Consider the following 144179-nt stretch of genomic DNA (forward strand, 5'->3'; position numbering starts at 1 on the left):
AGTTGGGCTTTCAAAAGTTCAGTTTTTCTAATTTAAAACTACAGGCCCAAATCAGTCTAACATCACAAGCCCACAAGCAATTAAACAAACAAGCCCACAAGTAATTAAGATTACAAGCCCAACAGAAAAATGGAAAAAATTATTACAAGCCCACAAATGAAAAATGGAAGCCCACAGGTTGGGTTCTCTTAATGGGTTTAGGCTTACTTGCTTAAGCACAGCCCAGCTGTTCAGTTTGGTTGCAAAAGCCCAGTTGGGCTTTGGATCATCCTAAGCTTTGGCTTCAACACTCACAGCCCAGTTGGGCTTGGTTCAATTTCCTCTTCTTCTGCAGCTTACAGCCCAGTTGGGCTTTATCTTACACCAGCTTCAGCAGGCAGCAGCAGCAGGGAACAGCAGCAGGAGCACAGCAGCAACAGCAGCAGCAGAGGCTGGCAACAGCAACAGGAAGCAGCAACAGCAGCACAGGTAGGCTTCAGGCAGCAGTTCTTGGCAAGCAAGTCTCAGGAGGGGCAGTTCAGCAGCAACTCAGGGGCAGTGAACAAAAACTTGGTGTGGTTGGAAAAACTTGGTGTGGTTGGTGTGGTTGCAGTTCAAGTCCCGGCAACGGAACCACAAAAACTTGGTGTGGTTGGAAAACACACAAAAACTCTTGCAAGTATACAAGGCCAAGTTTTAGTATAGAGAGTAAGCAAGGGATCATTCCACAGAGACTTGGGGTGTATTGAAGTTTCCTAGATAGCTGAGCTAGTGACAGGCAGTGAACTAAAGAACCAAAGAAACAAAGAAAATTCAGTGGCAGTGAACAAGAATTGTAATGCAAGATTGATTGCAAGAATGTAAAGATGACTAATATGCAAATATGATATGCAATCAGGACAGCAAGATGCAATGAGTATGCAATGCAAGGATGAATATGCAGGTGAGGCTAGATGAACTAAGAACAGCAAATAAGAATGCTTCGAAATCACAACGCCAAGTCCCCGGCAGCGGCGCCAAAAATTTGGTGTGGTTGGAAAACACACAAAAACTCTTGCAAGTATACAAGGCCAAGTTTTAGTATAGAAAGTAAGCAAGGGATCATTCCACAGAGACTTGGGGTGTATTGAAGTTTCCTAGATAGCTGAGCTAGTGACAGGCAGTGAACTAAAGAACCAAAGAAACAAAGAAAATTCAGTGGCAGTGAGCCAAAGGCAGTGGAGTTAAGAGGCAAAGAAACAAAGAAAAAACTAAGAACAATTTAATCAAAACAAAACATGGAAAAGAAATTGTGGAGGGGAAGTGCAGGGGATGAATGAGAGTTTCCTTTACCTAGCCAGTTCACCTAGGTTAAGTTCTTGTCAAATGTCTAGTTAACCAACCTTACAGCCTTAGCTAACCCCTAGTATTGGCTGTCTGTTTAAGGCACAACCAATCACAGACTAACTAGGCAGTGGCTCACTAACTAATGTAGCTAATGAATTCCTTAGAACCACCACAGACCCCTAGCATTAGTGGTCTTCTTACAGCACCACTAATCACAAATCAGGTGATCTTTCAAGAATCCAACTAGCCTAAACTGTTTTAAGCTCAGCAAAAACCATCCTAATAGCTAACCATCATGGTTCAGTTATTTTCTCATCCTAGAGAGGAATTAGAACATGTTGCAGTTAAGAGACCTCATGGTTGTCAAGCATCAAACCTCAGAATAAGAACATGTGAGATGAACAGGGGACTTACAAGCTCATGTGTAGAAACAAACACACAAACTAATTAAGACAAACATAACATGGATAATACAATTACACAGAACACAACAGGAAATAACATAACATAACAAACATAACAAGAGCATTGCACATTAACAGGAAACAAGCATAACATGACATGAAACTAAGCATAACAGGAAACAAATAACATGAGCAAGAAACTGAACTTTGAGCTGTAACTGAAAATTGAAATTTAACAGGACATGAGAGTCCTGGATGTAGGCTAATCCAAACATCGTTTTTACAACACACCCACACTACATATTTATACCCACAACACAATTAGGGTTCTACCCATTTTCACCCAAAAATCCCCAATATAACAGTACAATTAGGTTTACTGTTTATCTAATGTCATGGGTCTAATTGAGCCCATTCCCCTACTCTAATTCTCTCCTGGTACGGTTCCAACATGAATTAGGGTTTCTAGAAAAAACCCCAAATTACAGAGAAATTAGGGCTTGAAATTAAACTCACCTAACATGTGATTTGACGAGTCTTCTCTCGACCCATTCTTCTCCTCAGTCTCCTGCTCCATTCCCATGCTTCAATTACGTCTTTCCAACTCGTCCTATTTTATTGATTTCTTCCCTAGGTTTTTAGAGAGAAATTAGGGGAGAAAACTATATAATAGGAGGCTAGAACAAAGGGGGTAATGATGGTGGAGGATAGGGGTGATGATGGTGGAGGTGTGGTGGTGAAGCGGCAGTGGCAGAGGTGGTGTTCTGGTGGTGGCAGGACATGGTGTCTCTGCAGAGGGGGTGAGGTCGATGGAGAGGAAGGAGGAGATGTTTGGTTGAGGTTAAATGATTCGGTTGCTAGGGTGTTAGGCGGGCGTATCGAGTTTGATGTTCTGCGAGCTGAGTCACTGGATGCGAAGCTGGTAGGTGGATCGGATGGTTCCCCCTGAAGAGGTTGGTAGCGACCGTCAGATTTTTTGATACAACGAAGTTAACGGCTCTAGATGGGGTTAGGTGTTGTAGTGTAAGGCGGAGATATCAAACGTTGATGAACAGCAAGGGGGCGACCGTTGGATTCAACTACCATCTAATCTGAAGGCTTGGAATTTCAGCGCTGTGGTGCTCGGCAGAGACATCAGATTTTGATGATCTATGAAGGAGCGACCGTCGGATGCTTCTGAGAACTGATCTGATGGCTGAGAACGGAGGCGCTTTTGTGTGTAGAAAATGAGGTTGTGCGCACCATTCTTCGCGGCTTCCTTGCGTGATTTCTCCCGGCTTTTCACTACTTTTCTGCTCTTTTCGCTCCGTGACTCATCCGAACTTTATTTATTACCTAAAAATGCAAAATTAAGTAAGAAAAATATTTATTCTTGAAAACAATGAAAATACAGAATATGGGATAAAATGTAGAATTAATGCACAAAAGATGAGTTAAAATGCCAACAAAAAGGGATAAATATATACAATATTTGGCACTCATCAACTGTGAATGCTATAAAGAACATTATAATCCCTATTCAAGGTAAAGATGTTCTTAGGTGGAAGCCTTTAATTCAGGTAAGTTCTCCGTGAAAACTGACTATAGAGCAATCTTAGACTCTACTCACATTATACCAGCTAATAGTAACACTATAGAATGGAAAGCCATTTGGAAAACTAAGTTGCCTTTAAATTTCCAGCATTTGTTTTGGAAATTTCAGCAACAATGCCTGCCTACAAGAGATATAATTTCTAGACATTCTTCGCATAGGGTTGATAACTTTCCCCTGTGTGATTCTCATATTGAAACATCTTAAAATCTTTTCTTGGAATGTAATGTGTTCAACTCTGTTTTGTCTGGTATTGATGCTAACTGTGTTCAATTGTCGCAAGGTCTTCATGACTGTATTAAGCTGTGGTTTGATAATAATTTTCATATTAGACCTACTAGTGTCACTCAATTTAGTAGCATTTGCTTCACCATGTGGCATGTTTGGAAATTGAGTTGTTCTGTTGTTTTTGACAATTTGCAGGTCAATATTGACACAGTCATTGATGGCATAAAGACTCATATGACAGATTGGCAAAGGATTCAGTGTACTCATAATGTTGTACACAGATCTAATGTTGTTTTACCACAACAAAAAATTTGGAAGACTCCTTTTAAATAATGATTGCAAAATTAACTTTGATGCACAATTCTTTAAACATAATGGTTTAACTGGGATTAGAATAATTAGTCGTGATGCTACAGGTGCAACCAATGTAGCTCGGGGAATTTTCACTTCAGCATTAGAACCTGAACAAGCAGAGGCATTGGAAGCTTTTGAGGAAGTTGTTTGGGCAAAATAAAAAGGAATCACTCATCTTCACCTGGAAGGAGACAGTCAGAAGGTGGTGAATGCAATCAATGGAAAGCAGGGAGCGATCAAATGGACTAATGCCAACATTATTCAGGATATAACTTATTTACTTAATAGTTTACCCACATGGAAATGTAGTTTTATCCATCATGAAGGAAAGAATGTCGCGGATACAATTGCAAAAAAAAAAGTTTTATCTTTTTCAAGTACCAGGAATGGGAACAATGTATGCCAAACTGGATTCAAACTATGTTAGATTCGGATGCAATTTTACTTGCATCTAACTCCTGATATTTTATAAAATTGATTTCTTTCGTATTAAAAAAAAAACTACACACAACGTGACGTAAAACTATTGGTTCACGAGGGTTCATTTGTGGCCCATGTACCATTTCCTGAGAGGGTTAAATTGGTATTACGTTGTGAGGAAAGAAAATAGAGGAAGAATTTGGTGGAAACCAAGCATTTTCGATATTTTGCTTCCACAAATATTCGGGTCACACTAGGTTAAGAAACTATTCATTATTATCAAATAGCTGATTTTTTTCACTTACAAGAATTTTTGTAAAAAAATGGGTTCTCATCTTTGTAAGTTTAAGTTATGAGATTCTTGGACTTTGTAAGTTTAAGTTGATGAGATTCTTGGACTTAGTTCACGGGTGTTCGTATGTGACCCATTACATACAGGTTTTAAAGAGTTTACCATTTCCAGATGAGAGGTTTAAGTTGGTATCACGGTATGACGAAAGAAAGTAGAGGAATAATTTGGTGGACACCAAGCATTTTCCATATTTTGGTTCCACAAATCTTTGGGTCACACTAGGTTAGGAGTTAGGACTATTCATTATTATCAAATAGCTGATTTTTTTCACTTAAAAGAACTTTTGCAAAAAGACGGATTCTTATCTTTGTAAGTTTAAGTTGATGAGATTCTTGGACTTAGAATACAAAGCTCCATTTTTCTGGTTGGGATATTCTCTGCTATTCTAAAGTTGAAAAAGGTTTAGGTTAGGATTGTTAATGGGAACCCAATAACCCAAAACTGAACTTAAATTTGTACTCATTGGCAATACCGGTACACCTTTGGTAGAATCATTTCAATGAGTTTAGAACCCAAATCGGTTTTACTTCTCGGGTACCGATGGGTGAGTACCTTGATTATATATTCATATAGTATTTTTGCTTCAAGTCTAAAGATTTTTCCTAGTTTGGCTTGAAATTTTTTCGTTTCTCATTTATATTCTTAGGTTTAAATCATCAATTAGAACATTAATAAAGAAACAACAATAATTTTATACGAAATTAATTAGATTTAACAAAGTGAGGGAGATAAACTTAGAAGTCGGCTTAAAATCATGATTTCATGTTTAGTAGTATTCTTAAGGATGAATATTATCCTAATTTTAATTTCCTTAATGTTTTTTTTTCCTAAAGTTTCCTCTTGAACGAGGAGACATTTATTCACTATTAAGAAGTTTATCAAGCCTTTCATTACTTGGATTGTGGGAGACAGTATACTCATTGACCCCTAGTGTAACAGATGGATCCCCTCCTTAGAAGTTGTCTATTTGTACCTCCTGGTTTATCTCTCAAAGTATGTAACTATATTGATCATGATACCAGGACTTGGAATGTTAGTAAAAATTATAGTTTAATTTGATAATAACTCTATTGAGAATATTATCTCTATTCCCTTAAACCAATAGTGTACTCCAAATAAAAGGATGTGGGATCTTTCAAAGAATGAAAGATTTATTTTACACATGATTTGATTCAGCAACTGTGATGGACCGTAAAAATTACGCCTCCACAGCTGTACCTAGAAGGACGAACCTCCCTGATGCGCTACTCGTTATGAAGTGACCAAGCCGTAAAGCTTCAAATTTCACCAGGAAAAAATACACGTCGATTTTCCATAGAAAATATGTTTCTCATGCATGATGCCTTAAACATAACTTCCACACCATTACAACTTACTCTTATTCTACGAATGGTGCAATACCATAAAGGCTATTTCTAATGCATAGAATTGACTTCCGAGTCTTGTACATGCATAAGGCATGCCTTGGATTGTCAGATATGCCAGTTCAAGCCTAATTTCATCTTTCTTATACTTCGCTTCGACATTGAGATGAAAGCATGCAATAGTCTTACTCGTTCCAAGGGGACATCAGTCAGGATCATGTCATTCTTGCATTCCATCATATTTGTGATGTAAGTGTTATGCAAGCTCCCCTAACTTGCGTACCGATTAGCTTCATTTCCTAGTTATGCCCAAATCATTATTGGTGCAAGTCCATTTCGATTGACTTGATAGGAAGTATGGGCATCCAAGGAATGGAGTGCAATTAGCTCATAAAGTATGTATGGCAACAATAATCTCTTGCTTCGCATTCCCGAGACAGATGATATGAGTAATTCTTAGAGCACTGCTCGGTTGAACTCGCAAGCGTTTCTATCTCAATCTTTTTTTTCAAGTTTAGTTGCCAAATCTATAAGTCTTGATTTTTAGTCTACTTGAAGCTAAGTCTCGGACTAGGATAGTAAGTGTAGTTGAGCTCTAGACTCCACGGTGTTCATCATGAAAAGACGAAGAACAACTCAACGAATTGGTGGAACTTTATCGACAAAAAGGTATGTGAAGACTTGAATTTATCTATCACTCAAAAGTCTATCTATTTTATCTTCTATCTTGAGACAAAAGTCGTATTGCTATGTAGACTTTGATTATACACATTTGCTATTTCGAGTCGAGTTTATCTCGCTTATCTATATGTTGGTAAGCTTTCGCTTTGTCCAAGTTCATCTTTACTCGTGATTAAAGTCATGTTGATTATTTCAATAACTTGAAAATCGCTTTGATGAAAAATAGTTTGTGAATAACAACTATATAACATCCTCTAAGAAAGTTTCAATGATTGAAATGGGAGTTTAGAACATGTAACCATCCTTGGATATAAGAATAGTGTCTTTTCACAATTGTGTAAAAGTCCAAAAACGGGAACCCAAAGTATGCGTACCCGTACGCGTATTGGCGGTTGTTGGAAATCCGGGACAGTATGTGTAATGGAGGAAAGTTCATGTCCGTGAATTTGTGATGGAGTTTGGAAGTAAAAAACAAACTCAATCCGGTTACTTAAGTACGCGTACCCATTTTCATACTTAAGTAGGTTACTTTCTAAAATCGGTTTTTTCATGAACTAAAACATTTATATATTAAGGAATGCAATCTTTGCAAACCATGGCTATAATGTTCATGAATCGATTCGAGTGAATCAAAACCGATTGTGCTTGTATTGTGTCTTGTACACTTCTATGAGATCTAAAAACTGAATAACTCTCTAACTAGTTCATTTGAGTCATTTGAACTAGTTATGGTGAAGATGAATAAGGTTGATCTGAAAGTGCTCATATGGCTAACCATTGGTTAACTATTGTTGAACCAACTAAGTTTACACGTTTAGGTATGGTTACTCAAACCTAAATGAAGATTAAATTTCATTTGTGTATAACAAGCAACATAAATGAAGTTACATTTCATTTGTGTATAACAAGCTAAGTTCGATCTAACGGTTGAAAGATTTTAGCTTAAATCTAATCAGGTTTTTATCTAACGTTGAATATTGAATACTTTGTTACCAGCGTAACTTAGATTGCAAACCCTGATTTGAAATCTATATAAAAGAGAACTCTAGCAACTGGGAAACCTAATCCCCACACCTCTTATGTGATACTAGTTGTATAAGATAGAGTCGATTCTCCTTTAACCTTAGGTTTCTCTCGAGACCATGTAGGTTAACGACTTGAAGACTTCATCGGGATTGTGAAGACATACCCAACTATTTTCTTTGTAGTTGCGTGATCTGATCTTGTTGTTTCTATCGTGATTGAGTACAATTGTAAGATTGTCTTGATATTTACATCTCCTATAGGAAAGATAGAAAAGTAGTCACAAACACCTTCATCTCATCGTTTGTGATCCCACAATATCTTTTTTCGCTGGTCGATTAAGATTATAGTGAGGTGATTGATATTTCTAGGCTGTTCTTCGGGAATATAAGTCGGGTATATCAATTGGTTCTTGTTCACCTTGATTTATCAAAAGACGGAACAAAACTCGTAGGTATATCTGTGGGAGACAGATTTATCTATTCCTATATACTTTTATGTGCGAGACAGATTTATTTATTAAAGTCTTCGACTTTGGGTCGTAGAAACTCTTAGTTGTGGGTGAGATCAGCTAAGAGAATCAAGTGCGTAGTATCCTATTGGGATCAGAGACGTAAGGAGCGCAACTGTACCTTGAATCAGTGTGAGATTGATTGGGGTTCAACTATAGTCCAGACCGAAGTTAGTTTGTATTAGGCTAGTATTTGTAGCGGCTTAATACATTGTGGTGTTCAAATCTGGACTAGGTACCGGCGTTTTTATGCATTTGCGGTTGTTAACAAAACTTCTGGTGTCCGTGTTATTTCTTTTCCGCATTATACTTTTTTATATAATTTAAATATCACAGGTTGTGCGTTGAATCGATCAATTGGTAAATCCAACCTTTGGTTGTTGATTGAAATTGACTGATCCTTGAACACTGGTCTTTGGTACCATTCAAGTTATCTCTCTTATATTCAATCGAACTCGCAAATTATTATTTGCTTGATTGCGGATTGAATTGAGAGATTAAGATATAACTCTTTGATATACTTTTTATAAGATTGAGTCTAACTACTAGTTGATTCTCTTGTAAGTATATTGGAGTTAGTCCATACAGATTGCTAATCGAAATATTGGGTGAGGTTGTTAGACCCCCGCTTTTTCAGTAACCAAAATGTCACAATCTCCTCGAAATTAAAAGACATGAGCGATAAAGTGCGAACACTAATGTTGGAACTTGTTACGGCTGCCTATGTATTCTTCTTGGTATCTTGAGCGGATCAACTTGGACCGCAATTCATCATCATAAAATATTAAGCACTAAATCCAACTCTTGTTGTAAGGCCAAGACAAGCAAACCTAGTTTGTACAAACCAAAGGGTCGCAATATATACACGAGATTTTGGGTAATTGACACTTCCTTGGGTAAGAAGCGCGTCATATATGCTCTAACGGACAAGCTTTAAAGCTTCAGGATGCACCTCCTCTTAATGAACCTTTAACCAACACCGCTTCCCTATATATGTTTTACTGACATTTTTATAAATAGGTTTTAGGGAGATGTTTCCAATCGGCCAAGTGTCACTTGCTTCTCCGAAAACTAATGTTTGTGATGCTTCCATGGGTAAGGAGAATAATGACAGTGATGTTTCCTTGAGTAATTTTCACAAGCTTGATATGAGGATTCCTCTTGTTCAATGATGCATCTTTAATCATGTGTCATGTGAACAGTGCGGGTGTTACAACAACATAGTCTAAATCGGGAAGTGTATAAAAACTTTTCTGAGGAATTTATGATATATAAGATTATATTCCATACTCCCATCAATTCATTAATCTCATCTGAGGGATAGTTATATGAAGTGTGCAGTGAAAAAATATTATGACTACTATAAATGTAAGACAATTCTTTTATATGATATCTTGAGCAACCTTTCATAAAGATAAGACCTGCCAACGGGCCACGTGTTCATAAAGACTCGAGTAAGATAAGTCAGACTTCTCTCACTATTTTGTCCAATGTGCAAGATGTGACGTTTTTATTTCCAATTCCACCACCACTAACTACACACAACGTGACGTCAAACTATTAGTTCACGGGTGTTCGTATGTGACCCATTACATACAGGTTTTAAAGAGTTTACCATTTCCAGATGAGAGGTTTAAGTTGGTATCACGGTATGACGAAAGAAAGTAGAGGAAGAATTTGATGGACACCAAGCATTTTCCATATTTTGGTTCCACAAATCTTTGGGTCACACTAGGTTAGGAGTTAGGACTATTCATTATTATCAAATAGCTGATTTTTTTCACTTAAAAGAACTTTTGCAAAAAGACGGATTCTTATCTTTGTAAGTTTAAGTTGATGAGATTCTTGGACTTAGAATACAAAGCTCCATTTTTCTGGTTGGGATATTCTCTGCTATTCTAAAGTTGAAAAAGGTTTAGGTTAAGATTGTTAATGGGAACCCAATAACCCGAAACTGAACTTAAATTTCTACTCATTGGCAATACCGGTACCCCTCTGGTAGAACCATCTGGAAACAATGAGTTTAGAATCCAAATCGGTTTTACTTCTCGGGTACCTATTGGTGAGTACCTTGATTAGATATTTATCTAGTATTTTTACTTCAAATCTAAAGATTTTGCCTAGTTTAGCTTGAAATATTTTCGTTTCTCATTTATATTCTTAGGTTTAAATCATCGATTAGTACATTAATAAAGAAATAATAATAATTTTCTACAAAAATTAATTAAGTTTAACAAAGTGAAGGCGATAATCTTAGAAGTCGGCTTGTAATCATGATTTCATGTTTAGTAGTATTCTTGAGGATAAATCTTATCCAAATTTTAATTCCCTTAATTTTTTTTGTCCTAAAGTTTCCTCTTTAACCAGGAGACATTTATTCATTATTAAGAAGTTTATCCAACCTTTCATTACTTGGATTGTGGGAAACAGTATACTCATTGACCCCTAGTGTAACAGATGGATCCCCTCCGCATTATATTTTCTATATAATTTAAATATCACAGGTTGTGCGTAGTTCAATCAATTGGTAAATCCTACCTTTGATTGTTGATTGAAATTGATTGACACTTGAACATTGGTTTTTGATATCTTTCAAGTTATTTCTCATATCAATCAGGCTCACAGATTTTTTATCTGTTCGATTGCAGATTGTATTGAGAAATTGAGATATAACTCTTGGATGTTTTTCCTTGATTGAGTGTGACTGTCTAGGTAGTTGATTCTCTTGGAATTATATTGGAGTTATTCCATACAGATTGCCTAACGAAATACTGGATGTGGTTGTTAGACCCCACATTTTCAATTACCATGTGTAACTTTAATCTACACATCCAATTATCTTGTTTAATTTTCCACTACACCAAATTCAGGGATTAGCAACTCAGATTAGCAACAGCTTATGAACTGTTGCGAATTTTCAGTTTCTAATTTTAGTTGCAAAAACGTCGCAACAGTTCCAAACAGTTATGAAACTTGCAACTATTTCATTCAATTGCGATTCACAACATAGTATAGTTGTACGCGTGCGACTCGTGTATGTGCTTCCCACACTTTCAATCTGACTTGGTTTCAGCCCATCCAGATGTTCAGTCAGCTATAAAACTGACTCAGGGTTGGATTAAAAATCGAACAAAAATCTTATTTTTCATTCTATATTCTCTTTCTCGTTCTCGTTCTCTTCTATTTAAGGTTCAACTTCTTGTTTGGAGATTCAATCATCTCATCAATCATTCACACAGCGACGATGCTGATAGTGATTATCAGAACCCTTTCTCTTCTTTATCTTTCTTCTTTGATTCTCTTTATCTAGTTCTCTTCTCTATTTTTAGGGTTCAAACTACTCTGATTTCAGAGAACTTACCGAGTCTTAAATCAGTAATCTCTCCGAGATTAAGGTCGAATGACTTGTTGATTTCAGAGATATATATCAAATCCCAAGTCATTCCGACCAATTTATTAGGGTAATTTTTTTCAATCTGAGAAAAAAGTCTTATTAGGGTTTAGACTAACAAATCTCATATTTTCTTTCATTTTCTAAATTTAGGGTTATTCTCATAAGTTCAAGATTTGTAGAGTTTTGATGGATTTCTGGTAAAGTTCATTTATATTGTGGTTTTTTTCGATTGCTTGAAGAGTTAGGGTTCTTCAATTTTTTTAAAGATTTTTTTGTCTTATCCAATTGTTCTTGTTCTTCATTGAGATGAATTTACGAGATTGAGGTGGAGTTAAAGTTAATATAAGATATGAAAAGATGGGCTTTCTTCTGATTTGAGTTTGCACAGAAGTCATGAGAATTTGGGGAGGATTTGAACAGAGAAAACTCACATCAAGAGTTTACAAATTCTGGTACTCTCGGTGTTTTTGACCATTTCTTTGTAAGTTTTACTTTTTAAATCTGGGGTTTTGTCCATTTGAGTCTGTGTTTCTGTTTTCTGTTTAGAGTTTAGAAAGCTATTTACATGACGTTCAACCGATGATCTGACAAGGCTATGGGATTATTTCATGGGAGAACAGTATGTTTTTCTTCTTCATTCATGTTTTGGTTGTGACCGTATATGCTGCGACCGTGGATGTCCATGTTTTTCCGTTGATGTTCTGCTTCTTGAGATATCTTTTGGATTTTTGACTTTAATTTTCTTCTGAAGTTAAAATTTAGAAATGTTCGTTTTACAACTTTTCTAACCGTAAGAGATATGAAGAGAATAGAAGTCAGTTTCGATTAGTTTCATGCTTAATTAGTTTTGTTGTCTGTACATCTTCTGATTTAATAGGTAGTCACTCTGACTTTATAAAGAGGAATCAGTTAATAAGGAGATGGATGCTATAGCTGGTGCTTCTTCAAATCACTTGGCAAGGAAAAGATCTCTTATCCTAAGGTTTACTGCAAATTTGATGTAGCTCCTACCTATTATTTGTTTTGAAACTTTGCTGCTTATTCTTCCTTAATATTTGTTATTTTCTTAAAATTGGTACTACTTTCTCCATACATAAGTGTATTAGAATTAGAGTTAGATATGTACTAGGATCTTCATTTTTGAACGCTTTCTGTAATTTTCTTAGTTGTGCGTTGTTCATGTCAGGTCGACCTTCCTGAGGGAGCATATGAAGAATAAGCAGTAAACCTTAGGTATGGAGAAAGTAGTACCAATTTTAAGAATGAGTAAACCTTAGGTATGTCCCCAAGGTTTTCATTCGTCTTACGGCTGCTGCAGCTTTCCAGCCATATGAGTATGTCGACAATGTTTGTTTTCCTATAGCTGATCCCTATATGCATTGACATCATCTTGGGGAGCATATGAAGAATGAAAACCTCTTAATAAGTACCACAGGTAACCTAAAGGAAACTTACATTGATGTATTAGAGATATTTATTTTATTTATCTGACAGTTCATTCGTAATTATTAGTCACCTCCATTTTGTGCATTGCTTTTAACCATGTTCGGATCTGTTGGTTTTTGATTAAAAATTACAAAATAGTTCATTCTGCTGAGAAGTTTTTGAAAATAAACACATAATACCATGCTATTACCCCGATTTGTTAAATTCTTTGGGAAAAATACAAGTACAGTTCCATAATTTGTTAGTTGGTGCTATTTATGTTTTAACTCCATACTCATTTTGTTTGTGAGTATGCAGAGAAGAATCAATTAGTAATAAGAGGTTTTTTAAGTTGGGTATTGTTTTTCTTTAAGGTTTTGGGGAACAATTTAATTGAGTTGCATTTCTCTATTCTCTATTTTGGTTGTTTTAGACTCCACCTTAGTTTGGACGGACACAATAAGTAAAAACGTAATAAGCGCGTTCATTATATCAGTGTCTTTGTTCAATTACTTTTTAGGCAATTTGTGTACTTGGTTGTATTATGAAACCATATAAGGAATGCGTCCGACACACAGTACATTCAAATGAAAGCAAAAGAAATTTGATAGTTGCAGTACCATACAGATTCTTTTATTTCCAATCTTTTTTCTTCAAGTTATGATTACTTATTAACTGGCAACGGTAGTGCAGTGGACAAGAATTAACTGGCGGCGGGAAATGATATGGTTGGTACTCTTTTTGGCTGCCAAGCTCAGAAAGCTCTATATGGTTTAAATTCCGCTTACAACCGATACATCATCAATGACCTATTAGCGGTTTGAGTTATATTCGATTATCTACAGAAATTCATCGTGCTGCATAGTGAGCTCAAGAAAATTTCATAATTACTGCAAAAAATGTATTGCAAGTATACAACATCACAATTGCTCCATTAAGTAAGTTCAGAATATTTTCATGTTTAAAATGAAAGAATAATTTTTTTCTTTCAACTTTTAATGGCCATTTACTGCTATGTCTCTAACAGAATTTATACCATTTTCATGTTTCAATACTATTTAATCATGTAGAATATTTTGACAAAAAAAAAAACATCATGTAGAATAGAATATTCCATGGGCCAAAATGATTTCAACGGGGAAGATGCTACTGGAGAGTATGTTACAGACTTGTTGCATGTGAAGAAATCGCTATCTGCGTAAGTGGTCTTTTTATTACTCAACATGTCTATTGATTGAAATTTTCTAGCTTAGATGTAACAAATTTCAGCCTATTCATCAAAACATGAAGTTTTTACTTGTAGGGCCAGACACAAAAGTTTCAACTATTTGGTGTGAAAAGGAAGACTCTGACTTTCTTGGTATTTCACCTGTAGTTTGGGTGATGTCTTGTCTTCGTTGACCTCGAAGAAGGAGATGATACCTTATGAGAACTCTAGACTCACAAGACTACTCGAAGATTCAATAGGTAATCAGTTCTTTCTACTCAAGTGTTGAAGTTGGTTAAATATCATGCTTTTATTAGAGTTTTAAAGTCAAACCTTTTGCAGGAGGAAGCTCAAAAACATTGTTGATCGTAAATGTTTGTCCCAATGCTTCTAATCTGCCCAAGACACTGTCAGCTCTTACTTTCTCTGCAAGAGCTCGGAGTGCGGAGCTAAGTCTTGGGAATCGAGATACCATTAAGAAATGTAGAGATGTTGTAAGTTTGTGTTAAATCTTCTGACAGTGTATTATTCTTTTCAATGGAGTACAGAAGGCCTGGAAAGTTTCCTTTATAGTGCAGGCAGATCTAAAGGTTTTTCTTAAGTTCTTTAATATCTCAAAACGTTCTGTTTATGTTGTGTCTAGGGAAATTCGACATTATCTTCATTGTATCATTTTTGCTGCAGTCAGAAAATCTGATGTTGTCTGAAAAGCATAAGATTGAGAAGGATCGAAACACACAACTCAGAAATCAAGTTGCCCATATTTTGCAACTGGAGCAAGACCAGAAAATTCAGATACAAAAATGCGATTCGACAATTCAGGTAGATGCTTTTCTGGTCTTTTGTCCCTTAATCCCTCACAACGGTTTGACTTTTTCCTTTTTAGCCTCAGATTATTAAAGTTGTTTCATTTCTCTGTTTAGTAATTTTCTTTGTATAATAGTTATTCACGTCTCTAATGGCATGGAAATTAGATTGTGTATATTAGTTTGTTAAATTTGTATTCGATGGGTATCCTATGTTTCTTAACAACTCCTATAGAAACAGGTGCACCTTAATATATGGATTCACATCTGCAAACTCTAGCGTAGAGAACAAGAGTTGGTGCTCCTTAGATAACTTGAAGAAACTCCAAGATCTCAAAACCTAGAGATGAAGAAGAAAATTTCTTAGAGAAAGATGTGGGAACCAATCTGTTTGACGTTGGCAGCAACAGTAGGGAATAATATTGGTAAAGTTTTGCAGAAGAAAGGAAATGTTATTCTTCCTCCTCTTTCATTGAAGCTCAAGGTATCTTCTTTTGTAATTTCTTGACATGGATTTGTGATTTATAACAACGGGTTCCTGTTGAATTTCTATTTTATCATTGGAATGGGTACTTGAATCAATTTCTAAATCTTAGTCGATGTTTTTGCTTATTTTGTATTGTATGTATCCTTTAAGCATGAAGAATGCTAATTTTATAGGTGGTATTTTATCACTTTCTTAAAGTGATTGTTGTTCTATGTGTTTTGATTGCGAAGGAAGTAAAGTCTGGGTTTAACCTGGTTTTTATTGGTTTTGACCAGGTCAAAACCACTATTTTTTTGTTGTTATAAAAACTTCGCAACTGCATCCATCTGTTGCGAAACTCTTGTTTCGCAACAGTTCAAACTAGTTTGCAACTGTTCAGAACAATTGCGAAATTTTTACGTTGCAAAAGTTGCTAACTGTTGCGACCGAAAATTCGCAACGGCACAACAGCTGCGAGCCCGTTTTGCAACTGCCAGTTACTGTTGCTAAACACTAAATTTAGTGTAGTGTTCGTCTACACATCCAATTAGCATGCGCAACTAACACATTCTTATTCATTCCAACTCTCATTTTTAACTCTATAAGAACAATAACAATCAGAATATTCTCAAGTAAAAACTGTGTGAACAAAAAATTGAATTTGGGTTACAAATATAATTACTTGTTCTTGCTGTTAAAGCAATAACAAATTAGTGTAAAAAATGAGCCAAAAAGACGTGCAATGTATGTATAACAAAAACGAAGATCAACTGCATCTTTAAACCCTGGTAGATTGTTGGAAGTCAGCATGTTACTATTCTTAAAACACCAGACTTGGAAACCTTGAGAGGATGTGCACAATAGTTAACCTTGCATGAGATGCACTCTTCAAGTCCCTTCTGTAAAGTTAACGACAACCTGAAGAATAACAACAAGAAATCAGTTTTTGTTAGAGCATAACTCGGTTGAACCCACCAAGCGTTGGTATGTCAAGTTTGGTTATCATATTTTACTGAATCAAAACTCATGTTAAGAGTCGCTTGATTATGTACTAGAGTCAAATTCGTATAGGTTAGATTGAAAGTATTAGGATATGAGACATTACAAGTATTGCGAAGACTTGAAGATGAGAAGAAGCAAGGAGCTACAACGACAACAATCATCCTTCCACTTGAGGTTAGTGATATTTTACTTAAACTGTTTCATTCCCTAGCGTATCTTTCAAGTTGTGCTTATTGAAAACAAAACAACGAAGCATATTTGAACTCTAGATAGACATAGTATTACGGAATACAATACGAGGTTTATTGCTTAACCATTAAACTTTGTAGATAAGACATCGCCATAATCATTGAATGCTATTGTGATTATGTATGGGTATGAGGTGAGAATTTCATCCTGGGGAAAAATGTTTACATGTGTTCTAAGGAAGTAAGTTCATAAACTTGTTTGTGAATTGAAAAGGAAATTGCTAGGTGTTATTGGTTTTGTTATTCATTTATTATCTTATGAACAACCAATATGTGTGATTGAGTATAACCGCTCACAACTTTTTTGTGTTCTTGGTAGAACTATTCAAAAAGGCCTGACTTATGTATTCGTATGACTTTTATTAGTGGACGATCTTAAGCAATCACCTGAGATAGTATGATCGGGTTTGTGATTTTATATATGACCAAAACTGGGAAAAGGGGAACCGATCCTAGTAAGAGGTGCAGTACATCACAAAGAAAACCGGTCCTTGTATGAGGTGCAAGAAGGTTTATAGCAGAAAGGGGAACCGATCATATGGACATGTGCAACACTTTTTTAGGAAAAGGGGAACCGATCCTATGTACATGTGCAACACATTCAACTTAGATACTATATATATGTGGGGAACTGATCCTAGTACCTAGTCAACCGAATTTTGGAAAGCTAGTGTGACTATGCACAGTACTCACATGGAGGTAGAACCGAAACTTGTTTTGGTAGCACCGTTAAACCCATGATTTGTGATTGAATGTTATTTTATCAATCAGATAGTTTTTTAAAGTCAGATGAACCAATTCTAAACTTGTTTGGAAGTGTGGAAAATCGGTTTCAAGGTTGTAAGTATGACAGAGAACTTACAAAGTTAGGATGTCGACATACTTTGAACACGTGCTGTGAATTTTTATTATTTAATTGTTCAAAGTTATTCCTTAATAGCTAAGGGAAGATAATCCCAGGATCGAAACATAAATAAGTTAAGAAACTTTTAATTAAGGTTATTAATTTCATTTTATAGGGAAATAAGAATTAGTAATGTGCATTTACTAATTAGAATTTTTCGAGAGATTTCGATCATTATTTTTGGACAGAGCATTTCCAGGAATTATGGAAACCGAATTTGTGCTTTAATGAATATCTTGAGAATATTTTCGGTTTTGGAAATTCCTTAGTGTCCAAACCTCCTAGTCTATAAATACTGAAGTTTGCATTTCTAGCAAACTAATCCTTCGTAACAGCAAACTACCGCTTGTTGTGCTGCTACTGGTGAAGACGCCTATTCGAAGAGCAGAGTAACCTAATTAGACGAAATCTCTTACTGTCGCTCGGTTTAAAGTCTTCTTTGGGATTGAGAAGCTCTACTCAGTACCGTTGGTGGGAAACTAGATAACTACGGTTTATCTTTTGTTTTCATTGATTTCATTGACTAACGGTGGTTGAACTTTGATTGCACCTAGTTTGTTTATGCTTGAGAATCTTTTCTTCTGATATAAGATTCACTCAAACTAGTTCAGAGTTTCGACAGGGATCTTTAGACTGTTGTTAGTTCTACAGACGATCTTGTGATAATCCATTGTTAACAGACTCCGTTATGTGCGTGATTGATCACAAGAGATTTAAGTGATTGTGTGAAGGTGTTTATTGAAAATCTAATAAGATTTCAAGACGAAGAAGATATTGAAGATTTCTGATTTGTGAGTTCATAATCTTTGGTGTACACAATACTTGTTTCGGTAAAAAGAGGATCCAATTAATCATCAGTTTTATCCTTGTGATATAATTGGATTGATTAAATGAGTAGATCGGCATCAACATAATTCTTTGGATTAAGAGTGTTAATTGGAAAATCTTAACGAGTACTTTGGTAATTTAACATAAGATAGATCTAAGGACCTGACGAAGGAGTTTATGTCAAGATAAACATAAGAGCCTTTGTCCGACTCATATCACTTGGTTGAAGAGAGTTGATACCAAACAGATTTGTTATTCCTTTACTGTTTGGAATACGAACCAAAAGAATTGATCCAAGTACCTGACTTATTTATAAGTTGGAGGCGTGGGAATAGAGACGGAACTAGGTGAACTATAGGTTTAGTTGCTTGGTCTCAACTATATGAAGTTGGTGTAATTTTGTGTAGCGGCTTAATCCTGAGAGTATTCAATTTTGGACTAGGTCCCGGGGTTTTTCTGCATTTGCGGTTTTCATCGTTAACAAAATCTTGCCGTGTCATTTACTTTTATTTTCCGCATTATAATTGTTTTATTATAATTAAAATAAATCACACAAACATTAATTCATATTTACTTGATAAGTGAATCCTATTGTGTTTGGTTAATTCTGAACCTTTTTATCAAGTAAACTTATTTCTTTGTTGTATTGTCTCGATCTCGTATCCATAGACAATCACACGAAGTGCGAACCGATCAGTTGTATTGTCTCGACTAAGTCCATAGACAATCACTTTTGTAGAAAGGACTTATAGGTAGGAAAAGTTTTATATTTAGGTATATTTGGGTACCCTCGTCTTTTCAGCTTTAATGAGGTTAAAATAACGGTACACTCGGCAATGCATAATCAGTTTCGCATGTATCAGAATAGTGTTCAACCTATTTCCATGATAAATATATCCTATGGGGCAAGTTAAACATAAAATGACCAATCAACATACTCAACAAAGGAAAAAAAAAAGGAAAAAAAAAAGGAAAAAAAAATGTATGCACATGCTATAATTGAATATAGTTACACATGCTACAAGATAATATGTGTAACTTCAAGTTACACATTTTATAAAACAGCATGTCTACCTATATTTATTGTTCTTCTTCCAAAACAATGTTGTTGCTTCTTCTTCTTCTCAGTATCAACAAATACAAACACCAATTATAAATGGAATTCAGCTAGTACTAAATTTCTTCTCAAATCGTACATGCAAATAATCCAAAAAAAAAAAATCAAACAATAACAAAATTCGTACCTAGATTTGTTCTTCTGAAACAATCTAGTTTCTTCTTCCTCTTATCAGTATCAACAAATTAAAAAAACATGGAAATTAGAAAAATCAAAATCATAAGATCGAAATCAAAAAATTAAAGGCAACAGATTCGTACCTAGATTTGTTGTTCTTCTTCTGAAACAATATTGTTTAAGCTTCCTCTTCTCAATATCTGACGAATTCAAAATAAAGAAATAGAAATCAGTAAGATCGAAAATTTTATAAATTTAAATCAAAAACCAAAACAAAAAGGAAAAACAACAAAAACAGTAAAAGACATACCTAGATTATTGCCTTCATCGTCTCAGATCTACAAAAATCTTCTCAAATCGAAATCTGCAACAATCTTCTCAAATTGAAATCGAAATTTGTAAATCAAACAATGTTGTAAAACAACTCCGTAATTGTTCTTCTTGTCAGGATGAAACAGATTCAATTAATCGAAAACCCTAAGCCTAATCCCGGAGCTCTGTAGCAGAAGAAGAAATAAGAGAAAATCATATTTGATTTTTTTGTTTATGTTTTCAGCATAAATGGTATTAAAAAATTGATGACGTCAGCTTTCCGAAAAATTCAAAATCTGGCCCAAAAATTATAAGTTTTGGGCCTAGAAATAACAAAATGTGATATGGAGTTGATAGTGAAGGATCCATTTTGTGGGGTTTCTTAATGTTGAACCCATATAATAAGGGGTTTACAATACTTTCCACTTAATACATGAAACTTCTAAGATATAAGGCAACAAGTAACTCCTTGTTCCATAATCTGTAAGTACAAAGGGTAAACCATCCAAACGACTTATAGTTACTCAACAATGGTCTTTTAGATCGAATTATGATATTATGACAATGTGAATTCTATATTCAGTTTCAGACGTGGATGTAATAGATTCTAGATAATTTTTCTTGAAATTTTTTTGAGCAGCCTTATAACAAAAGAGAGTGACCTTAGAATTAATAAACAAGAACTTAACGTCGAAGAAAGTTCTATATAACTATCAAAGTAAAAGAAATCGATATGAAAGTAAAAGCAATCGAAATTTACATTGCAGTTTATTTTCTACTTAAGAAGAGATACTTGTAACATTCTGGATCGCCAAAGAAGACTTTCAAAATCGCTTCCTGACCTGAAGGTTCAAGATAGAATAGGAAAACCCTTTATGAAACTTACTACACGAAACATGTAATTAATGGGAAGTTTGTATCTCTACAAAGAGCCACAATTTATAATGTTCGACCAAGGGTATTAACTTACGGATAATTAAAGTTAACTTTGGTTTGTGTTTAACCTAAGTTATTTTTGAAATACAATATATTATTTTTGTATTTATATCTATACATATATAACACTTAAATCTATTTTCTAGGATATGCAACCATGGATAACTCCTTGCACTTATTGAAAATATGTTATTCCACTATGGACATGGTACTCCAAGAATCTAAACACTCCTTAATGTGTTGTATCTTCAACAATTTACCACCATTTACAGTTGCTTGCATATAATTGATTTCATTAATTATGGACACTAGTAATTATGGAAATCCCTGAGTGTAATAACCTTAATAGTCAATTTTTAAGCATTTAATTTTCTAAGTTAGTAATACAAACAACTCTTACATAGTTAAAATATAATTTTCATTTAGTTGTCACTAATTTATCTAAGTAACGTACTTGACTCATCAAGATAAACAACTCTTAAATGAAAGTAAGGCTATATTCTAGTGTCGTTAACATAGCCAAGATTAACTAAAAAGTACACATAGAATTTCCAACATTGAGTGACTGAGGAATTGGGGAACTATGACAGAAAATTTTTCTTACGATTTTAAGCCGATCAGTTTCTGAAATCTTCACCTTGGCATTGTCCAAATCTACCCTGAACCTATTACATGCCAGTTTTCAAAAACAGGGTAAAGGATTTTCAAAACCTTAATAATGAGCTATCAAATATTTTTTTTATAGGTTAGTTTCCAAAAACAATAGAACTAGTTTTTGAAAGCTTGGCGGCAAGCAATACGCTCGTAATTTTTAGTTGTTTTCGTAACATTAACAGTAAGGACCTAACTTGCATCGTAATTTAACTGGTCATTGGTTTATGAAATCTTAACAAACTAATTTTCGAAATTTATATAATGAATAGTATAACAATATTTTCGTAATTCATTTATTCGATACTCTGATCAAGATTTCGTACTCCAATAAATAAATGAATAACTAGAGAGGGGAGATAATCATATTAATGAAAATAAATATTTATTTTTCTAACCATATTTGAAGGAAAATTTCCTTTTGTGATCTTCAGTCTTCAGTCGTTAGAGGTTACTCGAAGTATTCCGTCCCACACCTCAAAAACCTAAATCTAACCTACGAAGTTGACTCGGTTGTATGAATCAAATGTATAATTTTGGCATCAAAATTTGAGAAATCAAGACTTGACATTCCAAAGCTCGTGGGTTTCATCGAGTAATGATGCTCTAACATTAGATGTTTTTTCTCATAATGAGTCTGTTATATATGCATGCCATAATCACATGTGCTTTTGCTATTATAGTTTGGTTTTATTTTATCTGGTTTGTGCATCCACGTTTTTTTGCTTACTGCTAAAAATTTATTAATAGGATGGTTTTTTGACTTCTTAATTCTTCTCGTTCTTTGTCAGACGGCGCCAACTGTCCGATTCCTAGTTGAGTTGATTCAGTCGATTCACAAACTTGTTCTATCTTCCCACAAAATGCCCTTGGAAAAGTTCCAACCTTCAGACTTAAGGTGTGTCATTTGCATTCATATGTTTTATACATTTTATATCCTAAATTGAAATCATAAAATCTGCTAATGTCACTTTGTATTCTCCCTTTCCTTATTTAACACTCATATTTTTCCTATTTGCCATTCACATAAATTTCCACCCACACTTATCCTTTTTACCACCCATATCAATTTAAAATACCTTAAATAATACATTACTACCTCATTAATTTTAGTTTACACCCAAAAATAAAACCACCCAATGTAACTAGAAAAAAAAAATGAAAACCTAAGTTAAAAACTATTTCTTCTTCTCTCAAACAACCAACCACCACCTTCGCCCATCATTTATTCTTTCATATAAAAAGTATAAAGAAAGTTAAGAAGGCATAGTCATGGGGACAACTAAGACTGCCTAAGACTGTTCAAATAGTGATGATGAATCCAGAATTTATAAATTTGGGTCGTTAGAATTTGGACGATTAAACTGTTTTGAACAGTTATTTTCTGGACGACTAAAATTTATTTCTGGATGACTTTTCTAAACAGTCGTACTCTCTTCTTCCTCTTCAGAGTTTTGAATATTTAATCTGAAATTCGATTCTCCAATAAACTGTATATTTCCATCATTCATTATCACATTAAATATTACCCATTCACACAAATAAATAGATTAAACACTTTTTCTAATTTTGATAAATTTAAAACAAATAAGAATCATAAAATTGCACCAAATTTGTTGAACATTAATTAACATAATCTTGATGTTCGATTCATCTAAGATTATGATATTTTGACCTAAATATATTCAACAGTGAAATCTTATGTAATAGCGAAAGATAAAAAACTTATAAAAGAAGGTTGGAGTACCATAATTAAACAAAAATCTAACCTACAGTCAATAGGTTTTTAATGAGTTTTAATGAAACTTGGATTAATGAAGTAGAAGAAGAAAAAAGATGAAGAGGAAGGAAAGTTGTAATAGTTGTAGTCAAATTTAATTTGACTCTTGTAGATGGTAAATAAGAAAAAATAAAATCAAAAATCAAAAATAAAACTACTTTAATAATTTGAGGGAGGTGGCAAATAGGAAAAATGTGTGTGGCAACTAGATAAAACCTATCTAGACACGAGTTAATCTATCACTTTTCCATTTTAACCTAAAAATAAGTGAAAATGAAAAAGTGATGTTAGCACTTTTCTAAAAACTGAGGGAGTATAATTTAACGAAGATACAAAATAATATCATAGATATCTAAATCACGGTTCAACATACGATCGTTAGATACCTAAAAATGAGAAACCCATCATGTAGGGTTCACGAAATTGTTTGTAACAAAGAAAATTCTTTACATGAGTTTATTGTTGGGTTCATGATTTTCCAAGTATACCAGTTGGAAATGGGCTCTGACCACGTTTATGTAGACTATTTAGTCATGAACAATTTACATCTTCTGATAGTTCTGTGTGAACGGTTATATCTTTGGTATCAATTTTATACTCTTGCTTAATATGTTGGATCACTTTGTCCTTTATGGTATATGAATTCGCATCTTCCTTTACTGTAATATGGCAAGACACTAGTACTTTTCCTGCAGTTATACACCATATGTGTACTTCGTGAAATGAAAGTACTTCCTCCATTTCACACAAATCGTGTGCAAGCATGCCATCTCAATTCGTAGCTTGCCTTAACATCTGATCACTTTATGATGGATGAGGGGATACATGAAGCAGCAAATTATAGTGTTGGTAAACCGAGGCAAGCATTCATCAAAAGAGCGTGTTGTTTATAGATTGTTTCTTGACTCTGCCCCCTTTTTGTTTCTTGAGAGTATGAGATATCATGTGACATTCATTCTAAAGAAATCTTACAATCAAAAAGGCAGAAACCGTAATCTTAAATCTCAATAACTGAACTTGGGTTGGGCTTAAGAAAACTAATCCAAATCAGCAAACGGGCTTATAAGTACTCTCAGTACAAAATCAACAAGTATTAAACATCCAAATGAGTTGATGAGGAAAATGCAAGCAGATTTATCCAAAATTAAGGACACATAAGTAACTCATACTTGTATTATTAAACCAGACAAGACATACAGGAACTCTTGTGAAGTAATTAAGCTCATAAATATAGTCCAGCTGATCAAAGAACAGTTGGATCTTCACAACCCCGCATTCATAAACATACACGCATAACACGGCATACAACTGGTGGTAATACTCCATCCATAGGGTATTACATTATTATGAAGATTAGAAAGGGTAATGAAATGAATATTCAAGCTGCAGCAGTGACAGCATGGTTACCAGAATCTTTCTTGATGAAAGTGTCCAGATACTCCTTCCTGCAGATGAAGTGAAAATACTTCATTAGGAACAGAAGGAAGGCTTAATGATTAAAATTGTAACAGATGCAACTGATAAAGGAGATTAACCTAGCAGGAAGCTCATCGTGAGGACGGTTGTACGGTGTCCACACTGGTTCACCAACAAAGAGACGCATTGCCTACAAGAATATAATAACGTTAAAGAGAAGGTCAGGCACGGAGACATCAAGAGCTGAGAAGTTAGAATTTTGATATATGAAACAGTCGGTTTGGAATATATCCACACCAAAAGAACACATAAAAGTCTAAGAAGGTTCACCAGAGCTGTCATGAAAATGTTAAAATACTAACAACGTTGGGAAGAAAAGAAACTGAAGTAAGCACATCAAGGGCAGCACTGAACACGTGTTTCTAGAATAGTTCTAGACCTTGATCATGATCCAACAATGTATAACGGTGTCTGTAATCTCTGATATTATGCAGAAACGCTTACTTTTCATTGAACTCTTAACACAATCAATTATGACCTCCTGCAACCTATTTTATCAGGAAACACATCCACACCTATTGTACACCTATTTGCAACTAATTTGGCACCAATACATGTCAACGAAGATAAGTTTAGCGCAACTGGAATACCTTAATGTAGTTGTCGGTATCGAGAGTAAAACGGTGGTACATTCCTGCAGGCAGTACAATCATTCCCCCTTTCTTTACCCAGACGCGAATCCACTTTTCGTTCTCATCCCTGACATCGAAATACCCTTCACCAAGAAACCTCAGTCAATATCTGTATTTAATGGAACAGTTACAAAACTAGCAACAGTTACAAACATCAAAATCGCAAAACCTACCACTTCCATCCACACAGTACCGGATTTCCTCATCGGTGTGAAGATGTTCTTCGAAAAAGTCCTTTATCTTTTGATCATAATTTGGCATCTTTTCTGGGCACACAGTGCAGAAGTCCTAAGAAAATCAATAATTCCATGTTAATGCACTAAGTTTGCCGAGTAGGAATTTATTCGTGAACTATCAAGTGCACTGATGAAAATTAACACAAGCCACAGCAGCCAAAATGAAAAATAGCCAGATAAAAAACTGACCACATAGGTATATCCGCGTTCTGAGCGAATCTTCTTCAGTTCTTCATCAGTCTCATAGTTATCTGCATCTAAATTCCAGCTAAGGACTCCAAGTTCTGCAAGAGTAACAAATTTGTCCCTGAACTAATTAATTAATTTTAACGCTTAAAATATGTTAATCTAAAGAAGAAGACACCTGGCTAGAAACATAAATACCATTAAGTCGGTCAAAAGACACATATTCCTTGGGTTCACGGTGATGAGGAAGTCTTTGGTCTTCATCACTCTCATCCATGTACCATGCCTGAATGACTTTTGCCCTTGAATCCTGTATAGCACATAGATCTTTCAAATAAGCAACATTTTCTTCTTGAATGAAAAATTCTTTCAACAAACTCAAAAAGAGTCCCCAATAAAAACTAGAAAGATTTCTTCTAAAATCCAAATACTTATAATGGACCTAGGACTGAGCTTATCCTGTCTGGTATGTGTAGTATTTCGGAAACACAAACAACCAAACACCTTTAAGAAAGCATAATCAGGTTTCTTAGAATGTAGCTCTTCATATGGACACTTGTAACCCAAAATCTTTGTAGACAATCTGTTAATCAAGTAGGTACCAGTAAGAAAGAATGAAACCAAAACTTTTTGGGTACAGAAGCATTGAAGGCCAAGGTGCTGCCCATTTCAGCAATATGTCTGTGTTTTTCTTTCTGCGGCTCCTTTCTGTTGATGTAAAATTAGGACACCAAAATCCCGACAGAAAATACCATTTGCACCTAGAGAGGCTCTAAGAACTTTTACCATTTCAAAGCACCAGCGCACTGAAATTCCTTAAGTTTGGTGGTGTCTAAAAGATTTTCCATGATGATTTGAACAAATTGAAACAAGCAAGAGTATCATTCATTCATAGAGAATATAATTAAAATAGCGGCATCCTCACAACGAACTGATGATTCGTAATAAGAGTATGTATCAGGCAGGAATACTCTATTTTGTTCTCAATATGTCTATTACCAATCTTTAATTAGGTCAATTTAGATTTAAAACCATAACAACCTTACACATCAAATCCAACTAGTTCAATTCAGGAAACTCAATTTTAAAAACAAAATTATGCAGCTAAGAAACATGAAAATCCCTAAATTTCTTGAGGGGGACCAAGATTAGTTTCATTATCAGTTCTATCTAATTCAGACACAAAACCATAACAACCTTAATCATCAAATCCAACAAGTTCAAAAAACTCTAATACAAGACGAAATTGTTCAGCTAACATATCATTTGTTCATGAAAATCTCCAAATTACTTGAGGAAGACTAAGATTAGTTTCATTACCAGGTTAGTTCTATGATGATGATTACTACCACAAAAAATTCAAACAAACAAACACAAAATGTAAAACAAATTTAGATGAGACAACGGATTAAGGTTTAAAGATTCATACCTCCATGATCGAATCTTCTTCTTCTTCTTCTATCTGAATAAAACAAGATATGAGACTAGATTCTTTCTTCTTCAAAGATTTTTCATTTATTGCTGCGCCAGAGCCTCTTTTTAAATAGTGATTCGCCGCGTAGCCAAAGATTTTTACATTGACCTTTTGTTGTGGCGAGTCTTACCGGCCCCAACTATGAACCGACTCGGTTCATGTAGGTATGAATTGTGGTTGGTGAGGACATATTTGTCATCATACCCCATGAATGCTGCACGAAATGACCTCACCCAAATTACTATTAAATTCGTGATTTGCAATGTCGTCCAAAGTGCATTAGTGTCGCCACACCCCATGAACTCTTTGTGAAGTGATTCAAATGTTGTCATACGCCGAATCAAAATCATTAACAATCACTTGTGTTTATGTTAAAGATTCTTTAAAATACTTTTGTCTCTATTATAATCTTTGAGATATGGACAGCAGCATGTTAATGAAGTTGTTTCCGTGTACCTGAGTTAAGACAAATTTTAATTTTGAATTTTTGCTTTGTATTTTTACATCTCATGAATTTGGTAGATCGATACAGCTTTGTAATAAAAACATATCCCTAAATTATCAGCTTCAAATTTGATATCAATTACTTTTTATTCATAATAAAAGACGTTCTAAAATGAGTTGTACGAGAGTAAAAATGTGAAAAAATCTTATCTCCAACAAACAATAAATTGGAATGTTAAGTGGAACACGGAATTAAAGAAAAAGGGCTATGTTGCGTTTCCTCCCCTCCCAAAATTGGTAATTAGCGTTTCCTCCCCAAAAAAACTAATGGTGGGTTTGGATGTAGAATTTTAAAGATGGGATTTATGGGTTCAGGGGATTTGGTGGAATTATGTTTCCCTGGCTACATTTGGTTGCCCAAATCCTCATAATTACGTTTCGGACGGGATTCACTTTTCCAGCAAATCCTCCATATGGAGTCCGACCCCTCCCCCTAAGATTTGTTGGGAAACTTATGAGGGGATTTATGGATCCACTTTTTTTTTACTCCAAATCCATATATATACCATTTTAAGATTCGTAGGGCAATGTCAAACAATACATGGACTTTAACACAAGAAAATTTATGAATCCTAGGAATCTCAACTGAGTTACCAAACATTCGAGGGATTTACATGAATCCCAGAATTTGCAATCCCGTGGGATTACAAATTCCTGGAAATTGTGAATTCTGCAACCAAACCCACCATAAAATTAGTGAATCCTTCACTCGTTAGGATTCACGAAAGGACGGCCAAAATTAACATTCCCGAAATACCCCTTTTATAAGATCAAATAAGAAAAGTTTCAGTCAAATAAATAGTTGAATTAATTTATCAGCACGTAACCAAATCCACACGCTATTTTAATCCAAGGAAGCAATTATGGCGTTCAGTTGATTCTTATAACTCTAGCATATTTGGTACCAGAAATCAAACTCCACCACCATGTACTGTATATACATATGTAACACCAAATCACGACAGCAACAGAAAACTCCCATCGATTTCATGGCATCATCAATTCAGTTTCTTCCGATCAAAACTCATTAGTTAACAGATGAGATCCCCTTTTTGTCTAATCAATTTTTGACAACTCGAGCTCAACTTCTTCCTTTGGTGCATAAATGTAAACCTCAATCGATAACGGCAATACCACATCTTTTCATATCGGTGGAAACAATTTGTTTCTGTCACTCTTTCTCTCCTTCCCGATTCAATTTCATTAGCAAGATCTGTCGGTGAGAATTGGGGAAGAACATATGAAATCAATTTCTCTCCCTTCTTGACCTAATTGGTTATAAGTCGAATTCCTAGACTCTCATCTACGCCCAGTACTCAAAAAGAAGAAAAAGAAGGGGTAAATGACCACGAAATTAGGGTTTTATAGAAAGAAAAAAAAATAGGGTATCAAATGAGGAGAGAAATCAAGATATTTTAAAGGGTTTGAGTTGTGTAATGAGGAAGAGAAAGAATACTATTGGTGATGTGCAGAAAGAATTGGATCGAGTTGGATCTTAATTGGGTGCCGTCGTCGACTGGGAGTGCGTATGTTGATGAAAATGTGGTGATCGATAGATATTATTGGGGGTGAGTAATCGGTATCAACGAGTGTAAGTGTGGGTTCTCTATCTAGTAAAATCGAATATCATCCAATGTTTTCAAAACCCTGTTTGATTTAGATGAAGCTTGTTGCTACTGTTTTTTATCTTTTAGATAGAGAGGGACGATGATGTGAATCAATGGATTTAAGGATTTGGGCAAGTATGGGCTATGGAATTATTGGAAAAAATGAGGGTGTTTTGGGAAGATTATGAGACGCGTGTACCGTTTTTGCCACGCGTGCACAACAGCTGACTCAGCTACTCGAGTAATGGACGGAATTTCTAACGAGGGGAGGATTCACTAATTTTAATCTTTTTGGGGAGGAAACACTAATTATCAATCTTGACAGTGGAGGAAAAATAAAATATCGCAAAAAAAAATATAGCAAATCTTATTTAATGGATATTTTTGATCCCCAACAAGCGATAAATTGGTATGGTATGATAAGTAAAATACATAATTAAAGATAAATATATTGAATTCACCTGCATTCAATCCATCCATTTATGGGGCGTTTTTCCTTCCCCAACAAGCAGTTAATCGATATGGTATTGTATGTGGAATACAAGATTAAATAAAAACCTATTGAATTCACCTGCATTTAATCTACCCGTCCAATGTATGTTTTTCACCCCCAACAAGCAGTAAATTGGTATCGTATGGTAAGTGGAACACAGAATTGATGAAAATTCTATTGAATTCACCCGTTTTTAATCTTCCCATTCATGGGATCTTTTTGGTTGTAAGTATGTAACGCGGTGTCGCACGTGAAATATGGGGTAAAATAGGATTTTCTTTTTTCTTTGATAAACTTTATTTATTAACTAGTGAAGCTTTACAAAACGGGGAAACGCCCTTTCCCGATAATCCTCCAACAAAACAGAAACCAAAAACAATGAGGTGTATCGACCCATTTTTTTACATTTGTTGTTTTCTACACCAAAAAATTAATAGTTGTATTACTTTCTCTATACCTATGGACAAAAAGAACAGATTCCATATAATATATTGAAAACTAGATATCATCCAATATATTAGCAGAAAATCAAGGACAAGTAGTTAGGCTTTACAAAGACGCATAATATATATAAGTGAAATCACTTTCAATAGTAAGTTCCTTTTTATGTAATTTTTAAGCTAGATGTATTACATGCTTTATTGCTCGAAACTGGGCCATGTTGTTGCTATTTTTATGTACGTGTTGTGCATAAGCTGCAATAAATTCCCCTTCATCATCCCTAAGAATTTGAGAATTCACTGGTTCCTGCAAAAATAAAAATGATTAGATGCATCATCAATGTTTAACTTAGTATAACCAGTTGGTGGACAATCCCATGTGACAGTAATCATTTCCTTAGAACGAGGTGATGTTGAATTATGAAATGTATGACTCTGGAACTCAGTAGCTCTGCGAGATGTCATAATTATCACATACGAAAGTGTAGGTACAACACTCCTAAAAACAATAATATTTCTTGCATTCCAAAGTGCCTCAAGATGGAGAGTAAAATACAACTCTTCAGAGACTGGAAGTATGGAGGGAATATATCATTTCCAATTTATTTAAGACCATCTTTGAACCTGCTTTGTCCAAGGACATCGGGAAAAAAAAATGTTCAATCATCTATTGAGCTGAGTAGAAAATAGGACACCTATCAGATATATTCAGACATCAGTAACAAAATTTAGTTTTGACCAAAGTTTTCTGATGACCAAGCATCTATAAAGAATGCCTAATATGTGAAGGAATAGGTAAACGCCAGATCTTGGCCCATTGCCTATTACCAGCAACTTCCCCAAAGTTTTCTAGACACAAGTAGTTGTAGGCAGTTTTAACAGTTGGTTAACCAGTCTTGTCTCTGCTCTAAACAAAAGTATCTTGTTTGGGATAAAACCAATTGACCCGAATAAACAGGATTCCACCCACTGCTCACCGCTGAATTTGATAGGATTCCAAATCGGGGAAATTAGACTGATTAAGGCCTCATCCATGGATTACCCATAATATCAGGCCCCTAATTAAAAGAAACTTATAATCAGGCCCCAAATTAATACTAAAAGTAAAATGACCATGTTACCCTAATTATATATATATATATATATATATATATAAACTTAAGTTTCTCTCAAAACAATAAATATTTCTTCTTTTTGGAGAGAGAATCCAGATCGAGAAAACAGGATTACCCATAATATCAGGCCCCTAATTAAAAGAAACTTATAATCAGGCCCCAAATTAATACTAAAAGTAAAATGACCATGTTACCCTAATTATATATATATATATATATATATATATATATAAACTTAAGTTTCTTTTAAAACAACAAATATTTCTTCTTTTTAGAGAGAGAATCCAGATCAAGAAAATCAGAGAAACTAGATTTAAAAAATCAAAAAACAAACATAAATATGAGAGAAAAACGAGTTTTTTAAAGAAAACAGGAAAAGAAAGATGCAAACTAAAGGAAACTTTATGTTTAATTCGCTTCTTTGAAGTTTCAAGAGAAAAAAAATAAACGAAACATAGACAAAAATCAAACAAAAATGAGATAGAATAACAGAGGTAAGATTTAGTTTCTTTTAATCTTCTTCCTCCAATATATGTTTTTAGTTTTAAAATCAATTGATCGTTATTTGGTAAATATTCAACCAATCTTCAATCAAGATTTAATTGACTATAGTTTATCAATTGATTTAAGTTTTTCTTTTTTGAATATAGATTTTTTTTTTTGGTCAATCAACAATTTCGATTTATTCATATCAAAATCGTGATTACGTGATCGCTTACAAGAATAACAAAAACATCAAAATACAAGATAATAAAAACCCTATTACAAATATAGATATCAATTACAAGTAAATCGCGAAGAGAAAGAGCCATAGACCGCAACGATATCCAATTTCTGTATATGTAGTAGGGAAGAATGATGGTATTACTCGGCTTCGATTTCGACCATTTAATATGGTTTTCTTCTTCTTTAACAAGAGATGCTCCTAAAAGAAAGGAATAATTTGCCCATAATCTTGTAGATCTAAACGTACCTGGATCCCCTAAATCCCTTTGATTTAATATGGATCCAAAGCAATATCGTGTTGAATCAACTGATTTTTTCTTTGAATCTTGGTAATTTTTGTGTATAAATTTCTTTTTTAGGGTTTATTTTTAACATAAATATCGTTGTTGATAGATATTGTAGGTTCCTTATGCATTTGGCCTGTGTAAGTAGAAGTTACACATGCATTTGGCGTGTGTAAGCAGAAGTTAAACATATTTATCGTTATGAATTTATGATGTTCTTGTTCTTGTTGATACTAGATGATGTTGATTTTAGGTTTGATTCTGCTTACAATTGTGATGTGAACAACAAAAACTTTGTACAAATGTGTTGAGATAAAAGTGATGTTACATATGCCTAGTTCTCTTTAGCTCTTTACCAGTTGAGATATTTTTGGGTGATTTGTTATAGTAAATTAATTTCTAGTGAGACAAACTGTGAATACATGATTTTGGTATGAAATGCATGTTAGGATTCATGTAGAAAGCTTTTTCTCTTCACATGGCTTGGGTAATCTATAGAGTTATACATGCATATGGATTATGTACACGGGAATTACACATGCATATAGCTTGTGTATTATGGAGTTACACATGCATTATTTTTCCCTTTTCATAAAAGTACATTTCAACTAAGATGTTGCTTATTCAAAGTTGCTTTCAAGCAGAATATCTTAATTTTATGCATATTCTCTCTCCCATTTTTCATAAAAAGACATATGACTGTTTGAAATTATTAATGCAGTTAAATAAAAGATTATAGAAGTTGCAACAATTGGTAATTCAATATTGAAGCCTTTGGACATCGCCACCACCAGCAATGCAAAGTATTCACTATTAGTGCGAAAAGCTAGAGATTGTATGACTTCGCGAGAATATAAACATATTTCCCTTTAATATTTGTGTGAACACAATTCAAATTAATAAATACAAGTTGGGCTTCTGATTTGTGTTTTTCTTTGACTTGAACATTCAAACAGTCTTTATATCTAGTTTTATTATTATTTGCTATTGACCTTCTTAAGTTTATGCTTCACGACCTGTATGGTGATATGTGTAACCAGAAGTTACATATGCATATGGAGTGTGTAAGTAGAAGTTACATTACATGCACTTTAATTGTGTAAGAAAAAGTTATACATGCATATGATATCTGACAAAGAAGTTACACATGCATTTGTCTTGCGTAATCAACAATTACTGCATATGGCATTTGTAATCACAAGCTTACATATACATTAGCTAGGAAAACATAATCAGAAAGTTGCACATATATATGGCATCCGTAACTAGAAGTTACACAAGCATTTAGTTTACGTATACAACAGTTACTGCATATGGAATATGTAATCAAAAGTTACACATGCATTTATCCTGTGCAATTAGAAGTTACATATGCATATAGCATGTGTAATAAGAAGTTATACATACATTTGTCCTATGTAACCAGAAGTTATACATGCATTTGTCTTGTGTAATTAGCAATTACTGCATATGGCACGTGTAATAATACTTTACACATGCATTGGCTGTCATAACAATCTTATTAATGATTGTTATGACACAAGTATTTAGCATTGACACGTAAAACTATGATTGAAAATAAAACTAACAACCAGTTTTAGTTATAAAATATTAAAACTTTTAATCCAATGTTGGAGTCACAACAAATGCTTGCAAAGCATACATTACTATGAAACCATGTAACATTCAAAAGAGAGCAAATAAGATATAATTTTCAGCAATTATACTATGGGAACTCTCCAGCGCAAAGAGGTCCCTTCTATGAAACCTTGTTCCCATATTCACAGCTGCCTCCAACACATACCCCTACAAAAAAAACAAAAATTCAAAACACCACTTCAAAATCAATTCTAAAAGAGTCTCTGAAATATTAACAGACAACCACCTGCTCGAACAACACCACACTACCAAAATATGTTGATAAATATACAAAATGCATATGCAATATGCTGGTATGCATGCAAAATACATGTGTAATTAATCAGTTGATACACATCCAAAAAGCATATTTAATCCAAAGTTACATATAAATTTTGCATGTGTATCCAAAAGTTACACATGCATCTGACTCGTGGAACTTAGCTGTCATAACCTATATATACATTTGAGAAGAGAAAATTACATACATGTATGTACGTTTGAAAAATAGAAAGATTTGGCCATCTTCGTCACTTACTATGAAGGACATTCTCTTACAAGAACTTCTTAATTCCAATAAATTTAAGAGGTACTTCATGTTAAATGGAATGTCGTACTTTAGAGATACATAACTATTCAATTTGTATGATATACCTGAAAATGCGGGGGTCTAAAAACCACACCCAATATTTTGCTTAGCAATCTGTATGGACAAAATATACTTTCGAGAGAATCAACTAGACAGTCAGACTCAATCTCAAGAAAAGTATATCCAAGAGTTGTATCTCAATTTCTCAATTTAATCCGCAATCAAACAAATAGGAATTTGTGAGCCCGGTTGAATATAAGAGAAATAACTTGAACAGTACCAAAGACCAATGTTCAAGGATCAATCAATTTCAATCAACAACCAAAGGTTGGATTTACCAATAGATCGATTCAATGCACAACCTGTGATATTTCAATTATATAATAAAATATAATGTGGAAAAGAAATAACACAGACACCAGAAGTTTTGTTAACAAGGAAACCGCAAATGCATAAAAACCATGGGACCTAGTCTAGATTTGAACACCACACTGTATTAAGTCATTACATACACTATCCTACTCTAAGTTAACTTCGGACTGGAATGTAGTTGAGCCCTAATAAATATCACACTGATCAAGGTACAGTTGCACTCCTTACGTCTCTGAATCCCAGCAGGACTCTACGCACTTGATTTCCTTAGCTGATCTCACCCAAAACTAAGAGTTTCTACGACCCAAAGTCGAAGACTTAATAAACAAATCTTTATCACACATAAAAGTCTATTGTATAGATAAATCTATCTCCCACATATATACCTATGAATTTTGTTCCGTCTTTTGATAAATCAAGGTGAACAGGAACCAATTGATAAACCAGACTTATATTACCGAAGAACAACCTAGTATTATCAATCACCTCACAATAATCTTAATCGATTAACTAAACAAGATATTGTGGAATCACAAACGATGAGACGAAAATGTTTGTGACTAATTTGCAATCTTGCCTACCGGAGAATAAATCTTGAGAAAATCTTAAAGAAGATAGTACTCAATCACGATAGAAAACAGCAAGATCAGAAGACACAACTACATAAAAAATAGTTGTGTCTGGCTTCACAATCCCAATGAATTCTTCAAGTCGTTAACCTACAAGGTTTTGTAAAAAACCTAAGGTTAAAGGAGAATCGACTCTACTCGCAACTATTATCACACAAGGGGTGTGGGGATTAGATTTTTCGGTTGTTAGAGTTCTCCTTTATATAGTCCCCAAATCAGGGTTTGGAATCAATGTTACCTTGGTAACAAAGCATTCAATATTCACCGTTAGATGAAAACCTGACAAGATTCAAGCTAATATCTTTCAACCGTTAGATCGAACTTAGCTTGTTATACACAAATTAAATGTACAGTCATTTAGATAAAGGTAATCGTGCCTAAACGTGTACACTTAGTTGGTTCAACAATAGTTAACCAATGGTTAGCCATATGAGCACTTTCATATCGACCTTATTCATTTTTTATCATAACTAGTTCAAATGACTCAAATGAAACTAGTTAGAGAGTTTTTCAATTGTTTATATTCTCATAGAAGTATATAAGACACAATTGAAGAAAATCGATTTTGATTCACTCGAATCGTTTCATGAACATTATAGCCACGGTTTGCAAAAGATTGCATTCCGTATTAGTTCATGAACAAACCGATTTTAGAACATAACCTACTTAAGTATGCAAACTGGTACGCATACCTAAGTAGCCGGACTGAGTTCGGTTACGCAAGTACGAGTACGCAAACCATTTACTTTTTCAAACTCCAGTAGATATTCACGGAACATGAACTTCCTCCAGTATGCGTACGGGTACGCATACTTGGTTTCCGGACTTCCATAACTAGCCAGTATATGTACGGGTACGCATACCAATGTTCACAGATTTTGGACTTTACACAAATGTGAATACACATACTATGTTTATATCCAATCATGGTTATGTGTTCTAAACCCTCATTTCAATCATTGAAACATTCTTGGGAAACGACAATAGCTGTCTCACATAAACTATTAGCTTCAAAGCAATTTTCAAGTGATCGAATGATCAATACGAAACATTCCGAGACTACATCAAATGACTGTCTCACACAAATCATGTAAGATGTTACAAGGCGATTTTCACATGATCATCTTTTGACTTTCGTCAAGATTAAAAGATGAACTTGGTTAAAGTGAAAGCTTACCAACACACATTTCGTGAAATAAATAAGCGAGATAAACTCGGCTCGAAATACCAAATGTGTATACTTGAAGTATATATAGAAGTACGAATTTTTGTCTCAAATAGGAGATAGAGTAGATATACTTTTGAGTGATAGATGAGTTCAAGTCTCCACATACCTTTTGTTGATGAAGTTCCGCAAGTTCCATTGAGTAGTTCTTTGTCTTCATTCGATGAACGTCGTGAAGTCTAAAGATCAACCACACTTACTATCCTAATCCGAGAGTTAGCTATAAGTAAATTAGAAATCAAGACTTATAGTTTTGACAACTAAACTTGAAAAACAAGCATGAGATAGCAACGCTTGCGAGTTTGACCGAGCAGTGCTCTAACAATACTTATCCATAAGAACCTGCAACAATATAAAACATATACTTCATATCCCATCGATATACCATGTGAAACTAGAAACTACGTACACAATTAGCATGCGTAACTAGCTAGTGGTTACACATCCAGTTAGCATGTGTAAACAGAAGTTACACGTTCAGTTAGCATGTGTAGTCAGCCACTGCACATGCATATAGAATGTGTAATTAGGAGTTACACATCCATAAAACATGTATAACATCAAGAGACGTTACAAATGTAAGAAAAAATGCCCATAGATGAAAAAGTACTGAATAAAACCCCAAGGATTACCTTGGGTTTCTCATTTTCAATATTACTATAATTATTCAACATTTCGAACGCTAAAATCGATTACCTTGAGTTTCTCGTTTTCATGAGCAAGCTTATCCAACATTTCAGTGTTGATCATGGGGATTCCTTGTTCAAGCCTCGACAACCTTTTTAAAAGTCTCTTTAGTTTCTCATTTTCATGAGTCGACAACACCATCACCATTGACCGATATTTTGTTGTATGAATTGACAATGAAAATGAAATTAAAATTTTCGATTAAGATACATGCATAGTCCAGGTCTTGAAGTCAAATTATATATTTATATATTTTGAACAACTAAAACAAGTTTAGTGAACTTTTATGCATTCTATCAAGAACATATACAAGTTCACATCAGAACATAAAATGAGGTCAGAAAATAAATGTATATCAAATTATAAACGAGTTCATGGATAATGGAGATTTAGGTATACAAATTTTGAATCCGAACATAGATTTTTTTATTGAGATTAAAGGTAGGAAGATGGTTCAGATTTTAAACAAGAACTCCAGGTAAAATTTATCCTAAGTTTTGAGTTCAAAACATGGATAGAGATTACATGAACCCAAATCTGAACTTCGATTGCAAATCAAATCATTAATTTGAACTGAAATCACAATTCATAGGTTTTTGAAACTGATTTTATTTTTCTGAAATCTAAAATCGAGAAAGATAAGTTAACAATTACTATTGAAATCTGAAATCTTGTCTGACCTTGTCTATCTAAGAGTGTCCATGGAGGGAGGATCCATGGACACTCTTAGATAGACAAGGTCAGACAAGATTTGCGCATTTTCTCCTCAAAACCCAAACGAAAATGAATTTAAGTGTAATATTTTGGTGATATGTTCCCCTTATAAGACTCTACATTCCTACAAAAAATGAACACAATTCGAGATGTATAAAACGACCATCTGCTCCTTTGAATATCAGTCGTTCAAATTTAACGGTGGAAATTAAGATTGGTATATGGTGAGGTTTTCTATCTCGAATTGTGTTCATTTTTTTTTGTAGGAATGTAGAATTTTATAAGAGGAACGTATCATCAAAATATTAACTTAAGTTCATTGTTGTTTGGATTTTGTAGAGAAATTGGCACGAATCTTGTCTGACTTTGCCCATTTAAGAATGTCCATGGATCCTACCTCATTAAATAAATAAAGAGAAATTAAATTTATCTTTTGGTTCCATTAATTTTTTTGATTGAATATTCAGATTCATTTATTGATGACGATACTCATCTCTTTCCGTAAATCTCTAGAAAATCTTCAAGGACGCAAGTAGATTCTAGTTTAGAAATTGCTCGTTTCTTCTTCAACCTGAATCTCATCGAGAATCGTCGATCTATAAAAAGTTAAGTTAGATCTTCAATCCACAGATTCAACAAATTGAAAATCGAGATGGAAAAACCTTCTCATAGTTTTGAATTTGCAAAAACTGAAATCAATCACCACAAGTTACAGATCAGAAATTTTTCAAACTCGAAATACATCTGACTCATACAGGTACAGATAGAAATGAACTTATCTTCAACTAGAATTTCTTCTTCAAGAACAAAGCTTCGTATACTTGTCTGATTGTTAATGAGGCTTCGTCAAGTCGAATCTCTGATCTACTGGAAGGACAATCAAGATTAACAATCAAATCAAATAAAAACATAAATCAAATGAAATCAATACCTCAATTTCAAGATGATAAATCTGGTTCGGTGTTCTTGACAAATTCTCTCTCCAATTTCAATGGTTTTTGAAATATTGTAAAACCTAGAATGTATTTCATGGGATGGAAAGAGAAGAAAATGAAAACGAAATGAAAATATCTACTGATTTTAAGTATATAAAGGAAGGTTAATTTTGGTATTAAAAATAAAGGATGACTTCAAGTATCTGGAAAAATTCAATATCAAGACCATAATATCAAAGTTTTGGGCCTAGTAATAACAATATCCTAAAGTATGGAGTAGATCATAAAGTGATCCGTTTTGTGGGGTAGTGAAATCTTATTAGGCATACTGAATAAAGACAAAAAAAAGGATGTGAAATAACAAAATCAGAAATCCCCTTAACCAAATTTTTTTTAATGGCAAATCTACCCTTTACGTATTAGTGTTAGTAATCTGGATTAGTGATTAAAACTTTTGTTTAGTGATTAAGATAATTTTCATAATTATAAAGGTTTGTTTAGATGAAAAAATTTGGGGAAAAAAAATCAAAGTTTTTATTGAGAATGAGAGAAGGAGAAAGTGAGAAAAATTTTCTTCTTGATTCAATGGAGGATGAGGAGGGTCATTTTTCTTCTTAGGTTCGTCCGGGAAGGTTTGCAAGGTATTAGCCAAACCTGACACTGTTCTGGGACGTATTCAATACACATTTTGGGGTTCGGCTAAAAATTGACATCTACAGTTTAGCCGAACTGTTCATAGACATTTTCAGGGTGAAATTTCAAGAACAGTTCGGCTCAAAACTCAACTCAATTATCAGCCGAACCCTCTACTGTAACCCTCAAAAACCCTAAGTTTTTAGCAATTTAACCCATTCAATCCATGAAAAACAACAAATAAAAGATTGGGTTTGTAGGGAATACCTTCTTATCCTCATTTCAGTATTTGGACCTTCAAATGGTTGAATTTCTGATTCAATTTCCGGTTCAATTATAGTTTTTACACCTTCATCTTCAATTGGTTCTTCTTCTTTAATTCATGGATTGGAAGAGAATTTAGAACACCTGACGTTTGATTTTTTCTTTGTATGATCCATTATATAATTCAATTTAACCGATGATCGAATTTTCACGAATCGATAATTAATTACGGTGATGAAAAAAAATCTGAGAGAAAAGGAAGGTGGTTTAGCTGGAGGAAGAAGAAGAAGAGATGTTTAGGATAGTTTATTTTTTGATTTTAGGTTCAAGGGTATATAGGTAATTGAACTATCTAATAGACACCCCTTATAAGATCACCTAGGATGGAAAAACTATTTTGTATGCCTTGAAAGTTTTTGGTATGCCCAAAATCATAGTTCTTTTTAGTGTGTACAACCCATATAGTATGGGGTCCAAAATGGCCTAAAAATGGGCTTTTTCAACTGCCACTGTATTTATATAAGCCCGTTATCATGGAGCTGCCTCTACGTCCTTATGAAGGGATACAATGCTAGTGGTTGATTTGTCAATTTTTTCACCAAACTTATCTGATCAGATGGTGTAACATTAATGTCTGCTTTCAAATTAGGATCATCGATCATCATATGCAATGAGTCTAGGACATGTATGGAGCTGTGTACATCTGCAGAACTAATCCATGCCCTCCCCAAACCAAAATATAAAAAAATTCGCTTAAAGAGATGAGATTGAGATGAAAAGCTCGAAGTCGAAGCTTCTATTATAATATCTAGATACATACTGTAGTTACCGATACAGATGGGGACGAGATTAGCATATCATCATTTCTTAATTGCGGGCTGGTTTCTTGCGTACATATACTATATGCAGCCATAGCAAGCCAAGGAAGTGAAGAACCATCTACACATACAAGTGCATGGATATGTACATGCGTATACCGGGGTAATAGTTTACTTGCTTACTAGTTGCAAGTTCGGGATTTCATAGATGTACTCGATCTAAGACTGCTAATTTCGAGTTTATTGTATCCCTTGATCACATATATACACACAATGATGTGGTTTTGTTTGGATATTAATCAGCATGCAAGGATGATAATTAACCCCAAAGGTTATGATAATCTCCATTATTTTGTTCATTAGTGAATTCCTGATCACGATCTCCTGTAAAACTATCTAAATGCGGAGGACTGAGCAGCATTCCTTCAGCCATGTTCCTAAGAAGATTGGGCATGTCAAATATAAGTTCCTCATCAATAAACTTATTACTATCATCATTCACATAATCCACCACTGCCAGTGCCGGACTTTCTGATGATGATGACGATGATGGTACTAATGGACCAATGCTTTGGGTCATATTGGATGCAGATAAGGAATCAACAGCGGCACCAGCTGCAGCGGCAGCATTGGCAGCAGCAGCTTGGATGTCACGTGATGAATTTGAAGCTGGAACTGGCAAAGATATGGCTAAACTTGGGAAGTTAAGCTCCGCGTTAGAGCCTTTGAGTGCAAGTGCAGCTACATCATAAGCAACAGCTGCCATTTCAGGGGACGGAAATGTCCCGAGCCAGATACGATTGGGTTTCTTAGGCTCACGGATTTCCGATACCCATTTTCCACTTCCCCGACGCCTAACTCCACGATAAGTTCTGTTGGTCGAAGTAGCATCACCACCATTGTTGGCATTGTTGAAGCTCATGATGCACACACCTTGCAAGCAAGAGCGTAAGACTAATCAATAGAAGTAACAAATATTACTAGCTAGTACTTACTTCATTGAGATTGCATTTGGCAAGTGGAGGATGATATCGAATCGGAAGAAGTAGAACGACTAATTTATACTAATTCAATTCCATGTTGGAAGTCGCCAGAATTGTCAGTTGTTAGTTATTTAGCGCGTAGGGTCAATCAATAGATCAAGGATTTGGTTGGTATGATATTTTATGAGAATGCAATCCAGTTGTTTATGAACTCAAGTCTTTCTGTAACTAGTGACTTGGAGACGATGACCCCTTTGTAGCTACTGTAGTTAGATTGTGTCATTCACGTGTTGGCCAGCTTAACTTTTGTCGGATTTTACTTATCTTTTTAACCATACATTTAGTACTTTAAACAGTGATTGGGTATCTTAAGACACCACTAATAGAACAATTTCTTAGTTTGATTGATATCTAATTATTTTACTTTTTGACCCATCACTCAGTAAAAGTAAAGTTCTACTGTTGCTGAGCTAAATTTAATTTTAACTTTTAAGAAAGAAAAAAAGAAAACATTACTAATAAGGGGTACGAATTTTCTATGGGTCTGCCAATTCATAGCGCAATTATATAGATTTTTGTTACACCCCAAATAAATTGATACCTTCTATCAGCAGCTACGAATTAATCTTGGCGATTCTTGCCCATTCTATATTTTTGGTTGTACTTTACTTCTTTTTAATGGGTAGGGTATCATGCTCTTTTAAAGCACTTGATTAATTTGGGGACAAATTAATATTATAGACTTCACTATCCGTACATGACCGGCTTAAAATATTTATTGTGAGAGTGACTATCAGAAAAACAAAAAGAATCAAATCTATGATTTTCTTAGTTTATAATTATATGGTCAGTTAGCCACTTGACCATTTTTATAATGGTTAATCCTACCAGCAATGCTAGACACACGGAAGTTTTTGCTTCGTTTCATTCCGAAAGCGAATCTGACAGCTAACATATTGTGTTCTTAAGGCAATTCCCATGACAATGGTAATTAAGCGCGCGTCCGAGGGAAAAACGCTGGAGTCTGCGATAAAAACGCCGGCGTTGGTAAGCCAAGCGCCGGCGTCTGAAGCTTCGACGTGGCGTCCTAATATATGACGCTGGCGTTTGTAGAAAAATCGCCAATGGTTTTTTTTGTTTTTAAATTCAAAATGCACTTTTTACCTCTATAAATTACCATCGAATTTAAACAATTCATTCACACCAAAATTCACTTCTCTTGAATTTTCTCTTCTAAAATCTAATTCTCAATGGCTGAAAAGGCGATCACACTTTTTTGCGATGCAAAACTTGAAGCTGTTGTTTCTAAGATATGTGGGAGTTTTAAAAAGATTGAAATTTGTAAGAGGGAAGTGCAAGTTTTTGAAGTTGCTCCAAGAAAATGTTCCGCTAAAAGGCAAAGAAGAGCTCCGGTTTTGAAAGTTAACAACAAAAAATTCAAAAACAAAGGTGAAACTGTCAAAGAGCGCGTTGATTAGAAAATACGTCAAATGAAGATAAACAGAAGGCCAAAACTTGTACTTGATTTTTATTGAAGTTTTTATTATTGTCTAATAAGTTTATATCTTGTAAAATAATTGGCAGTAATATCAATGAATGAAAATGTTTATATTTTAAAATAGATTTCCACTTCAGATTAAGTGAAATTTATTACAATTTATTAAACTTGCAAATAACATCAAACTACATTTTAATAAACCACAACAAAAACATCAAACTACATCAAATCCAACGACATTCTCTCTGTAAAGTTCATAGCATCCAAAATGCCTAAACTCTCTCCCTCTTTCTTCGGTAAACTTGATCTGAGCGATGGTTTCAAATTCTTCGCTGGATAATCCAGAATTGCTACGATGAACCATCCACAATACTTCCGTATAATGTTTGACTTCATTAGTGATGAATGCGATTCTTAGTTCTAGGCTCTTACTGTTTCTTATGGCATCGTTCCGCGATGCTACAAAATGTCCCAATACTCTTTCCCAGAAATTGTCATTGTTCATTGGTCTCGCCATACGATGTAAGCAACATCGAATAAGAGCAACATCTTCTTCCATTGTAAATTCCGGCAGCGACATTCGAATGCAGTAACGATGTGCTTGAGATGGACCATCTTTGAGAATTCTGAAAACGCTTCGTAACGAAAAGGCTTACGGTGAGCTTCCTCCCAATTATCAAGAGCTGTTTGGATCACTTCATCTTTAGTTACACCGCTGAACTTTTCTCGATCAATTTCTATTACCAGAGTAAGAAATGGCTTGACTACAAGCCTAATAGATTGAAAACGAGCACGCAATCGACGAGCATCTCGGTTTCCTGGGTTTCCCGTCAATGAGACGAACATTAAAAAAACGTTCTCCGAAAAATAACTGTCATGAGAAATAACAACACCAGTGATTACCCTATGAAAGAAATATGCTTTGCATAGAGTTATATCCTCTTCTTGAGTAAACTTGGGACCACGATTTCTAACTGACATTTCTGCAAAGGAGGAGAGATGTAGGAAAAAAGAAGAAGAACATGTGATTTTGGAGATAGGAGGAATGAAATTTATAGGTTGAGAAAGAAAAGTTTGTCGTTGGAAATGGAAATTATCCGTTGGCGTTCAAAGTAAAATCGCCCGTGACTTTCCTTTGAATGCCCGTTCGAATTACCAACGCCTATTTTCTATTATAAATACATCACTAGGTTTATTATAAACCAAACCAACCGATTTCTTTCTCATCATCCACCATATTTTCTAAAGGCAAAGCGCAGCAAATATTATGTATCGAAGTAAAAGAGGTTTGCCCATTATGTTTCATGGATAACCACAGTGTTATGCAATATCCTTGGATGTATTCAAAGTGTCCGTGGGAAGGTTGTTCACGCATCAGAATGGTGATTGAATCACAACCGGAAAAGCTCAGGTATTTGCACAAGATCCTAATTGTCTAGAGGAACCACATATGCTAGATGATGCTATGAAGATTAAAAAAGAAGAAGAAGAAAAGAATGCAACACTCTGCAAAAACTTCAAACTTAAAGCCAAATTGAAGAAGGAGTTATTACACTGCAAGCATTGTGGATATGGAGATCACGAATACAAACACTGTCCACAGAGAATCAGTTCATGCTCAAAGCCCGGTTGCAGGACTTTTATGCATTTGAGGACTTTTTCTGAAGAAGACACATATGGAAGGCATTTCTGGGAATGTCTCAGATGTTTTTTGGTGGAGTGGGCAGATTGATGTTGTAGGACAAATCGATTTACTATGATATTATGTTATTACGATTATCTTCATATTTGCACGTCAGTAATTTAAATTTTTCCTGGATTAAAAATTGCACCATCAATATTGACATCATAAAAAAAACGTACTGCATTGGACAACCACTTCATACATGAAAATAAAATAAATACATTAGATTAAAACAACTACTACATATGCGTCTTAATTCTCAATGGGTGGTGGAATTCCTATAGTAGGGGATCGTATCTGTTGAGCACCCTAAGAATGTTGAAACAAGCATGGAAGTCGAAAGGACGACCTCTGTGAGATACTGGCCACATCGCTAGAGTTCTGGGTTCCACTTCATGTTCGGCTTCACCGTTGAACTTATTTTTGTGATTCTCCATTAGTAAAGCCATGAACTCCAATACATGGTTACTAATTAAACTAAAACGATGCGACAATCCGTGAGAATCACGCCCATAAATGTTCCCTGTTTCAGCGGTGAACATTCTGAAAACTTTCTCCTAGAAAGTCAACGTCGATACGGCTACATTACGAAACACAGCATCTTGTGTGTGAAAAACGAAGGCTCTACAAATAGCTAAATCCTTTTGTTGAGTGAATCTAACAGAACGAACTCTGGGAGGCATTTTTGTAGATGCTTTGAGAGTGAAAAATGTGTAGAATGTGTGAATTTGGAGTTGAAATGAGGAGTATTTATAGAATTCAAAAAATTGTAGCAGTTGGATCACAAGAGTTTTCAGCCGTTCAGTTGCAGCAGTTGGCGTTTTTGGGTTTGACGCTGGCGTTTTTATTAAGCACGCGGGCGCTATACTTGCTAACGCGCGTTCAACATTCAAACGCTGGCGTTTTCCTTTCTGACGCCAGCGTTGCTAGACATGACACCCGTCTTTCCCACAGACACGTGCTGGTTCTACCGACTCAATGTTCAAACCAACGAATCTGATGGTTTGAACATTCATTTTCCATGTGTTGTTCATTCCCTAGTGGGAGCAAAATGAACAAACTCCATAGGAATTTCTCTTAGCATTTGGATTAGTATGGGAAGGAATGGGCCCTACCACTTGTGAGAGTCCGTGTGAATTTCGGGATTATTAGCTCGGTACACCTAGAGTTAATGTAATCCTACCATAATCATAAAGTAAAGAGCTTAATTTTAGGTTTTTCTTAAATGTAGACCACACATTTATTAACCATAACCCATTTAAATTAAATGCTTAAGCTACCCAAACATATCTTTATAATCATTCGACATAGCTCACGAAATTATTTATAATTATTATATACAGCCCATAGGCCATAATAATAATATAATCATTAAATCCCTAAATCAACATCAACAAAAATAAAAAATAAAATAAAAGACTTAATTAGCTAATCAAATTTATGTAATATATTTGACATAATTAATGTTTTTTAAGAATAAACAACACCCTTTATCAAAGAAAAAAAAATCAGCGTATATATTTTTTCATAAATTATGTTTATGGAATTCTAGAAGATTGGTCATAGAAAAATAATTAAAACCTTAGTTAATTCCATTTCGATTGACGTTATTGTGGAATTTTTTTAAGAGAATAATTAGAATATACATCCCCGATCAATTTTGACGTAATCAAAATTGAATTAAAGAATTAAAGTTGATTTTGTTTTGGGGGAAAAGTAAAGATTGCGGTTTATATATAATTGTTCAATTTGTGAGAATACTAAAAGAACAATTATAATTAATCATAATTAATTTGAAGTATGATTAAGAAAAAAGGGTTAAGGTTTATTTTGATTTTGAGCAAGTAGGATTTAAGTTTAATTGTTAGAAAAAAAAAATTAAGATCTATATACTTGGGTTTCATTTTAATTTTTGGTTTTTCATTTTAGCTTAAGTTTTTTGGGTTATGGTTAATAAAAATATGGGCTACATTTAAGAAAAGTCTAATTTTATTGACCACTCAGGCTTTTTGGCGACTCACTAGTGAATATCTTGTTTTTTGTTTACGAGCACCAAACACACAACAAAAAGGATGAATTACTCTCAAATGTTAAGAAACCGTGGAACTGTTCGGAGTTGAAACCAAGATTTATAAAACGCTTAATTACCACTGTAATTAATAGCGCATTTAGATGCGCATCCAGATATAACTTTATGATTTTTAGAAGTCAAAATACAAGAAGTCAGTTTTGATAGAGAATTTCAAAACAACTATTAAAATAAAAAAATCAACTTTTTATAGAGAATTTCTACTTCTAGAGAATCAAAAATATCCATAACACGCCATAAGAAACTTGCATAGCTTTCTTATGCCGTCACTTGTCACCATCCTAATATAATTCAACATTCATTTTCAGAAATCAAAATGATGAAAATTGAACGACCAGGAGAATCAAAGTAATAGTGAAGAACTAAAAGGCTTAAAGCTACTGATGTTAATGGGCTTGACGCGGGTTATATGGATAGAATGTCTTTTCACCCGGAAACCCATCAAATCTCTAGGCGTCACTTATTTTCACTTCCTTTTCAAAGTTTCACTTTTAATCACCTGATTTTGATTTTCATCAAGAATTCCGACTGTTATGCATTATAACCATTACCACTTGACAAGTAAATACGCGTATTAGGTCCGGTCACATAAATCAATTTTCACTAATTTACTTTCAGTCCTCTTTCATGCGAATCTACCCAAATCTGCACCTATTAGACAATATATTTCGTAGCAACTTGTCTTTGAATTTTGGCCCCCAAATTATCCCTAATGCTCGTAGTTAATCAAACTTAAACAAGAGAAACAAACACTGGATATATATCATAATACTGTACTTACATTAATATATGGTTACCCCTTATAAACTTAATTTTCTTATTTTCCATACTGTTATGCTTAATAAACCCCTAAACATAGATGAGAAATTACATTAACAACACGAAAAAGCAACATATTCCATCTTAATTAGATTTATCTAAATTTTCCTAGTCAGTACCATGATCTATATTTTCCTTGACTTGACTATTGCTTGAAGAGTGTACTTCATCACTACAGTGAATTCTGACTTTTCACTAAAATTTACCATTGGTTGGGATGGAAGTGAGCACCACTCGAACTCTTGAACCATTCTTGCCACCATGAGAGTAATATGAATCATAGCCATGCTAAGACCAGGACAAATTCTCCTTCCAACACCAAACGGCATCATTCTCGGAACTCCGGAACCGCCAGTCATATCACCGTCTTCTTTACCGGATAAAAACCGTTCAGGATCAAACTTCTCGGGGTCGGACCACACTCTCGGATCCTCGGATATCGGTGGTAAATAGATCTCGACGTTTGCCCCTGGTGGTATATCATAACCCCCTAATGTAGTTGGTTCAATGACTGCATGGGTTAGAGAAAAATAAGTTGGAGGGTGTTTTCGCAGTAATTCCTTGATGAAAGCATTTAAGTACGCCATTTTGTCCAAATCTTTTTGTTCCACTTTACGATCTCCAACCGTTGATCTGATCTCATCGTACAATCTTGACTGGATCTTAGGGTTGTCGATCAATCTAGCGATGCCCCATTCAAGTGCTGTGGCCGTAGTGTCAGTACCACCGTTGAGAAACTCAGAACAAAGTGTTACTAGTTCGCTGTCATTAGGTGCTGATTTCCGGCCTTCGACTTTGAGATCGAAGAGTGTGTCGAGATATGCGAATGGGGCAGCCGTGGAGTCGGATCCTGGGTTTTGTAACGCTGATCGACGTTTTTCAATGAATGGCACAATGGTTTCTATCTGCTCCATTCGGACTTCCATAGCTTGTTTTCGTTGTTTGGCGAATAATGGGCTCAATATGGGTAAATAATCATCTAATCTCGGATCTAAAATCAATAGAACTTTCTTCATCATCTGATCAATTGTATCAATTGTCTCCACATCCATCTCTAACCCGAAGCACATCGAAAGAAGTATGCAGAACACAGCGTATCGCGCATTTTTCAACACCCAAACTGCCCCACCGTTCGACTTGGCTTCATCCCGGATCCGGTCAATGAGTTTATCCATAGACGATTGTCGACAACCATGAAATTCTCTCAACCTGCTCGAACTTAACATACCTTGTACCATATTACGACGAAGTGAACGCCACACCGGCCCATACAACGCTGAGTTGACTGTGAATTTGTTGCAACTATAAACATTCCGAGTAGGGTTTTCCGGTGGTCGTGTAGCGAAAATTTGACCTTTTTCTATGAGTGCTTCATGAACTAATTCAGCACTACTGACTATAATCATAGTCCTAGAACCCATTTGCAAAGTGAAAATATTCCCATACTTTGGTCTCAGTTCACGGACAAATTCGAAGAACGGCTTTCCCGAACGAGCAACTTGAAGTAGATTGCCTACAATCGGCCAACCTGATGGCCCTGGAGGAAGATTAAGATGAGAGTTTGGTTTTTTGACGATAGAAATTGGCAAGAGTTTTACAGTCAGAACTGTTATAATGAAAGCTGTAATGCTAAAAACGTAATAAGGATTGTCAGTGTAAGCAGAATATAGAGTTGACAGAGTGAAAGAGTAAGCAGCTGCAGCCATGGTTGCAGAGAGATTCAGAGAATGGTTAGAGAGAAATTAAGAGAGGGCTCAGATCAGAGTGAGAATGAGAATAAGAGAGATGCATAGGAAATGGCAGTGAAAGTGAAAGTATATATTGAGAAAATGGGTTGTAAAATATGGTTGAGGCATCATTGAATGAGGCAGGTGCTTGCCCCTACCAGTCAAATACTAAAAAAACCTAGTGAATCCAATACATTGAAAGAAAATCACACACAAACTAGATTAGTGCTTAAGTTAGTTCTTTTCCATTTTGCTAATTACATGCAGAATTCTAGAAGACTAGTTTTTTTTTCTTCTGACAAGCAATCTAAAAATGAAAATCACTCGCATTAGTTTTGTGTTTGTACACGCTTTAACTATATATGGGTACTGAAAAATTACATTTTCACACGCCAAGATCTAATAGTATTGTGTTGCTATTACCGGCCATTTTATAGCTCAGGAATTCAACCTAATGCGACAAAAACACTATCACTTCCAACTACTGAACGAATAATAGTCTCACGATAATAACTGAAAGAAGGAATCTGTTGAGGCGGTGATCGGCCAAAAAGATAAGTCTGTATGAGACGGAGTTAACTTAAATGCATCTCTTAGTGTACTCTACTTGATTTAGTCACGATCGAGTAAAGGTTGTTGAGTTGGTCACCTAATTAATAACACTTTGCAACAACATGACACGATAAAACCCTATTCTTTTGTACTTACTAGAACCCTTTAAAATTAGAGACTTTAATTTAAACAACAAAATGCACCAAGCAAGAATTCTAATGCTCGAGAAATGTACAGTACTATGGTGTCACTTCATGCTTTGCAGTTTTTTAGATAGACAGCAGTAAACAAAGGAATCAAAAGATGAACATATTTTTTTATGGTACAAGTACTGTCTTTTGATTGAACAGGGTGTGTGCGTTAGCTAGATGTCTTAAATTTGCAGGGGTCCATGTAAGAAAGCATTAGGATTATTATTTATTATTACACAAAAGTCAATAATACCTTAGAAATTGTTCCTCAAGCTTTTGCAAATCGTAAAGACAGTCTAGATAGATTTTACCAAACCTAAGGAAGAAAAAACAGATGCAGAGTTTTGACAGTGCCCCAATTTTAGGTCATCTATGATCCAATATAGGTTTTCACTGATTACTATGACTTCTGCAATCACTGCAAGCTATGCACTGAATCCAATATACATTGTGTATCTTATTAGGAAAAAACATAAGCAAAGGAATTAAGACTAATGTTTTATCTCAATCCCAACTCTATGGTAAACAATACAAAACTAGGAAAAAACTAGTAGGTGCCAAATTACTGCTCAATGGATTAATCTACGGTTGGTGCACACTACTAAAAGTTGTTGCAACAAGAGGCGACGTTGCAAAACTGCTGACGTTGAATATGATATAAGTTGTCATCAATAACATGGCACTAATATTATCAGCAGAAAATATTGTTCTCCGTCTTCCTGTATAGAGATTTAGGCCTCTAGCACTAATCTAATTAATTAATGACTACCAACGATAAAATGAGAAAGAAGATAAAAGAAGTATATCACTACAAACTTGATGGACTTTACATGGTGGTAGGGTAATTACAACGTGATTTCTCACCATTGCCATTGGCGATGACATGATGATGCACTTCATAAATTTACACAGAATCAATCAAGTTTATGGCCTACCCTATTAATACCACATAGGATACTTTGATCCATGAACAAAAAAGGCTTCTCGTACTGTTCGTGCAGCATGTTCGCTTAGAAGCATATAATTGTGTATCTGTAATCCTTTTCAAGCTTAAGTACAATCACATGAATCCATGAAGGCATGACCCACCGTCCCGACTACTTCCTACCAGAACAACAATGATTTTAATGCCGGTGTCAGGAACTTCATATGCAATCAAAGAGAAAAAAGAAAATTTTCCGTAGCTGAATTGAGGTTGTTGTTAGTTCAAAAGTCATAGCTTTGGTGTTGTTGCATGTGATGCTTTAAGTCTTCTTTCCAAATTAATTTTCAGAAAATGGATGTTTATGATTTTGTTATAGAGATTTCTTTTGATCGACCAATATTTTCTATATTCAAACGTTTTCGGTACGAAATCCATGGGCTTTTCGACAGTTATCATTTCATTTCATTTCATTACGATCATGGCCCAAGTCCTGTTGCGCATACATATTATGGAAAGTAAATACTACTCCCTCGGTTTTTTATTAACCGTCCTAATTGATAAAGTCAAAATATTAAGGGAATCATATAAAATGTTATGACTAACCCTTAACTAACCCTATTTAAGAAAAAAATATGTTTATAAATAAAGCGGATAAATAAAAAAAGACATACCCAAAATAATATATGACACATAAAAAAAAACAGAGGAGTCAGTATAAATGATACATCAAAAGATAGATAGAAAAGGAAATGATATCTAAATGATATCAAGAAAATGGAAGAAACTTAAATAAAACATAGAAATAAAATAATATGTGTCCAATTATTTATAAATTATCTACTAAAAATTACAAAATGTTTGAGGAAAATCAGAGGTGAAGATAAAAGATGTAGAGACAAGGAGAAGGATATATTATTAGGAGATTGGTTTAGAAGTATTACATAGTTTCCTATATATACAACCCTAGGAATCTAGTTGGACCGCACACCCAGTGGGTCGTAGGCCCTGTGACACTCTCCCTTGTGCGGTTCAATAACAAAACTTTATACATAGTGCTTTATATATAGTTCTTCAAATGTCGCTCTCCTTGATGACTTGTGCCGAAATCAATTACCTCATTAAAAATTGGACAAGGAAAAATCCAGTGGGACAAAACCTTGATATACAACTCTTCATATGTAGTACTTCACATGTTGTCTCGTACTTACATGTATTTCATCACATGCGATACGATCTTCAAAGACCGAGAAGTCTAAGTTAATTGCCTCGTCAAAACTTTTCCAGGAAAACCCAGAGGGACAAAACCTGAACTAAAGAAATATTAAGAAAACTTAGAATGTATTTTAATTTCGTTGCCTTATTAAAACCTTGAAAAGGAAAACCCAGTGGGACAAAACCTTGACGAAGGGAAAAGAGTACAACGTGATAGATACAAGTAAAGGTGATATGTTGCAGTTGATCACTTTGCTTCGTTGAAGTTGATTAGCTTCTTCACAACTCCTAAAGAAGAAAATCCTTGTAGGAAAGGCAATAGTCTTAGCTGGGAAATTACATTCCAGGTGTTTGTTGTTGTTTCATTAAAAACCTTTCCGAGCAATAAAACCCTGCGGGAAACAGTAACCCCGGTGAAGGAAAAGAGTTCAACACATCATTAGATGCTCCCCCTGATGTCAGACAATTTTCATTAGTCTACTGTAGTCAAAGGTAGTTTATCACACATTACTTTAGTGACTTGAATGTTTATAAGACCATGTTGTTGATTTTTGGAAGTTATGTTTCTTAACAGACTATCTCCATTCATTTCCTTGATTTAGATATTTTCAGTAACATCAACGCGATCTTTATGTCTTCAACGTTCAACATACTTGATGTGTTTAGTGTTGTCTCGCTGAAAACCTTGTCGAGTAACAAAACCCTTTGGGAAAAACTATTCTCGATCGAAGGGAAAAAGAGTATAACACATCTTCAATTTCGAAGTAAAATATGTCGACATCATATCCTTGGATCCTCCCCCTGATGTCGGCATCTCCGCCTGATTACTTTCAGAGTTGTTCCTGACATTTCCTTTAGTCAGTGGAAGTGTGGTTGATTCCGTGGCTCCATAAAGGAAGTTGGAGAGACCACTTGGTTCGATCAATCCTCACCTAGAAAGTAAGTAGGTGAGTAAGGCACAACTTATTTTCACATCAGTGTAACTTTGTCGGTAGGTTTACAGCTGGTATGTGTGATCTCATCACTTTAGCAACATCAGTGTACATTCTGAAAATCGAATATTCTTGATCACTTCACATTTACATTTGTAGAGTACAAGAATCAATATGAGACTCAGTGGGAACATACCACGACAATTCATGTCGTTCCCTTAGAAAATAATTTTTCTTATCTCCCCCTAACGACGGGAAGACTGTCTCATTAAAGTGATAACCAGCAAATCTAGCGGTAAGAGATATCCTGCAAAAAGTTTTAAAATGCGGATAATTGTTGGGAACTCATTTCCAACATAATTACTTAGCAGTTTTTAAGACTCATCATAGTACGATGTGGAGTCGTAATGGCACATATATAGTACAACCAAAATGTGCAAGAACACGAATGTCAGGCTTAAATCCAATTACCAACTGGTACACATAAAAGTTTGACTAATATTGGGTTCTAAAACGAATTAAGTAAAGATGCATCTATATTGCATATTCCTCAAGCAGTTAAAGATAGGTTTGTATGCATAACCATGCCTTAGGCACCATCTGTAACCTCTGAAGATAGACTTTGCGAGACCTTGGGGTATAGGATATACTGCAATGATCCTATTAAACATGCAATAACCATCAAGTCCTTTTGATGTACACTCGCTAGCATTTACAAGGGGTGGTGAGTCCTTACATGTAAAATATGTGCTAGTAGTTTCCAAACGCAAATTTCTGGGGACTATAATTAGTCGAAAATGTCAAAAAATTCATCAGAGCCATAAGTCACTTTAATGGTCCGCATTCTGCATGAATATTTTTCTGAATTTCACCTTGTTTTATTTTAAATTTTACCATTTGCATCTTAGGATGGTCTCGGTCCTGTTTTACTGAAGACTTTGTAAAAATGAGTGATATGCTTTCTTACCTAAAAGCATAATGCGAAGGGGGTTGTGCATCTAGTACTTCAGAAAACACTTGTTGAGAGATATTCCGTCACTTGGCATTTTGTCAATATTTTTTCCATTGTCTCGTCCACTCAAACACAATGATGTACGTATAATTCCTTTCAAAATGAAACATCATGTCACAACTAAAGTGCCTTTATGGTTATGTCAAATCCAGTATGAATCAATTCCCAACATTTCATCGTCGGAGTCAATATAGATTTAATAATTCAAATATTATAGTGATTTACATTTCACTAGATTGACTCATTAGTTTCTCTAACATATATTTCCTTCCAAATACATTAGAGACTATAAAAGATGAAATCAATTACATTCTCATCATTGTGAGTTTCCATATGATATCCACTTGCATGGGTATCTTTGGAATTTAACAAGGTGATTAGCTCTCGGTATATATAGCGCTTTTGTGACTTTTGATCTTTGTTCCATATTGGAAACAAAATTTGAGCATTGGTTCGCTCGATGATCCAGTATCATAGTCACATTACAAAGAATTAGTTCAAAAACTAGTGTATATTCCTTAAATTAGTAGGAGAAAAACCACTATCAGTTAGACGTTGAATCTTGAGAGATTTAATAAGTGGTGTGGCCTTATTCGTTAACAAAAGTGGGATTTAACTCAAGTACTTTAGAGTGAATATATGTTACATTTCAGAGGGGATGATATATTTTTCATCCAAATATATCTCAAGTGCATTAGAAAATTTATGTCTCTTGGAAATGATGTACTTTTAATTCCATGAGTGCAGACAATGTATAAAGTTCAACTGAATAAGATAGTCAATTGGCTAAGCATAGTTCTTCTTGCCAATAAATTTGATGTTTAAAGTATGACCTCCCTCTGGAAATCGGTTGTTACTATGGTACCCGCATTGCGTTGCTAGTACCAATACCAGTTGAAATATTCATCCCCAACTCTTTCCTTTTGATGTGAGCTAGAATGACATCTTATCTTGATCCCATGTTCGGTTGATACCTGTACTTTGGTGTTATTACTACCTGGGACAATAATACATATTTCTCTCATATATGTATATGTTTGTTTTCACATGCTTCACATGAGTCAGTATGCCTAACCCTCATTACTTTGGGGGTTTTCATTTAGTATTGCTACGATTAGCTTAGTTTGAGAAATTTCTTTATCTCAACAGGACAAAAGAATCTCACTTCGCATGTCAACCACTTACTTTAGGTTGAATATATTACTGAAGATAATGACTCTGTTGTTGGCATACTTCAAGATAGACTGGTTTGTTAGTACCATGAATGAAGTAGAAAAATGGAAAGAAATGGAACGGAGGGAGTATGTTTCTGCAATGTATCCTACGTACATGTTGAGGTTTTGCTTCTTTTTTTTTTTTTGCTAGCATAGCTTAGTTATATGCTATTGGCATGAGGGGTGATGTTGACCACGGAGAAGTGGATTATCTTTTTGAGCCATTGTCTATTTCTCTTGTAAAAACTACCTAAGTTATGCACAATTGTACTTTGATTGTTCTTCATTGATCACTCTTGATTGGGTATAAGTTCATTTTTTGTCCGGTGTGTCCGTATAATTAGTTTATGTTCGATAGTAAAATTCTAAATTCGACTCTTATGCTGAATGTATTTGCACTTCCTATACAGAAATCTTGAATATGGGGAGAATGATCAACGGGTACCATTAACACGGGAGTTTCCGGACTTAACTGAGCATTTCCTAACCGAAGAGGTATAAATTCCTGAACTTTAACTTGGCTGAGTGTAGTTGAAGTTTAACTGCTCTAAATTTGTTATTTTTATTTGCATAGGTATTTGATTCGAAAATGGAAGCTCCTATGTAGATTACGGAAATAGGATTAACTCTCAATTGTGTGATAGTAAAATCGCCTTCCAAAATTCAAAACATGGTTATGCAATGCGAAAGAAGCCACAAATTTTCTGATCATAGAAACAAAACTTATATGCCCATGACCACAGCAAAGAGGAAAAGAAAGAATGGCACCATAATCACAGTAGTTCCAACAAGGATGGAAAATGGGCTGTTCGGGTGAAATGCGGTTTTCATAATCACTCTTAGCCAAATGCACTTACGAAACACTCATATCCGGGTAGACTGAACGAAGAAGAAATGCTGCTTGTTGAAGATCGTAGCAAGCTCTTGATTAAAGGTCTTAGAAGTTGCACGAGTCATCATGATAATTCATGGTAGTTGGCAGTTCTTTTCCTTTTTGTTTTTTAATCTTAAGCATATGAATACAAGGTGGAGACGCACTTACAAGTACTTTTTAGATAATTAATTCTACATACAACAAAGTGAAATATTTATCATTTTTCATTTGCAGATAATAAGAAGCTAGTGTTCCAACTTCATTTGCAGATAATAAGAAGCTGAGCGGCAGGTACATGTGTCACCGCGATAAGAAACCATACCCACTTTAAGTCAGGTACACAGGGCCGTCTTATCGGATTTGGGGACCGTAGGCGAACTAAAACTATGAGTCTTTTTTATAGGTCACTAATTTAGAGATAAAACTAGAATTATTTTGTAGGGCGAGATAAATTAAGTGACAATTTGGAACCAGGCGATGCGGCCGTAGGCCGCTTAATTTTTTTCAGAATTTTAATTAGATTTAGGTAATAAGCTTGTATTTTGTCAAAAAGTTCCCCGAAAGTTGCTTACGGATATCACAAAATTAAGAAATCAGTAACGCTTATACATGCTACATGGTATTTACTAACAATTATAACTGTTACAATTATCTGTAGTGATTAAACGCTTTATTAACAGTTATAAATGTTACAAACTAACCATAGCGAAAAGAAAAAAATTAAAAAATTGGGGGCCCTGATAATTTAGGGCTCTAGGCACCTGCCTATACTGCCTACCTCATAAGCCGGCCCTGACCGTACAATTATGAAAACATGATTATTACAGAATTAGCAGGAGGAAGTAACCAAGTTCTCTGCCTTTTCTTTCTTTGCAGAACAGGTAAACTAGACTTAATATAGTAACCCGTTATGTTGCATTGGATCTGAATGTCAAAGGCCTAAATGGAGAGTATTTAAGTCGAAAAGAGATGGTTATGATTATATATTGAGTCTGCCATGTGTATTTGACAGATCTGTGCTCACTATGATTGTTGAATTACCTCACATCTCAGCCTACATGAACCTGGCAGCGACGGTTTGGACTGGAAACAGATGCTCACGAACCTGGCAGTGAAGGTTTGTATTAGAGTTTTGGTAATCAATCCTCCTGTTTCTTATTCCATAAACTCATATAAGTAGAGTTTTGTATATTACAGTAAATCTGGGAGAAGTCAATGCAAATCCAATATTCTCCCAGAACAGAAAGGTAACTAAATAACAGAAAGGTAACTAAATATTCTGACAATATATTGTCTATTACACCCCCTTAGTCGAAACGGGGGAGGAGCAGACGTTGAGACTAGAACGGAAACGAACAAACAATACTCGAGGGAGACCCTTGGTGAAGATATCGGCGTATTGACTGTCAGAGGGGATCTGCAAAACATGGATATGACCGATACGTACCCACTCTCGTACAAAATGAATGTCAATCTCCACATGTTTTGTGTGTTGGTGCTGAACAGGATCTCCTGAAATGTAGACTGCACTAACGTTATCACAGTAGACAATAGTGGCACGTCGTAGAGGGATGTGAAGCTCGAGAAGTAAATTGCGTAACCAAGTAGTTTCAGCAACAGCATTAGCAACCCCTCTGTATTCGGCCTCTGCACTGGAACGAGAGACGGTAGCTTGTCGTTTGGACGACCAAGATATCAGGTTGTCTCCAAGAAAAATGCAATAGCCTGAGGTCGATCGTCGAGAATCCGGACAACCCGCCCAGTCAGCATCAGAGTAAGCAGTCAAACCAGTAATAGTAGAAGCCGATAGTGATAGTCCGTGATCAAGGGTACCCTGAAGATACCTGAGAATGCGTTTCATAGCCTGCATATGTGATTCCCTAGGGTCATGCATAAATAGACAAACCTGCTGCACGGCATATGAAATATCGGGACGAGTGAAAGTCAGGTATTGAAGAGCTCCGGCTAGACTTCTGTATAAAGTTGGATCATGAAGTGGAGGTCCTGATGTAGTACCGAGCTTCGATTGAGTATCTACCGGAGTAGCGACTGGATTGCAGTTTGTCATCGAAGCACGAGCGATGATATCCTGCGCATATGAAGATTGTGACAGAAAGAGGCCCGAATCCGTGTGAGTCACAGTAATACCCATAAATTGATGTAACGTGCCAAGATCAGTCATAGCAAATTAACGTTTCATCAAGGCAATAAAACGACCTAGAAGAGCATCAGTAGAAGCGGTTAAGATTATGTCATCCACATATAGTAGTAGGTATGCAGTTTCCGAACCGGAGTGATAAACAAATAGGGATGGATCACAAATACTGCCACGAAAACCACAACCAGTAATAAACCGCTCAAATCGCTGAAACCATGCCCGAGGAGCCTGCTTGAGTCCATAAAGGGATCTGCGGAGGCGACAGACGTAATCGGGATGAGTAAAATCAACAAAACCCGGTGGTTGATGCATATATACAGTCTCAGCCAAATCACCATGAAGAAATGCGTTTTTGACGTCTAGTTGATGAATACGCCATGATCGTGAGGTAGCAATACTGAGCACGGTGCGTATAGTTGCCGGTTTGACAACCGGACTAAACGTCTCAAAACAGTCAACACCCACCTGTTGGGATTTCCCATTTGCTACGAGACGAGCCTTGTACCGCTGCAAGGTACCATCAGCATAAAATTTGTGACGGAACAGCCACATGGATCGGATGATGTGAGCATCAGGTGGACGAGGAACAAGATCCCAGGTACCCGTCTCCAACAAAGCATTGTATTCGTCATGCATGGAAGGATTCCAGTTTGGATCCCTAAGGGCATATATATAGGAATGGGGAATAGGGGAAATGGGAGTTGGAGTTTGAACATTTAGGTTGAGTTTTTGGATTGGTCGGAATATACCACGGGAAGCCCGCGTGGCCGGACGTGTGGGGGAGGCAGCAACAGAATGTTGCTGTTCAGGGTTGGTGTTCGGGAGCGGGGAGTGAAGTGAAGTGGGCTGAGAATTGGTGGGCTGTGTAGAAGGGAGAGATGGTAGTTGGGTATGAATAGACTGGGTAGTGGAGCAAGGAGAAGATGAGTTGGGCCGACGGTGAGGAGGCGTGTATGGAGATAGGTTGGTTGGGCCTGGGTCAGAAGGTGAGGACGCAGGAATGGAAGAAGTCGTGGGAGATGTGTTGGATGGGCTTGAGCCAGAAGATGAGGACGCAACAGGAGAGGATGGGGTAACAGAAAATGGATAGGGAGAGTAGTCTAGGAATGAGTAGGAAGTATGGATTGGTGAGTCTTGCGAAGGGGAATGACCGGAAAGAGATGGGGTTGAAAATGGGAAGACTTTTTCATCAAACATGACATGTCTTGAAATGATGAATTTGTTTGTGGAAATGTCAAGACAACGATAACCACGATGATTAGGTGGGAAGCCAAGAAAGACACACCTAGTGGAGCGCGGGGCAAGTTTGTGTGGTGTTGTGGAAGAAAGATTAGGGTAGCAAAGACAACCAAAAATGCGAAGATGATCATATGTGGGTTGGCGTCTATACAAGATGGACATCGGTGATTTGAAATGGAGAGTTTTAGTGGGGATGATATTGTGGAGGTATACGGCCATAAGAAGAGAATAGACCCAATAATTGGGAGGAATGGAGGCATGGGACATGAGAGTACGGGTGATATCATTAATTCGGCGAATCATACGTTCAGCCCTACCATTTTGAGAAGATGTATGAGGACAAGAGAAGCGAAATACTAAACCGTGTTGACTAGCAAAATTATGAAAAGAGGAATTGTCAAATTCGCGACCCATGTCACATTGGAAAGATTTAATTCGGCGTTCAAATTGAGTTTGAACAAAGGAGTGAAACTCCAAAAATTTGGTGAAGACGTGGGATTTTAATTTTAGTGGAAAAACCCATAAATAATTAGTGAAATCATCCAATAGGAGAAGATAATAACGAAACCCCATATCTATATTCAACGGAGATGTCCACAAATCACTATGAATTATATCAAAAGGAGCAACACTGGTAGAATGAGAGTCATAAAAGGGAAGACGAACATGTTTGCTAATTTGACAAGAATGACAAAGATTGGGGGAATGATCCTTATTACATTTAATAAAAGACTTTGTACGTAAAACATCTAAGACAGCCTTTCCAGGGTGGCCAAGACGTCTGTGCCAAACGTCAGGTGAACAGACGACAAGAGAAAATTGGTGAGGTGGTGACGGGAAGGAGGATGGCACGGCAGATGTAGTGATGGGATAGAGCTCCCCGGAACTATCACATCGTAGAATAGTCTTCCTCGAGCTCAAGTCCTTCACAGAAAAACCATAAGGATCAAACTCAACAGACACATGATTATCAGTGGTAAATTTACGAACAGAGATTAAGTTTTTGATGATGGAAGGAACGACTATAGTATTTTTGAGGTGAAGAGTGTGAGATGGGATATTTATGAACCTAGAGCCACTAGCAGTTACCGGAATGCTATTTCCATTTCCCACCAAGACAGACCGTACGTTGCTCAAATGAAAAACATTATGAAGGGTACCTGGATCCGAGGTGATGTGTGAGGTTGCGCCAGTGTCCATGTAAAAGTCATCATCAGGTGTTCGAATTCTCATGGAGCTGTATGCTTCGGCAATGTCCGATGGGTGAAGGTATTCCGTGGTGGGAGTGAGGTACGCTTGTGGTGAACGGCCTGGGAAAGTGATTCGACCACGGCCACGCCCACGCCCACGGAAATGTCGTCCCCGGCCACGTCCAGTGAAGTAGTGTGGAGAAGCCCAGTACGGATCTGTCGAGTGGTATCCTGTAGTGGTAGGATATGGGATTGGGGGAGTTGACAGGAGAGGCGCTTGCCAGTGAGAAGCCCGAGTAGTAGTTGTTGGGTAGTGATTTCGTGGGCCTGATGGAGTTGGAAGGAGAGGCTCTTCCCGGCCCAGCGAAATTCTGTTACGTTCAGGACCCAGCGAAATTCTGTGATGTTCAAGAGCTGACGATCGTGAAGAAACAGATGCAGGAGGCGGAGGACGGAGGCTGTTGGCGGCTGCAAGGGCAGTGTGGGAGCCGGAACTGGATAGATTTTCACGTCGGATCTCCTCAGTACGTAGTTGAGATCGAGCAGTGTCAAAAGAGAGCATCGATTGTTGAATGAAGGAGGCAACAGTGTTGTATTCCTACGGAAGTCCATTAACAAGTTGAATAACCAATCGTTTTTCATCCATTGGAAAATCGAGGTCACTTAACCGATTTGAGAGTGCATGTAGTTTATCACAATAATCATCAACATTGTTACAATCAACAAACTTTAGATTTACGAACTTACTTTCGAGATTGGAGGCACGGCTTCCTTTATTGTCTTGGAAGAGGCGTTTAAGATGATTCCATAACTCTTTAGAAGTTTTTCCAGTTTTGAGAACGGTAAGCATCAAATCTTTGGCCATGGTGGAGAACATTCATTGATGACAGAGGGCATCAAGTTGTAGTATAGTGGCAGCATCAAGGTCTGGTGGTGGAGTGGAATCATCAATAAGAAAAAGTAGGTTGTGTGCTTGAAGATGAAGTTGAAACAAGAAAACCCATGAAGAATATTCGTCCTGTTTGATATCTAGATTAATAGGGATCAAAACATTAATGTTAGAAACGGCGAAATCCGGATGTAAGGATTTTTTATCGCTTACCATGGATGATTATTGTTGATTTAGGGGAAGAAGATGATGGATCGAGTCTGAGCTCGTGATACCATATTAGAGTTTTGGTAATCAATCCTCCTGTTTCTTATTCCATAAACTCATATAAGTAGAGTTTTGTATATTACAGGAAATCTGGGAGAAGTCAATGCAAATCCAATATTCTCCCAGAACAGAAAGGTAACTAAATAACAGAAAGGTAACTAAATATTCTGACAATATATTGTCTATTAGTTTGGACTAGAAACGGAGTCTACGTACTCTTGAAATTGATATGGAAGAGTCGTTAATCTGACTATACTATGAACAACCTGCATAGGAAGATCTGCTCTTTCTCAATCCGGTAGTTTGTAAGTTTTGTAATGGGAACGATTACAGTGTGGGGGTTTTTTATTTATTTTTTATCATAAGATTGTTATTCCTTAATTGGGAGTTGTTTGGTTGGTAACGTAACTGTAATTAATATCAAGGATATTATAGACATTTCATTATTTTTTTAAAAAGTCAATCCCTCCTCAAAATTTTTATTTCCCTCCTTACAATCCTTTCCTCCTCATATCCATTCTATCCTCCTAATAACAGGACTCTAGAACATTATATTTGAATTTTTGATTATTAGAACAATAGTCATACTTTTTTTTTTATACTAATAGAAGATTTTATTGATTAAACTCTTCCAGAGAGAACATGATCATCCTCAATCCACTTAACAATGTCTAGAGGAAAATTCGAGACAAAAGAGAAACTACTAGCTTCAAGTCTAGCTTTTCTTGCTAACTCATGAGCCACACTATTACTTAATCTATTAACTAACTTGCAAAATCAGAATTCATGAATTGAAAAATTGTTTTTAACTGAAAGAAAAAGGTGATGATTGATCCAGTGCACTTGTGGGTCTTCTAAATGTATAGAGTTCACCAAGCTCGCGCAGTCCTTCTCAATTATCACTTTATTGAATCCATATTCTTCTATCCATTCTAAAGCTTTGATCAAGGATTTACATTCAAAATATTCTGCTCCAACCTCAGCTTCCATTTCTTCTTCCAAGCTAAAACCTTTCACCGCTAGAGCATGCCCTGCATGATCACGAACTATTAGTCCAATGCTACCCTGTTTTGTTTCATAAACATAAGAAGCATCAATGTTAACTTTAATATAGCATGTATCTGGTGGAAACCAAATTTTAGGAAGAATACGCCTGCTGCTAGAAACACTAGATGAGACAGAAACAGATTCACATTGTTTAATAAGATTATAGATTCTAGTAAGAGTACTGTAAACATTAGGTTTTACAGTATGGAAAATCCAATTGCATCAATCCTTCCATATGTATAAAACTGCACACATAAGTTTGATGACAATAGAATCAGTCATGAGAAAACTATTATTGCCTTCATATATGTTAGAATAAAACCAAGATATAATTCAATCCTATATGGAGTTAAAGTTTTGTATAACATCTGAAATATTCACATTTAAAGCATTCCAAACTGCTCTAGCATAAGAGCATTCCACCGGTAGATGACTAATAGTTTCAGTGTTGCTGCTGCAAAAACTACATTGAGAATCTATATCAGCCTTATAAAAAGCTAATGTTCCCCTAACAGGCACAATATTTTTCAGGCATTTCCAAATAAATAATTGAACTATCACTACACCAAATTTAATGTTTAGCAACAGCTTGAATTTTTTGCTGACCGGGCTTGCAACAGATTTTTGTCGTTCCTAAACACCCTGTCGCAGTTTTTTGCAACAACTCTAGCTCTGTTGCTAATTTCGGTCAACAACGGCAGTAGCAACAGAAATGAACTGCCATAAACTTAGACTTTTCAATTTTAAAGAATGCACGATTGGGGGATACTAAAACTATTTGGGGGATATAAATTACTTCCCCTAACCAATAGTGTTTGTTAAGGGGTGTTTTTTGGGGGCGAAAATACAAAACTACCCTTTAAAACAGTAAAAGTTAAATGAAACATAAAAATACCTTACTCCCTTTTAAATTCGAAACATTTCTCACTCCCTTTCAAATTCCCTTCTCCTTCTCTGTTGGCTCCTCACTTTGAATTTTTTTTTTTTTTTTTACATTCGGTAGGGATGAAGACCATGCCGGTAGTGATGAAGACCATGCCGGTACCGAGTGTCGGCATGGTTATTTAGGATGAAGACCATGCCGGTACTAACTGCAGGCATGGTTATTCCGGCATGGTATTCATCATGAATACCATGTCGATACTGAGTTCCGGCATGGTTATTCAGGATGAATACCATGCCGATACTTGCTATTTCAGACAAATTTTTTCTGTATGTTTTTGTCCTCAAACCGGCATGGTTCATTTAAGAATCGGTCATGCCGGCACCACTACCGGAATGCTCGATAATACTTTTACCATGCCGTCACTGAGTTTTTCAGGCGTAGCAATGGCGGATTCAATGAAAAAAAATCAAATTTCAATACATTATACCGATACATGGGTAATTGGAGTACTTGTATGTTCAGCTTGTTTACTTTCCTAAGTTGGTTCTTCACCTAAAGCTTCATGATCATAAATATCTTGATTTAATGTTGTTGCATCAACAAATTCAACGTTAATGATTTATACTAATCATCATCAAACGAACCTACTAACTTAACTAATTATAGTTAACCATTAAACATGATTAGTGAGGGGCAGATTAGGAATTAGTTAAAATACATGGATAGGGGGTGACCTTGCTTTACTATTTAAATTCCGTTTTTGTCTTTTTCCTCTATCCCCCAATTAGTTTTACTATCTCCCAATTGCGCGTTCATTTTAAACAAGACAAGTACTAAGTTAGTTAACTAGCATTTCTTGTGAAGGCATTCGATTAGACTTGAATAACCGAAACCTCACTTCGATAAGTCTAACTAAGATTAGAATTAACTTAGTTTCTATTATCCGGAATCCAATTGGACTAAACAACTCATCCCGTACACCTTTTATTTCATTAAGCCATAAATAACTCGTACAAACCAAAATAAATCAACTTGCATAATTACTCACCTCAACCGGAAGCAATTGAAACAACATAGATATTAAAAGTACCGCAATTGCACAGAAATTTTATAAGCCTAAACAATTGATACCACACAAAAGCAAGATAACAATAGTTTTTTTTAACCTGAATCAATTGAATCACACACATCCACACACACATCATGGAATAAACACCAATTGAACCAAAGTTTTGTTAAGAAAAAATAATAAATATATACGATATAAACTCAGGTTTTTCATAAACAGAAAAACAATTAACTAACAAGATTGTTACCTCAAATTTCGCATCCACTTCTCCAATATGTTTGCATCTTCGTCTAGATAGAATTTATATAGAAATATCATCACGTTGTCTTCCTTATGCCAAAACAAAATAATCACAACGACCCTGAACCTTTACCAGAGAAAGGTTGAAAACCGGTTTTAATAATTTCAAGCAAAAGTTGAAAACCGTCGAAACACATATGCTTTTATGCTAAATCGAAATTGATTCAACGTATTGTGACTTTTTCACATATTGTTTCTACCAGAACCCTTCATGATTCTTTGATAAAGACCATCATGGGTTAGAACTTAATCCTGCTATACCAAAAAGTCACCCAAACCATAAGGGTTCACAATATATGAGATAGAATATTAAGGTAGTAAAACAGAAACCAAACATCCCATAAACCAATTTGTAATACACCATAAATATTCAACATGAAATCAATTATTGTAATTACCTCTATCTTTTAGGGAATTAAATTTCGAAACCAACGCAAAAAAGAATGAGGTCATTCCGAGTTCGGACAAAGAAGTTATGCGCAAAACAGTTTTTACACATCTTCGTAAGGGGACCTCTCACTAGGATCGGTTCCCTCACCATGACATGGTACTAGGATCGGTTCCGTCACTATAACAGGGTACTAGGATCGGTTCCCAATAGTTACTTGTGACAGATCACAAAACTAAACTGTTTTCGACATAACTTTTGCATACGATGTCTGAATTTAGTGATTTTTGGCTCGTTTTAACCGTAAAAACAAGAGATACACAAATATGATCAGTAAGTACTCCTTTGTCATAAGTCTTACATCGAGAAGGTGTTGGAAAGGTTTGGTATGAAAGATGCAAAACCAGTAAGTACTCCTTTGTCAGCTCATTTTAAACTCTCTATAAAGAAATCACCTCAAACTGCAGATGAGGCATAGTACATGTCTCGGGTTGCATATGCAAGTGCAGTTAGTAGGTATGATATGGTTTGTACAAGGACAGATATCGCACAAGCCATGAGTGTGGTAAGTAGATACATTGGAAGTCATGTGAACGCTCATTGGCAAGCTGAAAAGGTGGATTTTGAGGTATATAAAGGACAGTACAGATGTTGGTTTAGTGTTTGACAAATACAGTGGTGATTCACCAAATGTTGTGGGTTATGTTGATTATGATTATGCAGGTGATCTTGATAGAAGAAGGTCATTGACATGCTAACTTTTACATTGTGTGGTAGTACTATCAGTCGGAGGTCGATTTTGCAAAGCACGGTTGAATTTTCTACAACTGAGATAGAGTATGTGGCAGCCGCAGAAGCAATGAAGGAAGGTATACGGTTGATGGGTTTGGTTGGTGATCTAAGGTTCAAGCAAGAGAGTGCATTTTTGTATTGTGACAGTCAAAGTGTCATTCACTTGTCCAAGAACCGGATGTATCATGAGAGAACGAAGCACATCGATGTCAGGTATCATTTCATCAAGGATGTCGTTGAAGAAGGGAAGATAGCTATGCTTAAGGTTCATACATCGGATAATCCTGCAGACATGTTGAGGAATCTGACTCCAAGTATCAAGTTCAAGTATTGCTTGGACTTGGTTGGTATCAACAAATGTTGACAACCCTTGTAAGTGTTAAACGAAGACGATGATGGATAATGATGTTGGTGATAGTATTCAAGTCAAGGTGGAGATTTGTTGTTTGTATGCCTTGAACACTTGTTAGTATTAGGTTGGGCTTACTTCCATGGTTTCATCCATTAGTCCATTAGTCTCTTCTGTAACGTCGGTCAAATATAAAAGGGGTCTAGGGTTATGTTATAACAAGAGAAAAACTTATGCTCTTCTTAAGAGAATGTGGGGCACAAAGGAGGCCATGTGCTTGAGAGTGGATATATGAGAAACCTTGTTTACTTGTTTGATCATCATCATAGTGAAATCATTTCGTCGTCTTCGCAAGTGGATGTAGATCATATTGATCGAACCACTATAAATCCTTATATTGTGTGTGTGATTTGATTGATTTCATTTCCATTTTCATATCTTGATTGATTGTGCTAGGTTTAGCCATTAGTTCTAACAATATTAATGAACCTTTCTTTTTCAGGTGACATTGTTATATGTTACCAAGTCCGTTGGTCGCTCATCTTATTTCCAAGAGTGAAAATCAGTTAATTTTAATATTAATTTGCAACCGATTATGAGCAGAATTATTTGCAAATTAATTTTAAGGCATATTCCTATGCACATGCCAAAAAAATGATGTTTGGCATACCAGGTGGCATGGAAAACCGATTGCGCCATTATGGAAAAAACGATAAGAGGTAGACATTCTAGCGAGCGATTGAAAATATCGCCGGCAATAAGGACGTTAGCGATACTATGATTATCGACCAGTAGTTATTCTGCAACGGCTATTTGCCCCTATGGTTCCTATATATACGCCATTTTACCTCTCCAGATAACTCACACCTACTTCTACAGATATTTCACCTATATTCTCAATTTTAAATTTCATAATCATCAATGACGAGATCCAATGAAGAAAGGGATATTATTATGAATCGGTTCAGGTTACAGCAAGAAAGGTATCGTATGAGGATGCAAGAAATTGACGAAGAGGAAGCTGAAGATAATAAACTAATCGAAATTTTGATACTTGTACATACGGGCCAAATACCAAGAGTTCTGGAGCCTCAAGAAGTATTATCAAGAAGATATACGTATCGAGGGAGGGAATTTTACCACCAAAAGCTGATGCACGATTATTTTCTTCCAAATTATATGTATTATGGTCAAAATTTCCAAGGTCGATTCTGCATGCCTCGTCATCTGGTGAAAAAGATTATTGAAGAGCTTTGTCGAGTAGAACCTCAATTCAATTATCAGTTTGATGCACTGAATATTAGAGGGCATAGTCCTGAACAAAAAGTTACTTCGGCTTTAAGGATTCTAGGTTATGGCACTCCAGCGGATGCGAACGATGAGTACCTTCGTATGGGTAAAACAACTTCTTACACTTACCTTTCATTGTTCTGTGAAGTAATGATTAATCATTTTGGTCCAACATATTTACGACAACCAACCGACGAAGATGTTAGAAAAATATTGAGGGAGAATGGGGACAGGGGATTCTCAAGAATGCTAGGTAGTCTCGATTGTATGCATTGGGCATGGCAAGGATTCCCTGTATATTGGGACGGTCAATATAAGGGTCATTATGCAAGACCAACAGTTATCCTTGAAGATGTTGCTTCTTATGATTGTGGGATATGTCACACTTTTTTTGGTCTTCCGGGTTCACAAAATGATATTAATGTTTTGCACAAGTCGCCTCTGTTTGAAGATTTGAAGTATAGAATTTCTCCATCTGTCTGTTTCATGATCAACGACCATCAGTACACTCATGGCTATTATCTTGCGGTTGATATCTATCCAAAATGGTCCACCTTGGTTCAATGCTAACGTCAGCCTCATGCTGGTCCATTGGGCCTTTCATATCAACATTTTAACGACGCCCAAATGGCATTGAGGAAGGATGTGGAACGCTCTTTTGAAATTTTGAAGAGGAAGTTCGCTATCATTTATGGCCCATATCGTGGGTTCAGTCCTCGTGAAATGCACAAGACTATGCTCACTTACATAATTCTTCATAACATGGTAATTCAGGAAACCCGTCGTGATTCAGATTGGATTAACTATGAAGATGAAGATTTGAGGCCGGAGATTCGACCAGAAAGAGGCCTCCCTGCAAGGAATTATGATCAAATGACTAACTACATTCGGACCCGAAATTTGTATGACCAATTAAGAGATGATCTGAGATTGAATCTTTGGGCAGAGCATGGAAGATAATGATTTTATGTATTTTTTTTAGTTACTTATTTTTAATCTTTAGGTTATCTATATTTCTTAAATCCTTAAATTATGTTATGTATTTTTATTAAATTATTATGTATTGTTATTTTTCAAATTAATAAACTTCAACATTTCATTTCAATCTAATATTAATTGGAATGAATAATAATATACCAAATTAAAACTTAAACTAAAACATTAAAACTTAAACTGCTACATTAAAACTTAAACTAATACATTAATCATCTAGGGGATCTATTACATCAAACTCATCATCAGTTCCCTCATCATTATCATCATCGGGTTGGTTGTTAGTAAATCCAGTTTGCTTTTCAATCTGTGCTTGAATCCTGTCAAATTCGATTTTCCATACATGTTTTTGTTGGGCGTTCATAATTGAAGGGTTAGCTTGAAGAATGTTATGCTTGTCATAGTCAAACCCAAATTTTTCTTGAGAAAAACGACTTTTCTTACTCTCCCGATTTTGAAATTTCCTTTCAGCTGATCTTTGCTTATCGACGGTCTTTTGATGTTCCATAAACTCCGTCATGTTAAATCCTCCGGAACTCCCTCCTTATTGAGCTAATTTTCTATCCAGTTTTGCATTGTTCCTCCCTGGAAGTTTTCTCTTATTATTACCATCAACATAATTATTCAAAACTACGTTGGAATTTGAGCTTGTAGGGGTATCTGGTGAAGAATTTGATCGACCTTGTGAAAATGGTGAAGAATTTGGTGTTGAGGGAGAAAAATTATATGGTGACCTTTCAGGTACTAGTTGATTATTTGATAAGTTATCTGGATTATATTTGTTCAAACCTTTCAAAATATGATAACAACTTTCGAAAGCGAACTGTTTACCATGTTTTCGTTGCCAACCTGTACGAACCTCTCTTTCAAAATCAACATCAGTCTGACCACTGTCCTTGCCTTTTCTCTTGGCTTGCATTATTAATGCAACATAAGCGGCCACTTCCCGGTTGATTAATTACAATGAAGTGTTCTGACAATCCTTTTGCATCACGATCATTGATGTTCATGGTTTGATCTTCATATTTCTTAAATATGTTATCCCACATGGTGTTACCATGTTGTTGTGCATCATCGATACAATCTTGGGTAAAAAAAAACATAATTACGACAAATACATTCATCTTCTATCATGTTGTATTTTGCACCACGGACTCGGTTCTTCTTACCTTTGCCTTGACGGTGAGCTTGTGAATCCATTTTACAAGAAAATATAGAATTGTAGAGGAGGTGTGATAGTTTTAGATTTGAAAAAGATTGAGAGATTAAAAAATTCTAGAGAGTTAGAAATTCTGGTGTGAGTTGATATGAGCTTGAAATTAGTTATCTATAGAGGGGGGAAATTGTAGCCGTTGGATACGGGACTGATAAGCGTTGATCTTACCAACGAGCGCTAGCTTGACTATTGCTGGCGATTTAAAGACCGTCGAGCGCTGCTTTGATCATCGAGCGACCGAGACTCTATCGCTCGCTGGAAACTCTGTCGTGTATGCCTATATGCCAGGAATAACATACAGGCATGTGAGTTTGGCAGTTTGGCGTATCCATAGTGGGTGCATATATGCCAAAAATCAGTGTTTGGCATGTGCATAGGAATAGGCCTAACATTGATTTCCCCATGATGTGTTGCTCTGTCCTAGTGCATGATGCTCAGTCCCAAGACCCACCCTGGATCCCAAACGGTTCAAGACTTCCCGGTTTTTAGATGTGGACACATCATGGGAAGAAAAAAACATGGGTGCAAATATCAGGGTCGCAAAAAGAAAACAACTTCAATGAGAATGTCCAGGCAGACTGGATCGGACAGCAAAAGTAATCTATGGGTCTACATAAGCTGATAAATTATCGAAGAACTGTATCAAAATCCCCAGAAGAGTATCCCTGCCAATATTAGTAAGGATATTAGAGCTACCCCTATCTCTGACGACTGAAATGCAGAAGATAAGGTTATTCGAACTTCAGACCAAGGTAAAGACCTGTAATGTAAAGCTAGAAACATGTACTATAATTCTCTTACTTCAAAGGCGTGTAACTATTAACATGTTGACTCGAACTAACGGAAGGTTTGGATTGAATTATTGAAAACTTCCTTGCCTACAGGAAATTCCGAAGTTCATTTGGCTCCCATGTACATTACATTTCATTTGGCTCCCATGTACAATAGGAACCAAAACCCCAAATCTCTAGAAAATACCACCTTGCACGGCTTTGTAATAATTGCACAGAAACTGTTTCTTGTTGTTTCGACTGTTCTGAAGTTTCAACCCCGTATATGGATTGTGTTGGTTTGTCATAATACGGTACCTATGGGACTGAAGGTCCGGAATCATTTACACAACGGCAGCAGGCAACAAAACTCTTCGGCTATGCCCGAAGGACCTTCAAACAATGAAATTTTGTGGTGCAAAGATTATGCAATGGGTCCGACTATGCCATTGGTTTTCTACTCCAATGCTAAAGGGCACAGGAAAATCAAAAAAGGAATCTTAAATGTGAATAAATAGTAAAAGACCGCTTTAGGTGGCAGATATTGGGGCTGGACCGGCTGGTTGTTCTCGAGTCAGACACAGGCACACAGCTCCAAATAAAAAAGAATTTACTGGGTGCCTCTGATTATAAGTGCTTTAAAGAAAATAATCAACAAGAAGGAAAGACTTTGCCTCAAATGGGAAAACTTTAAAAAGCCCCGTAAATATTTGCTCAAAGAGCTAAAGAAATTTAACATGAACAAGAAAGCATAAATTTGAAAGACAAAGTTCAAAGGGAGAATGCAGTGACACATTTCTCAAACTCAGCATTGTGTGTCATGAAACTCCCGTAAATTATTTGCAACAGCATCCGTTTCTTCATCACTCACTCTAAATAAAAACCACTAAACTCTAAAAATCCAAAGAGAAGAGATACTTCATCTTGATTCCCCACTATACCATGTTCTTTTAACACATCAAAATAGCAAACTAAAATCAGAATAAAAGGACAAGATTTTCAGAAAGAAACCACAACCTCGTCTAGTTGATTGATTAGTAAGTGTATCCCTTAACGTGAAGGCTCTCTGCAGCACCTTCTCCAACTGGAGCATCACCCTTGTAGGTACCCAAAGTAGCTTCGGAGTTGGCCTTGCACCTTGCGAGGAAAGCTGCTTGTGCCTTCTCAATGTTCTCATCCTTTCCTGACCAGGCCTTGAGGGTACTCTGTTGAAGAGCACGGCCGAAGGAGAAAGATAGTGACCATGGCTTCTTGGCCTTTAGCTGGTTCATTGCATTAAGGTTTCTGGTTGCTTCCTCCTCACTTTGTCCACCTGACAAGAAAACAACAGCTGGAACAGCTGGGGGCATGGTCCTCTGAAGAGCACGGACAGTGTACTCAGCAATCACTTCTGGAGCAACCTTCTTGGCTTCAGAACCTGGGGTAACCATGTTGGGCTTCAATAGAGTTCCCTCAAGAAGAACCTTGTGGTCGTTCAAAGCCTTGTAGCAAGCTGCAAGAACTCTCTCGGTAACATCAGCACATCGGTCAATGTCGTGTGTTCCATCAACCAAAATTTCAGGCTCAACAATTGGCACCAAACCATTCTCTTGGCAGATGATGGCATATCTGGCCAAACCATTAGCATTCTCGTTGATGGCCAATTGTGATGGCTCGTTGGGGCCGATCTTTAGAACAGCACGCCACTTGGCAAATCTAGCACCAGCTGCGTAGTATGTAGCACATCGCTGGGCAAGGCCATCAAGACCCTGAGTGGTGGTCTCACCGTTGGTTCCGGCAAGTTCAACGGTACCCTTGTCAACCTTGATACCTGGAAGAACACCACCTTCCTTCATGACATCAACGAACATCTTACCAGCAGCAGTCTTTTGGTATAGAGTCTCTTCAAAAAGGATGACACCACTTAGGTATTGAAGACATCCAGGGGTGCAGAAAAGAAGCTCACGAAGAGCACGTCTGTTGGACTCAACGTTCTCAACATTGATGCTTGATAGACGTTTTCCGATGGTACCGGTGGATTCATCAGCAGCAAGGATACCCTTTCCAGGGGTACCAATGTAGGCAGCATTGGCAATCAATTCATCTGCAGAGTAAAAAGGCAAAATCATTAACCAACAAAGAAGTGAAACTCTCAATCCAATACCCCATTGCGAGGATGAATCTACATCTAGAAAAAAAAATATTACACGAAGAGAAACTCAAAATAGTATTCCTAACACGTAAAAACAAAATATGCGTCCTACTTCTTTCACAAGTCTACACTATAACTTAGGTAAAAGAAATACTGTTATTACTGCTAAAAAATTGAAGGCACAATTGATTACCTAATCAAAACACACAAATCAAATAAATTGATTAAAGGAAAAATTGATTACTTAATCAAAACGCACAAACATATCTGCAGAATCAAATTGATTAACAAACTCTATGTTGAATCACAAGCTCAGTAGATATATGAATCATAAGCGCTTTATAGAATCAAATCAAAGATCTCAATATTAAATTCATCAAACAATAACAAATTAAGATTCACTGTTCTACAAAAATAAATACAAACTTCACAGATCTCTCAGTCTCAGATTAAAACAAACTATTACAATGTCTATCTTTGTATTTACAAATCATAAAAACAGAATCGCTGATTTTCAAAGTAAGATCTACACAGTGAGCTTAAATCAAACCAGATCCATAAACAACAACCAGAATCTAAGCATAAACAACCAAGATCTGAGCAAAAAAAAGTACCAAAAACAAATTAAAACAACAACCAAATCAGATCTCACCAAAACGAATCAAATCAACGAAATCAAACCAAACAATGACAATAAAGAAGAGAAGGGATTGAAGATTATTACCAGCGTACTTTCCCTTGTAGCAAGACATGATTATTTTAGATGAAGAAGAGGAACTGAAATTTCTTTTGACACAAGAAAATATGATAAGAGAAGGGTAGAAGGTATAATGAGAGGAAAAGGAGGAGAGATTGTTAGGTTTATAAAGAGTGTATTGGAGGGTAGAGAGCAAGTATCGTCGTCGGTTTTATCGCCAGCCCACCCACTTTCGTCTGACGTGGTGGTTTTCCACGCAAGACTCACCTGTGTTAGGTTGTTTTTTTACGATGGAAACTTTCTGTCATTAATTTATTTATTTATGTAAAATAAATTATGATTTGCCATCAATAATTTATTTATTTATGTCAAAAAGTTATGATTTTCCATAAATAATTTATTATTTATATAAAAAAAATTATGATTTGCCACAAAAAAAAACTATACACCATTAATTTATTTATTTATGTAAAAAACTTATTATTTGCCCGAAAAGAAAAAGAAATCCATACATTCACCGACCGTACAGGCTAGTTATTTACCGGTATTACAAGCTACTAATGTAGCTACCTGTTTGTCCAGTGAATTGTGATATTCACCTCTTTTTTAAAGATTCAAAAAATTTGAATGTGCATTATGTTATAAAACAAGTTACTTGGATGTGATAAGTAGTAACGCGGACGTGTATGATTATGACGATTAAAACGGGTGAGCGAATCAAGATTATTTTTTAGTGAGGTGAAACGAAGTCTCTTTTGATATTTTATGTATCTGATTTCATGAAAAACAGATACACCAATCCATTACCATATTTGCAGGGATTAAATTTTCAAAATCAAGATAATAAAATTCATCAAGAAGTGTAGTATTTTCTAGTGTATCTTCACTTGTTTTTATCTGACTCCGTGTATAATTAAAATCTTCTTCATCTTATGCTTTCTGGGCTTGTGCCGGTTAATAGTTAAAATTAGTTTTAGAGGTAATTTCGTGTTGAACACTCGTTTCTTCTAGCTATACAACTCCGCCTAATCAAAAGCGACCTTAGAGATCGGCTTAATCTACATTTTTCAGCTTTGTCATTTCTGACTACAGTAAAACTTCGATAAATTAATCACTTCGCTAAAATAATAAATTTTCTGATCCCAACTAGGTTTGGATAAGTTAAATTTTAAATCAATAAATTAATAACTTCGTTAAATAATAATTTTCTTTGTTCCCGTCGTTATTAATTTATCAAAGTTTTACTGTAATAGACAACCTAACTTGCATGATGCATCCACTATTCCAAATACCATACTTTCACCATCTAACATAAATACTAATCTTATGCCCAATTCAAGTTTGTGACCTAACAAATTTCCTAGCCAGAAAGAACGGTAGTGTTCCAAAATAGTAATTAGATTAAACAACTTTTGAAATCTAGTCCCACACATTGAATTTCTTAATTTGTGGTCGTTGGAAGCAGAGAAAAAGGGTCATTACATGATAATTTGAATTGCCCCTTATAAAAAGAAAAAATGAAAATGACTAATTGATCCTTACATAGTTTAGTGTTGATAATCAAATTTCACTTATATTAATTCTAAACCAAATCAAAATCAAATTTTTAGAGTATAAAAAAAAAAAGTTTAGAGGAGAAGAAAAGAAAAACTTTTGTGATATTTGTGAAACCCTAGATTTTGATTCACTCAACCAAAATGAGTGATTCCAGTGACAAATTTGAGATGAGTGAATCTCTAAATTAGTTCCCATTAACTTTTTGTCGCTCAAAATTATCTAAAGTATGTAAAAAAATTGAAACTTTTAAAATTTCAGAAGAACTTACGGTTGGAATTTAGCTCGTTACCAACCGTAACTCTCAGTTACGGTTCCAAAAGTATCGAATACCAACCGTAACTGGTTCAATTTGGGGAAAACCCAATCGTAATACCAGTTACGGTTGGTAGAATGACAATATATAGCAACCGTAACAAATTACGGTTGGTAACTAATGAATCGAGATCAACCGTAACTAACCTACGGTTGGTAAGGTTATTTGAGTTTCAAGTCGTAACTCAAACACGGTTGATATCGGTGATGCAATTACAAACCGTAAAAAGAAAATGAAACATCCAGGACAACTTACGGTTCGTAACTTAAGTAACGAGACCAACCGTAAGTAATTTAAGGTTGCAAAAAAAATTCGCAACTGAACATTTTATCTCAAAATCAAGAACTTACGGTTGGTATTTGAGTTAAATGAACCGTAACATCAACCAAATCTATAGTTACGGTTCCAATTGGAGTTATTACCAACCGTAACTCACATGCAACACAAAAATTTCAATTTCAGTTTTGATCCACAACTCTAATTTTTAATACAAAACTAACTTAAATCAAACACAGTAAACAAAACCCTAACTGGGTCTTTTCGAAATATAGTTTTCAATCAACGATTATCAATTTTTCAAATCGCTGATTAATCGAGGACGATGAAATTTCAATTTTAATGGAGGAGGAGAAGAGAAGAGAAGATGAAAAAATCAAAAAAGTTTTTTGATTGTTCTGATTCCATTAGGTTAAAAATTGAAGAGGGTAATCTAGTCAATTTACACCCCCTATAGGACACCCCTAACCAATAAGAAGGACATTTCTATCACACTTGCTGCCTCTCTAGTGGAACATGCCGCCCCTATAACAGGGTTGATTATAATGGAGAACTGATTATGAAAATCTAGGTGGGTCTGGGGTAAAAGTTGTTCATTCATAACACTATTTCCGTATGGGGCACAAAACTAGAATTTTGTCACGCCAGGTGGCCGGGGAAACTTGCCTAGCCACTCTAGAAAAACGACTGAGCGATTTAACTTGTATCACATGATGGACTCTCTGTTACCATCAATCAAGTTTATGTCGTTGGCGGTAAAGGTTATGCTCTCCAGATCCAAACTCTATCATCGTAGGGAGAATTACAATCACCAGTGGTAATTATTCAAAAAATTTCCATAAAATTTCTCACATGATTCTTGACGATGAAAAATCTAAATTCAAGCTTTTTCCGGGTTCTTGTATTTCCATTACCGATTAAATCCGCAAACATTTGAAATACGCTGTCTCATAAATTGAAACTGGTAAAATTCATGCCTCCATCACTTGCAACCGATATCCAAATTTGAATAAGGTCAACATCTTCTTCTCGAGTGAAGCAATCGCGCAAGCTATTTCGAATAAAAGGTGAAGAATAGGTATGAGTTGAATTGCATAAGAGATTGAATGTTTCGTGAATCAAGCGCAAGCTATTTCTAATGAAAGGTGAAGAATAGGTATGCGTTGAATTGCATAAGAGATTGAATGTTTCGTCAAGCAAGCGTAAGCTATTTCGAACAAAAGGTGAGGAATTAATATATATGAGTTGAATTGCATAAGAGATTGAATGTTTCTGCTCCATTCTCTCTCTGTTGATCTTCATACCTTTAGGGTTTGTCATTTATTTTGTGACTTGTATCACTGGTTTTGTGATTGTTTGATAAATGTGATCTTTGGAGTTCTTTTCATGAGTAAATCCCTTATTGAGCAGTTTATTGAACACAAAATCAGTTTCAGGAGTGGTTTTTCTTTTAAAACATCACCGTCAACAGAAATAACAATCTTCTACATCACGACTCATACGAAGATATCAACTCAGTCCGACATTTCTTTACCGTTTCTGACCGTCGTTTATAGTCAGTGATGTAACTATTATGAGATTTTTTATCCAAAAACCCCTTGAGAAAATGTTGGATCATTTTTTTGCACAATTGTTATTTGGTTTGATTTTTTTCTCCATAAGCCAAACAATACCATTTAAACCTGTGTTTTTTCCTCAACAAGACCTAAACACGAATGTTGAACAGAACCCTCACTCGATCTATTTCACTCAATCACCATTGTTGCAGATGAAAAACTTGGAGAGGGGAGGAAGGAAGAAAGAAACAGCCGCAACCCGCAAAAAATGAAGAATGAGATGTGAAGTGAGAACCCTAAATGTTATAGAACTTGTTTGGTAGTAACAAATCCTGTCCGTCAAGAAGATTCTCGAGATGTAATAAAATCACGATCTATGCTATCAGATTAATTATAGTTAGGTGAAGGACAAGTTGGTAATTTTACTAACCCATTTAACTCTGACTTCGTAGGGCCCACTGACTTAACCCTGCTACAAACGGAAGTGTGACTAGTTTGTTAATAGTTTGTAGCAGTGTGGCTATTTTGCAAATTGGGTCTTAATATTGGGACTGTTTTATACATTTCCCTTTTATTTATCTGACTTCATGAAAAAGTACAGATTATATAGGTCATGTTGGCAGGAGATTAGATTTTTCAAATTCAAAGGACTCACACTAAGTATATTTGGATACCAAAAGTATAAATACTTCAAATTATTTTTCTTCAGAAAATGTTAAATTTTCCACTTGATTTCTTGTTTTTGTTGCTACAGAAGTTAAAAAGTAACTTCTGAATGCACCGGCAAACACATTATAAGATTCATAACCAGTGGAGCCTGGTCTAAAATCTCCATTTTTCTTTATATGAGTGATGATTCTATCCCTGATTAAAATATTTTTTCCCTTGTTTTCTCTGGATCATTTTTTATCGGCTAATACTTAACATCCGTAATTTTGTGAAAAACATTTTATGGTGGGTTTGGATGTACAATTTTAAAGATGAGATTTATGGATCCAGGGGATTTGGTGGAATTACGTTTCCCTCGTTACATTTGGTTGTCTAAATCCCTGGAATTACGTTTCCGACGGGATTCACTTTTCCAGCAAATCCATATGGAGTCCGACCCCTCCCCCTAAGATTTGCTAGGAAACTTATGAGGGGATTTATGGACCCACTTTTTTTTTACTCCAAATCCCATGTATATACAATTTTTTAAGATTAAGATTTTTAGGACAATGCCAAAAAATACATAGACTTTAACACAAGAAAATTTTATGAATCCTAGGAATCTCAACTGAGTTACCAAACAAACGAGGGATTTACATGAATCACAGGATTCATGGAAATTGTGAATTCTGCAACCAAAACCCACCATTAGTTATTTTTTCCATTTCTTACATCCATAAAACTCCACCTAATCAAAGGCAATCCTAGAGACCGGTTTAATCTACATTTTTCAGGTTCCGTCATTTCCAACTAATAGACAACCTACCTTGCATGATGCATCCAAGACTCCCCATTACTATACTTTCACCATCTAACGGAAATACTAATATTTATGCGCAATTCAAGTTTGTGACCTACCAAATTTCCTAGCTAAAAAGAATGGTAGTGTTCCAAAGTAGTAATAGATTTTGCCCCACACATTGAATTTATAAATTGGTTGTTGTTGGAAGTAGAGAAAAAGGGAGTAACATTCATTTATATTTCTCTAGTTTTGGGGTCCTTTGGCTTTTCTTGGGTTCGAATGATCACAGATTTGCAGCAAATACCTGACACCCTACTCAACTGTTGGTTTTTAAAGGATATTCTCATCCATTATGCGCATCAAGTTTTGTTACTGTACCTTTTGTAACTCAGACATTTAGTTAGGGTTACCAGTACTGCAGGAAGTTATTGCAGGCGCACCGAGAGTGTGAGTCCAACTCTAGAGCATCAAGAGGACCACGGCAACAATCAAAACCTTTATTTTGCATAGTCAGTTTTAGCTGAGACGCCCGAAATCTCTAACAAATTTCCGGTCTCTATCAACGGATGAGATTTAGCTGAAGAACTTAGTGAAATGGTCGAGATCTTGCTGACACGGCCGAAATCTCACCAGGATGAGTTGGCGCGTCGACGGGTATTACGAAATTTTATCATAAAAAAATAAAATTATCCTTATAAGCTCGATTTTCTTTCTATTTTGTGAAATTGCTAATCATATTATGACCAACAAGTTTAAATTAGTCTAAAACTTTCTATGCCATCATCAATTGCTTGATTAAATTAAACAAATGTTTGAAACGAGAGAAAATTGGTCATTTGCCTGGAAACATTCAAATCCAGGTTAATATGGACGAGTAAGATTTTGGTCTGGGTCAAATGGACGAAAACATTAAAATATAGAAATTATCTATTTTACCCATTCAACTGCTGGAGATTGGATTAGAATCATTGCCAACATCAAAATCTTGTGATATCCTTCAGTAGTAACATTACGAACCCTAACAACACCATCTCTTACAGTTAACCCACCACTATGACTGCCAAAAACCTCCACTAAGAGAAGAACAAAAATAGAAGAATAGCACTAATAAATTAAGTTTAAACTGGATGCACCTGGTTGCATTTTGTGTTATTCTTGGATGAAGTCAAGCTTAATCTGAATGAAACTGGTTGCATCTTGTGTTATCCTTGGATGAATTTGAATTTGTAGAAGACTGAACTGAATGAAACTGGTTGCATCTTGTGTTACTCTTGGGTGAATCCAAATGTATCCAACTTCAAAACTGAATGAAACTGGTTTCATCGTGTGTTACTCTTGGGTGAATCCAGATTTATCCAACTTCGAACTGAATGAAACTGGGTTGCATCGTGTGTTACACTTGGGTGAATCCAGATTTATCCAACTTCAAACTGAATGAAACTGGGTTGCATCGCGTGTTATTCCGAAAATTCAAACTGAATGAACCTAATTTCATCTAGCTTTAAAAACAGATACATACTTCATTGCAACCAACCCATCTCCTTGTCTTCTTATGCAATAGTCAGACAAAATAACACAACCACAACCATTTCCTTTCCTTTGAAATCAACAACAACATCTAAATCGAACCCATTGATAACAACATCATATTTTATTACTGCACAACACATTAACACCACCATCTTCAAATACAAGTCATCTTCTTCTTTGTAATGCAAGCCCAATATTCAGCAAAAACCCTAGTTCTAATTTCTTCCCAATTTGACAGCAGTACGCAAACCTCTTCTTCTTCCTTGTTTTACATCTCAAGAACAAACTCGATTTAATCTCCTTATCCATCTTTGCATCACTGCCAACATCAAAACCCTAGCTGAACCCGTCTTTTTCTACTCGAAATCGAATTGGATTGGATTTGATTTTTGAATAAAAATCAACTCAAAACCCTAGAAATTAAGCTTACAGGATTGAACAAAAGATTAGAGAAGATTATGATGATAGATAAAAACACGGATTCTAATAACAAAAACCGTAGCTAACTTCAGATCGGATATTGAATCTCGTTTTTTCTCTGTCGATGATGGAGAAGAACAATGATTTTGGTTTAAACGATTTTTAGTTTTTAACTGTTTAGTTTAGGGGCATACATGTAAACTTTCAAAAATATGTTGGGCAAAATACCCAAAATGATTAATAAAGAAGTATATTTTTGATTCTCGTCCTTTTAAACAGTATCAAATTTTACAAGTCTTTCTCACCCAGAAATTGTTATTTTATGGCTAATTGTCCAATTTTGTGTTGAAACAAGGACTCCAAGAGTTTTTTCCGAGATAAAACTGTCAAGGTAGTCTACTCAGGAAATATACATGAAAATTGAAATATAGAAAGTTATCCCGAGCTGATCTGTCCTTAATCCACTGACTTATCTTGCAAGCAGGCTTATCTAGTAACAAATATCCTAAAAATCTTTGTTAAGCTTGAGAGTTTTTGGCATTTCTTGGTTTCGGATGATCAGGATTGCAAATGTATCTCCATGTAGTTGATTTCGATCAAGATTCTCAGTCACGGTCCATTGCCCAAGCGGGTATTCTAATCTCGGTGAAAAAAGATTTATCCGAGAAACTCGTCAAGACAACCAAGATCCTACCAACACTATTGACGGAGCTTAATGGGGATTAAGGAGAACAGTTTTCCTCCCTGGAATTTCCAAGGTTACCAAATTATATAGGCTTGGAAAATAAGGAATTTACATTATTGTCCAGAGGTGGAGCGCAGTTGGCTCCCAAACCTAACTACCGCTATGTTTGCCTTTTCTTGGGTGTAAATTGGCTTTCCGACCATCTTGCACCCTCAAGCATGGGTGGTCAAAATTTTTGCACCCCTTCTCGATTTTCTTTCACATATTAGTATAAAGTCCTCGATATGTTCGTCAGCTAATTGACCAAATAAAATAAAATTTAGACATAATGATTCCGAAATTCTTCCCAGATAAAACTGTTAAGGGATTTTGGTCCTGACCAAAACGAGTCCGAGATTTAAAATCCATTATATTGGGAGCCACTAATTATCCGTCAAGAAAAAATACGCGAACGTTGGTTCCAAAGTTGTTAAGAAGGGTATTAATTCATATAAAACGAAAAAATCTTGACCGGGTCATGTCCTCGTAATATCAGTACCTTCCTTTAGCAAGAAAAATAAAATAAAAATGAAATTGGTAGAGTTATCCAAAACGGATCTGTCCTCGTCCCTTGCTCATCTTGCAAGCTTATCTGGCAACAAATATCAAATAATATCTTTATTGTGCTTGGGGCTTTTTGGTTTCTTGGCTTTGGATGATGGAGATTGCAAAAATATCTCAACTGATTTAACTTCCAAGGAGAGATTCTTACAAATTATAGCCACAAAACAAGCGTTATCTAGGCAACGTGGGACAACTTGAATGATGCACAAAATGTAAACATAGGTCTACAACAAGCCACAAATGATGCCGATGATATTCAGTTATTCTGTCTTACCTATATGTAGTCTCTTTCGATTAATCTGAAATGTCAATTCATATGCAAAACAAATAAAACTCCAAGGCCAAAAATCTTTATTGTGGTGGAAGTTTCTGCACATAGATCCTCATCCCACTACCACCTCAGCTCGCTTGCAACTAACTTGGGGAGTGGCTTGCATTTTGCCGTTCATAAAAAAACAAGAATTGTTGGAACCCTGTACTTTCCATGAATCTAAACTAGGACCATTATTTAAAAATAGAGAGGTCCAATAAACACTTGACATGCAAGAGCTATTATTATTATCAATTATCAGTATTATTGTCCTTCTAAATGCATTATGAATCTATGATTCATGAGAGTTTTAAGATCTAGATCCCTTCATTTATTAATAAAATATAAGTTGGGAGTTTACTACTTAGAATGAATGTGATTAATTAATATTTTCAGAGATCATCAGTCAACATGGGGCGGTGGCGCAGTTGGCTAGCGCGTAGGTCTCATAGCTAAAAAGAGTGATCCTGAGGTCGAGAGTTCGAGCCTCTCTCGCCCCATTTTTTTTCCCCTTATTATCAGTATTCAACAGGTCACATTGTCAACCCATATTTTTTTTCTCAAACCATTTGAAAATTTATTAGTATGTATTTGTCACCATGAATATGGAAATTTCATTGTCAACTAAGGTTCTAAATTTGATTATTTTCTTTGACAAACAGGCGTGGTTTCATTTTTTTTTTATTAAACAATCAGGCGTGGCTTGATTTGTCACAGTGGCCAAAGTTGCATGCTTATTGCAAAGAAATCAGACAACAACAAGTCCACCACTTAGTCTATGAACTGATAGAGAAGTTTCAACTTCCAATTTAGATATGATTAACGGTTATGAATTGGCGTAAATTTAAGATGCATTGCAGCAAGGGTCTTACTTTATTTGTTGTCGAATACATTAAAATCTCAGCCGAGTTGACTATACTGTATTATAATCAATCATGTTAAAGTGGCGGCGGATTTCATTGGAGGGGTGGCAGTGAATAGGACAAAAAAGGTCATTATATGGTAATTCGAAGTGCCCATTATAAAAAAACTGAAATGATTAATTAATTCTTACATAGTTTAGTGTTGATAATCAAATTTCATTTATATTAACTCTAAACCAAATCAAAATCAGATTTTTAGAGTTTAAAAAAAAAGTTTAGAGGAGAAGAAAAGAAAAACTTTTATGATATTTGTGAAATCCTAGATTTTGATTCACTCAACCAAAATGAGTGATTCCAACGATAAATTTGAGATGGGTGAATCTCTAAATTAGTTCTCATTAGCTTTTTGTCGCTCAAAATTATCTAAAGTATGTAAAAAAATTGAAACTTTTAAAATTTCAGAAGAACTTACGGTTGAAATTTAGCTCGTTACCAACCGTAACTCTCAGTTACGGTTCCAAAAGTATCGAATACCAACCGTAACTGGTTCAATTTGGGGAAAACCCAATCGTAATACCAGTTACGGTTGGTAGAATGACAATATATAGCAACCGTAACAAATTACGGTTGGTAACTAATGAATCGAGATCAACCGTAACTAACCTACGGTTGGTAAGGTTATTTGAGTTTCAAGTCGTAACTCAAACACGGTTGATAACAGTGATGCAATTACAAACCGTAAAAAGAAAATGAAACATCCAGGACATCTTACGGTTCGTAACTTAAGTAACGAGACCAACCGTAAGTAATTTACGGTTGCAAAAAAAGTTCGTAACTGAATATTTTATCTCAAAATCAAGAACTTACGGTTGGTATTTGAGTTAAATGAACCGTAACATCAACCAAATCTATAGTTACGGTTCCAATTGGAGTTATTACCAACCGTAACTCACATGCAACACAGAAATTTCAATTTCAGTTTTGATCCAAAACCCTAATTTTTGATACAAAACTAACTTAAGTCAAACACAATAAACTAAACCCTAACTGGGTCTTTTCGAAATATAGTTTTCAATCAACGATTATCAATTTTTCAAATCGATGATTAATCGAGGACGATGAAATTTCAATTTTAATGGAGGAGGAGAAGAGAAGAGAAGATGAAAAAAATCAAAAAAGTTTTTTGATTTTTCTGATTCCATTAGGTTAAAAATTGGAGAGAGTAATCTAGTCAATTTACACCCCCTATAGGACACCCCCTAACCAATAAGAGGGACATTGCTATCACACTTGCCGCCCCTCTAATGGGACATGCCGCCCCTATAACAGGGTTGATTATAATGGGGAACTGATTATGAAAAACTAGGTGGGTCTGGGGTAAAAGTTGTTCATTCATAACACTATTTCCGTATGGGGTGCAAACTAGAATTTTGTCACGCCAGGTGGCCGGGGAAACTTGCCTAGCCACTCTAGAAAAACGACTGAGCGACTTAACTTCTATCACATAATGGACTCTCTATTACCAACAATCAAGTTTATGTCATTGGCAGTAAATATTATGCTCTCTATATCCAAACTCTATCATCGTAGGGAGAATTATAATCACCAGTGGTAATTATTCACAAAATTTCCATAAAATTTCTCACATGATTCTTGACCATGAAAAATCTAAATTCAAGCTTTTTCCGGGTTCTTGTATTTCCATTACTGATTAAATCCGCAAACATTTGAAATACACTGTCTCATAAATTGAAACTGGTAAAATTCATGCTTCCGTCACTTGCAACCGATATCCAAATTTGAATAAGGTCAACATCTTCTTCTTGAGTGAAGCAAGCGCGCAAGCTACTTCGAACAAAAGGTGAAGAATAGGTATGAGTTGAATTGCATAAGAGATTGAGTATTTCGTGAAGCAAGAGCAAGCTATTTCGAATGAAAGGTGAAGAATAGGTGTGCGTTGAATTGCATAAGAGATTGAATGTTTCGTCAAGAAAGCGTAAGCTATTTCGAACAAAAGGTGAGGAATTAATATATGTGAGTTGAATTGCATAACATATTGAATGTTTCTGCTCTATTCTCGCTCTGTTGATCTTCACACCTTTAGGGTTTGTCATTTATTTTGTGACTTGTATCACTGGTTTTCTTGTGATTGTTAGAGAAATGTGATCTTAGGAGTTCTTTTCATGAGTAAATCCCTTATTGAGCAGTTTAGTGAACACAAAATCAGTTTCAGGAGTGGATTTTCTTTAAAAACATCACCGTCAACAGAAATAACAATCTTCTACATCACGACTCATATGAAGATATCAACTCAGTCCAACCTTTCTTCACCGTTTCTGACCGTCGTTTATAATCAGTGATGTAACTATTATGAGATTTTTTATCCAAAAACCCCTTGCGAAAAGGTTGGATCATTTTTTTTGCACAATCGTTATTTGGTTTGGTTTTATTCCCCACAAGCCAAACAATACCATTTAAACCTGTGTTTTGGTGTTAGTGATACGTCTGTTATCTTGGAAATGTGGATGATTTGTATCAGATTCTAAAATCATGTTGTAGTTGTTGGTTAGCTTTGTTTGATTTGTTTTTTCAGTTAATGTAATTTAAATTATGTTTGTATGGATTCTCATCCTGGTAGTGATGTAATAGACTAGTAAAGATTCAGTTTTTTTTATTAGAAAAAAAGGCTAACATAGTCAATCAAAATCAAAACTACAGTGATTATAATATCATATCGGATGGTAAATGAAAAAGAAACACTATCTTAATATAAATAAGTTATTAAAAGGACAAGTTTATCGATGTTTTTGTAAAATCTGTCGTTAGCCGTACTTGACTCTATCCCTGCATTCCATTTTAGTATCTTACTTTTAAAAAATCACCAAAGGTCATATTTCATTGACTTCTATATGTAGAGTCGTGCACTAGTCGGATGAAATAACTTTGTTGAGAAAGGAAAAATAAACAAGATATACATCTTAATTATACATGGTGCAATTATTATATGTTTTTTTTTATGTTTCATTTTTGGCGATGAAAAGCAAATTTATGAAAAAGCCAAGCGTTGACTGTAAAATATTTGTAATCATACGAAAAACATATTCAGTACTTACTTAATCAAAAAACGATTCAACACAACATAATCATAATTATGTAAAATACACAATACATGTACACAAAATAAAACACCACAAAAGAATAGCTAAACAAGATAGAATTGAATCAAAGCACAACGAACACACCAAACCATATTCCTAAAAACGTGCATGAAAAGATAAAACTCTGAAAAAGCGGGGGTCTAGCAACCACATTCAGTATTTCGTTCGGCAATCTGAATAAACAACCTCCAATATACTTTCAAGAGAATCAACTAAACAGTCAGACTCAATCCAGAGAAAAGTATGTCAAAGAGTTTATATCTCAATTTCTCAATTCAATATGCAATCAACAAATAGGAATTACGAGCCCGATTGAATAAGAGAAATAAATTGAACGATACCAAAGATCAATGTTCAAGCGTCAATCAATTTATAATATCAACAACCAAAGGTTGGATTATCTAATTGATTGATCTTAACGCACAACCTGTGATATTTCTATTATATAACAAAATATAATGCGTAAAATAAATAATACAGACACCAGAATTTTGTTAACAAGGAAAACCGCAAATGCAGAAAAACCCCGGGACCTAGTCCAGCTTTGAATACCATACTGTATTAATCCGCTACAGAAACTAGCCTACTACCAATGAACTTCGGAATGGAATATAGTTGAGCCCTAATCAATCTTACATTGATCAAGGTATAGTTGCGCTCCTTACGTCTCTGAACCCCAGCAGGATTCTACGCACATGATTCCCTTAGCTGATATCACTCACAACCAAGAGATGCTACGACCCAAAGTCGAAGACTTGATAAACAAATTTGTATCACACAGAAAAGTCTATTAGAATAGATAAATCTCTCTCCCATAGAAATACCTATGAGTTTTGTTCCGTCTTTTGATAAATCAAGGTGCACATGAACCAATTGATAAACCAGACTTATATTCCCGAAGAACAGCCTAGTGTTATCAATCACCTCACAATAATCTTAATCGTATGGTAGCGAAACAAGATATTGTGGTATCACAAATGATGAGACGAAGATGTTTGTGACTACTTTTAATCTTACCAATCGGAGATAAATCTCAAGAAAATCTTAGAAAAGATAATACTCAATCACGGTAGAAGAAGTAAGATCAGAACACACAACTACATAGAAAATAGTTGGGTCTGGGTTCACAATCCTAATGAAGTCTTTAAATCGTTAACCTACAGGGTTTCGTGAAAAACCTAAGGTTAAAGGAGAATCGACTCTAGTCACAACTAGTATCACACAGGAGGTGTGGGGATTAGGTTTCCCAGTTGGTAGAGTTCTCCCTTATATATTTTTCAGATCAGGATTTGCAATCTAAGTTACTGTAGCGCCCCCTAAGCTAGCAGCTGACTAATCCAAGAGATTAACTAAATAAAGAGGCACCACGAATCTAATCCAAATACTTAAACATTCAATTAAGAAATCTGCTACAAAACTTATCCCAAAACTAACCCTGCTCAAAATATATATACATGAACTTCTCTCAAATGATACATATACAATAGTCAATTGGTTTACAGATACAATAGACAACATAATAAATATAGCAGAAGTTAACTAATTAACGGAGTCAACACTTGCGGCTTTCGCTGCGCAAATCTGATCTGTCTCTGAAAACTGAAAATGAGAATAATTAACATTTAACTTCTAAGTAAGCATAAGCAAGATTAAGAAAAACAATAATGTTTTCCCAGACATTAAATAGTGACCAAGTCACTAAGATACACAAACACGAATATGGACAAGCTCTTTCTTCAAACAATGTATACTATGGTTGTGCAATTCCGAACTCGCAAATCCACACCTAATCGTAAATATGGATGTCGACAATTCCGAACTCGCAAACTGTCGACCAATATATCATAAAAGCTCTAGGCATAAATTTGAAGGAGCATATCCTATATACCACACGTGGAAATTCTTATTTACCATAACAATTCATATTGACAACAACACATTACAGGTCCTTTCCAAACCATGAATATTAACAGAATCAACATAATTATCGTAAACAAGTTAAACAATGCATAGAACGCACAAACAGAAATACATGAGTTTGTTAAACATAAACTGTTGTAAAGGAAAACAATAACGGTTACCAAAGAGTCAAATTTGTTCCCACCTCTTTTGATGACAAGCCACGCCTACCTCGAGATCCACGATCCACCGGTTCATCCTTTGAATCGATCGTTGTTAATATAAACTAACTGTTAATCACACAAGAAGTCTAAGAATCCAGCCAAAATGGCTTACACAAGAATCATACAAGTCTAACTAATACTTCTAGGTCCATTTATTGTTCTACATCTTTCATTTAATTCTTTAACTCATCTAAGGGTTTACTATTTCAATTAGGTTGATTCTATAGTCCATTAGATAGGTCTTATAAGTATCTACAACTTTGTAGAAGAAACCGAAAGCTAATTCGGACCAAAAATCTAAAGAACAGTCCAACAGTGTCAACTAACAGTCAATGAAAGTCAAGGGTTCAATTAACGGTAAACGTCCAGTCAAGGTCAACTGAGTCAACTCGGGTCAAGACATGTAACCCAGTGGGTCAATACGATTCAACTCAGTAAGATATACCGAGTCAGAAGCATAAATGAGTCATCTAAGTTGACCACAAGCCTAATCCAAGTAACAGTCTCACTAGGTTACAGTTTCATCTAAATTCATTTTATTTCTGACAGATAACACTAAAACTTCTCGACACTACAACAACATATTTATTTTAAGTAACTTCAAAGTCTAATTACAACACAAGCTTAAATTACCTGCAATGCAGATGTTGCAAGCTTTCACAGGAACACTAGATACAATTCTATCATCACTACCAAACTAAGCTCAACCTCAGATCAATCCACTCATCTAAACCCTTTCACTGCAACTCACACTAAATAGCTCAACCCCACCTGCAACTTCAATTCTATTGCTACTAGCAAATTACATTTCTCACTCCACAACCACAAATCACAGAACCTACACAACTTATTTGCGACTCATCGCTAACATTTCATACTTCCATATTTTAGTCTTAGCTTAACACAATCAGCACCATCTACCAACAGTTCATTTCTAACATCCAACCAACCCATTACACAAACATTACCACTAATCTTTCACCTGTCACAGACCAAACAACATCCTCTTCTCCACCTCTACTTCTCTTTCGGTTCACAACCACTTTGTAAACACAACATCAGTAACAATACTATCAAATTGACTACAACATTCATCACAATGAACTACCAAAAACTCAACGTAACCATTTCAGAAATTCCCATCTTCATATCTTCTAATACTAACTCGCATCACCCTGAACTGCCATTACATATTCACTATCACTTATTTCAGGTAATTACTTCCTCCTCATCACTCTCATTTAATCATCTAACCATACTCAGTTCAATCCTTCTTTTTAGTTCATCACATTCTACCAACAAAAACACAACCAGAGCAACACCACCAGTTACCCAAAATCTAAAGTCCATTGTATACATACACATCTATCCCAAACTTAGTTCAAATACAAACTTATAAACTCACCAATTAAAATTTGAATGGATTCTTAACTAAATATACTGATAAATAAATTACCTCTATTTTGGTTTCACAACCTATTGAATCAATTTTTCTTTTCTTTGAATCGAATCCATCCAGCAATCCTTCTACTACTCCACAAGTTCTGTTCAAGCATCCCTCAACAATCTTCATCCTCAGTTCGTTTAAGCTGATATCCATTAGAACTTGAAACCCATCTCCTTCTGCTAACCAGTTCAGCTTCAATCGATCAACAAATCCTAATTCTTAATTTGGAGAAGACTAAGCACAAACCTTAATTCTATGATTCATCAATTCATCACCTCAACTATTAAATTAACACAACAAACCTCTTCATCATGACCTGTTCCGAAAACCCCTTCTTAATTTCATATTAATCATCACCAAACTCGATCTCCAATTCAACTTACAGGAAACCCTAATTCAATTCGAACCACTCTTCAACCTCATAATCTAATTCAGACCAAACCCATCTAATAATTCTGTTCACTTCTTCGATTTACAGTTCAATCAAACTTTAACTCCCTGATTAACTTCTTAATCTCAAATATAAGACAAACCTTAATTCCAATTTTGGTTGCATGAGCTTTTACTTCACCTGGGATCAAAATATCAATCCACATCTTCGATTAAATAAAACCTATCCTTCAATTCTCTTCTTACTCGATACTAACCAATTTCTAATTGATTTCAAAACCCTAATTTCTGATTCTCTTTGATTTATCACTTCCGAGTTAGAATCGATCCTCGAACTACAATAATCACTTTCAACTACTCATGATCCTACCGCCCTTCGTCACAAACCATATCAACAACGTCGATATCCATCACCGGATTAAACAGCAGAGAAAAGAGAAGAACCAAAGGAAAAGAAAAAAGAGAAGAAGAAAGAGAAAGAATAAGAGAAAACGGATTTCTCTTCAATCGTCTTCTGAAGATAAGAACCAGTAAGACACGCACTTTCTTTGATAATATCTGCCACAACGTGTCTGTGTTACGTTAATAGTGATCTTCCATGAAATGACGATTTTACCCTTCATATTCATCCTATGATTTCTTCTTCATACGATATCCGTATGACACGTGTGAGTAATCCATTCTGCGTAACCTTTCGAGATATATTCGACGGTACTAGTTCTGAATCTAAATCATTGTTAGATTAATTTCTATTAGTTAGAATCTATATTAACTAATCGAGTTATTATGATTTTAATCTTCGCTTGACCGGTCTAATAGCGTTGACGAGCTTGAGGGTCCTTACAGTTACCTTAGTAACAAAGCATTCAATATTCACCGTTAGATGAAAACCTGATTAGACTCAAGCTAATATCTTTCAAACTTTAGATTGAACTTAGATTGTTATACACAAATGAAATGTACCCTCATTTAAGTTTAAGTAACCGTACCTAAACGTGTACACCATGTTGTCTCAATAGTAGTTAACGAAGGTTAGCTATATGAACACTTTCATATAAACCTTATTCATTTTAACCACAACTAATTCAAATGACTCAAATGAAACTAGTTATAGAGTTATTCAAGTGCTATATACTCATAGAAGTATACAAGAACACAATGGAAGAAAAATCGGTTTGATTCACTCGAATCAATTCATGAAAATTATAGCCACGGTTTGCAGAGAATGCATTCCTTAATATATAAATGTATTAGTTCATGAACAAACAGATTTTAGAACTTTAACCACTCAAGTATGCAAACGGGTACGCATACTTAAGTACCTGGTCTGAGTTTGGGTTTCGCCAGTATGCAAACAGGTACGCATACTTCCAAACACAGCAGAAATTTCCGAACCAAAACCCTTCTCCAGTACGCATAAGGGTGTGTACTTAGGTACCAGGAATTCCACAACTACAAGTATGCATACGGGTATGCATACTATAGTTCCGGTCATGGATCACATACATGCAAGAATACATACTATGTTCATAATCCAATGATGGTTAAGTATTTTAAACTCTATTTCAATCATTGAAACTTTCTTAGAGGATGACAATAGACGTTTTCACACGCATCAAAGCAATTTTCAAGTTATTGAAACAATCATAACGAAACATTCCAAGTCTACACCAAATGATTGTATCACACAAACCATGTAAGATGTTACTCGGTGATTTTCACATGATCATCTTTTGACTTTCGTCAAGAATATAAGTTCCACAAGCTCTCCTTAGTAGTTCTTCGTCTTCAATTGATGAACGCCGTGAAGTCTAATGCTCAACTACACAATCTATCCTAGTCCAATACATCATTATAAGTAGACTAGAAATCAAGACTTATAGTTTTGATCACTAACATTAACAAACAAGCTTGAGATAGCAACGCTTGCGAGTTCGGCCGAGCACTGCTCTGACAATCTCCCCCTTTGTCAATTTTAGTGAAAAACCTATTAAAACATATGGATTACAAAATAAATAAACTTTGTAGCTTCTCATACAAATGCTTGATCTCCTTGGTTCTTCAACATTACTCGAGATCTTCATCACTTCCAAGTACTCCAATTATTCCAAATGTGTTCAACTCAGCATCATAGTTGTTGAAGATCCGTAGCAATAACAATGAGAAAACAGTTGCTCTTAATCATTGTTATACAATGTCATAGTATCATTACACAACATCAAAGTTCAATTGTATCACAACTTTGACAATAATACTATGGTGATATGTATTACTCCGCCTTAGTCAATATTTTATCTCACAATGAAAACCACTCCCCCTTACATAATGATCCGTAAACCATATGTATTTGTAGTTACACATTAATTCTCCCCCTTTTTGTCAATATAAATTGGCAAAGGTGCGAAAACTAGTGGGATCCTCATGAAATTTTCATAGAGATACTTCATGACCAAAAGAGAACAACTTACCAACTTGTTTCGATGATTTCACATAGTTGAAACTTATTGTATTCATCAAGGAGTTTATAAAGATACAAGATAACTCCTACAATATTCCACAGCCGCACTCCCCACAAATATTTGGCAATTAAGCACAAGTTCAATTAAGAACTCTCCCCCATAAAATATCATTCCCAACAGAATAACAAGAGCGACCTTAATTTTACAAGAAAAGAAGGATTTCTTTGGACATTAACAAATCACATGCAACATGAATTTGTATCCAAAAATATCAATTGAATTAACCATAAGAAAAATGATCAATTCAATTGTCCATGCTCAACATAAAAGAACTTACGGAGCCACACAGTACATACACAAAAAAGTGGATCAGGAAAAGACCAATACTGCAGAATATTCAAAGATTCATTATATTATTCATCACTATTTGCATAGAGACATGTAATAAACTTAATCTTTGCAAACAAAAGTTCATCCTATCTTCCATCAATATTTGCATAATGACATAATAGGTTTAACTTTTGTAGTCAAAAGTTCATTCTATATTTTATCAATACTTTCATACCGACATATAATAGAGTTAACTTTTGAAAAAGTATGTGACAGTCAAGGTTCACATACGTAAACAACATACTGATCTCACCCACAACCAAGAGTTGCTACGACCCAAATTCGAAGACTTGATAAACAAATATATCTCACACAGAAAAGTCTATTGGAATAGATAAATCTATCTCCCACAAAAATACCTATGAGTTTCGTTCCGTCTTATGATAAATCAAGGTGCACATGAACTAATTGATAAACCAGACTTATATTCCCGAAAAACAGCCTAGTGTTATCAATCACCTCACAAAAATCTTAATCGTATGGTAGCGAAGCAAGATATTTTGGAATCACAAACGATGAGGCGAAGATGTTTGTGACTACTTTTAATCTTACCTATCGGAGATAAATCTCAAGAAAATCTTAGAAAAGATAATACTCAATCACGATAGAAGAAGTAAGATCATAACACGTAACTATAGATAAAATAGTTGGGTCTGGATTCACAATACCAATGAAGTCTTTAAGTCGTTAACCTATAGGGTTTCGTGAAAAACCTAAGGTTAAAGGAGAATCGACTCTAGTCGCAACTACTATCACACAGGAGGTATGGGGATTATGTTTCCAAGTTGCTATAGTTCTCGCTTATATAGTTTTCAAATCAGGGTTTGCAATCTAAGTTACCTTGGTAACAAAGCATTCAATATTCACCGTTAGATGAAAACCTGATTAGACTCAAGCTAATATCTTTCACTGTTAGATTGAACTTAGTTTGTTATACAAAAATGAAATGTAACCTCATTTAGGTTTGAGTAACCGTACCTCAACGTGTACACCATGTTGTCTCAAAGGTAGTTAACATAGGTTAGCTATATGAACACTTTCATATCAACCTTATTCATCTTAACCACAACTAGTTCAAATGACTCAAATGAAACTAGTTATAGAGTTGTTCAATTGCTATATTCTCATAGAAGTATACAAGAACACAATTGAAGCAAAATCGGTTTGATTCACTCGAATCAATTCATGAACATTATAGCCACGGTTTTCAAAGAATGCATTCCTTAATATATAAATGTATTAGTTCATGAAAAAACCGATTTTAGAACTTTAACCACTCAAGTATGAAAACGGGTACGCATACTTAAGTACCCAGTATGAGTGTGGGTTTCTCCAGTATGAAAACGGGTACGCATACTTCCAAACACAGTAGAAATTTACGTACCCAAAACCTTCGCCAGTACGCGTAAGGAATGTGTACTTAGGTACCCGGAATTCCACAACTACAAGTATGCATACTATAGTTCCGGTCATGGATCACATACATGAAATAAAACATACTATGTTCACAATCCAATGATGGTTAAGTATTCTAAACTCTATTTCAATTATTGAAACTTTCTTAGAGGATGACAATAGCCGTTTCCACACACTATTAGCATCAAAGCAATTTTCAAGTTATTGCAATAATCATAACAAACATTCCAAGTCTACACCAAATGATTGCATCACACAAACCATGTAAGATGTTACTCGGCGATTTTCACATGATTATATTTTGACTTTCGTGAAGAATATAAGATGAACTTGGTAGCGAAGCTTGCCAACACATATTTCGAGAAATACATAAGCGAGTTAAACTCGGCTCGAAATCTCAAATGTGCATAATCGTATATGAACTTGCTTACAAAATTTTCTTTTTTCAAGGAATCGCATTATTCCTGGGCTAGTGAAAGAGATCCAACAAGTTTGTTTTTTTCAACACGAAGGTTGTTCAATTCTGATGAATGGGTCTTGATTAAACGTTCTTCTCTAATTGAGTCTTGTTTAACAGTATCTTCCAACAAACTAGTATTTTCACGTTGTAGAGTAGTTTCTTGAACAAGGTTTTCGATATTGTTAGAAAAAGACTCAACAATACTACAAAGTTCTCGTTCTCTATCAAGGGACTTCTCAAGTTCATTAGTGAGCTGAGCATATTTTTCTTCAAGAGATCTAATTTTAGAGGCTTGATCATCAATAATATCAACAGATTTGTTTAAAGTTCTGGTGAGTTCCACTTCAGATTCTGACATGGTGTCAACTGTTACTTTAGTGGGAATGTTATCAGATTCTGATAGCAAAAGTTTTCTACCTCGGAATTCGGAAGAATCATCTAAGGAGTTATCCTTTGAGGTAAGCCAAAGATATTTGGTATAATCAAACACTTTGGAGGACAACTATTTGTGCGTAATCGCGAGATAAACTTATGTCCACAGAATTCAGATTGCTACAAACATAGACTTATGAGGTCTTATCGCGTTTACCAGATCTGATACCAATTGAAAAAGTGTGGCTCTAACAACCACACCTACGTTCGGGAATATGTATGGACTAACTCCAATATAATTATGTGAGAATCAACTAGACAGTCAGACTCAATCAAGGAAATATATCCAAGAGCTGTATCTCTATTTCTCAATACAATCTACAATCAAACATATATAAATCTGTGAGCCCGATTAATATGAGAAATAACTTGAATGGTATCAAAAACCAATGTTCAAGTGTCAATCAATTTCTATCAACAACCAAAGGTTGGATTCACCAATTTATTAAATTACGCACAACCTGTGATATTTCAATTATATATAAAATATAATGCAGAAAAGATATAACACAAACACCAGAAGTTTTGTTAACGAGGAAACCGTAAATGCAGAAAAACCCTGGGACCTAGTCCAGTTTTGAACACCACACTGTACTAAGCCGCTACAGATACTAGCCTACTATAAATTAACTTCAGACTGGAATGTAGTTGATCCCTAACCAATCTCACATTGATCAAGGTACAATCGCGTTCCTTACGCCTATGAATCCCAGTAGGACTCTACGCACTTGATTCCCTTAGCTGATCTCACCCACAACTAAGATCTTGCTACGACCCAAAGTCGAAAACTTATAAAAATATCTGTCTCCCACAGGATTGTCTATTCTGATATACAATTTTGTTTCCCACAAATTACCTATGAAGTTTTGTTCCGTCTTATGATAAATCAAGGTGCATAGGAACCAATTGATAATCCGGTCTTATATTCCCGAAGAACATCCTAGAAATATTAATGACCTCACAATAACTTAACTATATTGTAGTAGAACAAGTTATTGTGGAATCACAAAGAATGAGACGAAGAGCTTTGTTATTAGTTTTTATATGTTACCTATCGGAGATAAATCTCGAGCAAATCTTAGAGAAGATAGTACTCAACACGATAGAACAAGTAAGATCATAACACACAACTACAGAGAAGCAGTTGGATATGGCTTCAGAATCCCAGTGAAGCCTTTAAGTCGTTAACCTATTATGGTTTTAGGAAAAACATAGGTTAAATGAGAATCAACTCTAGTCACAACTAGTATCACGCAGGATGTGCGGGGATTAGGTTTCCCAGTTGCTAGAATTCTCCTTTATATATCCTTTCAAATCAGGGTTTCTAAGTTAGATTAGAAACAAACCATTCCATATTCACCGTTAGATGAAAATCTGATTTAAGATACAAATTAAGTTTGCTTGAAACCAAAGCAATATCTCTCCACCGTTAGATGGTCTTACCTTGTCACACACAAATGAAATATAATTTCATTTAGATATAGGTAATCGTACCTAAACGTGTATATTGAGTTGGCTCAATAATAGTTAACCAAAGTTAGCCATATGAACACTTTTGTCTAACCACATTCATCTAACACGTCTAGATAAACTATGATGATCAATCAATCATGAAAGATAATCAAAAGAATATAATTTTGTTACATAGAGTTGTTCAATTGTTGATAATAACATAGAAGTATATATGATCCAATCAAAGCAAAATCAGAATGATTCATAATGTACAAAGTACAAGAATCAGTTCATGAACATTAATCCACGGTTTGAAAAGATTGCATTCCTTATTTCATAAATGTATTTGATCATGAGTATGTAAACATACTAAACCGATTTTATAACTTTAACCACTAAGTTTGCAAACGGGTATGCAAAATTCAGTTCCGGACTTTGGTCTTGTCCAACAGTTTGCAAACGGGTACGCAAACTGTCGACCCGGACCTAACTCAGGTAGAACCGTTCGCATACTGGTATGCAAACTTGGTTCTCGGATTTTAACAGTTAAAACCGTTTGCACCTGGTTTCCGGACCTGAATCATACCGACACAGTTTGTACACTAAGTACACATACTGTGATGTTTTCCATACATGGGTTTTAGTTCTAAACTCCCATATCAATCATTGAAACATTCTTAGAAGATGACAATGGCTGTCTCATACAAACCATTATCTTATAAGCAATTTTCAAGTGATCGAATGATCAATATGAAACTTTCCAAGTCGACATCAGATGACTGTCTCACACAAATCATGTAAGATGTTTCAAGGAAATTTTCACATGATCATCTTTTGACTTATTATTTAGTTTCCAACAAATAAATTGTTTCCAACTAAACTCGTCAAGAATAATGATGAATGTAGCTAAAACAAAAAGCTACCAACACATATTTCGAGAAATAAATAAGCGATTTATACTCAGCTCGAAATAACAAATGTATATGATATGAAAGTCTATATTTCTATACTTTTTTTGTCTCAATAGAATATAGAATAGAATAAAATATACTTCTGAGTTATAGATAAGTTTTAGTCTCCACATACCTTTTGTTGATGAAGTTCCTACGAGTTCTTCAGTAGATCTTCGTCTTCAGTTTTAAGCGCCGTGAAGTCTAAAGCTCAACTACACAATCTATCTTAGTCCGAAACTCCTATAAGTAGACTATAAATCAAGACTACAATTTTAATCAACTAAATTTGACAAACAAGCTTGAGATAGCAACGCTTGCGATTTCGACCGAGCAGTGCTCTAATAACAACCACATCCGCCCGCACAAGAGCCAAACAATAAACACGCCCAATGCAAAACAAAACCACACAAGTAACCACTGTAAAGCACAAGATAAAATCACAACAAACAAATCCAGAACGAAGAAATACAACAAACAAAAAACAACTCACCACGACACTAAGTAACCACATCTACAAGAAGCATATTATTTTTGACTCGGTCCAAAATACTCTTACTAACTACACTAATAAATCCTACAAACCCTCAAAATGTTCCTCCATTGTTAGTGTTTTTTTCTTCCATAAAAATTTAAATAATATCTAACAAAGCTAAGAAAAATATTTGTGTTAAAAAGAAATTTAGGCCTACATAACAGGCTATCAAGTTCTTCTCAAGGTTGCATATTATGATGATGAAATCTTTATCCATGGCTTATTGGCATCCTCGTTGAGATTATTGAAGAACAACAATTAAAATGAATAAATCCTAAAGTTAACTCTCTTGTATTGATCTTACTTGTGTATTAATTAATTATTAATGTATATTTTAGAAGGGTTTTAATTCTGTGGAACATGTGTGAATGGAAAATTCTAACGCATACAGACAGTCATGGAGCATTAAGGAACTTATTAACTAATTAAATTATGAAAAACCCAAGAAACGAGATAGAACGGTTTAAAATCAGCGAATGTTAGAGATTTTACTTTTCAAAATAAGAAAAATGTACAAATATGAGAAGTAAGAGATATGACAAACCTGTGCATCCCCCTATATACATCCATAAACTAAAAGTTCATCTTTATAAAAGTATAAGAATCAGGTCCAAAGAATATAACCAAAATATCCATTTTTCGTGTAAAACCTGAAGAGCCTCCACTGGAATATCGAACTGGAAATATGCTCTGGAAAGGCATAACTTCAGTTGGTCGCTAACATACTAAGTGTTCCCAAAATCCTCCTACAATAGAATCCCATCATCCCTTAAACAATCCATAATGAGTTTCCCGTTGCCATCCCCACCCATAGAAAATAGAATAAAAATACATTGAACTCATAGCCCTGGAATATGTCTTAGGATTATTATCAACATGCATGATATACTTAGTAACATTAAGAATTTTATTCTTATTACCCTCTACAAGATATGTTATAAATTGTAGACCATAGTCTTTTTATATTCTTGCCATATTACTCCTTCTAAGTCCAATATCTTTAGTAGTAACTGAAATATCTTTATTATTTTGAGCTGTAGCAGAATGTTCATCATTGTTATTAGTCTCTACATGTTCTATACCAGGTAATAACGGGCTTTTAGTGGGTTAAATTTGGGAATCAGTCTTAATTATTTTTTCAAAAGAATTCTACATCTAAAGAATCTATAATTTCGAAAGTGTCAAATTTTATAAGTGATATTGTTAGGTGAATAACCTGCAAAAGCACATTAATAAGCCATATTTCTTAAATGTGGTCTTTTAGGATCAAACTTCCTAATATATGCTAAATAACTCTAGAACTTAAGTCTTTTCAAATTGGTTTTCTGTTAAACCATAATCCATACGGAAAAACATTATTCTTTTCAAAGGAACTCTATTCAAATTGTAATATGCAAATAACATAAATTCACTCCACAAAGAATAAGGCAATACCATTTTTTTCAGTTGTATATGATGCAATGGATTGATAAACTAAACCATGCTCTTGATAAAATAATTTAAATTCCCTAGGGTAACATTCATCACCACGTTCAAAAAGAAAAATCTTGTTATTTTGTCACAATCGTGTCTCAGTTTCTGCTTTATATATTTTAAAAGGGCCGGGATCAACTAACAAAAGGTTTTGACAAAATATATTAGCCATATGATCTTATATATCTAACGGTTACCATATTTGATGACATGGTATTCATTTTAGTTCAAGTGTGTGTTTGGTTTAACCAAAAAGGATCTTAGTGTGAATATGGAAAACCAATACAATGGAAAGTTCCATTTAAATGTAACCGAAAATGCTGGGTTAGATGTAAAAGTGTGTTTATGTAGGTTCTTCGGAAGAACTTCTTCCGTGATGTTAGAATTTTGATTAGCTTGGTTTAATATTGACGCTAATGATTCAAAAAGGTATCAATTGTTAACTATTTTATGGATAGTTTTTTGCTGAGTAATCATGTTGAGTCAAGACTCCATATCTATTTTTGTATGATTTTAGATAAAACCACAAAATTCATGTTAATACCAATGATTTTGAATCAGTCTGTTTAAGCTTGATAAGATGCTGAATAAATGTATGTTTAGAGAAAGCATTTGAAGTCATTAACACCACAAAATTAATTAAGAGACCGTTATGTCTGAATTTTCGGACTTTCCTTTGACTATCTCTTCACTTACCTTTTAAATTCTTTTATAATACCATTGTTATTGTTACCTTCATTTGATTTGTTTTTGATCGGCATTAACTTCTTTTGATCTCTTTAGTTTTTTATTTTGAACATTTCTAATAGTCATGTAGATTTGATTATTCACTCCACTAAATTGCTTTGCAAATCCACTTTGCTGAAAACTATGTTGGTTTTATTGACTATTCGAGATACGATCGGTCAAGATTAAAAAAAATATTCGAGTTTATTTAGAGGTAGAGTTTTAGATTTTTTTATGGGAAGAAAATGTAAATCTATAGAGAGGAACATAGCAACAGGAGAAGACGACGGATGTTTCAGTTTACAACCATAGATAAACATCGTTTAAGACCAAACACATACCAAAACTAAAATATGCGCCATGTCATCAAAATTGGTAACCGTTAGATATATAAGATCCTATGTTAATATTTTTTGTCAAAACCTTTTGTTAGTTGATTTTGACCCATTTTAAATTATCAAAAAATATCACTTTTATATTTCATCAAGTAAGTATAAGCATGCCTAGTATAATTATCAATAAAAGTGACATAGTATGTGTTTTCACTACCAGTATGATTTTTCATGTCACCAATATCACTATGCATTAATTTAAGCAAGGTTGTATAATTTCTTACTACAAAGATATTCAATGTATTTAACTTGGACATAGATTTCACATTTAGAAATATTATCAAAATTGCAGTAAGAAATCAATCATTTTCAAGTTTCCAAGGGAACATAATTCGTATGTCCTAATCTATATATCATGACGTAAATCAACATAGTCAACAATCCAAGCAGAACTGTTATTAATTAAATTAAGTTTAACAATCTCATTACAAGATTATACATCTCTAACAAACATTCAGTTCTAGGGTAATACAAACATATCAGACTCATAAGTCACCTTGAGTCCATCCTTATCAACAAGGACTCATGAAACAAGGTTTCTAATAATGTTGGGGACATGTAAAAAATTATCAAGAGCAACAATTTTTCCCAAAGTGAAATGGAGTTCTAAAATGTATCCTCCAATTACTTTACTGCTTAAGTTGTTCACCGAAGTAACTCTGTTTCTTTCTCTAACAGCCGGTTCATATATCTTGTAAATATTTCTATATTTATATTTATGAATGGTTGAACTAGAATCATACCACCATCCACTGCTATGGTCATCAACAATATTGGCAACTTACACTGCACACATGAGTGTCGTTTTTACCGACCATATTTACTTCGTTTTTATTTTGCTTTTTTCCGTTGACGATAGTCATGAGCTAACATAGTGTCGGGTTTCTTACATATATATAAGTAACATTCAATAATATTCTTATATTTTTCATCTTAAAATTAGTGTCATTCTTAGGTTTCAAAGAATTCTGTGTCGTAGATTCTTCTAAACTGTTAACTTCTAAGTTTGCTGACTATCCTTAATTACTCGTCTACGAGGCTTCTCTTCAATATGAAAATGATACTGTAGACTTTCTAAGTCATATTCAGTTTCATCATGCTTAAGTTTTTTCTTGTAATTATTTTAACAAGGGAGAAGACGAGAGATCATAACACCCCAACAACGAATAAGGATACACAATAAATTTCAGCATCCTTAACCTCAGTGAAAATTTATTGTATTGTAAACCAGTTTAAAATCCATGAAGTTGCAAATCAAGAATTTATTGTTGCTTTCTTCGGAAATCTTGTATTTATTATCAGGCATAGTCCATAATTCAATTGTAGTTGCAATACTTCGATGGACATTGTAAATACTAGTCTCCAAGGCATTCAGGAAGACACCACGAGACATGAAATCAACTTCATGACACTTATTTTATCTGGATTTTAGATCATCATTGTCTCTTGAAGTTGCAACAAGGATTTCCTCAAACAATCTTCAAGAATGTAACACGACTAGATGGTAATCAGGAAAAATTTCACCTTCTTTTTCCAGCGAATGCAATTCTTACAACCAAAATGTTCCAGAAGACTATAGTTTGGTTCATAACTTGTAGAGACTATACAGTGGAAGTTGAAGTTTCACCTCAGTCGTCGAATGATGATTGTCTACAATTTTTTGAAATTTAGGCTAAAAAAGGAATGAAAACAAAAAATAAGGATGTTGTATTTTCGACTTCAAGGCTCTGCAAAGATGTTTTTAAACAATTATTTCAACCCTCCCAATCAATTGGAGATTAAAAAGGGCATGCCACATAATGTCTTATCATCTTGCATTGGATGTCATAATAAGTATGTATGCCCCGAAATTTTCATGTATGTCCCAAATGAGGGTTCTCAGGATTCTAGCTCTTCCTCGCTGAGTTATTGATGGCCTCCTTATTTAGTAACTTTCGAAATTTCCAATTAGACTCTTAGAGAACAGAAATTGGAAGATCAAACAAAGAAAATTAAAAAAGGATGAGCTGAAACAATTGGCTTGCAGTCTTACACTGTTATCAATGAATCTACTAATTATTCCTGAAATCGTTGGGCTTTAAAGGGTCTAAAATGGAACGGTTTTTTGGGGACCAGCCTCTTTTTGGGATGACCATTATTTTATTTTGGGTAAGACATTAGAAGTAAATCTAGATCACCCCTTATCTAAATATTTATATTAATACCAAAATTACTCATTTCAATTAAGTTAGTGTAATGATTAGTTGTATCATTAGGTTAACATAATTAGTGAATAGTGCAAGATTAAATAAAAAAAAAATTAAACTAAATAATCAAAAAAAAATAGTTGTATCATTAGGTTAACTAAAATTACCGTTAACATAATTAACTAGTTCGGTTGGGAAATGTTTTTTGCGACTCAAACGAACTGATGTTCAGTTGGGAAATATTTTGCGAAATGACCGAACTAAATTTCGGTTGGGAAATGTTTTTTGCAACTAAACGAGCTTAGGGTTCGGTTGGGAAATGTTTTTTTGCAACGTAACCGAATTATTAGGGTTCGGTTAGGAAATTTTTTTTGCAACGTAACCGAACTGATGTTCTGTTGGAAAATATTTTGTGAAATGACGGAACTAAAGTTCGGCTGGGAAATGTTTTTTGCAACTAACCGAACTATTAGGGTTCGGTTGGGAAATGTTTTTTTGCAACTTACCAAACTGTTAGGTTTTAGGTTGGGAAATGTTTTTTGTGACGTAACCGAACCTTAGTTCGGTTAGGAATTATTTTTGTGAAATAGCCAAACTGTTCTTCATGTTCATTATTTCCATTAGGTTCGGTTAGTTCGACAAAGTTTTTCACATAATTCCTAATCGAACTTCTCTCTGCAACTTCCATTTTCAACTCATTTTGATTGTTAATACTCATTTTTCAATCGAACGCCGAACGTCAAGGAAATAGAGAAGTAGAAGAGAATAATTTTTTTTCAAAACTATTTTTTTTTTTGATTCCCCCTGTTTTTGCTTTTTGCTTTTGATTTTGGTTAATAGATACATATGATTAGATTTGTATAATTATTAGGCTAGTTTTAATTTAAATTAAAGTAAAGGGAGGTTGGCCTAATAAGACCATGATCCCAAAAAAATCATGGTCCCTAAAAAATGGTGTGCATAAGATTTATATTTGTTGGGCTTCTATGTTTCGAAAACAGCTGAGTTACCACGAGAAAATATCAGACAATGTTGTTACTGTCTTAGTGTCTTACTGAAAGGATGCATTCATAAGTGGATCTAACAATCAAAAGAAAATATTTCTTGGGCTTCTATGCTTCTTAAGATAATGCCATCCTAATCACTTCAGATAAAGCTTTTCTTCCCACCTAGGCCTAGCCACCAGATCTTCACCGTCTTGCCTGATCAATACTCATCAGGCGCTTCTGAATCCATGTAGCCCATTTGACTATTTGATACATCTGTCAATCAAAAGAAATTAAAAAATTTGTAAGGACTAGAACCTTATTTGGAAGAACCGAAGCACTCTGTTATCAGGCAAGGCAGCAAATTCACAGGGTCTTGCATGTGCAAGACAACTCAAGCAAACTTCATCTCTAGTCTAGAAATAAAGTCAACAAGGACTACTACTACACAGAAGAGACATGAAGATAGATTTGAACCAACCAAATTCTAAATTCTATCCAAACTCCAAATTCATCTAAACTAACTAAACTTCATTGTATTATTATTATTCCATCTCTCAAATGTCTTTACAATTACAACAACCATGAAAAACCAACCACAAATTTTTCAATGGAAAAAAACATAACAAAATAGCACATGAAGAAGAATTAGTACTAAAAATGAGTTTATTTGTTAATTAAGGGTTGTGGTTGTTTTTCTTAGAAGCAAAAATCAACAAAGAAAACTCAACTTTCTCCTGCTCTTTCTGAAAAACCTTTTCTTCTAACCACAACTTCGTATCTAATCCACTTCTCCTCCTAAACATGAACACAGCATTCCCAGCCTCTTCTTTATTAAAGAACCAATCATGAACATCCCACATCATATCGATCAAGACTCCGTCGACGAATATAGTCCGGTTCCCCCGGAAATTCCACTGCAAGCTCTTCACCCGTATGACTTTCTTTTTATCGATCAAAACCGATAGTACCGGGCCGTCTTCTCTCGTGCATTTTATCAGTATATCATGAGCAGTGCCCAAATCACTGAATTGCGCCTTGGTGTTGTAGAGGTTGTTGCCGTTGAAATGTTCTCTCCGGGAAACTAATGAGAATTTCGCAATTCTGCATAAACTTGAAATGTACTTCTTTGAAGCAGATGATAATTCTTCACCACCCATGTCTCCTAGAAGAAGTACTAGTTCAGAGTCAATTACGACCGCGACGTAAAACCCCGTTACAGGTTCCGGTTCCAAACCGTACTTAGCCATGGAGATATCCCAGAAAAGCTCAACCTTTGAACTCCCGGCTTCTAGTTTCCGAGTACCTTTCTTCCGTCGGAACAACCGGTAATCCGTGCTGAATTTGAAGCTCGGCGACGACATCTCGTTTACGTTTATGCTTAGACCTTGACTGTTTGCGATATTATTCTTGCACCAAGAGATTGTAATGTAAAACTGTTTCTCAGTAGATAGCTTGGTTTTGTAGAGACAGGAAATTGCATTCTTGGTTGAAGGCAACAAGTTTGCAGGATAACAAGCTAAGTTTGCGGTGCTTGAACAAGATGTTGCATCAGATACTTTTACTGCATAATCATTGAAACAAGAAGCCATATCTCTCGATGAAGATTGAAAACGGAATTATTTTTTGTCAAAAAAAAAGGAAAGTTATGATTGGAAAATGGCTTCTTCTTCTTCTGATGACTTCTCATACATGAATGGGAGAGAAAATGAGATATTGAGACAGAGAGGGTGGAGAGTGGGAGAGTTATGTCCCTATTTCTATATTGTCCTAAATGCTGCCTCTAAGATAGATATATTTGGAAGACAAAAACCAAATAGAGAAATGAAAGAGGAGGAAGACACTATTAACCAAATAGAGAAATGGTCTTAAATTCACAATAAATTACAACTTCATAATTCCTATACAGAAAAAAAAAAAAAAAAAAAAAAAAAAAAAAAAAAAAAAAAATCACTGACAAGAATGAAATAAAGACACAAACTTTTGTATTCTTTTTTTAAATTTATCTTGACAGTTCATGTGGGATGTTAAAACCCATTAAAGAATGCAGAACAAGAAAAAAGACATAGTATTGAAGAAGTTGGACCCATTCATTCATATTTCTACCACCAATTTTTTATAATGTAAGTTTTTTTGTTTGTATGGCCATGGAATTGAAGGTGGAGGAGTAGTGACTTGTTTTTTTTAACTGACAACAGAAAGAGATAGGGCTATCCTACGAGTAACACAGTCTGGAGGTCACTCAGAAACTTTTTATGTCTCCAACTGAAGAAACCAAAACCCACACTCTGTACTTCAGAGTTATGTTCAAAATGAAAAAAGATTCAACTGCAATGATACTTTTTGATTCAAAAAACAGTATTAAGTTGTAACAGCCAAAAAAAAAAAAACAGTATTAACTGCCATTTTCTAGAGTAAAAAACGAAATTACAGTAAATTTTCTAGAGTAAAAAACAGTACTAACCAATTGTAGTGAGTTGTTGTTTGTTGCTTTGTATTGTTTCATTTGTGATGAAGTATATGTTTACGTGTGAGAAGGATTAGGTTTCACCTAGAGAGATAGAACAGAACATGGATACCACAAAGTAAAGAAGTTGATGATACCACAAGAAAAGAACAAATTCTGCTTCTCCTAATACATGTGTATGTTTTAAGAAAGATCTCAACAACTATGAAGTTTTCTTCATTAGCAGTTATTAGTAGTTAGCACTACCAAACCATAATGTAAAAAAGAAGCTAATTTTTAAAGGTTTACTTGTCCTCTAGCTCATCACTTCCAGATAGACTACAAGGATACCCTCATTTTTTCTAATTAACAAATGCTAATCTCAATTATTAGACAAGTTCAGGGCACACGAATTTTCATTTTTTTAGAATTAGTTTATGATAATCTCACTTACAAGTCTGTTTCGCGGCAGCATCGTTCCGAACTTCTTCGTTCTGACGGCGCCATAATTTTTTCAGTCATTTTACCGATCAATGTAAAACTTGAGCAAAAGACATAGAATCTACTAACAAAAGACTACCAAACAAAGAATTGAGGGGTTTGTTTTACTGTTTATCTTTTCCTGTGATTTGATTAGATATGCATTGAACTAAAAACCAACGACTTGAAAACATAAGAAAACATCATCACAAAACAAAGTCAAAACTCAATGACACAATTTTTTTGTTTTAATAAGACTAAGTTTGTAGTTTATACACCAAAATGTTCTGCAATGAAAATGACTAATAAATCTACTGACCCTTCCAAGAATTTCAACTTTCCTGCAATGAAAATGACTCTTTAAATTCCGTGACCCTTTCAAAAACTTCCACACACAGAGAGCCAGAGGTTCACACTTACTAAATTGTTAGTTGGGTTTTTATTTAAGTCTACCAGCTTATTTATTGGTGCCTGTCTACTTATAAGCCAACCGGGCAACCCTAGCACGTGCAAGGCTCAACCCCACTCACCAGCATAAACTCGAGATAGAGGTTTTCTTGTTCATAAACCAACTTAAATCTATAGGATTTTTTCTTGTGAACCCTATGTCGTCTAAGTACATGATTCATACATGAATTTATGATTAAGTACTACTTTTAAGTCGAATATTGTCCCTAAGATTGTAACTCCTCAATTTTGTTGTAAACTCGTGATGGTACATGACCTGAACAAGCTAGAACTACATAAACTATACTGCAGTTCACATATTTGGTTAGTGTTTATGATGTGAATTGGCTGTTTGGAAAAGAAAAATCTGAAAATGAAAGAGTAGGTCCAAAATTTATGAGAGACACGGACATTCTCACCCTGTTTACCTTGAGAGTAGTCAATTCCAAGTCATAAATTTTTCTGTCTACCCCTAACTTTAGTACGGCAACATCTCAAGAATCCCTCCTTTTTATCACCAAATAAGATGAAATGCAGAACACAGAAATCCTATTATTCGAATATGACCACAAATATCACATCCATGTTCGTGCGTAGAGCTTAATCAACCTCATTTATATCAACATTATCATCAAACAAGAAAGCGTAAAAAAAAAATTCAAGTAGGCTTTGTTCTTAAAAACAAAATGATATTTTGTTGCTGCAAAACTATAGATTTTAAGAAACTGCATCAGATAGTGGTTTAGAAGCATGACGTGCCAAGTTGAAGGACTCACATTGTAAATTCCCATTGAATGGCAAATTCACATTCTTATATCTTATCAGTTTGTTCTATCCTATATCAATAAGATGATGACAATTCGGAGTTAAGGACTGTTTTTTAACAGAAACAGCGGAAAATTAAATAATTAAGAAAAGGGAAGAAACTGTTTCTTATGAACCTCTACGTATGTGAAAATCCAAAACTTCCCATGATGGATAAAGGACCAGCATTTTAGATTTAGCAGACATTAGATGGGACTGACATAGTTGGCAAATCTACCTGTCATCAAACGAATAAGTTTTGAAGTTAGAATCTCTGCAAGCAGCATTTACACATAGAATCAAGAAGTAAACTCTGCATTGAATAGGACACATTTTTCAAGCATGCTATGACAACAGACTGAGAAACATCTGAAAGATTATGTTGTTTACATTGGAAAAAGCAAAAAATCCGAAGAACCCATGGGATTTTAATCATTTTATTGACGATAAAAGAAGATTTTCCTTGACACCTAGAAACTAAGCTTCAGCCAATATAATGTGTAACCCCTCACTGCACTGCTCCATAAAATCCTCTTAGTCAACGCCTATCTTTGCTTTAGGGTAATCACACTAGTTTCGTCCCCAGCTCCACCTTACATCAAATGAGCTAATCTTTGCTTTAGGGAAATCACACTAGTTTCACCCCCAGCTCCACCTTTCATTAAATGAGCTAAAACCTTGTATGATAAACCTCAACTTCTTGGCAACTGATAGAGTGAAACTCACTCGTAGAGTCTATTAGTATACCGAAGCATTACCATGTGATATTGGTGAAAAGAATTTACACAGAAAGCATTCTAAACTTAAAGCATGACTGGATAATGAGGTTAGCAACTAGTGAGACAGAAAAACAAATGGTGTAATCTAAGACTTGAGCAGTCCAGTGCGAATCAAAAAAAGAAAGAACACAACATCTAGTGTCAGGACCCATTTTTAATGAACTCGTAAACCAGAAGCCTGTGGCGACCTTCAGAGCAAAACTCAACCAGTCTCGCCAAATTCAAATGGTGGGTGCTACTTATAGTTGCAACTTCCATTTTAGACTGTTTCCCCCCTTGCTCAGTTTCTTCTAGTAGTTCTACTGGCAAGAATCCCTTTATAAACGGTCCCAAAACCTCCAGACCCGAGTTTCTCCTCAAATCCCTTGGTTGAACTATGGAGGTCACTGAATGAGAATTGGAGCGGAGTGCCAGAGGCATATTCCAGCAATGCATACTCTGCCGATAATGAATTAAATTTTGGGCTGTTTCTGTAGCACCAAATTCCATAGACCGCCTTAGATGATTTACTACTCAGCGTCGTAGTAAGAGCAAACGAAGGTGGATTTGGAGTTCACTGATCCGCAATTCTTAACCTATGAAATACTAGGAACAGTGGGCAAATGAACCAGCTAACAAAAGTTGTTGCTTCATAGTAACAAACTCCTGCCTCATCAGCAAGAGCTTTCGACGCAATACATGTGGAATCTTTTAGGCAATTCGACTTAATAAAAGAACTGAGAAGAGGACCCGGGTTCGTAATTAAGAAACATAGTATTATCTAATACCATCATGGTTAAAGAACTAGTTCAGTTTGATAGTCTAATACACTATCATTTGGATCTACCGACTAGAAATTTTGAGATGCACAACCACAAATAGGACTTGTTACATTATCATTACAAACACCCATGTTACCACTAACACTGATAAACTAAACACTGATATGTAACAGCTTCCCATCTCTCGGTTAAATTCCCATAAACTAAACACTGATATGTAACAGCTTCCCATCTCTCGGTTAAATTCCCGCACCCATAAACTAAACACTGATATGTAACAGCTTCCCATCTCTCGGTTAAATTCCCGCACCCCCAACAGAAGAAAACATTCTCTACTTCCCATCAGAATTAATAATAAAGATTAGCAGTTTCACCAAAGTCACTACTATAAGCTATTCTGACATAAATCTGAAGAGTAATATCACTGACACTAAGTTGTAAAATTCCAATATCCGAAAGACTTTTTAAACTTGGGAATGTTAATAAGCTATTCTGACAGAAGTCTGAAGAGTAATATCACTAAGTTCGCAGGATTGAAACCCTGGAAGAACAAAATACACCTCTTAACAAAGAAGCTTTAGATCTGAGAGTGACAAAATCAACTATAATCTCAGGACGCATAACTTCACAGGTCTAGCTAGAAGCTCTTATAATGCAGTAAAGACTAGCAACAGACACGAGTTTCTGCATTTTTGACTCATTCAAAAAGCAACAGATTTGTTAGCTCAGCAACCTTGACCAGGTTGGCCAACACAACAATGCTAAAAAATCTAGTGAATTCAATACATGGGAAGACAATAACACACAAACTAGATTAGTGCTTAATTTAGATCTTATTCTTTTTGCTAATTCCAGAAGACCCACTTCTTCTTTTTTCTAAATTCTCATACATGCAATATAAAAATGAAAATCACTTAATGAAACTCTATATTGCATAAATTTGAATATAGTTTTGTCTCTTCAACTACATTTGAGTACTGAAAATCACTTAATTTTAGCCGAATACTCGAATAGGTTGGAGTAGTCGCCTTTATATAGCTTTTGATGCATTAGGTTGAATTCATGAGCTATCAGCCATTTTATAGCTCATGAACTCAACCTAATGCGACAAAAGCTACATAAAGACGATTAACCCAACCTATTCGAGTATGTGGCTAAAATTAGTACTTCCAAGTCCAACTACTGAAACAAAGTATAATCTTTTCGATTACCGAAAGATGTGCACATATTTAGACAGCAAGCGGCAAACAAAAGATGAACACTAAAACATAAGAGTTCCTTGTCTCTTTTATTCTTTTGATAGATGATAAACAGTGAATGTTAGATGTCTTAATGGTGAAAGCAAGCCTTATAATTACACAAAAACAGATGCAGAATTTCCACAGTGTCACAATTTTAGGCATCTATAACATAGGTTCTAACTGATTATACATCGACTTGTGTAGACACTGGAAGTTATACACTCAATATGTATGTAGACCTTCTAAAGGTTAGTTGGAAATATTATACCCAAAATGATTAACCCAATAAAGAAATTGTTAAATTTAACCGCTGGCTTTGAAAACAGGCTCCACTGAGTACATGGCTTTCAAAGATCACTTGACGTCATCCGAATTTCTATCGATGGACGTAGAAGGACTGATATCCTGGCGTGCCTGGACTGGCATTAACAGTAGTAGAAACCACGCTAAATGTCAAATACTACTCTGGTTAACAAAGTTACTAAGGGCCTATCCAAACAGTCGCTCACATTTTGAACAGTCTTCCCCTAACTGACTAATTACAACAAACACTAAACTGTGAAGTAAAAAATATTTTAAGGTTTTCTTGCCAAATGTAGCACTGCAAATTTGACGGATGCTTCATGGTGGTAGGGTCACAACGTGATTTATCAGCATCCACAGTGCAGAGATCAAGCATTATGGCCTATAATAGTGTATGTGTAGTCCTTTTCGAGCTTAAGTTCTATCACAAAAAGTCATGACCCACCTTCCAGCCTACAATACTACCTACCCAAAACAGCAAGGACATTAATGCCAAAGTCAAGATAATCTTATGCATCTCTACACTTCGTGCTGAGGTTTCAGGTATATGGTTGACGCTATTCGGAAGCAAGGCTTTGCTGGACAAAAAAAAGAGAGGAAATTTTGGCACAGCTGAATCGAGGTTGTTTTTAGTTCAAAAGTCACAAACATGGCACTGTTTGTAATACTTTTTCATAAATGACTTGCATACTTCTGGAATTCATGGCCTCTGTTGCGTGTGATTTTTCTTCAGTCTAGTGACTACGCACTTTAAAAGCACAGTGGCATGGACATGATACTAATACTGAGATAACACAAAGGCGACGAAATAACACAAATACTGAGACAGGTGGACATTGAAAACACAATAGGAAACACGCTCCATCCACGCCACTTACTAGGCACTGGTGACATGAAACGACTTCTATCCTTGGATCATGGACCATTAAGAAAATTTAGGGCATCCAGATGCATGCTGCATCATGGGTTCAAGCAAGACGCACGCCAATGGGTGCACTGTGCGCAATCACAGAGTCAACCAAGTACAATGAAAATGTCCTCCAACTATCCATAGAGGTGCCTACCTAAGATGCACACAACACGACTGTTTGATCTAAGGTCCACTGTACACTGCCTGAAATTTATAAGTCAACAAAGTAAGCCGCATAATGGAGTTGTTGGGATCTCGAGAAGATGGTTGTGGTTGAACTCATCTCTCAAAACAGATTATGAAATGATGTTATCAGACACAGTTGTGTACAACTGGTAAACCATTTTCACCTCCCAATAAGGAAACAACCATTTTAGTGATGTTTATGATTGAAAAATTAATTCACATTTCTAACAGTTTTGAACAAGGGAAATAAGAATGTCCAAGTAGATACTGGAAAGATTTGCTTGTTTTTTCTGTTGTTTGTCAATAACCTTGGTTCCTAATTCCTGAATGACCTGACTCAAACTAATCTAAGGGAGAGCTAGTGGCCACATAAGCTACCACTACGAATGGCCTTCAGACTCAATTGGTGATGGGGGGAGTCTATGGTGATTAAACCATGGATCATAGTAGTAAACTTGTCAGGAGTGAACTGCACAAATAATCCACGGGCAAGGTAGAGGCTACATAAGCTGTTGCACTATTGAAGAACTCCACCAAAACCCTCCATAATAGTATCCCAAACGATATTACAGTTATCCCCATATGATGAAAATGCGGAGTATAAGGTTGTTTGGACCAAGGATAAGTCCGGTAATGTTACAGCTAGAAACATCCTCTTATTATCAAGTGAAACCAATATTATTGGCTCAAACTGGGTGAAGGTATGGAGACTTCCTAGCCTACAGAAAATTTGAAATTTCATTTGGCTCCCATGTCACAATAGGATCCAAATCTCTATGTAGAAAACACCTAGTCTCATCCCTGGTTGCACTTACAGAAATTGTTTCTCATCTGTTTTTTTTAACTGTTCTGTTTCTAATCATAGTTGCAAATCTGTAACAGATAAGTGGGGAATCAAGGTTCCTTAAAAGTTAAATCATCCAACCCTACTTGGATTGTAAAGGTTAGCCATATGATTACCTAATTCTGTTTTCCAACAGCAGAAATTTGCTAGTCATAATGTCGCCGCTGGAGCTTCGACTGAAGGTCGGAAATGCTATCATATATAGTAGCAGCAGGCAGTCAAAGACGAAGTCCCACTCCTCCCAGTCAGGGATATGTGAAACTAAGAGAAATGCCCCATTGACCGGCAAACAATAATGTCATATGTCATCGGGTGGACAACATATTTTATCAGTATGCCAGCATTTTGGGTGGACATATTATATGATGACGTTAATCTACAAACACACTTGATATGATGGCTGAATGGATCCCAGAAGAAAGAAAAAAAAAACTGAGGAATAAGGGGTTTGAAGACACCATTTCGGGATAGGTTTCTTAGCCATGTTATATAAGACATCCTCAACTTCACCAAAGATGGCTTAGAAAGAAGATCTGACAAGATAACATAATTCTTGAATGCATTGAAAGAAGTGGTAAATACACTTATACGCCAGCTGAAAGAGTCCTAGACTTATACCATGGAAAAATGGGAACATGTGTAGATCCTATTTTTCAAGAGTTGCTCTACTAACCGGAGTTGAAGACATTTCATCAAGAACCTTGAAGGCCCAGTACATTACACATGAAAATGTAAAGCATACTTGTTTTTAAGGAGTAACTGAATCTAATCTCTTTAGTATTTACTATTGTTGTTCTACGCGTGGTTCTACCCTAAACTCCATCTCATTAAGGCAGTGGTAGTATGTGAATACTTAGGTCTTGGGGATAAAATTAATTGATCAAGATGTATATATCAAAATGCAAAAATGATATTAGACTAACCGTCATTAGATGAGCTAACTTCAGTCGGAAGCTTAGAAACCAGGCAAGCAGCAGCAGTCGCGCTGTGAATTGGGTGCAAAGTATTCAACAACAATGCCTCTCTTCTCAACCTTCAATCAGATCAACACAAAAAGAAAATCAAATTTCAATTCAGAAATCAAAATCCTATATACATTTACAAACAGAATATGAACTTAATTTGATGAAATCAAACTATTTATACAAAAAAAAAAAAACCTGTGAGGAGTAGAGATTCGAGTTTGTGTGAAGAAGAAATTCGCTGATTTTGAAGAAGAAGATGCTGAAGCTGGAAATGAAAATGATTGAGAGATATTATTTAAATTTTTGGTTGATTTACAGAAATTACGGACGAATACGGATGTTCGAGATAGTGAAAATGCTGCCATTTTTGTCTGTTCAAAGCTTCAACCCTAAACCTCTGTGAGGAAAATGTCCCTTTTCTTTCTTTTTTTCTATTTACATCCTACAAATTTACTTGTTAACCCCTCTGACCCTTATCCAATATTCGGGTAATCATTTGGTTCTTTTATGACCCATATCCAATTTTGGTACCGGCAGGCCGGCACCTTAAAAAACAAAATGTACACACATTGAAGATACGCAAGAGCATCTTTATATAAGTCTGAAATCTGAATAGACATTACAATCTCCTACCAACTCAAATGAATATAGACATTACAATCTCCTGCCATTGAAGAAACTTGTTCTGCCAAACTGGAAACAAAATCAAACACAAATAAGAAAAAGAATACAAGTCTGATATAAATAAACTCCGAAGGCCACTACTTAGAACAACAAAATGATGAACATCTTTTAACCGTCGCTTCGAGCCACTGATCAGAAAGCAGATCAACATGTCTTAAATACGTCAATCTACATTTCGGACTCATGTAGCTTACGGGTTGCATAAGATGTTCCTGCATTGTTATACGAACCCCAGATATCTGGATGGAATCTTGCTTCATCTTTGTCCGGAATCAACTCTTCAATGTTCACAGCCACTAGAGATATTCCTCCATAGAAACGGCTCGCTTGAACATTTGTTGTATAATCGCCCTCAAATTTCAGTGCACCTGGTGCTTTGATGATTTTCAAAAAAGTATTCCTCGGAATATTTTGAATATCAAGATCCTCAAAAGGAACCCAATTATTAGGAATACTACTATCACCACTCCTCCATGGTTTTTCATCAGCTGATCCACTACCAACACCACGACACTCTTTAAGTTTTGAAGTCAGATCGGAAACTTGTTCTGCCAAACTGGAAACTTGTTCCGTCAACTTGGAAACTTTTCTATTAAGAGCTTCTTTCTCAGCCAATAGTACTGCTTCAGGAGTATGAATACCAGGCAGCCTATAAAATGGCGAACTTAGTGGTTCACGTGCCCAGGTGAAGTGGTGGTAATTACTGACCATCTGGTACACCACCCAGCCTTGACAATTTATAAGCTTAAAAGTCACTCCATCAAACTTGATGGAAGATAAGAAAACATTAAAATCACTTTCTTTGTTATTTGCCAAACAGAGATGTTTCGAGTAATCTAAGAATCCGTAATCGATTATACCTGATAGCGCAATGGGGGTACCAATTGGCTCCTTCATCCTGTATAGTTTTAACCCCGGCGTTTCACGGCATATATACAACTGAGGATCTTTATACCATGCCATAGTTACTCACTGAACGTGAATGACCAAAGGCTGAGGAACTGCAGATAAAAGAGCACTGTGAGAATCTGAATATTTCGTATTAAGTTGTTCTCAGTTACTACTTTGAAGGACAGATGGAGAGTCCTTTTTTGATCAGATGTGAGGGAGAGTCTGAACAAGAAGTTCTTGTGAAGTTATCTAAAGAGAGAAAACAAGAAGTTCTTGTGAAGTTATCTAAATTGCGGTCCTTAACAAGATAAAACACAATGATATATATAGAGAAAAGTGTAAACATACCTGCCAATGGCTATACCATAATCGACTAGTGGAATTACTATTGTTCTTAATCTGGCCACCTACCTAACGTGTGATGATATATTCTTCCGAAAAATTCATCTAGGACCTCCATAAACCGTTGAATGAGAGTTGGCCAGTCAAAGGCTTCACCATGATTCAACACAATATGAATAAACTATAATAATTGACTTCGTATAGTTAGACTATATTTAGATTGTTGAGCTGTATATTCATTTGTACATATAGATAGGTTCAATAATTTGGTGATGACAAAGCTTTCTAACGATAACAGTTGTTCTTGTCCAGGGACAGAACCAGGATTGAAAATTCTAGGGTGTTGCATAAAATCCATAACAATTGTTAATCTCTACTAACATGTTTAAGCAAATGGAACATTGCAGCATATGACCAGAAAAGTTTTAAATTGAATATGGAAGTACCATGGGCGGCCGGCCTGATTCACATTGGCCTCAGTTGAAGGAGGATAGGAGCACCATTACATAATTGCATATAGATCCAAAGAAGCAATACAAAGTCAATTAAAGCATAACTAATAGTCTAATAGAAATTAGTTTTAAGACAAGACTTTTTTGTCTGAGCGTTTACTTTGAAGTTGTCCACACCTACCTTGGAAATTAGATGGCAAGAGACTTTGGAATGTGTATGCACATATATACCGATGATGTATGGTTCTACCTATTCGCATCTAGTGTAAACAAATCTTCTTCCATTTACTTGGTCCGTTTATACTTTTTGTAATGAAAAAGAGTTTTTAATTTAGTTGGTGATGCGAAAATGGAAATGGGCTTAGAGATCAACAAAATAAACTAACGTAGTTTCGAGTAACAGACAAGCTATACGACAAGAACATCTCTTCCAAAATAGTCAATGCACTAGTTGTCTCTAGATGAGGAATCATTCTGTTGGTATATTACAAAGTGGTTAATAATGGTGTTATAATAACTGATAAACTCCTAGACATCCTTGCAAGCTCTATAAGGATGCAAATGCAAAGCATACTTGTGTTTTCATGGAGTATCCAGATCTGTCTCTCTAGTATGTATCGTTGTTCTATCCTAAACTCCATTTCAATAGGGTGGTTGTAGTATGAGAATCCTATGGTCTTCCGGATCAAATTGATTGATAAATATGTCCTGTATATAAACATGCATTTCTTCTTATTTGCAAACAGAAAGAAATATGAATACAATAATAATTACTAACCGTCATTAGATGTGCTAACTTCAGCAGAAATCACAGACACAGGACAAGCAGAATCAGCGTCACTGTGAATTGGGCGCAATGTATTCAACAACAATGCCTCTCTTCTCAACCTTCAAAATCAATTCAACGCAAAAATAACACATTTTTATTCAGAAATCAATGCCCCAGACACAAATTTAAACAAAGTATCAACTTTTGTCAATAAAATCAAGAAAAGGGTTTAAAGAAATACCTTCAAAGAGTAGAGATTCAAGCTTGTAGAAACAAGAAATTTGAATAAGATGATGAAGTTGAAATTGGAGGTGCAAGTGAAAAGGAATGAGAAATACTGTTTATGCTTCTTTTTGGTTGATTTATAAATTAACAAGGATGCTCGAGAAATTGGAGCTGCTGCCATTTTTGTGTTCTTTTCCCCTCTACAGATTAAAGCTTCACCCTAAACCCCTTCTCACCGAAAGGAAAATGTTTGATTTCCCCAATTTTACTTGTATTTCTTTTCTATTTACACACGGAAATTTACTTGTTCACCCTCGTGGAGTCGTGGTCGTGGTACCTGGGGGTGAGCATGGACTGGTATGGACCGGTTTTTACCTGATCCGCATCTAATCCAATTCACTACAGATTTCAAATTTGGTATCCGCATCCAATCCAACATCCAATGGATGCACGGATGCATGGATTGGGTGCGGATAATCCAATGGATTTGTGTAAGTTAAATTAAAATAAAAAATAAATCATATATAGAAATGATTTCTTATATAACCTACATATTTTATACATGTATGTAAATATAGAAGTGCCAGGGACAACACTCCAAGTAAATACCCTAAAAACTCCAAAACTATCTATATATTTTCTAAAAATTATATAAATGCACTTGATCTAACGGATATGGATATTCAACGGATTTTTAAGGTTGCATCCTGGCCCAATCCGTTATCCGTTGCATTTCAAAAATCTCATCCGCGTCCAACCCATTAGCGAATAGTCCGGACATCCATCCGCAAATATACGGTTGGTCCCGGTTAAATCCACGGATTACGGTTAAAATGCTCACCCCTAGTGGTAACAAATCTTTTCTTTTATAGAAAAACTTAAGCAGAGCCTAAAAGCCTAAAGGATTAACAAGGTAGTAGCAGGGCATGTGTCAAGCTTGCTTTCATAGTTCTTACACATAATAGCAATATTGAGAAATTGCAAGTTTTGAGTTTTATGTATAATAGTAAAACTAGTTAAGACAAAAGAAACTGGTTTGATTCTTAAGATATTGTCTTCATTGGTGCTTTGCATGTCTTCATAATGACCGATGTTGAATCTTTCCTTGATAGCCTGGGTGTAAAAATATTGAAATCTTAAGAGAGTTTCCTTGGATTCAGCTTGTACTTCAATATTCATGTGCTGCTGCTCCCTTGCCCAATTGAAAGCTAGGTCTGCACCTCCTGTTACTCCCATTCTCCCAGATGGCCTGAGTGTCCTCTGCTATCAATGATGTTTCCTGCAACATCCCAGATAGTTAGTGCAAAAAAAGAATTGGTTTTTAGAGTAGTGCAGATTTTGATGATAAAACCAAACTCATGTGGAGTATGTTAATTCAGATGATAAGGTACTGTAATGTCTGCCTGAGTGTCAGGTTCTTCACCATTTAGAGAGAAAGTATTTAGAGCATGAGTTGGTAAGTTGTGAACTCTGTTATAATCATATAAGTGTTGCTTAATGGAGAGAGATGTTTGTTTTGCATTAGGCTTTATGTGATTGAAAACTAGATCACATCTAGCTTTCCAAATATACCAACAAATGGTGGCATAAGGATTGTAGTTTTCAGTAGAACTTCCGAGTATGAACCAAGAGTTGAACCAATCCATAAAGTTTGTGGTGTTGTCAAACTTTCCATGAGCTGCCCAAGAACTTCATGCCAAAAACCAGTTGCTGCAGGACAGTTTAAGAACATATGTGTCATGTCTTCCTCCCCGCTTTTGCAAATTTGACATATAGGATCAATGTAGTGCAGAATACTTGCAGTCTTTGCATTGGTAGGAAGGATTTTATGGGTTCCAGATAAAAATCTTTATAACTGGAGAAACATTCATTTTCCATATATCCTCCCAATTTCTAGTAACGATATCATTTCTGTATAAGTTATCTATCTTTGCCCCATATATGGCTTTGATAGAGAATTTTCCAGTTTCATTTAAGTTCCATTGGATTGTGTCATCTGTCCCTGGCTGAGTATTGAGAGCCAGGATGATTTGACCAGTGTTTATATTGAAAATATGTTCAACAAGGTGAGTATTCCAGACTCCATAGGATGTCATGAGGTGTGCCAGCATCTTAATGTCATGTGGACAATGAGAGGGTTTTATGAGTTTAACTGTAGAATTTGGGATCCAAATGTCATCCCAAATTCTGATTCTGTTTCCATTGCCTATTTTCCAATAACAATGGTGCTGAATGTTCTGGATGCCTTCAAGGATACCTTTCCAGATCCAAGAGTCTCAATCTTTTAGCTTTTGTGTCCATGTTTAGAACATTTCTCCCTAGCAAGTACTTAGCATGCATTAGTTGATACCATAATGAGTCTTTATCTTGTTCCAGTTTTCATTTAATTTTTGTAATCATAGAGCTGTTGAAGAGTTCCATGTTCATGAAGCCTAATCCACCTAGCGCCTTAGGTTTGCAGATAGTTGTCCAAGCCTTTGGGTAATAGCCCTTGGGGTTTTTCAGATTTTTCCCCAAAAGGAAATCTCTCTGAAGCTTGTTCCAATCTTGACAAGTTTGTTTAGGAATTCTAAAGCAGTTCATTTGGTAGACACTAGCTGTTGAAGTAACAATTTTAATGATAATTTCCCTACCAGCAGGATTTAGAGGAACATTTTTCCAACATGAAATATCAACTTCATCTTGTCAACTCCTGGTTTAAAAGATTTGATTTTTCTTCTGTGAGTGAAGAGAGGAGATCCTAGGTACTTATCATCCAGTTGCAGAACTTGAACTCCCATTATGTTGCTGATAACAGGGTTGAGAGAATGATCAGTGTTCCTGCTGAAAAACACTATAGATTTATTGAAGTTGATGAGTTGGCCAGATGTGTCACCAAAAATGTTGAGAATGTCCATAAGATTTTGAGCTTCAACTTTGTTAGCTTTGCAGAAAACCATACATTTATCAGCAAAAAGAAGATGATTTTTAGAGGTACCTCCCCTGAAATGATACCTAGATCTTCATCATGCATGAGAGTTCTGGAAAGATCTTCCATGCAGTAAAGAAAAAGATAAGGAGATAGAGGGTTCCCCTGTCTAAGGCCTCTAGAAGGGGTAAATAAGGAGTCAGGAGATCCATTGATAAGGACACCAGAGGTGGTGATAGAGATTCATTGCATGATTTTTCAACACCATTGCTCATTGAAAACCATCTTGGTCATAATAGTTTTGAGAAAGTTCCAGTCAACTCTATCAAAGGCCTTAGCCATGTCAATCTTTACCCCCATGCTTCCATTGTCACCTTTGACACCTCTTTTGGTTTTCATTGAATGAATTATCTCATGGGCAATAACAATGTTGTCAGAGATTTTCCTACCAGGAATGAAGGAAAATTGGCATGGAGATATAATTTTGCGTAGGTAAGGTTTCATTATTTGATCTAGAAGTTTGGATGTGATTTTGTAGGTGGTATTGCAGAGGCTTATAGGACTGAAGTGGCTTGGGGAAGTTGGGTTGTCAATATTGGGAATAAGGGAGATGAAGGTAGCATTCATCTCTTTTAGAATATGGACAGATATGAATAAATGTTGCACCATCTTGACAATGTCACCTCATATTAGTTCCCAGTTAGCTTAGAAGAAGATTGGTGGGAAGCCATTAGGACCTGGAGCTTTATCCTCTTCCATACTAAAAATAATGGATTTGACTTCATTGTAATTTGGTATTCTATACAGCATATTGTTGTCAATGGTGTTGATTGATAATTTCAGGGTTGATGAGGGTAGTTTCAGCAGTAGCCATCTTAACGAAATGCTTGGTAAAATAGTTATTCAAATCATGATAATCTGAGATCCAGTTTCCATCATTGTCTTGGATGGTATCAATCTTATTTCTCCTGGTTCTGCACTTTGTAGCTCTATGAAAATAGTTAGTATTCTGGTCACCTAGTTTTATGAATTGGACCCTATTTTTTGTCTTCCAAAATTTTTCTTCAATAAGTTGCCAATCCTTGAGATTTTGCTTAGCTAAGCTGACAGCCTCATTTCTATCATTTCTGAAGTAGTTGTTATGTAACCATAGGAGATGTTGTTTACATTCATCAATGTTGGTTTTGATATTTCCATAAACTTCTTTGTTCCAGACTCTGAGATGAAGTTTAATATCTTTAAGCTTCCTAGAAATAAGAAAAGCACTGGATCCATAGAGATTTCTTCTCCAACACCCAACAATGATATTCCTGCAATCCTTATGGTCCAGCCATGGACCAAAGAATTTGAAGGGGATTTTACCAGTTTGCCAAGTTGGATTAGAATTGAGAAGGATAGGGTGGTGGTCTGAACCAGTAGCTAGCATATTAGATATGGTAGTATTAGGATATAGGAGGATCCAGATATTAGTAGTTATCCTTCTATCCAATTTTTGTTCAGTGAGAGCAGCAAGACCACTTCTTTTGTTGGACCAAGTGAATGGGAAACCAGTGGTGCCCAGATCAACTAAATCCAATTCAATGATTTTATGTCCAAATATCCAAAGGTTGAGTACTGAATTTTTCAGTATCATGGAGGATGATAAAAGGAATGGAAGACTGGTTCGACATGATGATTTACCTTACAAACAGATCCCACAGAAACGATTCATGTTAAAGTAGAAAAGAGAGAAGGAATGAAATAAAGAAGATGAAGAGGAATTTCTCTCTCCCCAGAATTATTTATAAAGACAGATGAACCGGCTACAATTGTAACCAGTCGTCATAAATCTAGATGTGTCAACCAAGAAAGGAGGAGTCACTGCACGTGAAATTAATCACACGAAAAAACCGGAAAAATGTCGAATAAAAGTAAAGACAACAATGAAATGGCGAATGAAAGATTCTCGCATTATTCCTCCTACAGAATAACAACGCGATAAGAGGAAAATGTAGGGACGAAATATCGCACAGAACTAAATTACAACCTCCCTCTAATTGATACCATCATCAACACGAAGAAGAAAAACACTGGGGGAATAGTAATCACGCGATAAGGAGAAAGACGCACGAAGAATAGCCATGCGATAAATATGGCACGACGTCTACCATGAAGATTACGAACAGCCACGCGAAAGACAGTGACATTTACCAAAAGCCTGGCGAATAAGACAGATTCAAGAGAGATCAGCTAGCAGAGATTTTGCACGTGAACTTAGTTGTTTCTACCTTGATATTTGCCTATATAAGGATTTGAATAGTGAAGAAAGAGAGTTCAGTCAAGTAACAGAGATAGAAACCACGTAAAGAAGAGAAAAGAAAGTGATTAGGATTTGAGTTTTACTTATCATTTCCATTGTTGTAAGATTGAATCTTTGTGATCATTGTAAGAATACCATATTCTCAATATAGAAGCATGTTTGAAGATCATATTTAGTGTCAAGTGGTACATAATATCATGAATGTTTGAGTTTATCTCCATGACTTAGACTCTGTATTCTTATTACTTCATTGGGTGTAGTTGTGAGATTTTCCACAACTACAGAAACAAAATAGTAATAGTATACAAGAATATGGATATTTTCTTAATATTCTGTGATCAGTTAAGTGAATGAATAATTCCAAAGAAAAGAGGATGAAAAATATTTGATGCCCTTAACAAAGTTCAAGTTATCCAGGGTGCTTAATTAGGTGTAGCGTAGAGTACACATCACATTACGTACCAATCTTAACTGCTATTCGCTGGTGCATGATTTTACTATAACAAGACTTTTTTGTCTGGGCGTTTACTTTGAAGTAGCCCATACCCACTACCTAGCTTGGCAAATGGCAATTAGACGACAACTTATGCAAGAGGTGAAAAAAAACACGTAATTATTGAAGGCGGTAACAACTTATACTGTTATACATGTCTGAATCATCCCGAATGAAATTGAAACAAATAATCAAACACAAACCCAGTCGAAAAGATAAAATACAAGTCGATACAAGTAAGCATGGAAGGCCATAATTACTCAGAGAACAAATAATGAACCTGTGAATTCTTTTAACCGGTGGCTTTGACTAGGCCTGTCAATGGAAGAATATCCGTCGGATATTTAGCAATCCGATATCCGACAGGTTAAGCACTACAGGATATTCGATATTCGATAATATCCTATAGGATATCAAAATCAGATATCGATTAAGCTATCGGATATCGGATATTTATCCGATAATATCCGATTCTGACAAACAAAAAACTATAGTCTGTAAAACATATGCAGAGGTGAAATTTAAGTAACTAAGTTCTTTTTCTCATACATACCATCCAAATTGTCTTAAAAAACAGTCTTAAAAAATTACTCTTAAGTAGTTATGTCTCTAAGTAAGCCTCTTACACACACATACATGAAAAGAAACACAAGCAAATGCTATAGAAAGTAAGAAACTTCGAAACACGAAGTATGATAAGTATCTGTCACTCTCCTCTCCAGCCTCTGACTCTCTTGACTTCATTCGTCTTCGATTTCCAAATTTTCCATATCTGCATTATAGTCAACATTCAGATAAGATACACAACCACATAAGTAGTAATAATAGGAACTAAGAAGAAAATAACAGATGAAACTATGCACTGAGTTTAAGCAAAAAAAAAAAAAAAAGTTACCTTCACAAATGAAATCTGGCAACCAATCGCTTAAGCACAACAATGCTTCAACAAGCTCTGGATCTAATGAAGCTCTGTGTGTTGTAAGCACTCTACCACCTACACTGAACATTGATTCGGATGCCACACTAGTGACTGGGATAGCCAAGACATCTCTTGCCATATTTGCAAGAGTTGGGTACTTAGGTGCATTTAGCTTCCACCAACTCAAGATTTCAAAAAAATACTCATCTTTTGGTGAGCCTTTGCTAAGCATTGGTTCTTCTAAATACTTGTCCAACTCAGATTTCTGCACCTCAAATTCAATGTTCTCCATCATAAACTTAGCATATTCAGGATCACATACTTCATCTGGATTGTTTGAATCCATCATACTTGAGCTAGAGACAGAGCTGCGGGCGCCAAAATAGTGTTCATCTGCATTTGAGTTTTGTGAATCATACGCATTGAAAATTTTGTTTTGAATTTGTTATACTGCATTGCGTAGCCAGTTCCATACAACTTCTTATAACGAAACTCTACCCATCTTGCCTTGTATCTAGGATCTAACACAACTCCGATGCCCATAACCAAATTACTTTCAAGCCAATATGCGTCGAAATTTTCCCTCATATTCAACCCCATTTTTCTGATATACTCATAACCACTGTCTTCCCATCGTTTGATGCACTTGCTAACTTCATAGACCCCATTGTAGTACAGATTTGCAGTTGGATACTTCATCCCTGCAAACCTGGTTGAAACATCATTAAACACCTCTAAACATGCACAAATAACTACCCCTTGTTGCCACTCGTCTTCAGTTGGTATACAACAGAATTCTGGATCAAAAAGAGCTAATCTTTCAAACCCTTTTTTCAACTCAATAGCATTCTTAAGCATAAGAAAAACTGAGTTCCATCGAGTGTCCACGTCTAGACAAACTTCCTTTCCAGACAACCTACATTGTGACAGTGCCATTTCAAACCTCTCTTTCCTAGCTTGTGAGGATTTAACATACTTAACACAATCTCTAATTGATTGCACAAACTCAGCAGCAACTTTCATACCATCCAGGACAACCAAATGAAGAATTTGGTTGGCACACCTCATGTGAAACAATTCACCCATCAAGAACTAGATAATCCTTACCCTTTATCCACCTAATCAAATTTCTCATCATAACACCATTGGCAGCAGCATTATCAGCAGTTAAAGAAAGAAATTTCCTATCTATGTTCCATTCAAGGGTGCAAGTTTTGATACATTCTGCGAGAACATCTCCTGTGTGTGGTGATGGCACTACAATATAAGTTAATGTTTTCTTCATCAAGTTCCATTCATCATCTATGTAGTGGCATGTTACACAAAAATACCCATCTTTAGTATGCTTAGCAGTCCACATATCAGTTGTAAGACTACATCTAGAGGTCAAATTAGTCAATACTACTTGCAATTCTTGTTTCTGTTCATGAAAAAACTTCATTAAATCACTTCTAGTTGTGTTTATAGACATGATCTTAGCAGCAGGGTTCAAAGACTTGCAAAACATTCTAAAGTAAAAATGTTTAGCCATGTTCAGAGGGTAATCATGCTTAGCAATCATTTTAATCATGTATTCCCTAGAAACTGCAGGATCATACTGCCAATTAGATAATTTTTAAAGCTTTGTTACCTGCTGTTTTCAGTGAAGTAGAAATCTTTTGTTGTGTATCCTTGTTCTGTAGTCTCTTATGGCAAATCTTTAGATGATTCTGCAATCTTGTAGTACCACTAACACTATCAGCATCAACTACCTTCTTGTAATGATGGCATGTACCTAGTACAAAAGCTTCCCTCACATGTGTTTTCTTGTTGTATCTTACTTTACAATCCCTTTCAAATTCATCCCACACTAGTGACCTTGTTTATCTAATCTTTTTCTTCAGCGCAGTTATAAGTGGATCCTCACCAGCTTCTCCATATTCATCATTTGTTTGAGAGCCTGCGATGTTATCATCAGAAGGGTTCTCTCCTGGGCCTGGTTTTAGTAATCTCATAGTGTCACTAGTACCCGGTGTTGAGCCAATTGCTGAAGCTTGAACACTTTGTGATTGTGAACCATCCCTAGAAACGACAACATTTGATTAAGATTGAGGCAAAGGGGTTGACTTTGAGGTTGCAACTTTCTTTCCCTTGGCTGGTTTTTTAAACATTTTCGCAATCACCTATATTAAAATTAAACACAGAGTAAGTTACCAGACAAATGAAAAAAGCATTCATAACTATCAACAGTAAATACTAAAAAGCATTCATAACTATCAACAGTGCAAATGTGCAATCGCCTATATTAAAATTGATGATATCATATTCAGGATTATGCTGTTACACATCATTACTGAAATTCAAATAAATATAGTAAACAAGGATGTAAATTAAGATGCATTATCAGAGAATCAGAAACACAATTCCAAGAGAATGATTATGATACCTGATAGAGCAGAAACCTTCTTTAGAGCCTTTTGCTTGTCTTTGTTGTCAAAATTAACTTCTGTTTAACACCAAAAAGATAGAAATCAGATTCTCCACATAAAGAAAGTAAAACATAAACTGCAAGTGTAAACCCATCTCAAAAATAGATCAATTCAATCAAACCCTAAACTAATAACTATCAATATTGAGTTATTCTTCAACCTCAATGCCTCATATTCTTATTTAAGTTAAACACATCTCAAATGTTTCTCTAATTTCATCCATACATGTAAGTCATATCAAACCCTAACTTTAGATTGCAAGACAGAAACCCTATTTTCATGTCAATCGATGAATCGAACACAAAAATTGAACAAAGAAAATAGAAGAGAATTAGTACATGATTGAGCGGGTGAGTGATTGATAAACAACTGAGTGAGTGAGTGAGTGACTGATCGAGAGAGGCAGAGACAGAATGGAGACTCGAGAGGCGACTGAGAAAAAACGGTGAGAAACTGAGAAGAGAAAAAAAAAATGAAAAAACGAAATGACTTCTCGAGTCCTCGACTAGTCAAATAAGGATATGGGAAAATTACAAGTACGTCCTTAACATATCGGATATCTAAACAAACGGATATAGCCTAATCCGATTCCGATATGTTAAGGAAGAAATATCTGATAACATATTATATCCGATATCCGATAAAACGGATAAAATCCTATAGGATCTCGAATAATCGGAAACGGATTCCTGATATCGGATAGATATTGACAGGCCTAGCTTTGACCTGCTGATCAGAAGATAGATTGGCACGTCTTGTATGTGTTCATCTACATCTCTGACTCAAATAGCTTACGGGCTGCATAATATTTTCCATCATTGTTATACAAACCCCAGATAGTTTGATCGAATCTTGCTTCATCTTTGTCAGGAATCAACTCTTCAACATTCACAGCCTCTATAGGATATAATCCTCCATAGAAAAGGCTTGCTTGAACATTTGTGGTATTATCTTCAACGAGTTTTAGGATACCTGGTGCTTTGATGATTTTCAAAGGAGTATTCCTCGAAAATTCTAGAACATGAAGATCCTCGAAAGGAACCCAATTATTGCCTCTCTTCCATGGTTTTAAACCACCCCAACACTCTTTAAGCATTGTTGTCAACTCAGAAACTTGTTTCTCTAAATCTTGTTTCGCATCTTTTTCCCTTTGGACATCAGCTTCGAGAGTTGAATTTCTTGATGTTAGATCAGAAACTTTGTTCTCAAGAGCTTCTTTCACAGGATCAACTGGAAGAATAACACCGGGTATATTATAAAAAGGCGAGTCTAGTGGTTCACGTTCCCAGATAAACGTATCCGGATCTCCAGTCATGGAGATTTCCTGCTTGATGACCAAACCTTGACAGTTCACATGCCTGAGTATCCCTGTACCACCAGAATAATGGTAAGCTAACTGAGCGTCAAAATCGCTTTCTTGGTTATCGCCGAGACATTTAGATAAACGTCCAAAATATGTCAAATCATGTTCCTTAATAGGGCCACTAAGTTCTTTCTTTTGCCGCCACCTGGATACACTGAAACCAGTCGGTGCTAAATCATGGATATTTGCATTTATAATAAATAACTTCGGATCCTGAAACCACGACATAGTTGCTTAGTTTGACAAGAACTTGTGAATAGGAATCGAAAGAAAATGGCAAATATTACAAGGATATGAAAAATAATCCGCGATTGCTAAAACAATCGGAAGAAGAAGAGTGAATTCTTTTTGATGGCCCTAATAAAATTAAAGACTATACAATATATATAGAGGAAATTTGTGCTTATCTTGACGTGTCATCATATAAATAAATATATGTATACAGCACAACAATGACAATAAAAAGTCTACATCCGCATCCGTTGTGATAATTTATGTGTCCACATCGATGTTCACACTTCATATAACAATTTTTTTTCACATGAAGTTTTTTCAACTCCCGCGGCTAATCGTGATATATGCTTCTCTAGGTCTACATAAGCGAAATTCCTATGGCAATGTGCAAAACAATTTTTTTTGTTGAGCTCAGTGGATGAGCAAACGTGATTCTTCATTATGGAAAATAAAATGGACAGTTGATCATCAAGTGTCAGGATGAAGCAAAGCCGCTGAGTGTGCAGAAGAAACGCTGGGGATATTTTTGAACGGTCATCAGAGCGGCTAGTTTCTACCTCCATAAATACAGCTGGAGTTTCAGCTCACAAATTCACAACAATCTTTCATTCGATCAATCTTTTCTTAATTCCATTTGCTTTCGGTTTTCAACCATGAATCCTGATTTTCGTTCTTCTGGGGAAGATATGGAGATGGATGAAATGTTGTATGAAGAAGAGGAAGGAATTGTATGTTTTGCGTCAAAAGATGCAATATTCAAGATAGAAGGAGGCGAAATTTTTTGTTGCAATTACAAACCGGGATCATACCAAAGCCTTTAGAGCCATATAAAGTTATGACTAGAAGATGGACGTGACGAGAATCGACATTTTTACCACGAAAAGATGATGTATGATTATTTTAATCATGATTGTGTCTATTCCGATGAGGATTTTCAGCGACGATTCCATATGGACCGTAACTTAACACAAAGGATTGCTGGCGAGTTTTCTCGAATACAACATTTATTTAATTATCAGTATGATGCAATTTTTATTTAATTATCGATACGATGACTACTTGTACAAGGTATTAGTTCCCAACAAAAAATCACTACGGCCTTTCATGTACTATTTACGGGATGATTACATCCGTATTTGGAAACAACCAACTTGTTTAAAGTATCACTTAATTGAGGATAGGAGCCCATCACATAATTGCCTACACATCCGAAAGAAGCAATAGGAAGTCAATTACAACATAACTAATAGCCTAAGATCATGATTAGTTTTAAGACAGACTTTTTTGTTTGGGCGTTTTCTTTGAAGTTGTCTATACCTACCTTGGCAGTTAGATGGCAAGAGACTTTGGAATGTGCACGCACATACATACATATCAATGATGTATGGTTCCACTTCTGCCTATTCGCATCTCGTATAAACATGTTAAGTTTTGGTAAAATCTTTTCTTATTGTTATTTCATGATCAGTTCATAGATATTTATACATACACGGATTGGAGACTCAAAACTTACCTAAGACACTGATTTGAGACTTTCCTTATAAGTCTCACAATCATGACTTACATAGACAATCCTTTCCTAATATATTACCACTTACCTTATTGGTCTCAAGTTCATGACTGATATGGACAATACTTTCCATAGACTGACCACTACGGTCTTGGAAAGTATTACGACATTCCTAAAATATCACTTTCCTTAATAAAACACATCGTCATTCGTGTTTCTGTCTAGACTTTTTGTAATGAAAAAGGGTTTTTAATTTAATGTAGTTGTTGATGCAAATACGGAAACAGATAATTACGCACTTTCTAGTAATAGTCAATGCACTAGTTGTCTCTAGATGAGGAATCAATCCGATGGTACATTACGAAGTGGTTAATAACGCCGAAAATGCTATACGAACAGCTTTGTAACAGCAAAACAGATGTAACAGCTTTGTAACAGCAAAACAGATGTGGCATATTACGTGGTTATCCAGGTTTTCCTTTTTACCACGTCGTCATAAAAATAGAAGTAAAAAAACTCGGTGTCATTTTCAATCCAAAATTCAGTTTGCACAAAATATTACTCGAAGCCTTTTCAATTTAAAAAAAAAATCAAATACAAACCGGAAGGAATTTTGTTACAAAAAGAAGCATATATAGAAGGCTGTAATTACTTAGAATAACAATTGATGAACCTATGAATTATTTTGAATGGTGGCTTCGACCCACTGATCACAAAACAGATGAACATGCATGTCATGCATGCGTCAAAATAGCTTATGGGATGCATATAATGTTCCTCCATGTTTATACAAATACCAGATAGCTGGATCGAATCTTGCTTCATGTTTGTTGGGAATCAATTCGTCAACGTTCACAGCCTCTAGATATACTCCTCGATAGAAATGACTCGCATGGACGTTCGTTGTCAACGTTTTATCTTCAACAATCTTCGGTGCGCCTGATGCTCTGATCATTTTCAAAGAAGTATACCTCGGAATATTTAGAACATCAAGTTCCTCGAAAGGAACCCAATTATCAGGAACAGTACTTTTACCACTCTTCCATGGTTGTTCGACGGCTGATCCACCACCACCCTTTTTAGTTTCGATTTCAATTCAGAAACTTGTTTCTCTAAATCTGGTTCCTCATTTTTTCCCTTTGGACATCAGCTTCCAGAGTTGAATTTCTTGCTTTTAGCTCGGAATTTATTTTCTCCACAGCTTTTTTCTCGTTGATAAGATTATTCTTCTCTTCCTTGTTCCTCTGAACTTCAACTCTGAGGGGTGAAATTTCTGCTATTAAATCAGAAATTCTTCTCTTAAGAGCTTCTTTCTCATTATCAACCGGAGGAGTAATACCGGGCAGACGATAATAAGGCGAGTCTAGAGGTTCACGAGACCAGGAACAGATGACTCCGTTGCTGGTTGTTTGTTCCCAGATGATGGCCAATCCTTGACAGTATTAACCACTCAAGAACTGGTTAATACTGGTGTTACAGCAGCTAAAAAACTCGAAGAGTAGCACCATGGCAAGTTGAGACAATGCGTGGATCCTATTTTGTAAGACTTGCACTCACAGGTAAAAAAAAAGATATTTCATTCATCAACCGATGCAAATGTAAAGCATACTTATGTTTTCATGGAGTAACCAAGTCTAGTCTCTTTAGTATGCACGTTATTCTGGCCTAATTGGTGTGTTACATATATGAATGTGTAATTTTTCTTAATTTCAAAAAGAAAAGAAAAACTATGTAGTAATAATTCGACTAACCTTCGGGGCAGCTCCTATGGCAAATGTGTAAAATGAGAATTTTGATCATTCACGTGGATGATCAAACACAGTTTTGCATTAAGGAAAATGCCCTCAAAATGAACAAATGCGAGTTTGGTGGTCCCGCAATTAAATTCATCCCCACCACTATCACATCACATCAACCTACTAAATTTAGTTTACCAAACAGGATATATCTATATAATAAAAATAGAATACGTTTATTTATAGAATATAAAATGATATTCAACTGCTTAAAGTGGAAAAGTATTACCTGATTAGTAGTGAGCCGTTGTTGAAAGCACGCCAGTGTGTGATTTTTGACCGCATTTTTGGCTCAAACGCCTGCGATTGTGTCATGATCGCCCGGCCTTTTTTCAAGCGCGCACCGATTTTTCCATCTCACTGAACAAACCAACAAATTTGTTGTTTTGTTCTTCTGTTTTTCATGTTTGTTGAGTTCTTGTGTTTGTTGAGTCCATACTGGGATCAAAATAAACAAATTTTTGATTTGTTGAGTCCATAGGAACTGCTCTAAGTAGATGTGTTGACTTCAGCGGAAAAGTCAGACGCAAGACAAACAAAAATATGGTAATGTGAACTAGGTGCAAAGTATTCGAGAACAATATTGCCTCTCTTAGGCTTAGTTTGGTATTGCTGTGGCTTTTGTAAAAGCACTTCTCTGCCGTGCGTTGCTGTGCTGTGCTGTGAGAAAAAATCAGTTAGACGTTTGGTAAAACATTAATCAAAGCTAAAGCTGATTAAGAAAGCAATCAAAGTGTGTTTGGTAAAATATCAGATTCCACCATTGTTGTTATAACAAATGACAAAAACATACACATCTCTAAAAATAGTTTTTATTCAATTTTATTGAGTTTAAAAATAATTATTTTTTTCCTATTAAATACAAATATATATTATTAAATTCACTAATTGTCACTATTACTATTATTGTTAAAAAATCATTTTACTTAACCACTTTTTCATATACATGCATATAATTTTCAAACAAAAAAAATCACTAAAATTAAATAATTTTTTTTTTATTATTGACAAATTAAATGAAATAGTATATTAAATAGTTGGGAAATAAAAAATAAAATATAAAAACCAAAGAATTAACGGTAACTTTTGTCATTTATAAAATAATAAAATAAAGATAAAAAAGATAAATCAAGTATTAAGTTTTGGTGGGACCAAAACTTATGTTTTTGTAGCTTTTAAAAGCTATTCTTCCCCGACTTTTAAAAATCGAGGAGTTTGAGAAGTGCTTTGTATTAAAAGCACTTTAATTTTTTTAACCAAACATTAGTTTTAAAAATTATTGATATATATAGATTTTGAAAATGCTTTTGGAAAAAAAATAAATAAACATTACCAAACTCAGCCTTAATCTTAACCTTCAAAATCTATTCAACACAAAAAGAAACATTTTTATTTAGAAATCAATGCCCTAGAAACAGGTTTAATCAAAATATGAACTTCAATTACCGAGCAAAAAAAACAAAAAAAGAACTTCAATTAAAATATCCAAAAAATGGGTTTAAAGTAAACAAAATACCTTCAAGGAGCTAGTAGAGATTCAAACAAGGGGTTTGAGGGTGAAGAAGACATCCATTGGAAATTTCTTAACAACTTTCCGGGCACAACAATAGTTTGGTGCACACGATCCGACATTAGCAAACGGCATAACAAAAATAAAATAAAAGATGTTTCTGTTTAATTAGTTTGGTGATGCAAATAGTGAGAAGCAAAATAATTAAAGCAGTACTAGTGATTTATTATTCTTAGCTAAACAAACTCGAGCATTAATTATTACACGGTGGAATCCGTCAGCTAGCGGCGTGAACCGGCACCTTAATTCATTTTTACAACCCCGAATGAAGCAGAAACAAAATCAACGGAGAAAATAAAAATGCAAGTCAGACATAAATATAGCATGGAAGGCCATTACTTAGAACAATAAAGTAATGAACCTCTGAATTCCTTTAAATGGGAGCTTCGACCCACTGATAAGAAGACAGATTAACGCGTCTTGTATGCGTCAATCTACATCTCCGTCTCAGATAGCATACGGGCTGCATAACATGTTCCCGCATCTTTATACGAACCCCAGATATCTGGATCGAATCGTGCTTCATCTTTGTCGGGGATCAACTCTTCAACGTTCACAGCCGCTAGATATATTCCTCCATGGAAACGGCTCGCTCGAACATTCGTTGTATTATCTTCAACGAATTTCAGTGCACCTGGTGCTTTGTTGATTTTCAAAGAAGTATTCCTGGGAATATTTAGAACATCAAGATCCTGGAAAGGAACCCATTCATTAGGACACTTGGCAATTCGCTATTGGTGAACACATTCACATTCCATTCACACTCAGCTTACACCCGAAATTTAACCGGACATTATTAATATTTGACTGGGCGTTATTCACTCGGTTACCACAGACGTGGGTATAAACCACTTCCGATTCAAACTACATGTAAATTAGTGGTTACACTTGGTTTACTCCCGATACTTAACCGGACATTTTTAACGTCGGTTAAGTAGACAATACATTCGTTGGTTTTACTAAACCCAGATTATAACGGTCCGCGAGTTAAAACCCCAAAGATGTCACTATCCATACACAAAAACTCCAACAAAACAAATTGTTCACAAAAACCCCATTTAATATAATTGGTCTATATTACCCTCTTAGTTTAAATCACCCCAACAAAAACAAAAATCAACCCCACTTTAATTTTTATTATATTGTTACCACCAACAAGCAACGCCACCTTCTACCACCGCCACCGACCACCACCGTCGCCGCCGCCTCCGACCACCACCGCCGCCGCCGACCACCACCACCGCCACCTCTAACCACCACCGCCGCCACCGACCACCACCGCCGCCACCGACCACCACCGCCACTACTGACCAAAATTTAGATGAAACCGATTTTGGTTTCATCATAAATCCGATGAAACCGATTTTGGTTTCATCATAAAATAAGATGAAACCCTAATTGGTTTCATCAGAATTCAACTACAAGAAAAATTCAACAAGGATCTTATGTTGCAGTTCTCTTGGATATAGTAACATCACAACAACACCGATCCATGCTCTAAGCTACAACACATATTATCAACTGCCAGCACCACCATTGTCGACCACCACCGACTAAAACCAGCAACATCGCCAACACCCGCCGCCGACGACCATCACCACTGACCAAAAATTAGATGAAACCAATTTTGGTTTCATCATAAATACGATGAAACCGATTATGGTTTCATCATAAATAAGATGAAACCATAATTGGTTTCATCAGAATTCATCAGTAGCTGCACTTCATTTAAGCTTCATTTCTTCTCTAGTTTACAACATCATCTGCTATAACTTAGCTCTACTTTCATCCTCCGTCTATCCACAGCAGCACCATCTGCTTCATTGACCATCTTCTTCTCATCCTTGTAGCTCTAGCCAAGAAAGCAACAACACAGCAACACAGATCCGTGCTCTATGCTACATCAACAATCAATATGTTACATATTTAGCTCCTAAATCATCATAACTAAATCTTAAACATGAACATGACTTTGTTCCTTAGACTGGTGCAACATACTCATTCACCAACAAGAACAACCAACCTTCCACCATGTCTTTCAAAAATAAAAATGTTCCTTCTTTACGACCAAAGTCTAGCAATTAACGAGCTAATTATAACTAAAGGAGACATAAACACAACTCTTTCTTCGTGGAACCACCCTCTCTTAGGTTAACATAATAAGATTATCTTTCTATATTTTTCTTTATTTCGGGATTACTCTAAGTAAGTAACTAGCTATTTCCCATCACTCCATCGTGAGTGTAAATTGTGTACCCATGCCCATGATGCTTAGCCTATTTTCTTTACTTCATACCAATTCATATGTTACTGACTATACACAAATGATTAAAACAAAAAAAACAAGCTATACGGATAAAATAGACATCGTACTTGCACTCCAAGCAGTCCTTCAATGAAATTTTAACTGGTTTCATGTCCAATTGTTTGACAGAAGGTGCAATCACCACTTGGTTCTGTAAAAACAAAAACAAGAATTAGTCAAAAAAAAATCATTTGATATAACAATTAGAAATCAATAAAATTCTTATTGAAACTAAAGTCACCACCACCTGAGATGTCTCCTGCTTCTTAGCAGTCGTAGTCCCATTTAGAGAGACTATGCAAGCTTGTGATGGTGCGATGTAATCATTGAAATCACTGATTTGTAAAGTTTGTGAGAATTTTGCCGACATATCTGCAGAAATTGAAGAAATAAACACCAAGTTTCCATGAGAATAGCGGTAAATTGACGATTACTGAATAAGAACAACCTCAAATTATATGACAGAACATATCTAATCTTTCTTTTCATCTTCCAATAAATCTAGCGGCTGCACGGAAGTATTATCATCCAAATTTGGTACATCCTCGAGTGCGGACACTAAACTTCCCTCTAAAGATGATGAATTTTTGTTTTCTTCTTTCTTGGTTGCAACATTGTTCACAGCCGCTGCCATTACATGAATTGCATCTACCATTCTCCAGTACTCTTTTTGGTCTTTCTAAAAGAACGTGAATTTGTACCTATTGAAGCTCGAGCCCTTTTTTGAGTATCAGATGTATGCAAGTCCTCAACCTTATCTTTATATGCATATGCATTCTCACTTTGTTCTTGAGTACCGTTTGTAAAACGGTCTGGAGATTGCGTGTTTTCTAAATTTTCATGATCCCTGTCATGCTGGTCATCATCATCGTGCACAGTGTTGTCATTCCAACAACGCCTATACCTTCCATTGGACCGACTATCCCCAAATATATCAGCTAAATCATCAAAGTGTGGAAGCGACTTTGTCCTCCAGCATTTGACATCAGGATGCTTCTGCAATTGAAATTATTGAATTGTCTTATTAGCATACTAGACTCCTCAGTTGAAAGAAATACACCACATCTCATCAATACAAAACGAAAAATCCAAATTCATTCAATTGTTACAGAATAACATAACACACCTTGATATATTCATCCCATACAGCATCATCAGCAACCACAACTTCTCGCGACTGGTCCCATCCAAATCCACTTTGACCTCTAAGAGTACTTACAACAACATAGTTTTTCTTCAAAGTTTTCATACGGTTTTTCAACACATCCTTGGTAAAGAAGAACCAAAACTCTGCCTGAAATTATCGACAATGTGCGTCCAAGCATGTTTGCTGAACTGACCATCAAGTAGTTGTCCTTCATGTACTTGGTCTGCCATTAGACCCATGAACAGTCGATCAATGGGAGGAGTCCAAGTTGTCCTTCCAGTTTGGGGGTTGGATGATTGATCACTCCCCATACTCTATAATTAACCGACTATGTAAGCTATTGCTAAACAAACTCTTCATGAAAGTTAATAATGGCCACGCAACACAATATGGTCTCATTACTGGATTCTATAACCTTGAAAACTTGGGCAGAGAGCTAATAATTACTCAAACAAATATTGTCATGAGCATAATGAATTAATGAAAACAAAAACACAAGCTAGTCTTGCTCACTTACTGATTCAATCAAATATAAAAGTTTCTGTCCCAAATTGGGTATATTATTCTAACTTGGATCTATTAGATGTTCGTTATAGAATTAACAACCACTATCAACAGATGTTCATTACAAATTTAACAATCACTATCAAAAGACAACCTAAATCATCAAACTATGAAGATGATATCAGTAACATGCAATTGAAAAAAATCAAAAGACAACATACACAATAATAAGAAGAATGATAAATGTTCATGCATAAACAAAGATGATAAGGAAAAGAAAGAGGATGAAGATGGTACCAGCAACTTGCAATTGATTCGTAGCAAACCCTCTGTAAAAAAAAATAAATCCCAATCAGATTTGCTTGATAACAAATTGAATCATAGAAATTCTAAAAAAACCCAAATCATATTTGCTTGATAACAAATATATTCATAGAAATTGTAAAAAACCCAAATCAGATTTGCTTGATAACAAATTGAATCATAGAAATTATTATGTGTTAAAATAGATTAGAAAAGAAGTATACCTTGTACAGATTTCATGTAGAAACGATGAAGATTCACATCAGTATATATATACAGAATAAAAGGTATGAAAAATCGTGGGTTTAGTAGTGGTGATATACTGGTGTTCGTGGGTTCGATGATGGAATTGTGCTATTTTATTCTTGGCGAGGAGTTAAGGGTGGTGATGTTTACGGTGGTGGAAATGGTGTTGGTGGTGAAGGAATTGTTGGTGGTGAAGGAATTGAAGGAGGCGGAGGAGGGTGGTGGTAGTGGTGAAATACGGAGGTGTAGTAGTGTGTCGGGGGAGAATAAAATTATTGTTGGTCTTCGTGGAGATCCATTGTTGCTGCTGGTGATGATGGTGGTGGGAGAAGGAGACGGAAGAAAGAAGAAAAAAGAAATCAGAGAAGAAGAAGAAAAGGTCAAGGGCATGTTTGTCTTTTTCTAAAGTAACAAAAACTAAATTTACACATTATTATTTGGCTTGGGGTTTTTGTCCCAGTTTTATTTGAAACGGTTTTTATTTGGTAGAAATAATATGACCGGTTTTTTCTTATCACTAGTTTGTTCACCTAGGGGTTTTGTCACTAGTTTTGAGATTATAAACCTAAATACATTCGTTAATTCTGCAATACTTTTCTTCAGCATCAAACCATGGTTTAGGAAAAAAAAACCTAAATACTGCAGAAAAAAACAAGGTTCTTCCACACGAAATAGCAGACTTGAATAAGCAAGCGACCAGGCTTGCTAGGACGCCGAGGCTTTCAATTTTGCTCCATAAACCCTTTCATATGCAGCTGAGAAATAAAAGACTTCATCAGTGCTGAAATTGACAAGAAAAAATAAGAAATCAATATCAATTCTTAAACCAATGAGAAGAACATATAAGAAACCAAGAAAAATGAATACAAGCCAATCTGCTATTGATGCTGCGATCAATATAGCAAACGCTGCTGACAAAGGTTTGCAGTTATATATATCTAGACACATATATATTCCATTCATCTATCAATAATATGTTCAATGTATTACAACAGGTGTGAAAAGGAATGCCAGAAAGGCTAGGCTTGCTGTTTTACAGGGAAAAACATTTTACCAGAAATTAAGAAGATCTATTGGACTTCCTGGGGAATTTATTATTAGTAAAACAAATGCATGTAAGTTAAGCATGCTTAAACTGTAAAGTAGCATGGATTCAAGGTCTAATCGAAACTTACCATTGTACTGAATCTTCTATATTGACCAATGATGGAGCTGACAAAGCATGATGTCGGGGGTCCAACTGCAGTATGCCCTCACTGTCAAGCAATGATGTGGGATGAAGAGAGGACCAACGAAATCCAGAAGAATAAGCCGTCAGAGTTTGGACTTTGTTGTTTGAAGGGAACTGTCAAAATCCCTCTACTGCGAGAAACACCAGAATTTTTAAAATATCTACAAAGATATTCAGGTGGTGGTTCCCGATCATCTAAATTCATACTCAACATTAGGGCTTACAATTCTATGTTTGCATTTACCTCAAACGGGGCCAAGGTGGCGAAAAATCAGAACGATGCTCAGCACCATGGGGATTTACAATGTATGGCCAAAATCATCACTGGATTGGTTCTTTATTGCCATTGGACGATAAGTTACCTGAATTTTGCCAACTGTACATGGTAGATAATGAAAATGAGATACATAATAGAAAGAATGCTCTGTGCAGGAAAAAGAATAAATTGGAGACATATATAACTGCAGATACTCATGCTGATAAAGAAATGAATTACATCGACGAGTACCAAAGTAAAACCACAAGCCAATTGGATGACAATGTCATAGGGTTGAAGGAAATATTGGACAGGCACAATTGGTTGTGTCAGAAATTCAGAATGTGGAGGGATAAGTATAAGGAGAATGAGCTGGGAAAAGTTGATTTACGGCTTATTGGCACCCACAACAGAGATGCATTATTTTCCAGATTATCAACCATTGGTGTGAATGTTTTCATACAACCAGTTGCAAGTTTGTCGGAAACCAAATACAAACTTGGGAAAATACAACAGGTATCAACATTTTGTTCCAATCATAATCAGATATAGAAAAAGAACGTAAAAGCTAACGGATAATGAGGAACGTAAAAGCCAACACATACAATCATACCAAGCACTAACCGGTCAAATTTCTCAATGTAAAATCATAATTCTAGAAAGCACAAATCAACAAGTCCGAAAAACTCACCCTAAACTCCATATCCCTCTTCCAACTTAGGCTTCCTCCATATTCCAAGTAGCAATGCACGTTTCTTGCACAACTCAAGATGCAGTCAAAAGTATATGAGGAGTTGCTATCAATTCTAATTAGGAAGACTGAAAGTACAAATTAGCTCGATCATTTTTGTCTTGGAAGCAAAACTTCTATAACATTTTAATCTGTACAGTTCTACTGAGTGTTGGGGCGAGGCTGAAATTTGTATTGGGTTGTCCATAGACTATAGAAATCAGGTACAGGGGTGTTAGACACAATTTCCGAAAAAACTAGGTGCATAATGTACAAACATCTACACTGCATTGAGTGATTAAATGATTGCATGTCAAACCAAGGCACAGAGAGACCGGGAATTCTAACAAAATCTACAATCACATGGAAAATATCCCCAAAGAGAAGTAGGTCATCACAAAATACTTCTGGCACTTTTGGATTTGATATACAACTAAATGGAAAATTGAAGAGGCTCACATTAATCAAATATATGGCTAAATAATATTGAATTGAAATTAAGTTTTTTCTTGCACAGAAGGAAATTTAGTTTTAGGGAGAAGCAGATAATTTGAATTTCACAAAATCGAAAACAAGTACACAAACAATTTAACATATCCACTAATATAAAAGAATTCCTACCTGATTCACCACACTACCAACGATTCCTCAGAGATCGTAGATTGAATCAGAGATTTGAAAAAAAAGAAAGAAACAGGATGAAGTTAGGTTTAGATTCATTTTCTAAAATAAAGTTAGGTTTCATGACAGTTCAGAGAATGGAGTTGGGGGTTGATTCGAAAAATGAAATGGAGTTGGAGATTGATAAACTGCCCCACCCTTCGGTTTAATAAATTGCCCCCGTTTTTTTCAACTTTTCAAAACTGCCCCCATTGTTAACTTTTCCATCCAATTTAGTACTTATTTACGCTTTACTTGTCACGTTTATCTTCTACTTCATTTTTTCAGGTTCGCCGAGCTCCATTCATAGATTTAGGGTTCAGGGTTCAAAATTCATGGTTCTGAGTTCATGGTTCACGATATAGTTCAGGGTTAGGGGTTTAGGGTTCATAGTTCAGGCTTCGTTGTTCATGGTTCAGGGTTCATGGTTCACGATATAGTTCAGGGTTTAGGGTTCATGCTTCATGGTTAGGGTTCATAGTTCACGGGTAAATATGACTTTTTAACAGGTGAAATAACTGCCACCTTGCATTTAATGGGATGGAAAGCGTTATTTGAAAAAAACGGGGCAGTTTAGAAAAGTGCAAAAAAGCGGGGACACTTTTTTTACCCTAATTCAAAACTGGGTCACTTTAGAAAAATTCCCTAAAATAAAATGTAAATTTGATGTTAGAGAATTCTGGATTTGAACCAGTTCTGGAAAGAACCTATTCCATTATATTCCTTCCAAAGCCTGTTCCAGCCAAAAAAATGTTCCAGACAAATGTAAACCGGTACAATGTTAAGCAGTTTCTTTTAATCAAATTAAAAATTATAAGACGTGGCGAGGCAAAGCTGAGCCACACCAAATCAAAATTACTAAGGTACGGGGTGGGGCGAAGCCGAGCCATACCAAATCAAAAATACACGGCAGACCGAGGCGAAGGCACATCATACTAAATAAAAAATATGAATATGGTAAAAAAGATGTCGAGCTTAATAAAAAAAACCATAAAAAATCGTACATCAGGACAGGACGAGATAAAACGGTTTTCAGAACCGCCCGGTGCGTAGCACGGACACAAAATCTAGTATACAGGAAATTTGTTTGATCATACGTACTTATCTCGATGTAGCTAGTATATAAATATATATACAGCTGAGCAATCACGAAAAAGTCCACATCTACAAAGTCCGCTGTATCCGTTTTTTTTTTTTTTTTTGATTGAAAGAGAAGTTTATTTAGATAACAGAATGTACAATAGTCTGTATCCACATAGAGTGTTCTTCACATGAACAAAATTTTTAAGGGAAGGTGTTTTCATCCTGCGGCTAACAGTGATAAGATTACAATCGTTGAATCTCTATTAACATGTTTAAGCAAATAAAACATTGCTGGACATGACCAGAAAGCAAATGCCCCAGGATATCTTGAAGGAGGATAGAAGCATTATTGTATTTACGATTCCAAAGAAACAGTCAACTACAGCATAACTAATAGTCTATTACAATTACAAATTGTAGGTACACGAAATAGGTTCGCCGCGTGTCGGATATAAAGGGAAAAATATAGGGATAGAAAATCTCACTAAAAGATCCCAGTCAGAAACTTGTCAATTCAAATATCAGAATTATCTCGTCGTCGATCGCCCTTGCGAAGTACAAAGAGAGTGCGTCTGGAAACGAGGAGACTCGCACCAAGTTGAAGTATCCAACAAGATATCAAGGACGAAGTCGTAAGGGACGAAGTAAGATTACTTGGCTGAAAAGACAAGCCACGAGATAGATAAATTATGGAGCAAGAAAGAGACAGGTGTCCCGACAAGCCCATGTGAAGTTAGCGAAAGAAGGGGAAAAACTTTATGGAAAACGGTCTGGGCGAAGTGTAAAGCGCTACTGCGAGAACGTGATGAGATAAAATGAGCTGTGTTCCATTAGGGTTATATGGCCTATAAATAGAGGTCCTTGCGCAATGTATTAGGGATCGGATTTTAGAGAGTGGGAGAGCTTAACCTAGGGAAAGAGATTAGGGTTTCCTTGTATTCAAGAACTTGTATCTTTGTTACTTTGAATGATTCATCAATAAAGATTTCAGTGTTTACATTACTTAGTATGTCTTAGATCTTGGTTACTATCTCTTTGGATGTGCTACTGAATTTCCAGTAGTTACATTTTAGCGTCCAGAAACAGGGAACTTAGATTGGAGATTCATCCTCATCTAAGGAGTGGAGAGAAGCTGAAGTTGTAGGAGAGAGAGATCTTAGTGAGACGTCCCTTTTAAGACTAGGGTTTAAAGGATAACCGATATTGAAACTAGGATACGTTAATGACTAGAACACCAGATCGAGCGTCACACATGATAGCGACGAGGAGAAGCAAATGATTGGAGGCCAAAGTAGGAGGAACATCAGCTGCAGGAGAGAGACAACGCGTGAACCAGCGGGAGACTGAGGAGTCCAAAGAAGATCATTTTCGAGAGGGTTCTGTACACGCTTATGACACGGACACCATCGTAGAAGAAGAAATGACTAGTGAGGAATTGGAGCAGAATATCGGTGAAGAATACATGATGTTAGATCAGCTGAGGGAAATGCTCCGTCTTGAGAGGGAACGAGATAGGGATCTAGCGGAGCAGCATGCCCGATTGACGAGGCAAAATTCCAGGTTAATGTTGCAGAATCGTCAACTGAACGAAGAAGCGGCAT

At 35.5% G+C, this 144179-nt stretch overlaps 9 protein-coding genes, 1 long non-coding RNA gene and 1 other non-coding gene across 30 annotated transcripts; 2 read left to right on the top strand and 9 right to left on the bottom strand.

Moving 5' to 3' along the window:
• The first annotated feature begins 11411 nt into the window (after positions 1-11411).
• LOC113320698 (kinesin-like protein KIN-14B) lies at positions 11412-15655 on the top strand. Of its 17 annotated transcripts, XM_026568584.1 has the most exons (10): positions 11412-12079; positions 12174-12246; positions 12505-12609; positions 12814-13062; positions 13746-13990; positions 14155-14250; positions 14428-14519; positions 14602-14753; positions 14944-15081; positions 15301-15655. In XM_026568584.1, the coding sequence occupies exons 6-10, from the start codon at positions 14168-14170 to the stop codon at positions 15343-15345; spliced, it is 510 nt and encodes a 169-aa protein (XP_026424369.1). In that variant the 5' UTR covers positions 11412-12079; positions 12174-12246; positions 12505-12609; positions 12814-13062; positions 13746-13990; positions 14155-14167; the 3' UTR covers positions 15346-15655. The 17 variants fall into 17 exon arrangements, 13 of the variants coding, with proteins under 13 accessions (XP_026424369.1, XP_026424379.1, XP_026424377.1 ...); XM_026568594.1 differs by having other exon boundaries at positions 11412-12860; positions 12991-13062; positions 13746-13780; positions 13898-13990; XM_026568592.1 differs by having other exon boundaries at positions 11412-12609; positions 13746-13780; positions 13898-13990.
• An 8904-nt stretch (positions 15656-24559) lies between these two features.
• Positions 24560-27541, bottom strand: LOC113325428 (1,2-dihydroxy-3-keto-5-methylthiopentene dioxygenase 2-like). The gene is made up of 7 exons (XM_026573636.1): positions 27386-27541; positions 26155-26266; positions 25960-26054; positions 25708-25822; positions 25493-25617; positions 24962-25032; positions 24560-24871 (listed from the first exon to the last, which is right to left on the bottom strand). The coding sequence occupies exons 1-7, from the start codon at positions 27389-27391 to the stop codon at positions 24805-24807; spliced, it is 591 nt and encodes a 196-aa protein (XP_026429421.1). The 5' UTR covers positions 27392-27541; the 3' UTR covers positions 24560-24804.
• Positions 27542-41325: 13784 nt separating this feature from the next.
• LOC113323556 (ethylene-responsive transcription factor ERF024-like) lies at positions 41326-42286 on the bottom strand. The gene has a single exon (XM_026571874.1). The coding sequence runs from the start codon at positions 42023-42025 to the stop codon at positions 41423-41425; it is 603 nt and encodes a 200-aa protein (XP_026427659.1). The 5' UTR covers positions 42026-42286; the 3' UTR covers positions 41326-41422.
• Positions 42287-48089: 5803 nt separating this feature from the next.
• LOC113321167 (cytochrome P450 77A2-like) lies at positions 48090-49974 on the bottom strand. Its single transcript, XM_026569052.1, has one exon. The coding sequence runs from the start codon at positions 49880-49882 to the stop codon at positions 48302-48304; it is 1581 nt and encodes a 526-aa protein (XP_026424837.1). The 5' UTR covers positions 49883-49974; the 3' UTR covers positions 48090-48301.
• An 8138-nt stretch (positions 49975-58112) lies between these two features.
• LOC113324013 (uncharacterized mitochondrial protein AtMg00810-like) lies at positions 58113-58997 on the bottom strand. Its single transcript, XM_026572356.1, has one exon. It carries the CDS (start codon positions 58995-58997, stop codon positions 58113-58115), a length of 885 nt encoding a protein of 294 aa, XP_026428141.1.
• Positions 58998-72327: 13330 nt separating this feature from the next.
• LOC113322499 (fructose-bisphosphate aldolase 6, cytosolic-like) lies at positions 72328-74676 on the bottom strand. The gene is made up of 2 exons (XM_026570593.1): positions 74514-74676; positions 72328-73741 (listed from the first exon to the last, which is right to left on the bottom strand). Exons 1-2 carry the CDS (start codon positions 74539-74541, stop codon positions 72693-72695), a joined length of 1077 nt encoding a protein of 358 aa, XP_026426378.1. The 5' UTR covers positions 74542-74676; the 3' UTR covers positions 72328-72692.
• Positions 74677-83599: 8923 nt separating this feature from the next.
• Positions 83600-83686, top strand: TRNAM-CAU. Its single transcript is given in 2 exon segments — positions 83600-83637; positions 83651-83686. It is a non-coding gene; the product is annotated as a tRNA-Met (tRNA).
• Positions 83687-105701: 22015 nt separating this feature from the next.
• LOC113324014 lies at positions 105702-106616 on the bottom strand. The gene has a single exon (XM_026572357.1). It carries the CDS (start codon positions 106614-106616, stop codon positions 105702-105704), a length of 915 nt encoding a protein of 304 aa, XP_026428142.1.
• Positions 106617-109044: 2428 nt separating this feature from the next.
• Positions 109045-115603, bottom strand: LOC113323908. The gene is made up of 3 exons (XM_026572258.1): positions 115386-115603; positions 115149-115258; positions 109045-109439 (listed from the first exon to the last, which is right to left on the bottom strand). The coding sequence occupies exons 1-3, from the start codon at positions 115553-115555 to the stop codon at positions 109408-109410; spliced, it is 312 nt and encodes a 103-aa protein (XP_026428043.1). The 5' UTR covers positions 115556-115603; the 3' UTR covers positions 109045-109407.
• A 156-nt stretch (positions 115604-115759) lies between these two features.
• On the bottom strand, positions 115760-118806 carry LOC113321582. 2 transcript variants are annotated; one of them, XM_026569466.1, is made up of 3 exons: positions 118570-118806; positions 118338-118447; positions 115760-116875 (listed from the first exon to the last, which is right to left on the bottom strand). In XM_026569466.1, exon 3 carries the CDS (start codon positions 116835-116837, stop codon positions 116043-116045), a length of 795 nt encoding a protein of 264 aa, XP_026425251.1. In that variant the 5' UTR covers positions 116838-116875; positions 118338-118447; positions 118570-118806; the 3' UTR covers positions 115760-116042. The 2 variants fall into 2 exon arrangements, with proteins under 2 accessions (XP_026425251.1, XP_026425252.1); XM_026569467.1 differs by lacking the exons at positions 118338-118447; positions 118570-118806 and adding an exon at positions 117114-118318.
• Positions 118807-138625: 19819 nt separating this feature from the next.
• On the bottom strand, positions 138626-141605 carry LOC113321460. Of its 3 annotated transcripts, XR_003346672.1 has the most exons (5): positions 141457-141605; positions 140797-141046; positions 140094-140225; positions 139794-139980; positions 138627-139399 (listed from the first exon to the last, which is right to left on the bottom strand). It is a non-coding gene; the product is annotated as an uncharacterized LOC113321460 (long non-coding RNA). The 3 variants fall into 3 exon arrangements; XR_003346670.1 differs by having other exon boundaries at positions 138626-139399; positions 140797-141605; XR_003346671.1 differs by having other exon boundaries at positions 139358-139373; positions 140797-141605.
• Positions 141606-144179: the final 2574 nt, after the last annotated feature.

The sequence above is a fragment of the Papaver somniferum genome, chromosome 11 (genome assembly GCF_003573695.1).
Source record: "Papaver somniferum cultivar HN1 chromosome 11, ASM357369v1, whole genome shotgun sequence".
In the NCBI taxonomy this organism is placed as follows: Eukaryota; Viridiplantae; Streptophyta; class Magnoliopsida; order Ranunculales; family Papaveraceae; genus Papaver; species Papaver somniferum.

What these genes read in the sequence shown, in the direction of transcription:
- LOC113320698 (XM_026568594.1), top strand. Translation starts at nt 14,168, where the DNA reads ATGGGCCAAAATGATTTCAACGGGGAAGATGCTACTGGAGAGTATGTT. An exon ending in GTGAAGAAATCGCTATCTGC is followed by an intron (nt 14,251 to 14,427) that starts GTAAGTGGTCTT and finishes TTTCACCTGTAG; the next exon opens with TTTGGGTGATGTCTTGTCTT. An exon ending in AATGCGATTCGACAATTCAG is followed by an intron (nt 15,082 to 15,300) that starts GTAGATGCTTTT and finishes CAACTCCTATAG; the next exon opens with AAACAGGTGCACCTTAATAT.
- LOC113325428 (XM_026573636.1), bottom strand. An exon ending in GTACTGTGTGGATGGAAGTG is followed by an intron (nt 25,618 to 25,707) that starts GTAGGTTTTGCG and finishes TTCTTGGTGAAG; the next exon opens with GGTATTTCGATGTCAGGGAT. An exon ending in CACGATGAGCTTCCTGCTAG is followed by an intron (nt 24,872 to 24,961) that starts GTTAATCTCCTT and finishes CTTCATCTGCAG; the next exon opens with GAAGGAGTATCTGGACACTT.
- LOC113323556 (XM_026571874.1), bottom strand. Translation starts at nt 42,025, where the DNA reads ATGAGCTTCAACAATGCCAACAATGGTGGTGATGCTACTTCGACCAAC.
- LOC113321167 (XM_026569052.1), bottom strand. Translation starts at nt 49,882, where the DNA reads ATGGCTGCAGCTGCTTACTCTTTCACTCTGTCAACTCTATATTCTGCT.
- LOC113324013 (XM_026572356.1), bottom strand. Translation starts at nt 58,997, where the DNA reads ATGACTGATCTTGGCACGTTACATCAATTTATGGGTATTACTGTGACT.
- LOC113322499 (XM_026570593.1), bottom strand. Translation starts at nt 74,541, where the DNA reads ATGTCTTGCTACAAGGGAAAGTACGCTG. An exon ending in CTACAAGGGAAAGTACGCTG is followed by an intron (nt 73,742 to 74,513) that starts GTAATAATCTTC and finishes TTTACTCTGCAG; the next exon opens with ATGAATTGATTGCCAATGCT.
- LOC113324014 (XM_026572357.1), bottom strand. Translation starts at nt 106,616, where the DNA reads ATGGCTTCTTGTTTCAATGATTATGCAGTAAAAGTATCTGATGCAACA.
- LOC113323908 (XM_026572258.1), bottom strand. Translation starts at nt 115,555, where the DNA reads ATGGCAGCATTTTCACTATCTCGAACATCCGTATTCGTCCGTAATTTC. An exon ending in CGAATCTCTACTCCTCACAG is followed by an intron (nt 115,259 to 115,385) that starts GTTTTTTTTTTT and finishes ATCTGATTGAAG; the next exon opens with GTTGAGAAGAGAGGCATTGT. An exon ending in AGTTAGCTCATCTAATGACG is followed by an intron (nt 109,440 to 115,148) that starts GTTAGTCTAATA and finishes GTTTGATGACAG; the next exon opens with GTAGATTTGCCAACTATGTC.
- LOC113321582 (XM_026569466.1), bottom strand. Translation starts at nt 116,837, where the DNA reads ATGGCATGGTATAAAGATCCTCAGTTGTATATATGCCGTGAAACGCCG.